The 121896-nt window shown below is 44.4% G+C and overlaps 1 protein-coding gene across 2 annotated transcripts; it reads right to left on the reverse strand.

Moving 5' to 3' along the window:
* Window positions 1–17546: 17546 nt before the first annotated feature.
* On the reverse strand, window positions 17547–96954 carry PLEKHB2 (pleckstrin homology domain containing B2). 2 transcript variants are annotated; one of them, XM_077488362.1, is made up of 9 exons: window positions 96779–96954; window positions 75956–76003; window positions 36147–36299; window positions 34425–34527; window positions 32643–32682; window positions 28919–28999; window positions 23341–23440; window positions 21171–21485; window positions 17547–20728 (listed from the first exon to the last, which is right to left on the reverse strand). In XM_077488362.1, exons 2-8 carry the CDS (start codon window positions 75990–75992, stop codon window positions 21358–21360), a joined length of 642 nt encoding a protein of 213 aa, XP_077344488.1. In that variant the 5' UTR covers window positions 75993–76003; window positions 96779–96954; the 3' UTR covers window positions 17547–20728; window positions 21171–21357. The 2 variants fall into 2 exon arrangements, with proteins under 2 accessions (XP_077344488.1, XP_077344487.1); XM_077488361.1 differs by lacking the exon at window positions 96779–96954 and adding an exon at window positions 80642–80808.
* Between the last annotated feature and the right edge of the window lie 24942 nt (window positions 96955–121896).

Below are 121896 nucleotides of genomic sequence, written 5' to 3' on the forward strand. Positions count from 1 at the left end.
TTGCCAATGTACGTCATTACAATGGCACAGGCAGGCAAAAGCACGTACATGTACGTGCCTGCCTTCCAGCGGGTGGGGGGTCCGATCGGACACCCTCCCGCTGGATACGGCGGTTCGGTTCGCTGCAGGAGCGATCCGTGATGAGGGGATGGCCGTTGGTTTCTGGCCACCCCCTCTCGATCGCTCCTGGCCAATGAGAAGCTTCCTCCCACTGTGTATTGTATACACAGGAAGGAGGAAGTGATGTCCTTCTCCTCGGGGCGGTCTTTTTGACCGGACTACGAGGAGAAGACAGAAAGTAAGTGCACCAAAACACTACACTAACACATAGGTACACATAGGTACACAAATCCCCCCCGCCCCCCCTCCCCCCCAGTCACAGTGTCACTGATTGCATTGATCATTTATTTACTGATCACTGCATTCAGTGTCAGTTGTAAAAGTAAAAACTGTCAGGGCAGTTAGTGTTAGGTCCAGGGTAGCCCCCTATCACCCCCCAATAAAGGTTTAACCCCCTGATTGCCCCTAGAGTTAACCCTTTCACCCCCTTTTGCCAGTGTCACTAAGCGATCATTTTTCTGATCGCTGCATTAGTGTCACTGATGTCGCTAGGTAGCTAGTTATTTTTTTAGGTTCACCGCCAGGTTTTTATAGCGCTAGGTACCCCGATATACTACCCAATAATGGTTTTAACCCCCTGATTGCCCCTAGTTAACCCTTTCACCCCCTTTTGCCAGTGTCACTAAGCGATCATTTTTCTGATCGCTGCATTAGTGTCGCAAGGTAGCTAGTTATTTTTTTAGGTTCACCGCCAGGTTTTTATAGCGCTAGGTACCCCGATATACTACCCAATAATGGTTTTAACCCCCTGATTGCCCCTAGTTAACCCTTTCACCCCCTTTTGCCAGTGTCACTAAGCGATCATTTTTCTGATCGCTGCATTAGTGTCGCTAGTGTCGCTAGGTAGCTAGTTTTTTTTTTAGGTTCACCGCCAGGTTTTTATAGCGCTAGGTACCCTGATATACTACCCAATAATGGTTTTAACCCCCTGATTGCCCCTAGTTAACCCTTTCACCCCCTTTTTCCAGTGTCACTAAGCGATCATTTTTCTGATCGCTGCATTAGTGTCACTAGTGCCGCTAGGTAGCTAGTTATTTTTTTAGGTTCACCGCCAGGTTTTTATAGCGCTAGGTACCCCGATATACTACCCAATAATGGTTTTAACCCCCTGATTGCCCCTAGTTAACCCTTTCACCCCCTTTTTCCAGTGTCACTAAGCGATAATTTTTCTGATCGCTGCATTAGTGTCGCTGTGTAGCTAGTTATTTTTTTAGGTTCACCGCCAGGTTTTTATAGTGCTAGGTACCCCGATATACTACCCAATAATGGTTTTAACCCCCTGATTGCCCCTAGTTAACCCTTTCACCAGCGATCACAGTATAAGTGTCACTGGTGATTGCCCCTAGGTAACCCTTTTACCAGTGATCACCGTATAAGTGTTACGGGTGACTCTGGTTAGTTTGCTTTTTATAGCATCAGGGCACCCACCATTTATTACCCAATAAAGGTTTAACCCCCTGATCACCCGGCGGGTGATATCAATTAGGTTTTAGGGTCAGGGTCTGCGTCGCCCCAGGCAGCGCAAGGTTAGTGCCAGTACCGCTAAAACCCACACGCAAAGCATAAACCTCCCGTAGTGGTATAGAATCTGAACAGATCAATATCTGATCTGATCAGATCTATACTAGCGTCCCCAGCAGTTTAGGGTTCCAAAAAAACGCATTGTTAGCGGGATCAGCCCAGATACCTGCTGGCACCTGCGTTTTGCCCCTCTGCCCAGCCCACCCAAGTGCAGTATCGATCGATCACTGTCACTTACAAAACACTAAACACATAACTGCAGCGATCGCAGAGTCAGGCCTGATCCCTGCGATTGCTAACAGTTTTTTTTGGTAGCATTTTATATTTAAATCCGGAAGGCAGTGCTTGGTTTTCGGGGTCTCGTACGTGGCTAGGCTCCCAAAAAGTCCCCCACATGTGGTATCCCCGTACTCGGGAGAAGCAGCAGAATTTATTTTGGGGTGTAATTTGACTTATGCCCATAGCATGTGTGAGCAATATATCATTTAGTGACAACTTTGTGCAAAAAAAATAAATAAATTGTAAAATTCCTGCAACTTGTGGCAAAATATAAAATATTTCATGGACTCAACATGTCTCTCAGTAAATAGCTTGGGGTGTCTACTTTCCAAAATGGGGTCATTTGGGGGGGTTTGTGCTATTTTGGCGAAACTGTGATAGGTAGTGAGGAGTGAAATCAAAAATTTGCACCCTTAGAAATCCTGAAGGCAGTGATTGAATTTCGGGGTGCCGTACGCAGCTAGAATCCCAAAAAGTCCCACATATGTGGTATCCCCGTACTCAGGAGAAGCAGCAGAATATATTTTGGGGTGCAATTCCACATGTAACTATGGCATGTGTGAGCAATATATCATTTAGTGACAACTTTTTGCAAACTTTTTTTTTTTTCTATGTCATTATACAATCACTTGGGACAAAAAAAAATAATATTCAATGGGCTCAACATGCCTCTCCACAACTTCCTTGGGGTGTCTACTTTCCAAAATGGGGTCATTTGGGGGGGTTTTGTGTTATTTTGGCATTTTATGCCCTTCGAAACTGTGATAGGTAGTGAGGAGTGAAATCAAAAATTTGCACCCTTATGCCGCGTACACACGGTCAAATTGTATGACGTACTTAGTCAGTTGAAACACATTTCAACGGACAATCCGCTCGTGTGTGGGCTCCAGCGGACTTTTTCAGCGTGCAGTCCGGAGTACTAAGAATTTCGGTTTGCACAACAATCTTTCCGTCGTACTTTGGTTTCAGCGGACAATACGGTCGTCAGTATGCTAGTCCGACGGACTAAGAATGGCGCATGCCCAGAAAGGATTTACAGGGCTTTGCTGTGTCTTGGACTTCCTATTTCTAGTCCCGTCGTACGTGCTGTACGTCATCGCGCAAGCTTTCGGCGGACTGTTTGTGTATCCGTGTGTGGCCAAGTCCGTTCGGTAGAAAGTACGCCGGATTGTCTGCCGGATTGTATGACGGACTAAGTATGTCATACAATTCGACCGTGTGTACGCGGCATTAGAAATCCTGAAGGCAGTGATTGGATTTCGGGGTGCCGTACGCAGCTAGACTCCCAAAAAGTCCCACATATGTGGTATCCCCGTACTCAGGAGAAGCAGCAGAATATATTTTGGGGTGCAATTCCACATATAACTATGGCATGTGTGAGCAATATATCATTTAGTGACAACTTTTTGTAAACTTTTTTTTTTTTTTGTGTCATTATTCAATCACTTGGGACAAAAAAAAAATATTCAATGGGCTCAACATGCCTCTCCACAACTTCCTTGGGGTGTCTACTTTCCAAAATGGGGTCATTTGGGGGGGTTTTGTGTTATTTTGGCATTTTATGGCCTTCAAAACTGTAATAGGTAGTGAGGAGTGAAATCAAAAATTTGTACCCTTAGAAATCCTGAAGGCAGTGATTGGTTTTTGGGGTGCCGTACGCGGCTAGACTCCCAAAAAGTCCCACATATGTGGTATCCCCATACTCAGGAGAAGCAGCAGAATATATTTTGGGGTGCAATTCCACATATAACTATGGCATGTGTGAGCAATATATCATTTAGTGACAACTTTTTTTCCAAAATGGGGTCATTTGGGGGGGTTTGTACTGCCCTGCCATTTTAGCACCTCAAGAAATGAGATAGGCAGTCGTAAATTAAAAGCTGTGTAAATTCCAGAAAATGTACTCTAGTTTGTAGACGCTATAACTTTTGCGCAAACCAATAAATATAGGCTTATTGACATTTTTTTTACTAAAGACATGTGGCTGAATACATTTTGCCCTAAATGTATGACTAAAATTGAGTTTATTCGATTTTTCTTATAACAAAAAGTAGAAAATATCATTTTTTCTCAAAATTTTCGGTCTTTTTCCATTTATATCGCAAAAAATAAAAATCTCAGAGGCAATCAAATACCATTAAAAGAAAGCTCTATTTGTGGGAAGAAAAGGACGCAAATTTCGTTTGGGTACAACATTGCATGACCGCGCAATTACCAGTTAAAGCAGTGCAGTGCGAAATTGTAAAAAGACCTCTGGTCCTTAGGCTGTTTATTGGTCCGGGCTGAAGTGGTTAAAGTGGTTTTATAGTACTATTTTTGACTTTAACCTACAGGTAAGCCTATAATAAGGCTTACCTGTAGGTAAAAAGAATATCTCCTAAACCTGTACGGTTTAGGAGATATTGTCCCGCGAAATGAGCCACTTACTTCAACGACGCTTGCGCACAGGGGATTCTCGGCTGAAAGTCGGAAAGACGCCATACCTTGCCGGGAAAAAAATTCCTACGTGCATGCTCTGTGAGTGGCCGGAGCCGCGATACCCGGAAGACATCCCAAGGGAACATGTCAGCTCCCTCCTTGTGGACCGAGTGAGATGCCGACGCCACGTTCTAAGGTAAGTATTTCATAATGAGCTAGTATGCGGTGCATACTAGCTCATTATGCCTTTTGCCTTGCAGGTGTAAAAAAAAAAAGTCAGCGGGTTTACTCCCGCTTTAAGCGCAAAGGCAAATGCACGTGTTGGTCCCACAGTTTACATATGTAAACAGCGATTGCACCACACTTGAAGTATCACTCCGAACGTCAGAGCAAAAGCAATAAATCTAGGGCCATACCTAGATTTAACTGGTAACCTGCAAAGACCTTTAAAGCGTCACGTATGGATAATTGAGTGTACTGTAGTTTGTGGCTGTTCCATGGGAGAGTGCAATGTCAAAGCATGACATGTTTGGTATCTATTTGTTTGGTGTAATATCCTCTTTTATGTTTTACAAAAAAAAAATGCATATTGTGTTTGTGTTCACTAAAATTCATGAAAATGTATTCTTTCCAAAAAATTTGCATTTGAAAAACCCTTGTTCAAATACAGTGGGGGTTATTTACGAAAGGCAAATCCACTTTGCATTACAAGTGCAGTGCAAATGCACTTGGAAGTAAATTCGCTGTAGATCCAAGGGGGACATTCAAGGAAAATAAATAAACAGCATTTTAGCTTGCACATGATTGGATGATAAAATCAGCAGAGCTTCCCCTCATTTCAGATCTACCCCTTTTGCCGCGTACACACGGTCGAACTGTTTGACGTACTTAGTCCGTTGAAACACATTTCAGCAGACAATCCGCTCATGTGTGGGCTTCAGCGGACTTTTTCAGCGTGTAGTCCGGAGTACTAAGATTTTCGGTTTTTCCAAAAATCTGTCCGTCGTACTTTGGTTTCAGCGGACAATACGGTCGTCAGTTTGCTAGTTCGACGGACTAAGAATGGCGCATGCCCAGAAAGGATTTACACGGCGGAAGGGTGCTTTGCTGTGTCTTGGACTTCCTATTTCTAGTCCCGTCGTACGTGCTGTACACGTCATCGCGCAAGCTTTCGACGGACTGTTTGTGTATCCGTGTGTGGTCAAGTCCGTTCAGTGGAAAGTACGCCGGATTGTCCGTCAGATTGTATGACGGACTAAGTACGCCATACAATCCACTCGTGTGTACGCGGCATTAGATTTACAGAAACTGCACTACCAAGTGCACTTGTAGTGCAAAGTGGATTTGCCTTTTGTAAATAATCTCCAGTGTGTCATAAAAAATTGCAACACCCACCATTTTATTCTCTATGACAAAGGTCTGCAACCCGCGGCCCGCACCGGTCAGTGCCCTGATTAATTCATGGGCACCTGGCCCTCTGTATAAAAATGCAGCTATATACCTCATTAAGAGCGCTGCTCAGGGCTCAGGTGACTTGCCGCCTCCCATCCTCCTCTTCTCTCCTCCTGACGTCATTCTCGGCCCTGCCCATTGCAATTGTAAGACACAGAAAAGAGAGAGGTGGTGGGTCATGTGAGCGCTCTTAATGAGGTATATAGCTGCATTTATATTATATAACACAGATACGTTTGCAGATTACATTTTTTAAAAGAGTGAATAATAGAAATACAGTCCACAGCCACCACTGTACCCCCCCTGTTCACAGCCACCTGTGACAGAATTGTCAGAATTGGCATATATGTTATATGGGGGAAATAATCTGAGAATAGCGCTGATTTCAAATTCCTCATTAAAGCACATCTGAGGCCAAAACTTTTTTTCCTTTTGAATAGAGAGTGAGAGGATTAAAGCCACCGGTGTGCCCAGGGTAAAGATGGGAAACTTCCCCCCCCCCCCCCACCGGTTGCATGGATGCAGGGCTCCTCTTTGTCCACCCCTTGGTACACAAAGCTCACCCCTACCCCCACCCCTACCCCCCCCAAAGAACAGAGGTCCCCCCTCCTGCCCAGTACAGAGCTTCCTCACCCCATAGCAGCCCCCAATACACAGCATTCCTCCACCTCTCAGCATCCAATACCTATATCTCCCCCAACCTTCTAGTACCCCCAATATACAGATATCCCCCACTTCATAGCTCCCCCTAATACACAGAATTCCCCTCCTAGTATCCCTTCAAAACACAGAGCTCCCCCCACCTCTAAGTACCCCCCAATACACAGAGCTCCCCCACCTCTAAGTACCCCCCAATGTACAGAGCTCCCCACACCTCCCAGCACCCCCCAATACACAGTGTTCCCCCCACCCCAATACACAGTGCTCCCCCACCTCCTAGCCTCCAATACACAATCTCCCCCCACTTCCTAGTCCCCCAGTACACAGACCTTATGCCTCCTCCCGCTGCCACCCACTACAGAACTACTGCAGAGTGATCCATGCCTAGCCTCCTGGCAGCTGCACAATAATTGTGCCTCCTCCCTGAACAGATAGTGCCCAGGGCAGGTGTCCCTTCTGCCCCTGACTCCTCCTGGCCCTGGTCAGGGGTACAAAGTCCCCACTGGAAGATTTCCCCTCTATTCCTGTTCTGGTGGCAACTTCTAATTTTGGATTTACCCTCATTTTCATTCCTCGTGGTTATCAGAACAATTGAAGAGGGAAAGCCTCTCTAATGGGAACACAGACGGCAATAAAGACCTACTAGGGGTTTTAACTCCTCACCACGTCCAAATCCTAAAAAAATCACATAGCACGGGGATCAGGAATATGTAATACACAAAGTATAGGGGTCAGGAGTATGTAATGAACAAAGCACAGGGGTCACTAGTAAGTAATGTAGAGAGAGTAGAGCTCAGGAGTAATTATTACGCAGAGTGTAGAGATAATGAGCAAGTTACACACAAAGAATTCAACCATTTTCATTATTTCATTGATTGTGGTAAATGGCTTGTCTTCATGTACAAGCACATGCAATGGAAACACTGCATGCAAGCTCCTGAACAATTGCGGCTACTGCACAGGTGCTGTTGCAGTGCAAGAGGGACACTGACACTTATCAATCACTGATCTGGAGGAAGAGGAGAGGTGTGGCTTTTGCCATTTGTGTCCCTCTCATGCTACATGTATGTGTGTGACCCTTGGAACTCTGCCTGTACAGTTTTAGTACAGAGTGGGAGTCCTAAGGGCCGGTTCACACAGGGGGCGACACGAGGCGACACGACTTGCCGTGCCACGACCTGACAAGTCGCCCCCGTTCTGTACAATGGAACCGTTCTAAGAGGAGCGACTCGAGTCGCTCCGACTAAGAAAAAAGGTTCCTGTACTACTTTTGAGCGACCTCGGGGCGACTTGCATTGACTTCTATACAGAAGTAATTTGCAAGTCGCCGCTGAGGTCGCGGCAGGTCGCGGCACGGCAAGTCGTGTCGCCTCGTGTTGCCCCCTGTGTGAACCGGCCCTAAGGGTCTCCATAAGTCCTGGTAGCACAAAAGCAACATAAAGAATTGGGAGTTTGTAACCATGGCCAAAATGAAAAGCAGAGGAATACATTTTTTTTTTGAAAACAAAAAAAGCCCAACAAATATAGGTAAGTTTATGATTAGTATCTGTTTTATGAAAAAGAAAATAGACTTTAATGTCATCTTAGGCATGAGTAACCAGGCCTTAATACCCTTTAGGCTCGGTTCACACAGGGGCAACACGACTTTTGGAGGCAACTTGGACGTGACTTGGACTTGACTTGGACTTGACTTGGACGCGACTTGGACGTGACTTGGACACAACTTACAACACTACTTTAAGTCGCCCCAGGCCAGGGGGGAACTCCTTTTGAGAGCTGATAATTCTCTGAGAGTCGCCTCCGTATAGACAGAGATCCGACTTGGAGGCGACCTCCATTGAAATCAATGGGTACCAGTCGCCTACAAGTCGGATTGAAGTAGTACAGGAACCTTTTCTGAAGTCGGAGCGACTTCAGTAGTGTGCATTAAGACAGCTCTCATTCACTTACATTGATTTCTACATGTTGTGCGACCTGAGGTGACTTGGGGCGACTTGAAGTCGGATCTGAGTCGCCCCTGTGTGAACCGGCACTCATAGCTGCTTATCTATAAATGGAAACCTCTGCAGCCGCTCACTGAGACACCAGTCATTAAATTTCCAGGACCGTCAATGCTTGGCTTTCATTATGTTCATTCTTAAGTTCTTCTACTGTATGTCACACCACAGGAGCATATTGCTGTCATTAACTAGAATTCTCCATTGTACAAAGGCTTTATACTGAGCTAGCTCAATTTAAAATAAAGGATGATAGATTACCTTCTACATTACCATCAGGCAGATCCGTCAGTGTTATTGGTTCTTCCTGCAATCCAATACTGCTGAGTTCAGGTTCTGTACATACAAGATTTAATATTGCATATGGTTTTATTGCCAATGCCCAACACTCTGTTCAATACAGAATGTTAATTGTCCCCCACCCCCACATTTAACAATTGTAATCCAGTGCTGTCACAACAGTTACAGTATAAACCTAAAAAAAAATGTCCTTAACCACTTAAGCCCCAAAGCATTTGGCTGGCCTAAGAACAGGGCACTTTTTGCGATTCGACACTGCGCCGCTTTAACTGACAATTGGGCGGTCGTGCAACGTGGCTCCCAAACAAAATTGACGCCCTTTTTTCCCACAAATAGAGCTTTCTTCTGGTGGTATTTAATCACCTCTGTGTTTTTGTTTTTTTTGTGCTATAAACAAAAAAATGCGTACATTTTTTAAAAAATTCATAATTTTTTACTTTTTGCTATAATAAATTCCCATCAGTTTAGGCTGATATGTATTCTTCTACATATTTTCTATTTAAAAAAAAATCGCAATAACTGTTTATTGATTGGTTTGCGCAAAAATTATAGTGTCTACAAAATAGGGGATCATTTTATGGCATTTTTATTAATCATTTTTTAATGATTAAAGTAATGGTGGTGATCTGTGATTTTTATCCTGACTGCGGCATTATGGTGGACAAATCAGACATTTTTGGTGCGATTTTGGGACCATTCACATTTATACAGCGATCAGTGCAATTAAAAATGCATTGATTACTGTGTATATGTGACTGCCAGTGAAGGGGTTAAACACTAGGTGGCACTGTATGGGTTAAGTGTGTCCTAGGGAGTGATTCTAACTGTGGGGGGGAGGGGCTGTGTGTGACAAGTCACTGATCACTGCTTCCGATTACAGGGAGCTGTGATTAGTGTCAGTGTCATTAGGTAGATTGGGGAAATGCTTGTTTACATCAGCATTTCCCCGTTCTTCCTCTCCGTGAGATGATCACGGGTATCCCCGCGGACATCGAGTCTGCGGGACCAGCGTTCCCATTCACGGAGCTCACGGCGGACGGACCACATGCCCGTAAGCTGTCTTTTAAAGGGCAACATACAGGTATGTGATTCTGCCACAGTATATCTGCGTGAGGCGGTCGGGAAGTGGTTAAAGTGGTTGTAAAGTCAGAAGAAGAATTCCATGCATTAAGATAAAAAGCCTTCTGTGTGCAGCAGCCCCCCTCAGCCCTCCCAATACTTACCAGAGCCCCATGTCTGTCCAGCGATGTCCATGAGTATCTCGGCCATCAGAGACTCTCCCTTCTGATTGGCTGAGACACAGCAGCAAGCCATTGGCTCCCACTGCTGTCAAAGTCAGTCAGCCAATCAGGAGCGAGGGGGTGGGGCTGGGGCGCAGCTCAGTGTCTGAATGGAGCTGTGACTCGGCTCGGGTGCCCCATAGAAAACTGTTTGCTGTGGGGGCACTCAACAGAAGGGAGGGGCCAGGAGCACAGAAGAGGTACCCGAGAAGAGGAGGATCTGGGCTACTCTGTGCAAATTCACTGAAACCGAGCAGGTAAGTATAACATGTTTGTTATTTTTATAGAAAAAAAATGGGACTTTACAATCGCTGTAAATCTATTCCAATGTGCATTTTTTCTTTAAAGGGATTATAAACTTTCCAACCCACACCTTGGCATAATTTTTGCTTTTATGTTAAGGGCCACTCTGATGGGCATATTTTCTGTTAAGGGGCACATTTTATGTTAAGGGGCACGCTGTTGAACAAGTATATTCTTGTTCTGAAAAGACATTGATTCTTTCTTAAAAACGGAGAGGGGCACCAAATGGCCTTGTCCCAGCACTGTATAGCACAGTGCTTGTGCTGTGTAATTTGGCCCCCTCTATCACTGGAACATCCTGGCTGATCCTGTCTGGTTCTGCCCTTCCCTCTGTAAACTGATCATGGTATATCATGGTTGCTGAGCCCTGACACAGCCCTGCTCTCCCCCATCCTCTCCCCCTCCCCTCCCTGCCTCTCAGCTAGTGACAGTGACCACCCCCCCCCCCCCTTCTGTTGCTGAAATAAAGGATAGTATAAACATGTCAGAGTGGCTTAACAACTACTTCAAGCATACCCCCATGCATGGCTATGTTTTACCCTGTTCTGTGCATCCATACGCAGGCAGTCCCAATTATGTTAATTGGGATGCAGCAGCTGCATGAACACAGCCACTGCTCCCAATATGACATTCTTGTGGGTGCATGTCCCCAACCTCACACTGACATGACAAACTAACCACAACATGTCGGTCCAGCATTACAAGGTGGGGCGAACAAACAACACAGGGAATATAACTGCACTAATACCAAGCTAAAACAACAAAAATATTTAAAAGTATACAATGCCTTTAGAAAATATTGATAAGGTGAAAACACTTTGTGATCCTGTCAGTCTCTTTTCCTGTCCTTTCCTGTCTGTGCTATCTGCGGTCCAGAACCACCAGCAATGTGAACAGCAGGCAGACCCATAAAGAAAACCACCCATCACTGGTGCTGACATGCTGGGGGCGGGACCATGACCCCTAGCTGTCTCAACACATTTACTGCAGAGCTGCTGCAGTCACTAAAAATACAGAGCTTTGAAAAGTTATGTGGACACTTCAAATTAGAAAAAAATATGGTGATTTTGTCTCATTGGAAGAAAAATAATAGTAATGGGTTACTTTCTTATGAATGACTTCACAAACACTGTAATGAGGGTCAATTGATACAAAAGGTAATAGCTGTGGGGGATGAGCTGATGGAGAAAGTAAAACAGTGTATTAGTTAAAAGCGGGATAAGCTTCTTTAAAGAGAAGGGTTTTCAGGGGTTGTCTAAAGATGGATAGATTAGGGGACAGTCAGACAGATTGGGGTAGGGAGTTCCAAAGGATGGGAGAAGCTCTAGAGAAATACTGTAGGTGAGCATGGGAGGAGGTGACCAGGGAGCTAGAGAGCAGGAGGTCTTGGAAAGACAAAAGAGAGTGGCTTGGTTGGTATTTTGAGACTAGGTTAGTGATGTAGCAGGGGGCAGAGTTATGGATGGCTTTGTAAACTATTGTTAGCACTTTGAATTGTATTTGTTGGGTAAGTGGAAGACAGTGGAGGGATTGGCAGAGAGGGGTGGAGGACACTGAATGGCTGGTAAGGTGGATGAGTCTTGCAGCAGCATTCATTATGGACTGAAGGGGGCTAGTGTATGTAAAGTTAGTCCAATGAGGAGTGAGTTGCAGTAGTCAAGGCGAGAGATGACCAGGGAGTGAATTAGAAGCTTGGTGGTGTCATTGGTTAAAAAGGGGCATATTCTAGAGATGTTGCGGAGGCTAAGGCAGCATGATTTGTACAGGGATTGGATGTGGGCCTGAAAGGACAGTTCAGAATCTAGGGTTACCCCTAGCACCCTGGCATATGGGGACAGACTGATAGTTGTGCCATTGATCTTGACAGAGAAGTCAGGGGAAGGGGCACGTGGGGGAGGAAATATTATGAGCACGGTTTTATAGATTCAGTTTGAGGAAGTGGTGTGACATCCAGGCTGATATGTCTGTTAGTAAATCAGTAATGTGTGAGGAGACTAATGGGGTGAGCTGAGGTGTAGAGAGACAGATTTGGGTGTCATCGACATATAAATGGTAGTGACTCAGGGAGGATGTGTAGATCGAGAATAGTAGAAATCCAAGGACAGAACCTTGGGGGACCCCAACGGTAGGAGGTGTTGGAGAGGAGGAAGTAGAGTTGTAAGTGACTCTGAAGGTGTGGTGATAGGTAAGATTCGAACCAACAGAGAGCACAGCCATGGACACCAAGCAAATTGAGAGTTGTGAGGAGGAGGGGGTGATCAACTGTATCAAAAGAGGTAAGAGTACGGAATAATGACCATTGGTTTTAGCTGTTAGTAAGTCATTTGTGAGTTTTAGGAGAGCAGTTTCTGTGGAGCGCTGTGGATGAAATCCAGACTGAAGCGGATCAAGAAGGTTATTCTCAATGAGATGGTCGCTCAGTCGGTTATAGACTAAACGTTCAAGCAGTTTGGAGGCAAAAGGGAGTAAGGAGATGGGTCTTAGGTTGTTAAGATTGGTGGTGTCCAGTAAGGCCTTTTTTGGTATGGGAGTGACTAGTACATGTTTCAGAGGGTTGGGGAAGATGCCAGTAGAGAGGGAGAGGTTGAAGATGTGAGTTAAAGAGTATAGGATAGAGTCAGAGGGTAACCGTAGTATTTGAGAAGGAATGGGGTCCAGCGGGCAGGAGGTTAGGTGGGGGTTAGAAAAAAGTTTATTGACTTCCTCAGTAGTAGTTAGGTTAAACAAGAGTTTTGATTGTACAGGAGGACTAATGCCTTCTACACACGGTCGGACATTCTGTCAACAAAACTGTCGGATTTTGTCCTAAACTGGTGTTGCATACACACGGTCAGACAAAGTTGTCGGAAAATCCGATAGTTCGGAACGTGATGACATTCGTTTGTTACAACGGGACTACGTTGAGGTTAGTAGCCAATAGCTTTGGTCTCATAATTTGATCTGAGCATGCGTGGCACTTGTCTGATCGGAATTCTCTATAAAAGATTGGAAAAGGTCCGATAAAGTCCGATAGAGCCCACACATGATCGGATTTTCCAACAATATAATCCAATTGGACCTTTTCTGTTAGAATTTCCGACCGTGTGTACAGGGCAAACTAGTGTAAAGTGATGGAGGTATCTGTAGAGTGGAGGAGATCTCAAGAAGAATTGTCTCAATCTTATTTTTGAAGTGATTAGCAATCTCCTGGGCATTGAGAAAGTCAGTGAGTGGATGTAATGGCGGACGAAGTAGAGCATTAAAGGTAGAAAAGAGTTGATGGGGACTGCGTGAGAGGGTGTTAATGAGAGTGATAAAGTAAGTCTGTTTGGCAGCGTGGAGACGGGAATGGTATTCATGGAGGGCAGATTTATATTAGCTGAAATTTTGCTGTGACTTTGTCTTACACCACAGATGCACAAGAGCACGGCTGTTTTTGCCCAGGCCAATTTTCAGATTTCAGTGCTCTCACACTTTGAATGACACTTACTCAGTCATGTAATACTGTACCCAAATTAAATTTTTGTCCTTTTTTTCATAAAAATAGAGCTTTCATTTGGTGGTATTTGATCACCTCTGGGTTTTTTTTAGTTTTTGCTCTATAAATTAAAAAAGACCGAAAATTTTGAAAAGAAACGCATTTTTGTTAGTTTCTGTGATAAAATTTTGCCAATTATTTATTTTTCTTCATAAATTTTGACCACAATTTATACTGCTACATATCTTTGGTAAAAATAAACTAAATTAGAGGATATTATTTGGTCTTTGTGAAAATTAGAGAGTCTACAAGCTGTGGTGCAAATCATAATAAATTGATCACACCTGATGTACTGGTGACCTATCTCATTTCTTGCAACCCGAACAAGCCAGAAAAGTACAAATATCCTCCAAATCACCCCTTTTTTGAAAGTAGACATTCCAAGGTATTTAGTAAGATGCATGGTGAGGTTTTTGATGCTGTAATTTTTTCCCCACAATTCTTTGCAAAATGAAGATTTTTTTTCCACAAAATTGTCATTGTAATAGGTTATTTCTCTCACATGGCATGTGTATACCACAAATGACCCTCCAAAATACATTCTGCTACTTCTCCTAAGCATGGCTATACCACATGTGTGGGAATTTTTCACAACCTAGCCACATACAGAGGCCCAACATGCAGGGAGCACCATCAGGTGTTCTAGGATCATAAATGACATCTAACATGTTGACTACCTATTACACTTTTGAAGGCCCTGGAGCATCAGGACAATGACACGTGACATTGATACGTCGCACCGATGACAGATGGCTCTGATACGTGGCACTGATGACACGTGACACTGATGCGGCACTGATGGCAGATGGCACTAATACGTGGCACTGATGGCATGTGACACTGATGTGGCACTGATGACAGATGGCACTGATACGTGGCACTGATTACAGATGGCAGAGAACACTGACAGGTGGAACTGATGACAGATGGCACTGGCAGGTGGCACTGGGGACAGATGGCACTGGGGAGAGGTAGCACTGGGGACAGATGGCACTGACAGGTACTGTAGGCACTGTATTTACTGTGTTTTATTTAGTGTTCACTCACAATCTTCAGCACAGAATCTCTCCCTGCTCACACGCTGTCTCTGTTTGAGGAGAGAGAGCCGGCAACATCTCTCATTGGACACGCCGATCGATTTCAAAATGCCCGCTGTCATTGGCCAAGGGACACGGCTAAGGCAGATTTTCCCCGATGCGTGCTGTAACGGCTCGCGGGGAACGAGTAAACAGGAAGACGTACAGGGACACCCTCCCGGCAATTCAGCTCTGCGCTGTAGCCGTATTTTGGCTATAGCGCGGGTGCGGAGTGTTTAAAAACTTGCTTCACTGACATGCCTTCTGGCTCCAGATCCTGCTTGCTGTTCTACTACACTGATCCCTGACTTTCTGGCTTGGCTGACTATTCGTTCCAGTTACCAAACTTTAGTTATGTTTTGACTACGTTTGTTCTATTTTCTTTTATTATTAAACAAGTGTTATTTAACTGTACTTCTGTCTCGGTCTGATCTCATGGTTTCTGACAGCCACGCCCATTGAAGTAGTACAGGTTGAATTCGTTGGCGGTGTGTGGTTGCACAGATATAAGGTTTTAAATTTGGGTCATTTTTTTTTTAAACACACTGTATTGAACCCTGATGAAGGGTACAATGTTTGGCCCCAAATCGTGTTGCCTATAGCACCTGCCATATGTTTGGAATAAAACTTAATTTTAGACTCTAAACCTTGGTGTGGCACTTTGATATTCACAATCAAACATCATTGTCTACATGTATAACTGGGTCTGTTGTACTGTGTAGCTAAGTGCCCTTAGGCCTGAGGCAACTAATCATCCATTATATTGTCTTGGAGGGATTTAATTTGGAGGGATTACCTTTTACAGGGCATAGAGGAAAAATAATTTAATGGTGCTCTAAAGGCTGAATTAGGTGGAAACATACCTTTAGAACTGAACTCTGGAAGCTTTCCCCTTAAAAATGCAATCATCAGAATTGCCTGTGGTGGCCCTGGAGCTAGTCTCCTCCCCAATACCAACCTACCATGTCTTGTTCTGCTCTCTGTCTATGTGTAGGATTGATCATCTTGGTAGAGGTAGGCTTTTGCTTCCTAGTAAAAAAAAAAAAAAAATAGAAACCAAAGGTTCCAAACCCACGCAAATCAATAACCAAAAAAAACAAATAAACTACAATAAAGAGCCACGTGTTGTAAAGTAAAACACCTATAACATGAAAAAGAAACGGAGGAACCCTGTTCTTATATCATAAAATTACAAGTCACCATAGTGAATAAACAAATAAGTATTCATTTGAATTATAAAAATACATAAAAATTGTGAAGGCCATATATAGATCCCACATGTGAATAACATCCTCAGTGAGTATAGGAAAGGTTCCTTTCCACCCGCATGCAGATAAACAAAATGTACTCACCGGAATTAATTGAACCCTATTACAGGGAGTCAAATTGCGCATATGCGACTATCCAAGATGTCATACGTGAGGTCACAGGAATGAATCCAACCGCTGCTGTCATCCATTTTATATATATATATATATATATATATATATATATATATATATATATATATATATAGCACTGACCCCCGAAGGAGCTGCTGGTTTTTGTTGGGCTTACCGTTACCTCACCTGTTCACTGTGTCCGTCTTAGGGGTCCCATTGTAGAGTGGATTAAAGAATATTAGCTCCGACAATTTTTGTCCACTTGACACTTTGAATCCTTTTTCAAAGATTTATTTGAAAGCACATGAAGTTTTGCAATAGAGGGTTAAGGGGATTCAGGTACCTTGTAATTGCGGGTTAGAGGTATTTCCTTCATCCAGAGGACAAACAGCTTCCACAGGCTGGATTTAGCAATCACTGGATAGGCCAATATCACTGACCTAGCAGCCGGTGAGATGCTCAAACAAAGTCTCTGCCACAGACTTCTCAATTCAACAGAATCGTTGGGCAATCCTCTGCCACAGGAAAGCACAACCAGTAACTTGTTGTAAAATTAAAGAGTTGTCACACAGTACCAGTCTCTTTCAGCCGATCTGGCAATACAGTGTGATAGGTGACCCGGGATGCTTCCTCCAACTGAGTCTCCAGGCTCTTCCAGAGATACAAGCCTTGATGCTCTGTCCTCTCCGGAAAAAGTCCTCCCCTGGATCCTCCAGTCGCTTGGCTTCTCCCCGCAGGCAAGACAGCACAGGACCACCCCTGGATTGGTAGGCCCCAAGACTTTTGAGCCCACCCTTTCAATTGCAATGCCTCGGGCCAGCCAGCCCCGAGACATAGAGAAAGGCAGCACACACCTCAGGCCAGGAGGGCCATGAGGTCAGGATAACGAACCCCAAAAATATTTCGCCTGTACCTTAAGTACCCTTACCCAGAATGCACAGTGGATGAACCACTACCACCGGGCTGTTTCTGAGTAAAAGGGGTACCCAATGCATTCAGCCTGTTGCATTTCCAACACTTACTGGTGGTGACAGCGACACCCACGGGAAAGTGAAAACTAGCACAACCCAGCTGAACTGATACAGAAACCAGAACTTTGACATAATTAGTCTGAGCCAAACTGCAGCTTCAGACAAACTTATATTACAAAAATAATAGCGTCTACTCATTAGCATACATATAGCATATTCAAAGCTCCAGTGTAGCCATATAGAGAGGAAGAGGAAAGGATACTCTCATGGTGTAGTAATTCAAATCATTTATTTAAAAAAAGGTTGTATTGCACTTACTTAAAAAAAGACAAGGTACAGCATGTATTGTATAGGAATCACCTGCGGTTCAGCTGACTGGAAATTACGTATCTCAAACACCACCCAATGCCATTTTGTTAGCCTATGTCTGACGTTTTCAGGGGTTACATGTTTGGATACGTCTGACCACTTTTATATAGTGCATAACCAGCCTGGGCCAATCCAACTGAATCCACAGCCATCCTTAATTATTATGGAGCCAAAATCTTGCATATTGGTTAAGATATCTATCATAAAATATTTCTATGTATATATTTATTGCAATCTAATGCATATAAAATCTAAAATCAAGTTTAAAAAACAAAAATCTTTACTCATAACATTAATTGGAGTGCATTGCGTCTGCATGCGGGTGGAGAAGAACCTTTCCTATACTCACTGAGGACGATATTCACATGTGGGATCTATAAATGGACTTCACAATTTATATGTATTTTTATAATTCAAATGAAGACTTTTGGTTTATTCACTATAGTGACTTATGATAAGTAATTTTATGATATGAGTTCCTCTGTTTCTTTTTCACGTTATAGGTGTTTTTTACACTTTACTACCCACAGCTATTTATTGTAGTTTATTCGCTTTTGGTTATAGAGTTGTGCGGGTTTGGAACCTTTGGTTCCTATATTTTCCTTTAGTTAATCACTTAGTAGTGACACACCTACAGCAATGGATATTTTTAATTTTATGACAAATAGAAACACTGATATGAATTATTTATTTTCCTCTGCACAAGATGCAGCACATAAGGATACTGTACATAATTTCAAAATCCCCAAAAAGCACTTTAGACAAACAATTGTGAACCTGGTGGGACCACCTTGGAGAAATATAGTAAGAACAAAATGACCCCCAGGTGGCTCCACTGGGATCTATGTCCCAATAATGGTCTGGAGGATCATGATTTAGCAACCGAGTGGTATCATTTCTTTAATTTAAACAAGCAGAAATTATTAGATCTATTAATATCAAGGAGAAAGAAAATACTAAAAAAAATAGCCACAAAAAAAATGATTTAACAGAAAAGTCCATTCAAAGCTACATCAGAATACAAAGAAAAATCTGTTCAAATACAAACGTTTTTGGATAAAGCTGGTAAAGACATCAAACACAAAAAATTTTAAAAATACCAAAGAGTGATGGAATGACTATAGAGAAAACAAAGCATATAAGTGGCAGGAATTAAACATCAATGAAGTTATTGCATCCAGGGAGCCATCACCAAATAGGGAGGCTCAGTCAATGGCCATAGGAGGGAATGTGGTGGAAACACCCACCCACCCATCCAGCCTAGGGCAAATAATACGGAAAATACTGGGAGGAACCCTAGAACTAACCAAAAGAGGATAAATCCAGCCTCTCCTATTAGGACGGGCCATCCATCTAGTTACCAACAGGAACGGCCACCAACATCCAATTATGGAATCCCTACCCACAACAAATTTCAGCCCCTCTCATATAATCATGATCCATATTATGATGGCAAAATTTGACTCCCTGTAATAGGGGTCAATTAAGTCTGGTGAGTGCATTATGTGTATCTGCATGCGGGTGAAGAGGAACCTTTCCTATACTCACTAAGGATGATTTTTCACATGTGGGATCTATACATGGACTTCACAATTTTTATGTTTTTTTAATATTTCAAATGAAGATTTATTTGTTTATTCACGATGGTGACTTTTATGTAATTGTATGATATAAGAGCGCTGTTCCTCTGTTTCTTTTGCTTCCTAGTGTCAGAGCCTCCAGCAAGAACAACAGTTAGCAACACATTAGTGGCATCAAAAAATCTAATTTGAAATCTCCTAAAAGTAGCAGTCAGAGGCAGCAGCACCTTATATCACATACTGCAAATATCCAGCTATGAGGCTGTAGGAACAAGAGTGCCTAGGAACACTCCATACCAAAAAGTGCTATTTTTTAGGAGGAATTCCAGACAACATACTTCTGAGGGCACAATTACCATCTCTAAAACATAGTAAATTTTCACTTTTTGAGTTCAGTTCCACCTAAACGGCACATAATAAAATAAATATACTACATTATATAGACATAATGGTGAACATACACTTTTATAACATTTTGGAAATAAACTATTTGCTAGGCTTTAATTTTATTCCAACATTTATTCAAGATTTATTTAAATAACTTTTTGTTTCTACTCCCTTTTTTTTTTTTTTTACAATTCTTTGCCAAGTCATTATGATACAATAACTTTTGTTAAAGTATGTCTGTGAAAAAAACATATTCAGTACATTTCTGCAAAGCATGCACATTTCCCCATGTTTTATCTATATAAAATGCTAGGAATACAGAAAAATACATGTTAACCTACAAAAAATTCCAACAAACTCCTAACTTCCTGATGTGAGATGACAACGTAATGCCTCCTTTGAACTGAAATGCTAACCAGTGTTCTCCCTTCATGGACTTCAGAACAGGAAGAGAGGGGGTGTTCTGTAGTATGTTATATTTCTACCAAAATTGCAAATTCAAACTCATCTTATAGGTGAAATTTTTATTTATTTTATGTGAAATCACAAAATAGGCACATTTGGCTTAAAACCTTTGTAACCCAGTCTGAAGAGAATTTACTTGAATGAGGAATATGAACCAGTGTTGGCTTCAAACACCCATTTATAGGCATAAGCGCTTATATTTTTTTTACATTGTCTTGCACATAATTGGATGCTTGAAGCGAGCAAAAGTTTACTATTCTACACTTTTAATAACGTGCAATTGCTGGCTTAGCATATTTTGTAGTTCGTACATTTTTTATGAATATCTTTGTAATAATCCAATAATTTGTTTAAATTTGAACGATTGTACACATTGTATGGCCTCCTGTACTTCTTGTCCTGATGAGAAGGTAGATCTCTTGGAACTTTATCCTAAAACACAATTTGCTCCCTGTACAAATAAAAGTACTGCTTTTTAAAATTTAACACTTCTACAACTACATTTTTATTTTATTCCAGTCATGAACGTAATAACAGTTTAAACAACATTTACTTATTAAAGTTTTAATATGTTCTCCATACTATATATAATTATTCCCTCGCAGTTTGCTGCATTATACACTTCTGTAACTCATCTACAATAAATGCTGACTGAGGCTGCGTACACACGCGGGGACTGTTCGCCCAACTTTGTCCGTCAAACAGTTTCGGCAAACAGTCCGCTCAAAATTAGCATGGACGGACATGGCCACACATGACGGACGAACAGTTTGCTGAAACCGTGCGCGATGACGTGAACGGCACGTACGACGGGACGAAAAATACGACGTCCTATACACTGCATTATAACTTTCAGCGTGTAAATCCTTTCTGAGCATGCGCGGAACTTAGTTTGACGAACAAGCCTACACACGAGCGGACTGTTCGCTGAAACAAGGTTTCAGCGGACAGTTTTTCGGAAATTCCGAAAAACCTTGTTCGTCAAACTGTCCGCTGAAACTGTCCGCTGAAAGCCCACACACGAGCGGACTGTCCGCCCAAACACTGTTCAGCGGACAAAGTTGGGAGAACAGTCCGCCCGTGTGTACGCGGCCTGAGTCACACGCACATATCCTTTATACAAATGTTATTTCTTTAGTGATTTTTTTCCCAACTAACTCAAATTAGTACTGTCCTTTATAGACCTACTACATTAGTTGTTAAGCAGACAACCAAACCTATTCATATAAAATATATTTAGTTCATTTAATAAATAATTTCTTTTGAAACTAAGATGCCATTTAAAATCCCCAGAACAGAGACCCAAGTGCCATCCCTGTAGCCGCTCCTGCCAGCATTCCCATAGCCAGGTCCCCATCATTGTCATAGTATCTCTCTCGGATGATGATATGATTGGTGCCGCCAGGACCTGAAGAAAAAAAAAAAGTCAGTTGTAAAATTCTCATCATAATTAGTGGTGTGCAGTTGGCGCTAACAGGAACCAATCAGATTTTATCTTTTATATTATGAAAAATTAAGCAATCATTTTGATTGATCACTATATGCAACAACTCCAATTTTGGGTTCAATTTCTTTTTTCAAATTGTTATGAATGATCTCAGAAAAATGACTTAAGCCGCGTACACACGGGCGGACTGTATGGCCAACTTAGTCCGTCAGACAATCCGACGGACAGTCCGTCCTACTTTCGAATGAACGGACTTGACCACACACGGATGTAAAACAGTCCGCCGAAAGTTTGCGCGATGACGTGTACAGCACGTACGACGGGACTAGAAATAGGAAGTCCAATACACTGCAATGCAACCTTCCGCCGTGTAAATCCTTTCTGAGCATGCGCCATACTTAGTCCGTCCAACTAGCCTACTCACGAGCGGATTGTCTGCTGAAACCAAAGTCTGACGGACAATATTACGGAAATTCCGAAATACTTAGTCCGCCAGACTGAAAAAGTCCGCTGAAGCCCACACACGAGCGGACTGTCCGCTGAAATGTGTTTCGGCGGACTAAGTTGGCCAGACAGTCCGCCCGTGTGTACGCGGCTTTAGTACTAGCACTTCAAAAAGTTCAGAATGTCTGACCACTAAACTAATTTGAATATATTATTTTAAAGGAATAGTTCACCCTGTAGTCTTTGATGTATCCCTTTAGCTACAAGGATTGCACACCTATGTTGGCCATAACGTGCAAAATGTCAAGGTGGTCAGGCACAATGTTGGTAAATAACCACTTCCCGACCAGCGCACGACGATGTACGTCGACAGAATGGCACGGGCAGGCATATTGGCGTACAGGTACGTCCAATATTCGATGCCGCCCTGCCATCGGGAGCGCGCCGGCGGCGCCGCGCTCCCGCGCTGGTCGGGACCCCCGTGAGTCCGGTCGCGGGACCCGCGGACTCGATCGCCGTGGGCATCCCCGCGATCGTCTCACGGAGCAGCGGAATGGAGGAAATGCTGTATAAACAACATTTCTCCATTCTGCCTAGCAACTAGTGACGCTGATCTCTGCTCCATGTGATTGGAGCAGAGATCAGTGTACACTAAATGAAAGCCCAACCCCCCCACAGTTAGTAACACACCCCTAGGAACACTTAACCCCTACACTGCCACCCACTGGTTAACCCTTTCACTGCCAGTGTCATTTACACAGGAATCACTGCATTTATATAGCAGTGATTACTGTATAAATGACAATGGTCTCAAAAATGTGTCAAAAATGTCCGATGGGTCCCCCACAATGTCGCAGTCACAATAAAAATCGCAGATCGCCGCCATTACTAGTAAAAAAAAAAAAAAATAATTATTAATAAAAATGCTATAAAACTATCCCTATTTTGTAAACGCTATAACTTTTGCGCAAACCAATCAATAATTGATTATTTTTTACCAAAAATATGTAGAAGAATACGTATTGGCCTAAACTGAGGGAAAAAAATGTTTTTTTATATATTTTTGGGGGATATTTATTATAACAAAAAGTAAAAAATAATGCGTTTTTTTCAAAATTGTCGCTCTATTTTTGTTTATAGCGCAAAAAATAAAAATCGCAGAGGTGATCAAATACCACCAAAAGAAAGCTCTATTTGTGAGAAAAAAAGGACGTCAATTTTGTTTGGGAGCCACGTCGCATGACCGCAAAATTGTCAGTTAAAGCGACGCAGTGCCGAATCGCAAAAAGTGGTCTGGTCTTTGACCAGCAAAATGGTCCAGTCTGCAAGTGGATATATGAACTAATACATGATAAAATGCATAAATTCTCACCTTGTGCTGGATATGCAGTGTAAGCTTGTCCATCTCTAGTATAGATAACCTGTGATCCCTGCACTGGATAAGTACCAGGGTGCTGATCATATCCATAAGGCTGACAATGACAGAATGTTATGGTTAGCTTTTTTCCTTTTTACTGCAAATGTCACCTTCTTGCTACATTTAAACCTTAATTTAGCCTTACGGTGATCATCAATACATTGCCAACCAGGGCCGCTGATAGGCCAGTACAACTGGCCCTGTTGTACTGGGCCCGGCCAGCAGGGGGGCCCGGGCAACCTAAACAGAGACCTAATTAATGTTATGTTAAAAAAAAAATCCAATTAATGTTAAAAAAAAAAAATCCCCCAGCCACCTTGACTGACTCTCTCCCCCCCCCCCCCCACCCCTTGTCGTTCTTTTTACATTTTTTTTTAGGCCGATAGCTCAATAGGCAGGGGGAGGGACTATTTTCTCTATTTCGGAAACGGAAGAATGTCCTCTCTGCGCCCGCTCCTCATGCTGGCTCAAGTTCCGGCCAGCACGTCCTCTATATTGCCTTCCCTGGCGCGGAGTGATTCCTCCCCTTCTGCTATGTTCTTCGCTCGGCTAGAGAAAAAGCAGAGACGAGCGCCGGTACCGGAAGAAAAAAAAGTAGCAGATCGATCTGGCATCTGACTGGAAACTTTTGTGGACACTCGTACTCCAGTCCAGACAGCCACCAGCAACAGGATCAAGGAAGAAGTGACTCCTGGGGCCCGGCTAACACAGAACACAGACAGGTGTGTGCTTGCTTGGGGGGGGGGTGGATTCAAGATCTACTACTACTGCAGCAGCATCTTTACATTATGCCATTGGCAGCATGGGTGGCACTGTCTGCAGGTAGCACATGCGTTATGGGCAATAACGCATGCGGCATGGGTGGCACTGTTACAGCAGAATATGGCATTGGCATCATGGGTGGCACGGTCTCTGCAGGCAGCACATGCATTATGGGCCATAATGCATGTGCTGCCTGCAGAGACCGTGCCCACCATGCCGCCAATGCCGTAATGTGCTGCAGACAGTGTCACCCATGCCGCCAATGCCATATTGTGCTGCAGACAGTGACACCCATGACGCTAATGTCATAACGCATGTGATGCCTGCAGAGACAGTGCCATCCATGCTGCCAATGGCATTATGTTAGCAAGTAGCACATGCGTTATGCCATTAGTGTCACGGCTGGCACTGTTTACAGCACGTTACAGCATTGGCAGCACTGTCTGCTGGTAGCACATGCTTTATGGCCCATAACGCATGTGCTGCCTGCAGAGACAGTGCCACCTGTGCCGCCAATGCCGTAATGTGCTACAGACAGTGTCACCCATGCCGCCAATGCCGTAATGTGCTACAGACAGTGCCAGCCATGCCTATCGCTTGTAGACAAACCTGCACTTTGTTTCAAGGCGGGGTCTGGGGAGGGGCTGTCACGGGGCGGGGCTGAAGGAGGGACCATGGGCGGGGCCAGGGGTGGAGCTGAAGGGGGCCCGTCAGGTAGGCTGTACGGGGCCCCATGATTTCTATCAGCGGCCCTGTTGCCAACCATTACTTTCCTCCATTTAAGAATAAATAAAGATATGCACATCAATGGGCAGACCTCATACGTGACTACAAGATTTTCCCATCCTCAAACACTGGCTAGCTCTGTTACCCAATAACAGCAAAGTATCAGACAGGACTAAAGCTTTAAAAGTATCAGACACTATACTTGTGCACAACGGAAAATGTCATTAGTTTCGGGTTCATTTTCATTCATAAAACACATCATTTTATTGTGTTATATTCGTTATGTTACGTTAATACGTTTTCGGATAATTAATTATTTCTGTCTGAATGTTGGTATTCGTTATACTGAATCTCGAATCATGTTGAATTAATTCATTACGTGCGCTATAATTTTATTCGTATTGATTGAAATTCGGTATTTATTTATGTATATATATATTTGTGATAATGATTCGTAGTTTGGAAGTCGTTTGTCTATTGAATCTTTTAACACACACAATCACAATATCTCTTCTCCTCTGCTCAAATACAATACAACACCTTTCTCACTCAGTTCTCAGGAATGCACTTTGCCAGTCATCCTTCCTCCGGCACAAAATTAATCATCTGATTGGAGTGTAAGATTTACTTTGAGTTGACCTTTTGTTTCATTAGATCTTTAACAAATTAACAAATCATGTTGAATTCATTCATTATATCCGCTATAATTTCTTTCGTATTAGTTGAAATTTATTATTTTTTTATTTGGACATTCAGATGCAAAATTCAACCCATCAGACACAGCTACAGATAAGTATAACATCAAGCACTACTTACAGGACAAAACTTCCATAGTGCATTAGTAAACTGTTTGAGAATGTGATGTCATATAGGCTGGTCATACCCTATACAAATTTATTGTATAATTTTCCTTTAGATTTACCAAAACCATATAATATGAAGTCAATCCTAAACACTTTGTATGCAATCAGGCAGGCCCTTGCACTACATAGTTGAAGGAAATTGAATAAGAAAATTGTATAATGTATAGCCAGCTTAACTCTTTCTGGAAATGATCAAAACAAAATAACTGTCTAGATGCCTAAACACCATCCAAGCATATGCATCTACTCTAACCTGTGACTGGAAGGCAAATTCTAGCACCTAAATATCACCCAAAGTGTAGGGAAGCTGCATTCATTCTACCAGTCATGTGCTTTACCTGGAGTCATCTGTATAAAATAACAGTCAGTTTCAGAAACAGACAACCTTATGAAGTCCCATTATGAATTGTAAACACCTTGACAAAGGTCAAGAACCAGCCTGTGACAGCTCAATCAGTGTGCTTGAAGCACGCAATTAGGACAAACTCCGCATGGAACCTTGGAGCTGCATGGATGCATAGCTGCTGTGGCTGGGCATCAAGACCCATCCACCCTGACTCTGCATATATGCATTGTGCAGTCGGCAAGATTTGCATAGGGCAAGGATAGCTGGGCACTGCCATGGAGGATATATATTAATACAAAAAAAAATATGGCTCACTAGAGGGTCTTTTAATTTGGCTTAAAGGACAACAGTAAAAATATGTCAATTTATTAAAAAGGATGCTTAAAGATGCATGTGATGTTATAGAGTATGATTTAATTTTGGTTTGTTTACAGACAGTGGCTGGGGATTTATCATTGAGCTCCGGTAGCAGTAATACTGCTAAATGATAAATCCCCAGCCAGCTTCTGTTTGTAAAAAAAAACTCACCAGGGATTTATCATTTAGCCACAGTAGCACTATGGCTGCTAAATGACAGCTCCTCAGCCTGCTGTTGTTTGTAAACAAGCCGAACACACACACAGCCAGGGATCCAATGTGACATCATATATATATCATATATGGCGTCAGGTGTGTGCATGGCCTGAAGATGGTGATTCAATGCTTAACAATGTACATCCATCACATTCCCACCACAAAATCACAGATCCCCAGCAGGCTAACATATTTAAACATAACAGCCAGGGATTCTGGGTGATACCATTGACCAAATATAGTCACTGCAAAATGACAGATCCCTTGATGATATGTGTTTACAAACATTAGCCAGGGATTCGTGTCAGCAAACTCACCAAATATAACTAGTTTATTCAGCACTGTGCTAAACTGCGAGCAGGCTGGGTTTGGGCCAAAGCTTACCCCTATGGATGTACAGGTTTGTGTCGACAGTGATTTAAGTGTATCTAAACTCAACAACAACAAAATAATATATTACAGCTCATTACTGATGTGGTGGCTGCAGTCGTTTTTCATATTTAGGTTTTTTCCTTTGTTTTCACCTGGTGATCTGCTTGTAGTACACTTCCTGTCATTGGATGGCTACGCTCATGTACTGTATCTATGGAGGAAGCCATGTTGTCATTAGCCTGCTCTCCTGATTTTGACTACTAACCCATCCTCCATTCATCATCTTCATTACATAGGGGGATATTCTGTTCACAAAAAGCAGTTGGAAAAACTGACACGATTGTTTGATATATCAGTTCAGAGCACAGGAAGTTAGGACACTGGAATTCTTGCAGTTATTTTCCTGTAATTGCATAAAATGTACTTAGCCTAAAAAAGGAAATGAATGCAGCCACTATACAGTTGTGCTCATAGGTTTACATACCTTGGCAGAATTTATGATTTCTTGGCCATTTTTCAGAGAATATGAATGATAACACAAAAACTATTCTTTCACTCATGGTTAGTGTTTGGCTGAAGCCATTTATTATCAATCAACTGTGTTTACTCTGCGTTATGTCAGTATGGAAGACATTGATCCTGTGTACAGGTACAGGGATCTATGCCTTCCCTTTAATAAAAGCACCTCATCCACAGTAAGAAAACACTTGTTAGGCACACATTTAACTCTGATTGTGACAGTGCATATTTTTAGCACTGATCGCCGTATTTGTGTCACTGGTTCCCAAAAAGTGTCACTTAGTGTCCAATTTGTCCGCCACAATATCACAGTCCAGCTATGAGTCGTTGATTGCCGTCATTACTAGTAGAAAAAAAAAATGCCCCCGGATTTAATTTTAAAAAATGTGGTCACCTTAATTTAGTAGGTAGTATTGAGGATGAATGTGACCCACTGAATGGGGCTGTGCCACAGCCACCCTGCAAACTGCCTGCAGTAAGGGCTTTTCAAGGTTAAAGAGGAGCTGCACAAAAAAAAAAAATATTAAAAGCCAGCAGCTACTAATATTGCAGCTGCTGACTTTTAATAATATCACACTTACCTGTCCCAGGTTCCAGCGATGTCGGCGGCAGATGACGAGCGATCGCTCGTCTCGCTGCAGCCACCGCCGCCATCCTCTGTCAGGGAATCGGGAAGTGAAGCAAGAGGGCTTCACTGCCCGGTTCCCTACTGCGCATGCGCGAGTCGCGCTGCGCTGGTTCCCCGCTGTGTCTCTGGGAACTGTGTGTTTCCCAGAACACAACGGGGGCGGAGCCATGCGGCGGTGGGCGGAGCCATGCGGCGGTCTGGCCGGAAGTGGGTGCAGTTACCTGGATTATCCAGGTAACTGCACCCCCCTCCCCCCCGAAAGGTGCCGATTGTGGCACCGGAGGGGGGAGGGATAATACTAGCGGAACTTCCCCTTTAGGGTGAAGAACCGCTTTAAGATAGACAGTGAAGAGGTAATATATGGTCAATTTCCCTCTAATAAGCAATACACCGTGGGTTGCCTTGCAGAGGGAAGGCAAGGGCTGCCCATAGCTAGTTTACCTAAGTAGCTGTTTGCCTGGGCTGGGGTACAGATTTATTTACGGTATTAACATCAATTCAACATTTCAAAAGGGGTTCCCTGCTGTCCTGTACATTGTAATTTCCTTGCCATTGCTATGTTAGAGAACTAAAATGAATATAATCTTGATGTATAAACAACTATCCTAAAGTTTCTTTAGTTGTACAATTCCTTTCTAGTTACAGTTCTATCTCACATTTGAGAAGAGTTACAAAGTTTGCTTAGGATCATGTTAAAAGTGAACAATACGATTGGCATTTGTTTAAAAAAGTATGGACACTTACAGGAGGAGCATCAAATTCAGAATAGGGAGGAGCAGGACCGAGAATACCTTGATCATACAGCAGTGGTGGAGGCAGGATATTCTATGGATGAAAAATAATAGTAACTACAAAACTGTAACTTGTTAAAACAAGTAACGATTCTATACATCTGAATTTTGCCCACAAGAAAACCCACTTGCAGTGTATAGTGGCATACACAGACTTATTGAACAAGGCAATGAGTAGTGCATAAAAAGCCATAGAAACCAGTAAACTGCCAGCTTTCACAGATGAAAGGCACAGTAAAACCACATTGATTTCAATCATTTCATCCCTATCATTCTTGGCATCTCAATAAGAATCCCAGTTGTATCACATATTTAACTAGCAGCTGCATTTAAAAGGATAGTTCACCTTTACAAAAAAAACTGCCTATGCAGGTAAGGGATGTTTGTATATTAAGACTGGGTTCACACTTGTGTGCTGTGCATTTGATTCACACCGCACTGCAAAGTAGATCAAATGCGATGTCAGTGCGATACGATTTCAGCCATACAGACAGTAAGGCTGAATTCACATCACATTCGGACCAAACTCGCACAGGACCCTTTTTTTGGTCTCAGATCGCATGAGTGGTCACACCCATGCAATCCGATTCATGTCCGAACTGTCAGTTCGCAGTGCGATATGCAAACTGAAATGGGGGTGTCAGTAACATTGTATTGACACTCCCAGCAGTTTGCATATCGCAGTGTGAACTGTCTTACAAGTCAGGTGTGATGCGGGAACACGCAGTGGATTTGCAGTGTTCCCGCATCCCACCTATGTGAACCGGGACTAAAACAAACTGTGCAGTTCTGACTAAAGATGAATAATACCCTTGCTATAGGTGTAGGCCGTTTACATACCTTATGGAGCATGACTGGAATACTCCTGGGATGTTGCTAAGTGAGGCCTAGTCATCACTGCTCACCTCCACCATCACAGGAGTGGGTTCTTTCTCTGATTCAAACCCCCTATCATACTCATTCTCTCCCCTGATGCAGTAGCTCTGAGAGCTTACTCCTGTGATGGTGGAGGTGAGCAGTGACGACTAGGCCTCACTTAGCAATGTCCTGGGAGTATTCCAGACAGGCTTCATAAGGTATATATATATATATATATATATCTCCATATCCTAAACCTATAGCAAGGGCTTTATTCAACTGCATTCAGAGCTTCATAGTTTGTTTTTTGTGTACCATGTAATTAGCATCTATGAGTGAGATGAATTTAGGTGAAAGATGTTGAATGACATGTTGGCTTCTAAGATTTCTTGGATCCTAAAGTGGCAATCTTCTAGGGTACTGTTTAGGCTAGTTTAAAATGGGCATAAAGGCAAAAAAGGTTTATTACCTTAATGCATTCTCTGCATAAGGCTAAAAATATTTCAACAGCTGCTTCCCCAGCCCCCCTTAAATATTCACCTGAGCCCTCTCTCAATCCAGCGCTATACCCAACTGCAGCAGCTCTTTTCCCTTCTCTCTCTTCTCACAGGAGACTAGGCAGCAGCAGGAGCCATTGGCTTCTGCTGCTATCAGTCAAAGCCTGTAAAGAAGGGAGCAGAGAGTACACATAGAAAAAAAATGCAAGCACCAAGCATAATTAAGTTTCCCATGGGATATGTGGATAACCACAGTAAGGGCAGCTCCAACTATTCATCTGACCAGCAATGAGACATGAGCAAAAAACAACAAATAAAGGAGCACTCCCAGCCTTGTGGAAGTTAATAGAGCCACAAGCCCAGGAATGGATAAAAGAAGATTTCACTTTAATATAAAGTTAAAAGGCATGACACGAAGGAATGCCCAGAATGATACATGACCAAGGCAGTGGAGAGGAGAAACACATAATCCCAACTGCTGAAGGATGACACATGATCCCAGACCTAACAGTAGATTACACCACCAAGGAGCCTCAGGACAGTGGGAGAAGTGTGTAGATTACTGCCACCAGGGTCACTGAGATGGTGTGTCTGCCTGAAGTCCTGTGTCCTGGAATCAGATGTATTAAGGCCATACGCCTGGGGAAGAGTGCCCAAACGTTGGCTGGTAAGGGCAAACTGGAAGTCTTGGAGAGCACTCAAACCATTTCAAGCCAAAGGAGAAAAGCTAGTCACCGACACTCAGGCGCTCTTTCGACAGGTGCATGACATCACACCTGGTTCCAGTACACAGGACTTCAGAAGGACGCGCCATCTCAGTGACCCCAGTGGCAGTAATCTACCCACTTCTCAGTGTAACTTACTGTTGGGTCCAGGATCATGTTTTAACTTTACATTAAAGTGAAATTTGATTTTATCTATTCCTGGGCTTGTGGCTCTCTTGATTTCCACAGGGCTTGGAAGCACTCTTGTATTTGTTGTTTTATGGATGCACATAGCCCAGCTCGGGAGCAAGCCCACACATGCGCCCCTACAGCAAGCGGCTTGCTATAATACTGCATGCAGAAGAGAAGGAGCCAAGATTGCCAGCAGGCGATCCCAGAAGAGAAGGTTTGGGGCCGCTCTGTGCAAAACCATTGCACAGGTAAGTATAACATGTTTATTATTTTAAAAGAACAAAAAATAAACTTTACAACCACTTTAACATTTCTATAAGATAGCAAATATTAGCTTTATAAATTCAGGTCGACTTTAAGTGAGATAGCCTTTACAAAAACAAATTATAGCACCATATTCTCTTAAAAACTTTCTGTAATGTTCAAAATTTATTTGGGGAACCCAATATAGGAAAATGTTCTCTGGGATGGGGTCTATCTGCTTGTTAAATCCCCCAGTAGATGCAGTGCACATTGCACTTGGTCCTATTCAGATCTATGTAGTGGTTGCTGGGTAGCGTGGATGGATAGCCCCCCACCCCACACACTGCTTTCTCACCATGCTGTTAGCAAAGAGATGAATACTTAATTATTGCTGATTGAGAGTGTGGGAGGAGAAGGAGCATGACAGACAAGACACACAGAGCCCATGCAAACCCCATCTGCACCTCCTCTGAAAGATGCCAGATGGAACACCTGCAGCCCTCCTATAATAATGCTACCGTGTGCCTTCTCTGCTCTCGTATGCCACCTTCTTTAGGGTGAAAAGAAAGACTGAGCCCATAACAGCGGCCACCTGGTATTTGGGAAGAGAAGAGCTGGAGTAGTGGCTCTAGGATTGCTTTGTTGTAACGGTGGCTGCAGAGGAGCGCCACCATTTGCAAAAACACAAGCATACAAAAGCACATGTCAGGTACTATACAAAGTACATAGCTGGGGAGTGCTGTTGTGGGTTTGTATTTTCATGAATAACTAGCTCACCACCATTAACAACACAAGCTGTTGGCTATTACTGCAGTCTCCCTCCGCTGAATAGCTGTGCCTGGGCTTAGTCTTTTATTTTTGAATCAACTAAATATTTTCAGTAAATAAAAGTTGTCAAATGGGGCATAGCCTCTTACATGGAGGGCTGCAGAATTAAGGGGGGTGCTGGCTGTAGCTCCTTCATAGAAATGCCCATAAATTGGGCTTCCACCTGGGTTGCAGCTACAGTAAAATACTGTCAAAAATAAATGTGGTTTTATTTCACGACCACTACACAGATTTGAACAGAAGTTTAACATTTAGTTTAGTTTTAAAACAAATTTATACATTCAGAAGTCAGAGTCAAATAACCCGACACTGACCCTGAATAAAATTCAGTAATACATATATATGCAGTACATACTGTTTTTGTTCTGGCATCCCGAAGAGCTGTTTCCCAGGCCCTGAGAAAGATAATTCATACCAGTTATGGCAACTATTATGTTACAAGTATATTCAACAAACAACTGAAAGAAAAATGTCATGCAATTTACTGGAATGTAAAGGAGAAATATAAATACTTTCTCACCTGGCTGCACTAGCCAGCTTTTATTTTACACTTTTCTAACTGCTTGAAACAAACTATGATATGTAGGGATATGGGCACTTTCCATCTATCTGTCTGACTGAGAACTATAAAATGATATTATAAAGTATAAGTTTATACTGTATATCCCAGCAGACTGTAATGGGTCATTGACCACACTGTAGTGCTTTATAACAGCAGGGAAAAGTGAGGTTGAGGACATGGCCAGTGCCGGGACAAGATCATCCAGTGCCCAGGGTAGAGATGCCAAATTGCACCCCCCTATGGCACTATGGCAAGCTTGGGAGGAGGAGGAGGAGAGAGAGCACAGCTCAAACCTTCTCCCAGCCCTTTCCTCCTCTCCTTGCTACTTTCACCGCTGGGCTGACAGAAGTAGTGATGCCGTCATTACTTGTTCATTTTTATAGTAGAAGGAACTTACAGCACCCCCATCCCTATAATACCCACTGTACCCAAGGCAGCCGCCCCTTCTGCCCACCCATTGTTCCAGCCCCGGACATGGCTGTGCTGCCTGCCAGGCAGCGCCCTGTTTCAGGGTTATTCATGGATCATGTATCATTCCCCTTTCCAGTTATAGTGGCCTTCTTTGCCTTTGAGGTATTCTTATTGAAAACAAGAATAGCAGGTGTTTGAAGCTTAGTCACAAAGTCATGGAAAGTGCGCCCTTAATAACAATGTGAAAAATAGATTAGAGGGGCTCATAGAAAAATCTTTTCTGTCTAACAAATGACAGAATACTTTTTCTCAGTTTACTGATTTTAAAATGGCTGACAGATTAGATCTGAAGTTCAGATATATTGAAAACTACTATATTATTATTACACTGTTGCTGACAGGCACGGTCCTGGGCAGGCTTCTGATACCTTTTAGGTACGCCTTTGGTAGGTTATCTCCACTTTTTTGAGTACTACTCAATTTTCATAGCCACTAAAAAGTCAAAAAATTATGTTGTCAAGTTGCTCAGATAAATTTTCCATAATGTAAAATAAAAAAATACTTGGGAAACCCAGAGAAGAGAGAAGGACCCTTTTGTTAGGATGGCTTGTTGGAGGAACGAGGATGGAGAAGAGGCAGGCTGCCGTTAGGAAATCTTACAACTGGAGTGTGGAATCATGACATATGAACATTTGAAGAGTACCTACTGTATATTGTATTGTATAAAGCCTTATGAGATACCTAAAATCTCGCTGTTCTATCTACAGTATGTAAACTTTGCAAACGTACCGTATATTAGGTTTAGTATTATTATATAGGATTTATAGAGTGCCAACAGTTTGCATAATGCTTCACAAAATTAAGGGAAATTGTACAGTTTCAAAACAATTGGGTAAGGAGGGCCCTGCTTGTGAGAGCTTTTAGATACTATAGGTACAGTATGTATATTTTATACTGTATTTATATATGTATAATATATATGTGCAGTATATATGTATATTTTTTTCACTTTTATAATACCTTGGAAGACCAAGAATTATAAAATAAATGTCCAAAGTGAGGTATAGAGTGAGCATTAATGTAAAAAATACAATTTACAATTTGATGGGAGGTACTGTATTTCTAACATTATATTTCCATAATAAAAAATGTAGGAATACATACAAGCAGTCATCTGTACTTTCGGCAATGATGTTTATGACCTTTCCTTCATGGCAGATAATCTGTAAGCAGCAGTCCTTTGACTTTCCTTCTGGCAAACTTATATCTGTGGCAAAAAAAATGCATTACAATAAACCGCACAACGTAAATCAGATATTATGTATGAGTGTACATCACAGGTATAGAGCCTCCTGTGCGCACTTATTGTGTATCTGAGTGTGTAGCATTGCTCCTTATTATCAGGCTGCCCACACAATCCACCATGAGGAAGAGAGTCTGAATTAAGTCCACCATGAGGATTACTGATGCATCTCTAAAAACATCTAATACATTAGTGAAAATTAAAACTAAATAAAATATCAATACATTCAGAGCTTCCGGTCTCGGCCGGGACCGGAAGTGATGTCACCCAGCTCCTAGGGAGCCAGATGACCTAGTTTCCGGTTGTGACTGAGACTGGAAGCTCTGAATGTATTGATGCTGATTGCTTATTATCGTATATGTAAGTTACTACTATTCAATAAATCATTGTTTTTACAGAATTGCTGCACTATGGAGATTTTCTTTGTCTTATATGTCCCTGAATGGAGGAGAGTGAGGAGGACTGATACAGTAGAGAGTGCTTTTTACATTTACCATTCCCAATTGCTGCTTTTACATCCTATCCCTGGTTTGGTGCCCTTGTACACACGGTCGGACATTCCGACAACAAAATCCGTCTGATTTTGTCAGACGGATTTTGTCCGAAACTTGTGTTGCATACACACAGTCGGACAAAGTTGTCGGAAAATCCGATCGTACGTAACGTGATGACGTTATTTCGTTACGACGGGACTACGTTCAGGCTAATAGCCAATAGCTTTGGTCTAGGAATTTAATCTGAGCATGCGTGGCACTTTGTCCGATGAGAATTCTCTACACACAATTGGACAAACGTCCAATCGGATCATGTTGTCGGAAAGTTTTATAGCCCAGCTCTAAAACTTTGTCCGTCGGATATTCCGATGGAAATAGTCCGATGGAGCCCACACACAGTCGGATTATCCGACAACACGGTCCGATCGGACATTTTCCGTCGGAATGTCTGACCGTGTGTACAAGGGCTAAGGAGTGGAAAGGTGTGGAAATTGTAAGGTGATCTGCCATTAAGGATTTATTTACCAAAGCGCTGTTAGACCTGCTGTGGTCTTTGAATAAGGTGAGCGACTAGGGCACACTCCTGGTGGATTCTGGATGGTGGAAGCAAGTGAGACCACAACGTTTAAGAGTTGATGCTTTTTTCCTGCATCCGATCTTCACATTCTACTATTATTTAATGCTTTAATATTTTTTGGGGGGGTTTCCTTGCACATGCACTTTAATGCTTGAGACTTATTTTTGTTAATTGGATATAGTATTTCACTGATTGGATTACAGTTTTAGACATTATTCATCAACTATATTAGGTTTTATATTTATTTATGTGTGATATTTGAAGGTAAATATTTTATTAACTTTTCACAGCACTATAGGTTTTGAAACATTGTGTAACACTTACATTTTTTTCTTGAAGTTAGCGCCACCTTTATTCATTTACATTCATTTACTTGCTTTTTATGTGAGGACACTGAATGTTGGCTGCTGCTCCTATTATTATTTTATTCCTACTGTGGTTTGCGTATTCGTTTTTATCCATATATATATATATATATATATATATATATATATATATATAAAATTATGTACCTTTGCACGCAGTGCCCACACGAATGTCTATACAGTCTAGCTGCATAAGAACTTTATCTTCCATGTCTTCTCTCTCTTGGTCGCTATAATATATCAAATATCCATTTGACCAAAGGTCAAACCAATTCTTCTTCCATCTTTTTAAAATTGTACCTTAGGAGAAAAATAACATGCAGTGATTAGTTTATACATTTTTGGTTTCAATATATTTGTCCATTTTAAAAAGTTTAGTGCTAGTAGGTGCTAGATTGAGTGTATAAAGTTTTTGGTTTCTCTGCTTAACAGGGAGACAGCTAGGCAAATTCATATGCGGTCTGCTTAACAGAGAGCTGTGATTGTTTGATAGAGTCTGCTCAGTGTTCTCAGTGCTGCTCATGTTGTTTTGAAAGTTTCACACTGGTCTGGTAGATATGGGATGTCAGGGGAGGGCTGGCAGCCTTAGGCCTGGGTGGAAAGTCCAGTCAAGTGGCCCATTGAACCCCAGAATCAGCTGACCATCCATTACACCACATTTCCCATACAGAGAGGGAGGGAGACTGCTCCACATTGCCCGAGAGAGAGAGAGAGAGAGAGACTGCTTGACACTGGCGGTCACTCTCTCTGTGCGGGCAGTGTGAAGCGGTCGCGCTCTCTGTGCGGGCAGTGTGAAGCGGTCGCGCTCTCTGTGCGGGCAGTGTGAAGCGGTCGTGCTCTCTGTGCGGGCAGTGTGAAGCGGTCACTCTCTGTGCGGGCAGTGTGAAGCGGTCACTCTCTGTGCAGGCAGTGTGAAGCGGTCACTCTCTGTGCGGGCAGTGTGAAGCGGTCAGTCTCTGTGTGGGCAGTGTGAAGCGGTCACTCTCTGTGAGGGCAGTGTGGAGCGGTCACTCCGTGTGGGGGCAATCATTTTGGAGCAGTCTCCCAGAGAGAGACTGCATGATTGCCCCAGAGAGACTGAGAAAAAGAGCTTGCCCCTTCCCCACACCCAGTACAAAGACCAATAAGACTGCAGGAAGGTGAAGACTAAAGACTGTTCTGTCACTGCCGCCACACTAAGTGCTACCTGTGGAGTCTGGAGCTTCTCTGTTGAGTGAGCACCACACCACTGGGCAAGCCAAGCCAGCAGAGTAGCCGAGAGTCATAGCGAGTTCAGCAGGCTAAACATGCAAGTCCTGCTTTCTCCCTGGCATGACCACCATATTCACCACGGTGCAGGCTCCACCTGTGTCAATTGCGGGTAGTGAGAAAAGCACATGCAGGTGCACACCCTGGGGCACCAGCCAGATTAAGGGCATTGTGGGCCTGGTGCTGCAGTGGAGCAGGTTTAGGAGTGGCAGGAATATGAGGCAAGTAATGTAATTTCCCAGCTCTCCTCTTACTGGCCACCCTTCCCATGTTTCCAGGAGCCTGTGCTAGCTTGTGCCCAGACTTGGTGGCAGTCACACAGGTGTAATGCTAGTGAAGCCTGGCACTTGATTTACTAAGCATCCATAAGGGCCGTGTGTGGGTGTGTGCTCTGAGGTGAAAGTTTTCAAGCCATCAGAATACAGTGATCGCTGCCGGCAGCTTAGCAGCCAGCAGTGATAAAAAAAAAAGAAATAAAGACAAGCTGGTTGTATTGTCAGTTGATAGATCGAATTCTGTGCAGCCAGTCTGCACATAGATTGATTGAAATTTCTGCTGAACAGGCAGAATTTCAATCTGTCTATGGTGGCCTAAGTCCACCAGTCTCTGTTTAATAATATCCTCAAATCTTCTGAAAGGAGCGCTCCACTTAGGTGTAGAAATTCACTTTGAACTCCACCTTATTTCCAGAACTCTTTTTAGGGTCCTTTCACACTGAAGGCGCTTTACAGGCGTTTTAGTGCTAAAAATAGCGCCTGTAAACTGCCTCTCATGCCACCCCAGTGTGAAAGCCCCGAGCGCCCTCACAATGGGGCGGTGCGCTTGTAGGACATTCTGAAAAGTCCTGCAAGCAGCATTATTGGGGCGGTTTGGGAGAGGTGCCCTGCCCACTGAAATGAGCAACACAGGCGATTTTAACTCTTTCTTGAGTTGCTAGTGGGTTTTAAAGTGCCCCGCTAGTGCTGCTAAAACGAGTAATGCTTTACCACTACTGCCCACACCGCCCCAGTGTGAAAGTACCCTTGGATATTAGATGTGCAAACAATAAGGTGAGAGCACATCTAATACCTACAGAGAGTAATGCAAATGAGGTGGAGTTTAAAGTGAACCGTATAATTACCTGCAGAGAATGGCATTTAGAGGGTTAAAACAGGCAGGGATGAAATGTAATATCAACTCCTCACTGCCTGTCAAATGCCTCTGAAAAGTGACCTGAGCATGGATCACTTTTTAGAGGAGTGGCTGCTGCAAGTGAATACAAGCCTTTAGTGTGCTGCAGTGCGAGTGTACTGGCGGCTTTCACAGTCCCCCAGACTTCTTTTAGGTTGCACATTTTTGCTGCATTTTCTGGAATTGCAACAAAGATGCAGCATGCAGGACGTTTTCAGAACATGCAGTAAGAATGTGCAACCTCTATGGGACCAGGACACCAGCACTGCAGCCAAACCACAGCATTCCAGTGTGAGCCCACATCATACCATCTAGAAGGTACTGCTCAGACTGCTAGAAAAAAAAAAAAAACTCGTTGGCTGCAAAGTGGGGGAGGGAGGAGGAGTTCACTTACTAGGATGGTCTCAGCCTCCCAGGAGCCTTACTGGATTCCAGCCGACTGCTCAGATTGAACTTTCCCGCCCACACATCCTCCTCACAGACAGCACATGGGCTGCCCCGGAGTGTGGGCGGGGAAAGAAGCAGGTCCTGCCTCTGCCAGCCAATGGTGTGGAGGAGGGAGGGGCTGGGCGGGGCTGTGCTGTGTAACACAGACTGTCAGCCCTGAAATGAAGACATCGCTGGATCACAGTACTGGACTCGGCCAGCTCAAGATCTGCGCATGTGTGCTCTTGAGCTGATGGCACAGCAGCCTTTGCCACAGCATATCAGAGCAGCCCAGGGGGCAATTGCATCCCTGCCCCCCAGCCCAGCCCTCCCCTGTGGGATGTACTGGACAGTGGGAGGAAACCTTGCAGATGAGAGCATGGATGTCTATACAGTCCTGGCCAATTAGAAGGGGAAGTTCCCAAATGCCTGCTGGGTGACTGTATTTATATCTGAAGAGCACATGGGCTTTGGGTCTTCCTCTAGAGAGAGAGGTCCAGCAGGGGAGGGGGCTGTTGCCTCTCCCCAGAACAGGCTGCCATGAGGCTTCAAGTGGGCAGCCTGTGGGCCTGGAACACTAAAGCTGCAACCCATGGTTCTTGTGAGAGCTGACTGAGGTAGGATGTCCGCAGATCTTATCTGGTACTGCTGAGGAAGGCTGCCGTGTGTGCTTCAGGAGCCTTGTGAGTACAGCCCCTCCGTGAGGGATCCTAGGGACTTGTGCTGTTAGACACCCCCCCGCCCCCGAGTGGTAGAAGTCAGCTACTGGGTGCAAGCTAAAGGGGACTGGTGTCTTGAAGAGGCAAAATTCCTGCTACAAAGGGACTTGTTCATACCATACTGCTGCTGTATGGTCCTACACACAATCTGCTACACAATTCAATTGAGAGAGTTGCCCTCACCTGTAAATCATCAATTTGGAGAATCCTACTACATCCCTTCTCCTATCCAAGTTCTCCAAATAAGCCCAGGTTCACATTGGAGTGATGTGGCATGGGATTTGACATGTCAAATCGCATGTCAAATCTCCGAAACAGCGCAACGGCAGCTTTGCTGCGCCATACCGATTCCCAAAAGTAGTTTCTGTCTGTCAAATCACCTCTGAAGTCGGCCTGCATTGCCGGGTTGAAATTGTGCAAGTTCAGCTGAATTTGCACGATTTCTAACCCACAGCAATGTGAACCTAGGCTAAAATACAAAAAGAAATTCTAGATTGGTCATTTTAAATAACGAGCAGAAGTGGCTGTGTGAATACCCTGTGACTGACTGTGGATTAATCATTGGAAGACCTGAGCAAACCAAAATTCAAGCGACTCGGGTAGTGCTACAAAAGTATGACAGCTTTGTAGACCACACAGGGGCAGGCATTCAATGCAGTTAAAAAAGCATACAAAAACAACAATAATGGCACTGATCTAATAGTAGAAAAAGAAGCCTAGTGCCTAGGATCAGTATAAGTTACCAGTTTTTCTGAATTAGTTTAGTATGGTTGGCTACACTGCTCTTTGGTAAGAGGGTAGAGGAAAGAGGTTGGGGAAGGAAAATAAGAGAGGGGGGATAAGAGAGGGAGAGGGGGGAGGGAGGGTGGACAGAGGAGAATAGTAGAAGGCAGCATTCAGAAGGCCTGCATTCCGGACCTTGGTCCCTGAAAGCAGAGGGACCTAAATGCAGGTACCACTTGGCACAGTATTCAGCCCGATCCATCCATAGCCTGCCATAGACTGACAGACTGCCTGCAGAAAGACTGGGCAGTGCACCTGACCCTCCTGGGCACACTAAAATGATGGGAGAGACAAAATGGGGCTGATTTACTAAAACTGGAGAGTGTAAAATCAGGTGCAGCTCTGCATAGAAACCATCCAGCTTCCAGTTTTTTTTGTCAAAGCTTAATTAAAAAACTTAAGTTAGAAGCTGATTGGCTACCATGCACATATTTTGCGCTCTCCAGTTTTAGTAAGTCAAGCTCACTGCTCCTAGAGGGACTTGTGTGCAAGAGGCCTAAGAAAGTGGATATGCAATGTTATTCTGATTGTATCAAGAGGTTTGTTCACTGCTATATTACTAAAGATGTAAATCTGGTAAAGATTCACCATGGTCCTGAAGTCTTTTGGAAAAAGGCCTTGGGATATAATAGCAGAAAAATGGACATACACAGTTACCGTATTTTCCGGCGTATAAGACGACTGGACGTCTAAGACCTCCCCCAACTTTTCCAGTTAAAATATAGAGTTTTGGATATACTCACCGTATAAGACTACCCCTCTTCCAACACACACCAAATAAAAATTAATAAAACAGATTTGATTTCAATATGGTAATTTTAATTCAAATGCTTATATCATGGCAGGTACTTAGCAGGAAAATTGTCACTTATAAACATAAGGCTGTTTTTCATCAAACATGTAAACATAAAACAGTGCAAGTGGATTAAACATTTCCTAATTCATTCTAAAGCTGAAAGGAAGGATAAGACAATAAACCCATGGGAGCTACCATGCTGTTTGTTTTCTAAGCTGTCAACCAAACTGGAACTGATGATAAGAGGAAGATAATAAACAATAGAGAGAAAGCAAGTGTCGGGCAAGTCCCTGGCGAGTTAGCAATGCCCGTCATAACTGCAAGCTACCGTATTTTTACAGGTTTTGCTGGCGTGACAGTTTCCCTTTAAAAGTCTTCAAAATCCTCCTGTTCGTCATCTGATATCATAAGTACATCAATGACATCTTGTGATACAGAATTCGATCCATATGATGACTGCCTTACAAATGTATCAGATGGTGTGGTCTCAGCTTCAGCTTCCTCTTCTTCAGCTTCTTCTTCCTCATCTTGCCACAAGTAGTCGTCCTCGATACCATCTAATGAATTTGATATGCCACACTTCTTGAAAGACTTGATTACTGTTTCTGCATCAATATCATTCCAGGCACAGTACTTTCATGGAAATACTTCTTGTGAGTCCCCCCCTCTGTTGTGTGGGAGGCTCACAAGGCTGAAAGAGGGGGGTGTGTTGCGCTTCCTATATTGAAATCCAATAGTGAGCTATCACAAAAAACAATCCATATTACAATATTAACATAGAAACAGCAAAAAAGTGCAAACGTGCTTGAACAAATAAAAGCTAGTGAATCAAAGTGCGTCTGTGCATAAAAATATGTGCATACCATTAAAATATATATAGATTGTTACGTGAATAATTTTAAGTGGTACCAGCAATGGTGCTATAATAAATACAGAAAGTGCATATAACCAAGAATCGATATAAGTGAAATACACGTAGCAAGTAAAGATATAAAATAAAAACAGCAGCAGTAAAACAAAATTAATATATTAATATCTATAGCAGCAAACACCGATTATATCTGGTCAGAGTCATAGTAACAATTATATCTGATCAGAGTGACCCATACATAACTCAATTTTGTGTGTGTTACCTGTACTTGTAACACACACAAAATTGAGGATTTTATCTGTTGCAATACAGAGGGTGCTGTATATGTCTTAGAATGTAGCTGCGGCCTTCAGTATGTAGGCCGCACAAAGAGGCCCCTGAGGATCAGGATCAAGGAACATATACAAAATATCCTAAAGGGATTTGACAAACATAGCGTCTCTAAGCACTTCGCTATCCATCATAAAAAAGATCCCAGGGACTTGAAGTTTTGGGGTATTGTTCCCTATGTTAAACACTGGAGAGGGGGACATAAAGTTAGGACTTTGAGCCAGATAGAATCAAAATGAATATTTGCCCTTGACACCTTTGCCCCCAGAGGATTGAATGTTGAATTTGATTTGAATTGTTTTATTAGTAATTTTTAGCCTTCCCCCTACATCCCCTTCACCTCTTTCCCTATTCTGGATTATAATCATGTTACACATAGTTCTCTCTCTGTTCCTTTTTTTCTCTGGCCACATTTCATTACCAGTCCTCTTATATAAATATCTATACTGGTTATTTTATTATTATATTTTAGACGTATATTATACAAGCTGTAATGTATACGTCACTTCCGCGATTCTTCTGTAATTTTAATTTTATCTTTATTTCTAATATTTGGATAATTTTTAGTGGAAGTATTTTTATATATCTGATTTTTATACATTTTACATTTATGGTGGCATAACAGACCTCCCAAACATGTATATTTTTTATATATGCATGTTTGGGTTGAGAGAAATAATTTCTTTTAAGAAATGTTCTGCTATATGTATATATATACATATAATCCATATTTATACTATATTTTTAAATATATTAAAAATCTTTTTTTAGAGGTCCTTTGCATATATATATATGTGTATTTTACAGATTCGATATATACATATGTATTTTATATATTAGTCTTAACTTAGTTTATTTAATTTTATGCTTGTATTTTTTTGGGTTATGATAACGATTAAACATTAGTAGGTTGATCCTATGCCTAAATAAGAGATTAGGCGTTTTTTACCGAATTAATGGCCACCTCCATTACTTTAACTATCTTATGTCCATTTACAATAGCTTCCTTGAATAATACAGAGACATATCCACAGTCTCCGATAAAATGGCCGCGGGCGTTTTTGTTGTACTATAAGCCTTAAGGATCAAGCGCTATTCTGGAGTACACATAGTAAGCGGTGCGACCGTCAATTAAAATACTTTTTTGTCCAAATTTATATTATTGCGGGCTTCGAGCCTTCGTCGCTCGCTTTGGATTCCCCTTTTTTGTTTTGCTCATTTAGTTTGCAGGGAGCTGCGTTCGTGACGGGATTTGTAAATAAAGGGCGGAGCATGCCCTCCCAACATTCCCTCAGTCCGTTCGGCTTGCCCTGAGCATATGTTAAACGAAGGGCGGAACATACCCGCCCAGTACTCTCAAAAGTAACTTCCGGCCACTATGGAAACATCCCAGTTGAAGTCGTTGAACGACGTAACGCGTAGGAAGACCGGAAGTGACGTTTACACGCGAGCGACACGTTCGCTGGTCTGATTGTTTGCTGTGCGCTCTGCTATTATCCCCTTTGTGAGTAGTTTTACAGTTGTTCAATAAAATCGTTAATTGTTTAATATACTACACTATGGTGGATTCCTTTTGTCTATCCCTGGAGTATACATGCTGCTAGGAATCAGACGATATATGGTGACGCTAGAGAAATGTGAAGTCCCCTCTCCATCCATCTCCTGGTGTTCCTTTTAAAAGGCTATTCTTTTGCTGTATACCTTACAGCAGTAAGGTAATTACCCAGTGTGATCAGCATTTACACAGAAAATCACCTGTACGGAAGAGAGTTGGCTTGGCACATTCTGCACTTCACTATTTGTTGGTGTTATCACACTGCATTTTTTCACGATTCAAATATGTATGGGTCACTCTGATCAGATATAATTGTTACTATGACTCTGACCAGATATAATCAGTGTTTGCTGCTATAGATATTTATATATTAATTTTGTTTTACTGCTGCTGTTTTTATTATATATCTTTACTTGCTACGTGTATTTCACTTATATCAATTCTTGGTTATATGCACTTTCTGTATTTATTATAGCACCATTGCTGGTACCACTTAAAATTATTCACGTAACAATCTATATATATTTTAATGGTATGCACATATTTTTTGCACAGACGCACTTTGATTCACTAGCTTTTATTTGTTCAAGCACGTTTGCACTTTTTTGCTGTTTCTATGTTAATATTGGAATATGGATTGTTTTTTGTGATAGCTCACTATTGGATTTCAATATAGGAAGCCCAACACACCCCCCTCTTTCAGTCTATATATTAATGAAAGCCAACTCACAAAGTGTTTGCTGCACCTATTAGAATAGATTTGTGCCTTTTTATATAACCATTTTACATATAGCGCAGGAGCCCCTATACACACATAGGCTCACAAGGCTACCATGAGGGGACGACTCATTGAACTTGGTTCAAGGAAAAAAAGGGAGCATGGTCAGCAGGTCGCGCGGGTTCTGGGTCAAATTGCGGTCCTGGACAAACAACATAAACTTACTCTCCATGCGGCCCATCTAAAAGCTCTCACTCTGAAAAGGGAGGAATTAAAAACCCTCCTAGATTTAGATACTAAAAGGAAATTTCAATGATTTACTCAGACGATACATGAATGGGGGAATAGACCCGGTAGGCAGCTGGCGAGATCCCTCAAAGTGAAGCAAACTAGGTCCTTTATCCCCAAAATAAAACTCCCCGATGGCAGCTTAGTGCACGCTACTCCACACATAGCCGCGGCTTTTAGGGACTATTACGCTGATTTTTATAATGTGCAGAGCGACACTCCCTCGTTAACCCAGAGGGAAAAGCGTACCCGCATACAGGCATATTTGAAAGGAGCTAATCTGCCCACACTATCCACTGCCGCACTCTGTGCACTGGAGGAGGAATTTACGGTGGAGGAATTCCGAATAGCCCTGAAGTCCTCACCCACAGGGAAGGCCCCTGGCCCTGATGGCTACACCATTAGCTACTATAGAACGTTCAGCGACATCCTACTCCCCCATCTCACGGCTTATGCCAACTCCATCTCTCGCAACTCCTGTCTGCGCCTGGAATCTCTCACGGTCCACATCACAGTTATACCAAAACCAGGGAAAGACCCTACAGTATGCAGTAGCTATAGGCCAATTATCCTGTTTAACGTTGACGTTAAGCTTTATTCTAAAGTTCTGGCCAATCGGGTTACTTCCTCTTATACCCAGCTGGATCTCGAAAGATCAGACTGGCTTTATACCTAATAGGGAAGCTAGGGATAACTCCCTCAGGACCATAACCCTAATTCAATATGTGCGGCGGTGCTCCCAGCCCACCCTACTCGTGTCTACCGATGCCGAAAAGGCGTTTGATAGGGTGGACTGGGACTACCTCAAAGCGACTCTACATCACCTGGGACTTGGTCCCAAAATGTTCTACTGCATAACCTCTCTTTACTCCGCGCCCACGGCGCGTGTCAGCATAAACGGGTCTCTGAGTGACTCGTTCTCTCTATATAACGGTACTCGGCAGGGCTGCCCCCTATCCCCTCTTTTATTTGCCCTTACTTTTGAACCCTTCCTCTCAACCATCAGACATAGTCCCAACATCCATGGGGTTCAGATGGGTCCCACGACCCATAAATATGCAGCTTATGCCAATGACATTTTGTTTTTTGTCCAGCGTCCTCGTATCTCGTGATTGTTCCAGGGACTCCGTCCGACCGCCTACGGGGGTCAGGAAGGAATTTTTGCCCCACTGGTGCATTTGGCTGCTACTGTCAGGGGGTTTTTCGCCTTCCTCTGGAACAACCATAGGTTAGCATACCCCTACCTCCGGCCTCCTTTCCATTTTTTACACTACCCTAGGACGACTATTCCAGATCACAGCCAGACTTCTTTTCTAAGCGGAGACCTCAACCTTAAGTAAAGGCAGCTGGAACAGCCAGCAACCGAATGCAACAACTCCTTCCGCATCCATATAGGCATCCCCTGATCAACTTGCGCGCTAATAGCCTCAAGCATGGCGGCAAGTCTGATACCTAGCCCCACCTCAGGATCAATACCCTGATCAGGATCATCATCTTAGGCCCATAGTACCATCAACAGCATCCACAAACCATGTGCTACTTCAAATACTCAGCTGAAGTTCTGCACAGACTAAGGAACATCAACACCACATTGCCATCTTCCATACAAAAAATACTTCAAAGAGAACTGAAAGGTTATGCTAAGCATCCATCTTGTTTCTGTCAGCCATCTTAATATTCACAAACTTCCATTTCACAATATGTACAGTTTGAACACCCCTTTAACTTCTCAGATAACTGTCTCAACATGAGATTCTTCTAACTCGTGTGTTCTCACACACTTATCTATAACCTTCACACTGTTTCTCAGCATCTTTTAGCTACAGAAGGAATTATGTATCTTTTCTTATATTAATTCAGCTAGCTTAGAACAAAGAACAATAGCGTTTTTGTCTTGACCAGCTGTAATCGTCTTGATGTCTACTGCGCATGTCTTATTCTGTATGACGTAAAATACCCTATATCATTTGCTTTGTAATAACCCAATACAATTAGTTCTCGAAGGACGCCATGGTGTGTGTGTGAATTTATTTGTCCTTTGAGAATTGATTCCAGAGCGCTCTGAATTTATACAATACATTGGATCTAAGGTCTGAGAGGTTGAAGGGACCACCCTAGACACAGGATTAACCCTAACAGAACTGGGGGCTCGTCCCGGGATGGATGTTAACCCTTAATGGATTTGGAAAGCTACTAACGGCTCGGTAAGTGAATTCTATTCTTATTGAGTGAAATTGACTTGCCGCAGTCCAGGTGTCAGGTGTGTGACTTGGCTTCCATCCCACAGAGATTGCTGTTGGGTTATAGAACCTCTCATAAGTATACATAAGTTGACCGGTCATGACCTTGGAGGTCATATAGTGTTTTGGGGACACTTGTAAAGGTTTTGGTGACCTTAAAAGAAAAGATCTTGGCGATCTTAGAAAAATAGGTTTTGGGGACCTAGGAAAAATTTACAGAGTACTCTAGAGTTTTCGTTCTGTTCGGTACAGAACTGGTGACTGATGATCAATGTATTGTGTAAACTTTGTGTATGATTGTATAACTGCTTTGCTTTAAAAGTATCACGCTGAATGAATTGCGCTGAGTGTGTATCTGTGGACTGCTATTTTGTTTCCAGAACCAAAAGGCATACTTGGTGAGTAGTATTCCCGGAGGTTATAAAGTTACAATTTGGGTAAAGCTATTTTGTGAAAGGTAAACAGATTAATGTACATTGCAAGTTAAATTCATCTGTGGTTTAAATTTGTCTGAAACAAAACGGCAGCTCCATGAGCAAGATTGTGTGTTTATTGTATGTCTGAAATACTCTTGAACTTGTTCCAAATTTATTCTGTTACAGTCTTGAAGTGATTGTAGCTGTATTAGTACAAAAAAGTATCACGGACAGTACTGATTTATTTTTGGTAAAGGAATCTAGGTTGAGGTATTGTCTAATTGTATGATTCACATCGTTGTCTGATTGTCTGCACCGCTAGGTGGCAGTCAAGCATGATAAATTGTTTTGTTTTCATAGGAAAATTAAATGTACAGAGCGATGCCTAGTTAACCCTTAGGTCAGGGGTGTCCAAACTTTTTTCAACGAGGGCCAGGTTTGATGAAGTGAACATGCGTGAGGGCCGACCATTTTGCCTGACCTTCTTTGAACCATTAAAATTCGGTCAGAGGTTGGGTTCACACTATTGGGATCCCCGCATCCAATTTGCAATAGTAGGAGATTGTGACCGGCTCTCTATGGAGTCTGTTCACACATCTCTGATGCAGTTCCAGTGTGAATTTGCACAGGAGCCCTGAAATCGGACCTGAAACGGTGAACCAGGACACATAGGACCCTGTGAGCCACATCAGCATTAGGTGTGACCCGAGCCCAAGTGTGTTCGTCCGAGCACTAATACACTGCCCAAGTGCCCAACAAGAATTTTCTTGCCTTTGTGGCTGTGTGTGGTGAAGAGATGAGCTTTGGGCATGGTATTTGGATATATATATCTTTTGTGCCCCCCAATGAAACCCCAAGTGCTGCTCAGGACTAAGGATGAGCTTGGGAGTGTTATTTGGATTCACTGTATTTATCGGCATGTAAGACGCACAGGAGTATAAACATGCACCTTCCCTTTTAGAGGGACGTTTCAGGAAAAAAACCTACATTTTAAATAAAGAACTGTGAAGCAAAATAAGGGTCAGTGCCCATTTGCAGCCTCACCATTGTCATGAATGCAGAATACCATTGTCATGAATGCAGCCTCACCATTGCCATGAATGCAGCCTCACCATTTCCATGAATGCAGCCTCACCATTGCCTTCAGTGCAGACTGATCCATGCCCATCAGCAGCTTCGGAGGGGACAAGCAGGGGGACTGGATGAGTGCCGACAGATTACATGTAGGAGAATCTCCTGTTTACTCGTGGCCTCTTTAATACAAAGTCCTGCCTTCTATGATAGACAAAACAGTCGTACAATGCCATCCCAGGAGATGGGACTTCCTATTGCAGTCGCAGCCATGTAAACAGTCGTCCCGCTCCCCCGTCCCTTCCGAGTCAGCACCGATAAATACAGTGTATATCTTTTGTGGCCCTGGGGGCCACAAAAGATGTATATATCCAAATTACCAGGGGGCCGTATTAAACTGGAACAAGGGCCACAATTGGCCCGCGGGCCGGACTTTGGACATGCCTGCCTTAGGTGGACCATATGGCAGGATGGACAGAAAGCCGGTTTGGGCATTCTGACAACTTTGGATCCATTATTGATCCAGACTTTCCTGGGTAATCTCAAACCCCATTTAGTGGTCCCAGTCAAACAAATGATTACTGAATGGTCAACACTTTCTAGAACTGACTTTGGCAAAGCTCTTTCACAGAAAGATGTCTCCACACAACATTTACAAGGGAATACGAAGGGGAACTTTAGAGGCAGAGGAAATTTTAGAGGCAGATTTAGAGGCAGAAATGGAAGAGGGATGAGTCGCTCTAGAAACAATGGATGTTTCAATTGCGGTGCTGAGGATCACTGGGTGAGTCAGTGTCCTCACCCCACCGCTACTCAGACTCCCGATTCCAGCTCTGTCCCTAACCAGACACAACAACCACAGGCATCCATCCAACAAGGTCCAACATTTCCAATCAAATGGGGAAATCAACAACAATGATGGGGCCCGGAGGGTAGTGTCCCAGCTTTTCCTTTTGTCTCAGATGATTTCACTGACAGTCCAATGGTTGCTATTTCAATAAATGGGAGACTCCTCCCCTATCTTGTTGATAGCGGGGCCACTAGGAGTACTATTTGTGAAGATCATTTCAGAGGCAAATGGGAACCAGCGGAACCCTCTTTGGGAATTAATGGGATACTGACAAAAACATATAGGACTCCACCCCTACCAATAGAAGATGATGAAGGGTACACCATATGCACACATTCTTTCAGGATAATACCAAGGTGTCCTGTAAATTTGTTGGGAAGAGACTTGTTTGGGCCACTAGGAATCACAATTAGAACCAACTCAGAAGGAGGTCTAGACATTTCCTCAGATAAAATCACTATAGTAGCATGCAAACCAGGTTCATTGATGCTGTCACAACAAAATAGTGAAGAAGATTTTGAGGATATAGACCCCCAGGTCTGGTCTACATCAGATCTGGATGTAGGACTTGTTTCATGCACACCATACAAGGCCACTCTCAAAGAAGGTGCATTTCCTATCTATCACAGACAGTATCCACTCTCTAAAGAAAAGATGGATGGCATAGTGCCAATGGTGAAAAAGTTTCTGCAGGATGGAATCCTGGAGGAAATTATTTCTCCATACAACACACCTGTTAACCCTGTAAAGAAGCCGGATGGCTCCTTCAGATTTGTACAGGACTTGAGGGCCATAAATGACCTCATAGTCCCAATAGCACCCATTGTACCTGATGTTCCATCTCTGCTGTCCTCCATTCCAGCAACAGCCAAATGTTTTACTGTGATTGATTTAAAGAATGCTTTTTTCTCTGTCCTTGTAGACAAGGAGACAAGGCCACTCTTTGCTTTTACTGTGTCGATTGACCAACACAATCGCCAGTTTATCTGGTGTAGAATGCCCCAGGGATATATAGACTCACCTGTGGTCTATTCTATAGTACTCCAAGCCACCCTCAGGCCTTGGACTGCCCCTCATGGTTCTGTACTGTTGCAATATGTTGATGATCTTTTGATTTGTAGTTCTTCAGAGGAGGACTGCCGAGCTGATAGCCTATCCTTATTGAAATGGTTACATACGTGTGGTCACAAAGTGTCTAAGAAAAAATTACAATGGTGTAGACAGGAGGTTGAGTACCTAGGGTTTGTGCTGTCTCCGGGAGTTAGGAAAGTCAGTCACAAAAGAATTGTTGCTATAGTGGGTCTGCCCCGCCCACTTACCAAGAAAGACCTGCTAACCTTTCTTGGAATGATTGGTTACTGCCGCCAATGGATACCTGACTGCTCTTTCTATGACAATATATTGAGACAAGCAACCCTCTCTGAAATGTCTGATATTGTAAAATGGTCTGATGAAATGTTAAATGCTTTTACCATGTTGAAAAGTGCAATGGTTACCAGCCCGAGCCTCGGCCTCCCTGATTTTAGCAAAATGTTTCACTTGTTTGCTAGGGAAAATTGCAGAACCATGGCAGGAGTACTGGCCCAGGAACATGGTGGGAGACTGCGCCCTGTAGCTTTTTTCTCAAAGGTGGTTCCAGTACAGGTGCAAGGCATGCCTGCTTGTCTCAGAGCGTTGGCTTTTTGTTCTATGGTTGTAGAGTTGACAGCACCATTTACCTTGGGCCATAACACTACTTTATACACCTCACACAGCGTTACCACACTCCTCAAAACTTTACATACTCAGCATATGTCAGCACAAAGATTGAGTGGGTATGAAGTCATCCTCCTGTCCAATCCAAACCTGAAAATAAAAAGTTCAAACATAAACTTTGGCCCAGCTCCAATTTTGAATGCCTTATTAGGTCTTAAAGGAGAACAGGATGACTTACCACCACCTCATGACTGTACACAATCAATACATCAGGACACTTCACCTAGAGCAGATATGCTTTCAGTACCAATTCCTACTGCACAAACAGTTTTTGTTGATGGCTCTTGCAGCAGACCAAGTGATAATGTCTATCATGCAGGATATGCTGTTGTCCAACTGCCGGATACTGTCCTCGAGGCCAATCCAATACCCTATCAGTCTGCACAAGCTGCTGAATTGATAGCATTAACCCGTGCATGCCAGCTGTTTGCAGGAAAAGAGGTAAACATTTACACGGATTCCAGGTATGCTCATGGTGTGGTTTGGGACCATGGTGTAATATGGCTTCGCAGAGGATATGTGGCAGCAGATGGAAAGAGCATCTCACACTCTGACCTAGTCACAGCATTACTAGATGCAATTCAGTTGCCTTCAAAACTAGCTATCATGCACTGTAAGGCACATACAGGCCAAATGACTGATATAGCCAAAGGTAATGCACTAGCTGACAGAATAGCTAAAGAAGCTGCATCTACACAAAAGGCAAACATTCAAATGCCCATGCTGACACCTCAGCCATGTTCCCTGAAAGAGACACATTGGCTCACAGAACTGCAGGCTTTTGCCACCCCTGATGATATTGCGCAATGGAACTGTGATGGGATGGTACAAAAGGATCCTAAAACAGGATTAATCTTCAAAGAGGGGAAGCCGTGTATTCCTGTTGCTAGCGCCCCCCTGTTCATTGCACAATACCATGGACTGGGTCACAAGGGATGGCATGCCACATGTGAACTTCTAGATGCAGATTTTTTCATTGCAGGATTACCTAATCTAGTCAAAGCTTTTGTAAGGAGATGTGTCACTTGCATTAGGAACAATCCAACAAACCCAAAGAAATCAAAGCATGAACATCTTGAATACCCAACAACACCGTTTACCCATTTACAGATAGACTTTACACATATGCCCAAAGAAGGAAAGAAACAACAATATCTTTTGGTTATCGTGGACATAATGTCACGCTGGCCCGAAATTTTTGTCACCAACAATGAAAACGCACAAACTGTAGTGAAGATCCTCACACAGGAAATTATTCCTAGATGGGGGTGTCCATTGCAAATAAATTCAGACAATGGCCCAGCTTTCACAGCTAAAATATGCCAAGATCTTGTAAAAGTACTAAAAATAGACTGGAAATTTCACCTCCCCTACCATCCACAGAGTTCAGGAATTGTAGAAAGAATGAATAGAACAATTAAAGACAGGATAAGGAAAGCTACGGGTGGGAATTTTGGCAAGTGGAAAAAAGTTCTCCCAGCTGTATTAGCTGAAATCAGAATGACCCCTCACAGTGTGACGGGTTATTCCCCCTTTGAGGTACTCATGGGTAGGCCATTCCCCACACCGTGGGCTAATCATCCCTTGATGGTAGAGAAAGGTGATTTGGAACAAATACAGGAGGAATATGTAAAAAAACTGATTGAAACTCTTGATATTGTCGAAAGAAGAGTTGCTCGCACCTCTCCTTCTTCTTCACAGGTACCAACCCACCCGTTCCAGGTCGGTGATCAAGTTGTGGTCCAGAGGCTTCAGAAAGGTCGAAAGCCGCAAGAGGTTCCATTTGGACCAGTGACCAAAGTGGTAGCCGTCACCAGGACCGCCATCCTTACAGAGGAAAGTCCTACTTGGATCCATGCCAGCAGAGTAAAGAAGGTTGATCTAAGCCCAGGAATTCAAGAAAGGCTGAAAAGAGGTGAAGCAGGTGTTTTAAGTCCTCAAAAGACAAGCACAGACATAAAGGACAGTGATGTCACTCATTTCACCACAGACTTCTGGGAAGGCCTTTTGCCTTCTGGTGATGTTTCTACTTCTGATCTTTGTCCCAGTGTGGATAATAACTAACTGTATTTTTCATCCTGAAGACTTAGGTGCCTTGAAACTCATATGTGGTAAAAGCGAAATACACACCAACCATACTGACTTTCACCTCAGAAATCGCAGTAAAAGAGATGTCTCTAATGAATTGATCAAAGAAAAAAGTTTTTCTGGAAAAATGTTACTGTTAAAATTTAAATATGCTTACGCTAGAAAGTCAGGATATGAAAAATGCTGGATTTGTAGTACCCAGAAACTGCTAAAATCCCACTCTTAGCTGTCCCTCTGAACCTCAAGTCATTATTGGAAAATACTCTAGTCTTAAGTATTAAGAATGTCTCGGAAGGGTACCGCAATCAGAGTATTATGTTTTACACTTTAGGAAAGACACATGAACCCGAGTGGTGTGTTCAGTTAGGCAATACATCCAACGGAATAGGTATGTGTTCCAAGTCTGTATTTAACATTTCAAAGGGTATTCCCTTCCATACCAGTAACATTATCATAGGTCATATGTGTAGTTACAAAAATCAATCCCTTAACAACACCATTAGTGAACTTACTACATACAGGAACACAACCTCTGGGATACTTGTGAGTAAACTTGTTAGTGCTGCATTTGAGGCTGGAACTGAGCCCCAACGTAGTACTCTAAGAAGCTTTTCATTGGGAAACAATACATATGTATGCTGTGCTAAAATTTGTTACCCATGGATCCCCGCAGGAGTGAAAGGATGGTGTTATTTAGCACAGTTGGTACCAGTCATGTCAGCCCTAGGCCAGAATCAGGAACATCACATACAAGTTACTTCAAGTCCAGTACATAGGTTAACTTATAAATACAAGAGAGAAGCCCCACCTATGTTTTCTACTTCAGATAAGTCATGGACATGGTTTCCATCCTGGACAGGATGGGGCATAACCATGATGGACAAATTAAATAACTACACTAGTTTAATAAATGATGTTATGAAAAAAAACTCCCAAGATATAGGACTACTCAATGTCGAGCTCAAAGCAATTAGAAGACAACTAGAGTTACACGAATTAGCTATTGAAAGCATGAGTGCAGCTCTGACAGGTTTATGCGAAATGACCCAAGATTATGAATGTTGTACATGGTTTCACAATACCAGCCTGGAAATCCCAGACTACTATGATGTTATTAATCAACACCGAACACAGGTAAATGAATTAATGAAACAAGCAAGGGACATAGGTAATTATGGATGGAACCCCTTTTCCAGTTTGGGTTTAGGTGGAATGTTTTCATGGTTAAAGGACATAGTGATTATGATTATCATAGTACTATTGTTAGGATTGATAGGCTACTTGATTTTCAAGCTTATTCTACTTTGTATTAGCAAGTGTACTACACCAGACCAACATTCTCACGCATATACACAATATCTGCAGCTTTATGTAAAAGAATATAACAAACGTAGCAAGAACCGTAGATTTCAGGAGGCTGCGGATCTGTAGAAGTCATTTCATGACTTAAAGAGGGGGTTGAAAGGTTATGCTAAGCATCCATCTTGTTTCTGTCAGCCATCTTAATATTCACAAACTTCCATTTCACAATATGTACAGTTTGAACACCCCTTTAACTTCTCAGATAACTGTCTCAACATGAGATTCTTCTAACTCGTGTGTTCTCACACACTTATCTATAACCTTCACACTGTTTCTCAGCATCTTTTAGCTACAGAAGGAATTATGTATCTTTTCTTATATTAATTCAGCTAGCTTAGAACAAAGAACAATAGCGTTTTTGTCTTGACCAGCTGTAATCATCTTGATGTCTACTGCGCATGTCTTATTCTGTATGACGTAAAATACCCTATATCATTTGCTTTGTAATAACCCAATACAATTAGTTCTCGAAGGACGCCATGGTGTGTGTGTGAATTTATTTGTCCTTTGAGAATTGATTCCAGAGCGCTCTGAATTTATACAATACATTGGATCTAAGGTCTGAGAGGTTGAAGGGACCACCCTAGACACAGGATTAACCCTAACAAGAACAACTATTAAAAACCGGACGACAACCAGCTCCCAACCACAGGAAGACATCTACTCGACCACTACAATTAGATTGCGCCTTGATTAACGCCAGGTCTGCAGTCAAACATAGACTGGAAGTACACGACTTCATCATCGAGAACAATGTAGACTGCCTCTTCATCACCGAAAGCTGGTTAACCTCTGACTGCAACACCATCCTCACCGAATTGGTGCCGGAAAACTACAGGATCCTAACCGAACACCGGATAGGGAAAAAAGGAGGAGGCCTAGCAGTGATCTTTAAAGGTCACCTGGATCTCACTAAACCATCATCTCAGAACCCAGTGTCTTTTATGGAAACCCTGACGCTACATTTTCAACCAACACCCCATGACACCACTCATATTCTACTGTGCTACAGACCACCGGGACCAAAGTCCAATCTTCTTTCACCCCTCACGGAATCCTTTGCAATGCACACCCTAAAATTAAAAAATGTTCTGGCACTCTGAGATTTCAACCTTTAGGCAAACGAGCCTAAAGACCCCATCGCGACTGCCTGCATCAATCAACTAGAAGAACTGGGTCTACAGCAACTGATAAAGACTCCCACGCATGGGTCAGGACACACCCTGGACCTCATTTTCAAACAGAACATCGACGTCAACATACTCGACAACATAACTCTGCCATGGACGGATCACCACGCCATCAAATTCAAAATCGCTACCAACATCACCAACGCAAAACGGAAACCTGTAACAACGCACTGGACCAGATCGCATAAAAAACTGTACTCCGAAGCCTTCAAAACCACTCTGTCCAAAAAAATATCTACAATAACCTTAAACCACTCTACGGAGGAAACACTCAACTCCCTGAACAAGGCATTACTGCAATCAGCAGACTCGGTAGCACCAAAACGCAGGGCTCTCATCAGGAAGAAAAATGCTGGATGGTTTAATAGCTCCCTCTCCGTACTAAAGCAAGAATGCAGAAGAGCGGAAAGAACATGGAGAAGAAATCCCACCAAGGAAAACCTATTTAACTACAAAGGTCTGACAGAGAATTATCGGAAAGCAATCTTCAAAGCCAAAAAGGACCACTTCTCATATACAATCTCAACGGCCGCAAACCAACCACGGGAACTGTTTAAACTGGTTAATCAATCAATGAATCCGGTGTGCCTAGAACCCCCAGAAAGCGAATCCCAGGATTACTGTGACAAACTGTCGGATTTTTTCATCGATAAAGTCAAAACCATCAGGGAAACAATTTGTCAGAAGAAAACATCCAACCTCAGCCAGCAAATACATAAAGAGGATGTCCGCACCAACATACCACAACCGCCAAAATTTTCACTATCCCCAATTACCGTAGACACCGCAAAAAACATCATTAATAAACTGCGTGACAGTACCTCACCTATTGACATCATCCCCACAAAACTACTGAAAGAATGCTCCGACATCGTGGCTCCAACCATAACCCACCTCATAAACCGATCATTCCACGAAGGGATTGTTCCCAGCATCCTCAAACAAGGCATTGTCAAACCTCTACTCAAGAAACCAAACTTGGACTCTCAGGATCCAAACAACCGTAGGCCGATTACAAGCCTCAACACCATTTCTAAGATCATGGAGAAAGCTGTAGTACATCAGCTACAGCTTCACCTGGATACTCACAAACTCCTGGACCCGCTGCAATCAGGCTTCCGCCCGGGTCATGGAACAGAGACAGCTCTCCTCAAGATTTGGGATGACGCCCTCGAAGCAGCAGATGACGGAGAGCCGTGTCTCCTCGTACTGCTAGACCTAAGTGCAGCGTTTGATACAGTAGATCACAATACTCTACTCGTCCGCCTCACAGAAGTAGCCGGAGTCCAAGACATAGATCTCCACTGGTTCGCGTCCTTCCTAGGAAATCGGTCACAGACAGTGAAACTAGGAAAATTCCTCTCCGAAACTCGGACAGTCACCTGCGGAGTCCCTCAAGGCTCTCCGTTGTCACCCGTTCTCTTCAACATTTACATTCGCCCACTCCTTCAAATCATCAGATGCTCAGATCTCTGCTTCCACTCTTACGCTGACGACACGCAACTTTATTTCCGGATCAATGGAAAAAAAGATCACCAACAACAACTTGAAAACCGCCTCAAATCAATAGAGGACTGGATGACCACCAACTCCCTCCAGCTGAACCAATCAAAGACAGAGCTTCTTATCTTACACCCAAATCATAAGCCCGCAACCAAAACCTCCTGGTCTCCACCAACCGTCTTTGGGCAGACTATCTCCCCAAAGACCAAAGCGAAGAGTCTCGGGGTTATTTTAGACGCACAAATGTCAATGGATGCGCAAATAGGATCTGTAGTCAGTCGATCTCACCATCTACTGCGCATGCTTCGCAGACTCATCCCTTTTATCCCAAAGAATGACAAAGCAGTGGTAGTTGGAACAATCATTAATTCAGGACTGGACTACGCAAACTCGCTTTACATAGGATTACCACAATATCAACTTGCGCGATTACAACTGATCCAAAACACGGCGGCAAGGCTGATAACAGGAAAAAAACCCTGGGAATCCATTTCTCCTTCACTGAGGAGCTTACATTGGCTAACCGTAAAAAATCGGATCACGTTCAAGACCCTTTGCCTCACCCACAAATGCGTGCATAGAGAAGCTCCGCAATACCTAATGGAGAAAATAAATCATTACACACCAAACCGCAGCCTTCGATCAGCCAACAAAAACCTCCTCCTCGTGCCCAAAGCCCGGTATAAATCCAAGGGTGATAGGAGATTCGCTGTCCAAGGGCCTCGGCTATGGAATGCTCTACCAATCAACATCCGCCTGGAAGAAAATCACCTGGCTTTTAGGAAAAAACTCAAGACCTTCCTCTTTTAGCAGATGATCAAAGCTCGCCACAGCGCCTAGAGGCGATTCAGTTCGCATTGTGCGCTATATAAGTATTTCATTCATTCATTCATTCATCTCCCTACCTAACTTAATGGCTGCCCTCACTACCTATCAAAAACTCTCCAACTTCAAAATGAACCTCTCTAAGTCGGAAATTCTGAACATTAACCTTCCCAGACGTGAGGCAGTCTCTCTACGGCCCCTCTTCCCTTTCAGATGGGTTCAACGAACTATGAAATACTTGGGAATCTATCTAACATCTAACATCCATTCCCTCTTTCGGTATAATTACCTTCCCTTGCTGAACAACATTAGAGAGGACTTGAGAAACTGGAAGGGCATCTCACACTCCTGGCTGGGGAGGGTTAATATTATTAAAATGAACATATTGCCCAGAGTTTTGTTTTTATTCCAAATGATACCAATAGGAGTACCCATAGGGTTTTTTACAACATTGCAGACCATGATCTCCCGCTATGTATGTCCCCCCAGAGTCTCCAGGGATATTTTATACCATTCCAAAGATGCTGGGGGTCTGGCCCTACCAAATTTTAGAGCATACTATCACGCTGCCACACTCTCCAGGATAGCTGATTGGAAATATGCTGCAAACATCAAGTTGTGGGTTAACATGGAACACTTTCTAAGTGCTGCAGACCTTACGGTGGTGCCCTGGATCCCTCGCGCTTACCGTCATCTCAGCAGCGATACCTCCTTGCTTACTTTCTCCACCCTATATATATGGGACAACCTACACAAGAAGTGCTCATTGTCCTACAACTCCCACTTAATACCGCTTCTTAACCACCGGTACTTTTTGCCTGGCCTATTAGACCCAGGATTTCGGACTTGGTCCCCTGATCGACCCCTGCTACTACATCAGGTCCTCCGGACCACTATCATTAAGCCTTTAGCGGATATCCTTGGCACCAAACCAAATACATTTCTGGACAGGTGGAGATACGCTCAGTTACAGTGCTTCCTACGAACTCTGCCTCGACCACTAAGAGGTCCTGAGAACCTAAATGTGCTTGAAGCTGTGTTTTATCCAAAGGATCCTCCATTGCACTGCCTTTCGCTGTTCTATAAGGCACTTGTCAAACTCCTCCACAATGCACATCTGCCCTATCTGGCTAGATGGGAAGAGGACCTAAATGCAAACCTCACGGACCTACAAAAAGGAAAGGTGCTGCAATTAACCCACGTTTCATCCCTTGCCTCAAAAATGGCTGAAGTTAACTACAAGTTGCTCACCAGGTGGCACTACACTCCAGAGAAATTACACCGGATGTTCCCAGAACACTCCCCGCTATGTTGGAGGAACTGTGGGTTCAGGGCCACTCATGCACACATCTGGTGGTCATGCCCACTCATCAGACCATTTTGGTCCAACGTTATCCAAATTATACAGCGGATCTCGGGCATCAACCTTCCTAATGATCCATGGACCATTCTCTTCCACGCTACAGCTGACTCTGTGGGCTGGTACAAACGCTCCATAATCCCTCACCTGTTGAACACGGCCAAGGCACTAATACCTGCTCTTTGGGGCCAACCCAAAATTCCATCGCTGAAATGTTGGATGCATAAGATTGCAGCAGTTCACCTCATGGAGGACATGACCCACACTAATAAGAAGACTTCCCAAAGAGTTCTTAAGATGTGGTCTAGTTGGAGAGAATTCACCACCACCTCAATCTACAAGGATCTCCTTACACAGTCCCAATGACTGAGGCTCAACCTCACAACCCGTTCGAGTCAACCATGCTTATCAGCGGAACCACTTCCCTCCTTTCCTCAGGAGGACTGGGGTTTTCCCTTATTCTGGACCTTGTAGTAGTATAGTGTAAGATCTGGTATATTGATTCTCTGCATGCAACCACGCAAGCCAACCCCCCCTTTCCTACCTCCCTTCTTGTCTCTCCTCCTCTTCTTTAGCTCCTCCCTTTACAAACTCTCCTCTTTCTCTGTTCTATCCTCTGTTTCTGAGACAGATGACTGGAAGCCCAGTCCTTAAAATAGTGCTGAGCAATATCCCCACACTCTCCAGATTGTTTGTATTAAGGGCTCTTATGTGTTCCCTTCTCTGTATTAAATACCAACATACAATAATTTTTGGATGGCTAGACGGTTTTGGGTATGCATGTTACGTTGTTGAGGGGACTGGGTGCTGCATACATGTAGACTTTATTGTCAATGTTTGATTGTTGTTTGTCTCTAATAAACATTTATTAAACAAAAAAAAATATCATTCCAGGCTTTTATGACAAACTTGCACAAAATATCCAACTGTGGAGCACGCATGTTTCCTCCTTTTGTAAATGACTTTTTGCCGCTAACCACCCATTCATTCCACTGTTCTCGAATGCGGTCTTTAAATGGCTTGTTTAGGCACACATCCAGTGGCTGTACCAACTATGTCAATCCTCCAGGAATAACTTCCGCATCTGTGTTTAGTTTTGCATGCCTTTGCTTGGTGCTGGGAGTTAAATGAGCCCTGAACATATCCCACACCAGTAGACTACGTTTTTGAATAATTCCCCCTGGTCGCCTGCTCCATACATTATCAAGCCATAGTTTCACCCCTTCTTCATCCATCCAGACTTTTTCATTCACATGTATACAACAACACACAGGGAACTTGAGTTTCGGCATTGTTTTTCTTTTAAAAATAATCATTGGTCTCAGTTTGGCGCCATCAGCTGTGCATCCTAGTACCACTGTAAAACTGGACTTCTCATGTCCTGTTGTTTTAATTAAAATAGTTTTTTCACCTTTTTGATGGACAGTTTTATTTCCAACCATATCAAAATTCATTGGAGTTTCATCCATATTTCCAATACTACTTAACACATAGCCATGTTAGTGCGCTGTTGTATAACGTATCGATGGAAACTATTTACTTTGCTATCAAGATCTGCAGGCAATTTTTGGGCAATTTTCGTCTTTTGCTTCAGTACCATATTATGCCTTCCCATGAATCTAGTACACCAGGATACAGTGGCCTTAAATCTGTTGCAGTGATCTGTGTTAGATTTTTGCCCACTGAAGTGCAAACAAACGTATTTTATTTCGTGTCACTACATAACTGTTTTGGCGATGCTCATTCACCATGTCTGCTACATGTTTTTCAAGTTCTGGCCAATGTGGGGTGCCCCTTCTTAATGCACACTTACCCCTTGGCATACTCTTTAATGCTTTTTCATTTGCTTTCCAGTCTCGAACCATCTTTTCTGTTACTCCATACTGTCTTGCAGCAGTGCAGTTTTTATGTTCCATGGCAAAGTTTACAACTTTAAGTTTGAAACTGGCTTCATATTTCTTTCTTCTTGCTGGTGGAGCCATGGTGGGGTTTTGACTGCTGGACATTTGTATACTGTACTGTATGGTATGCACGGTACTGGTGCTATACTGTATGTACAGGTATAGATACTGGTGCTGTACTGTAGATACTGGTGCTGTACTGTACAGGTATAGATACTGGTGCTCTACTGTACAGGTATAGATACTGGTGCTGTATTGTAGATAATTGTGCTGTACCGTACAGGTATATGGTAGATACTGGTGCTGTACTGTACAGGTATAGATATGGGTGCTCTACTGTAGATACTGGTGCTGTACCGTACAGGTATACCGTAGATACTGGTGCTGTACCATACAGGTATACCGTAGATACTGGTGCTGTACTGTACAGGTATAGATACTGGTGTTGTACTGTAGATACTGGTGCTGTACCATACAGGTATACCGTAGATACTGGTGCTGCACTCTAGATACTGGTGCTGTACTGTACAGGTATAGATACTGGTGCTGTACTGTAGATACTGCTGCTGTACCGTACAGGTAAACCATAGATACTGGTGCTGTACTGTACAGGTATAGATACTGGTGCTGTACTGTACAGGTATAGATACTGGTGCTGTACTGTAGATACTGCTGCTGTACCATACAGATATACCGTAGATACTGGTGCTGTACTGTACAGGTATACCGTAGATACTGGTGCTGTACTGTAGATACTGGTGCTCTACTGTACAGGTATAGATACTGGTGCTGTACCATACAGATATACCATAGATACTGGTGCTGTACTGTACAGGTATAGATACTAGTGCTGTACTGTAGATACTGGTGCTGTACCGTACATGTATACCGTAGATACTGGTGCTGTACTGTAGATACTGGTGCTGTACTGTACAGGTATAGATACTGGTGCTGTACCATACAGATATACCATAGATACTGGTGCTGTACTGTACAGGTATAGATACTGGTGCTGTACTGTAGATACTGCTACTGTACCATACAGATATATTGTAGATAATGGTGCTGGTGTACAGGCATACTGTAGATACTGGTGCTGTACTGTAGATACTGGTGCTGTACCATACAGGTATACCTTAGATACTGGTGCTGTACTGTACAGGTATAGATACTGGTGCTGTACTGTAGATACTGGTGCTGTACCGTACAGGTATACGGTAGATACTGGTGCTTTACTGTAGATACTGGTGCTGTACCGTACAGGTATACTTTAGATAATGGTGCTGTACTGTACAGGTATAGATACTAGTGCTGTACTGTAGATACTGGTGCTGTACCGTACAGGTATACCGTAGATACTGGTGCTGTACTGTAGATACTGGTGTTGTACCATACAGGTATACCGTAGATACTGGTGCTGTACTGTACAGGTATAGATACTGGTGCTATACTGTAGATACTGGTGCTGTACTGTACAGGTATAGATACTGGTACTGTAGATACTGGTGCTGTACTGTACAGGTATAGATACTGGTGCTGTACTGTAGATACTGGTGCTGTACTGTACAGGTATAGATACTGGTACTGTAGATACTGGTGCTGTACTGTACAGATATAGATACTGGTGCTGTACTGTAGATACTGCTGCTGTACTGTAGATACTGGTGCACTGTATGTACAGGTATACCGGTAGATACTGGTGCTGTACTGTATGTGGTAAAACAGCCACTTTACCAGCGATTTGCTGGTTGTTGTAAACAAATGATATTCTGATTGGTCAGCTCTCCCTGCCTGCCCAGCCCTCCCTGTCTCCAAGACTAAGGCCGCGTACACACGGGTGGATTGTCTGCCCAACTAAGTTCGTCAGACAATCCGACAGACAGTCCGTTCAAATTTTGAATGAACGGACTTGACCACACGCGATGAACAGACAGTCCGCTGAAAACTTGCGCGATGACGTGTACAGCACGTACGACGGGACTAGAAAAACGACGTCCAATACACTGCAATGCAACCTTCGGCCGTGTAAATCCTTTCTGAGCATGCGCCATACTTAGTCCGTCCAACTTGCCTACACACGAGCGGACTGTCCGCTGAAACCAAGTTTGGACGGACAAAACCAAGTTTCAGCGGACAAAATTACGGAAATTCCGAAAGACAAAGTCCGTCAGACTGTCCGCTGAAAAAGTCCGCTGAAGCTCACACACGAGCGGATTGTCCGCTGAAACACGGTTCAGCGGACTAAGTTGGGCAGACAATCCGCCCGTGTGTACGCGGCCTAAAGCAAAAGATGCCCCTTTCACTTGTCTGGCCCGCCCCTTGTATCCTATTACCGTACCTCTGCCTCTCAGATCTCGCACATGTGCGCCTGCACCGCTTCACTCCAGTCCTCAGGAGCGAAAGATCGTCAGAGTCAGAGAAAGGGCAGGCCAGATGGGTGAAAGAGGCGTGTTTTTCAGTGCCGCTCTATGTCTTTTTTTTCCGGGCATCACGGACGCCTGCAGCTTGTAGCTTGCATACAGGACGGATGCGATGGCGGCCGTGGCATTTTGGAGCTTCCTCCACGGCGATGACAGAGGTTTCCAGTCCGCCCTATAAGACGACACCCGGCGTATAAGACGACCCCCAACTTTTGAGAAGATTTTCATGGGTTAAAAAGTCGTCTTATACGCCAGAAAATATGGTATTAACTTTTCAGTTATTGGTTTTATGTTATCAACTGCTATGCTGCATGCCACATGGGGTACTGTATTTTATTTATTACCTAAATACTGGCTATGGAAGACATTTCAAACTATTTAACACAAATACATGTTGTTATCTGTCGGGGGTAGTCACAATGTATTCAATGGCCTGGAGGATGCATATTTATCACTACAGAATGCTATTCAAAGCTATTAAAGTGGAACTGTGGAGAAGACCTGCTTTAAGCCTGGTGCTTGTATACACAAAGAGGAGGCGGATTGCTACTTATTCATATCTGTAAAATGTATAGGATATGATATATGTTTTTATAAAATCTTTTTCTTGATCATACATCACGGGACACAGGAGCTTCATTACATAGTGGGTTATATAGGCACCTCTGGTGATTGGACACTGGTTAACCCCAATTAAGGAGAATTCCTCCCCTATATAACCCCTCCCATATGGGAGGCACCTCAGTTTTTTCACCAGTGTCTATGGTGGTTGGTCACGTAAAACTTTAGCTCTGTACAGGTCCCTGCGGGGGCCTAAGGGCTACAACAAACCAGATCCATATCTCGGGCCGATATTTGACTCCCAAGATGGTATGGTACCCGGGCCTCGTCAGCCGAAGAAACGAGGTTTGGCCTGTAAGTCCTCTCCTATTGGAAGACTGGGCTCTTGGAAAACCAGACTTGGTGTACTGTTTATACAGAGCGCACAAAATTTTCTGGCAGAGTCTTTTACATGGTCCAGGTAGGAGGCTCTTCCGAGAAAGAGCCCCAGATAAACCTGAAGTTTGGCTAACACTGCCCGCCGTCATGGGTGAAGGCTGGAATTTGTCTGTTTCAGCAATTCCTGCGGCGAGGACAGGTAAGGGAAGTTAATCCTATATATGTAATTATATGATGGATTTCTTCATTTTGAGTAGTTGTATGTCTTACCTGGTTTCCACCACTAGAGGGAGTAAGAGCAGCCTGATGCATACTTACATGCCTTTCAGTACACACGCTCAGTGAAGCCTGGTTCTCCAGCTGTCTCACGTCTCCACTGCAGTCCCTGCCACAACAAGGTAACACAGGGGTCCCACGTAGTCTGGGGGTCCCACACAGCTCCGGTGGAGTTCTCCTTTCCCCCCTGGATCCCACGGTTCTCGTGCACGCGCGCGTGTGCACATGCGCCGGGCGCATTCCCGGCCTAATGGAGGAGGGGGGAGTGTGGTTGTGAGCCATGCACGTCAGTGTGCACGGCGCTGTACTGCGCAGGCGCCGGGCGGCAGATTTAAAAAGCCCAGAGCGTCAGGGGGCTGTAAGTGTGTGACACAGGAGCATCCGAGGGGATTGGATCCAGGTAAACCTACTCAGCATCAGGTTGTGCAGTTTAAGCATATATATTTATTGTGAGACTTTAAGCACAACAGTGATTGCACTTGTACTAGTACCTCTGCTTTGTAGCTTAGGACTATGTCTCCTCATAAGAGGGTCTCAGGGGGAGGTAGCAAAGGCACTGGTAAATCACTGCCTAGGTCCAGGGGTTCTAAAAGTGCCTGTAAGTTACCATCCCCCCCTGCAAGACTGGAGCCAGCCTCTCAAGACGAGTCAGTGCCCCTGTCAGGTTTTGCAGCCTCTCCTAATGTCCCAGCCCAGGTTTATGTCACTGAGGACTCCTTTAGGGCTGCATTGGAGGGTTTTGAAGGGAGAATAATGAATTTTATTTCTACTTCCCTGGAAGATAGCAGGAAAAGGGGGAGATCCCCTCCCTCTGCTGAAATTCCTCTCTCAGATGATTCTTCTGAAAATGAGGAGAGATCCCTGTCTTGGGACAGGGATCAGGAGCAGTCGGATGATTCAGAGGAAGAGGAGAGAGTCCCCTCCTCCCAGGCGCTCAGAAAACAGGTGCAGTATTATACTGAATTGGTGCGTACCACATTCAGAATGCCTGCTGCTGAAGTCGCTACGTCCTTTGTTTCTTCCCTGGGAGTCAGGAAAGCCCCACAGACTGCTTATTCCTTCCCAATTCATTCCTTAATGGATGAATTGTTGTATGAGGATTGGGGACATCCAGATAAACTGTTTGCTCCTCCTAAAAGGTTTTCTATGCATTATCCTCTGGAGGAAAGTTTCACCAAGAAGTGGGGGGTCCCATCTGTTGATGCGGCTGTTTCTTGCGTGAATAAAAACCTGACTTGTCCCTTGGATAATGCGCAGGTATTTAAAGATCCAACTGATAAGAAGCTGGAAACCTTATTTAAAGCCTCCTTTTCCATGGCTATAGTGCAACCTACAGTCGCAGCCGTGGGGTTGTGCCAGTTCCCCAAGGAACAGGTTAAGCAGATGCTTGGGCTCCTTCCCAGTGAGGAAGTAGAGAAGTATGCAGAAATGCCTCATATTCTGTGTTTCATGATTGATGCGATTTTGTATTCTGTCCAACAAGCATCACGTTTGTCCCTCATGTTGGTACACATGCGAAGGGCCCTATGGCTAAAGAATTGGGCAGCTGAGCTGTCATGCAAGAAGCATTTAATTGGGTTCCCGTTTAAAGGGGACTGTTTGTTTGGAGAAGAATTAGACAAATTCGTCCCAAAAATTTCAGGGGGTAAATCTACTCTCCTTCCAGTCAAAAGGAGCAAGCGTCTTTCATTCAAGCGTGCTCTCTCTCACGGAGCATCAAGCTCTAAGCAGTGGCGATGGTCTTCTCAACCCTCCTCTACAGGAAAGGCTCAGGGCCGGGCCCAGGGGCAGAAAAAGACTTGGGGGCGAAAGCCTGCCAAGCAGAGCCCAAAAGCTTCCTTGTGAAGGGGCGCCCCCGCTCGGCCGAGTGGGGGGAAGGCTCCTGCAGTTTGCAGGAGCCTGGCGGGAAGAGATCCAGGACAAGTGGGTGATCTCTTCGGTATCTCTGGGCTACAGGCTAGAGTTTCAGGAGATTCCACCTTCTCGCTTTCTAAGGTCAAGGATCCTGGCCTTAGATCACTTACTATCCCAGGGGGTGATAGTAGAAGTGGGCCCAAAAGAACAGGGTTCAGGGTTTTACTCAAATCTCTTCACCGTTCCAAAGCCAAATGGAAGTGTCAGACCTATCCTAGATCTGAAGGATCTGAACCGGTTTTTACGCATCCAGTCCTTCCGAATGCAGTCAATCCGCACTGTGGTCTCCTCCCTACAAGGGGGAGAGTTTATGGCATCAATAGATATCAAGGATGCATATCTCCATGTGCCAAATTTTCCCGCACACCAAAAATTTTGAAGGTTCGCGGTAGAGCGGCGCCATTTTCAATTTGTGGCCTTGCCGTTCGGGCTTGCTACGGCCCCTCGAGTCTTCACAAAGATTCTGGACCCGCTCTTGGTAAACCTAAGAGCTCAGGGTATAGCCGTCATGGCTTATCTAGACGATTTGCTTCTCATGGAGAAAACAGTAGCGTTCCTGATCCACAGCGTCACCAGAACGCTAGAACACCTGGAACACCTAGGTTGGATCATAAACCTAGAAAAGTCGTCCCTACAGCCTGCCACCAGGTTGGAATACCTGGGTATGATCATCGACACGGCTCAGGTCAAGGTGTTTCTTCCAAGGCTAAAGGCCTTAGCCATTGGGGATCTGGTGCGCCTAATTCTGGGCAGGAGATCTTCCCCCATTCGATTGTGCATGAGACTGTTAGCGAAAATGGCCGTCCCATTCGCCCAGTTCCACTCAAGGCCTCTGCAAAGATGCATCCTTGCGGCTTGGAACAGGAAGCCTCAATCCTTGGATCTTCCTATGCACAGGGACACGCAGGAGTCTCATCTGGTGGTTACAAACCAAGAATTTGCTGAAGGGCAAAACTTTTCTTCCTCTTCCATGGAAGATTATCACGACAGATGCCAGCCTGACAGGCTGGGGAGCAGTGTTGGAGGAGACGTGCTCGCAGGGGAAATGGTCTGCGATCGAGAAGCTATTGCCAATAAATGTCCTGGAGATCCGGGCAATTTATATGGCTCTCATAAAGTGGTCTTACAGACTACGAGGTCTCCCTATTCGGGTTCAGTCCGACAATGCCACAGCAGTGGCCTATATCAATCACCAGGGCGGTACCAAGAGTCTGGTTGCCCAAAAAGAGGTGAATCACATACTTGTCTGGGCAGAAAAGCATGTTCCGTGTCTTTCTGCAGTCTTCATTCCAGGAGTGGAAAATTGGCAGGCGGATTTTCTGAGCCGCCAGCAGTTGTTCCCAGGAGAATGGGCTCTGCACCCCGACGTGTTTCGGAACATATGTCACAGGTGGGGTACTCCAGACGTAGATCTGTTTGCATCCAGGTTCAACAAGAAACTGGACAATTTTGTGTCAAGGACAAGATATACACTTGCTCAGGGGTCAGATGCTCTGACAGTTCCCTGGGATCAGTACAATCTGATCTATGCCTTCCCCCCGAGCCCGCTTCTGTCGCGGTTCCTGGGAAGAGTCAAGAGGGAGACAAAATCGGTCCTTTTGGTGGCCCCGGTTTGGCCCAGGCGGTACACAGAGATCATGAAGTTGGCAGTAGGCAGGCCATGGATCCTCCCTCTCCAGCCAGATCTGCTCTCACAGGGTCCAATTTACCATCCTGCTTTACGCAGTCTGAATTTGACGGTTTGGCTGCTGAGACCCACATTCTGAGAGACCGTGGCCTTTCGGGGCCAGTCCTTTCTACTCAATGCCAGAAAGCCGTCCTCCAGACTTATTTATTACAAAATCTGGAGGGCATATGTTTCCTGGTGTGAACTCAGGAAATGGCATCCTAGAAAATATGTCATTAGCAGGATCTTGGCCTTTCTCCAGTCAGGCCTAGAAATGAATTTGGCCATAAGCACTATCAAGGTGCAGATTTCGGCCCTGTCAGTATTTTTTCAGAAGCCACTTGTATCGCATTCCCTGGTGCAGGCTTTCATCAAGGGGGCCATGCGGATAAGACCGCCAGTCAAACCTCCGGTATGCCCATGGGATCTGAATTTGGTTCTCTCAGCTTTGCAGGGGCAACCATTTGAACCTTTGCATCAGGCTTCATTAGTTCTCCTGACTAAAAATTTGGTCTTCTTGGTAGCCATATCCACGGCTAGAAGAGTATCAGAGCTAACAGCTCTTTCCAGCAAGGAGCCGTATCTAATTATTCATAAGGACCGGGTGGTCATGCGTCCCAACAGGTCCTTTCTACCCAAGGTGGTTTCGGGATTCCATTTGAATCAAGACGTAATCCTGCCATCCTTTTTTCCGGACCCACAGTCCGCAGAAGAAGAATCTTAGCACACTTTTGATGTGGTTAGAGCAATCAGTATATATCTTAGGGCAACTGCTCAGATAAGGAAAACTGATTGCTTGTTTATATTGCTGGAAGGCCCTAGGAAGGGCCAGGCGGCGTCAAAATACACTCTCTCAAGGTGGATTAGACAGGTTATTTCTCAGGCCTATAGTGTAAAGGGGAAGATTCCTCCTTTTCAAGTGAAAGCGCACTCTACTAGGGCTGTAAGTGCTTCTTGGGCAGTGCATCACCAGACCTCCCTGGCTCAGATCTGTAAGGCTGCAACTTTCACCACATCAGTCCACACATTCACCACATTCTACCAGGTGGATGTCAGAGGGCAAGAGGATATCGCCTTCGGGCGCAGTGTACTGCAGGCTGCAGTTTAGGTCCTCCGGTCCCTGGCGGTCTATAATTATGATCTGTGTCTCCCTCCCCTCAATCTGAGCATTGCTTTGGGACATCCCACTATGTAATGAAGCTCCTGTGTCCCGTGATGTATGATCAAGAAAATGGGATTTTTATATACAGCTTACCTGTAAAATCCTTTTCTTGAGAGTACATCACGGGACACAGTGCTCCCGCCCCTCTTGGGTTTTTACGTGGTTTCTTATTGCTTTGCTACAAAACTGAGGTGCCTCCCATATGGGAGGGGTTATATAGGGGAGGAATTCTCCTTAATTGGGGTTAACCAGTGTCCAATCACCAGAGGTGCCTATATAACCCACTATGTAATGAAGCTCCTGTGTCCCGTGATGTACTCTCAAGAAAAGGATTTTACAGGTAAGCTGTATATAAAAATCCCATTATTTTACATATGATAATAATATTAAATACTAGGGCTGCGGAAATTAACGATTAATTGTTCGATTAATCGTTAATTTCTTTGATCGATCAAAATAATTTTGATCGAGGACGATCCGCGGAGTGAGCTCCGCAGTCTCGCCCATAGGAAAGGCCGCGGCTTCGGCCTAGCTCCGGAGCCTCGGCCATCTTGGTCCACCCGTCGGTGGCCTAGACGTGCGCGCTGGCGTCATCATCGCCCGCCTGCTTGTGTCTACTCTGAGGACGGACGGGTCTGCCTGCTGTCTATTGCAGACAGAGCAGACAATAATGAATATTAAGGTATGGGGGAGATGTGAGGAGATGTGGGCAGTACTTTATGGGGGGAGATGTGGGCAGTACTTTATGGGGGGGGAGATGTGGGCAGTACTTTATGGGGGGGAGATGTGGGCAGTACTTTATGGGGGGGAGATGTGGACAATACAGCATGGGGGGGAGATGTGGGGGAAATGTGGACCGTACAGTATGAGGGAGATGTGGACATTACAGTTAAAGTTAAACTAACTTTCTACGTTTTTCTTAAAGTTTAATAAAAAAAATTGTAAAAACTGTATATGCATTATAATTAATCGAAATTAGTCGATTAATCGATTAAAAAAAAATCGATTAATCGAACAGGAACATTTTAATCAGTAACAGCCCTATTAAATACATAGTGCTCTTATAACAATGCTATCACTGAGTATTATGGATTTCCTAGAGACAGCTCACTAAAGCTGTTTGATTTCAGACTGTCTCTCTAACTGAATTATACTGTATATGGCCCTATATTACATATTAGGTGAGGAGAAGGGGGAGAGGATATGAGTCACTTCTCTGACTCATTTAACTGTGGATGCAAATCCTAGCTTAAACTATTGAGCTCTGTCAACAAAATACTTTTTTCAGCTGAGCAGTTGGGAACAGACTTGTAAACATATGAAAAGGTTCTTAAAGTGTAAGTCCGGTCAAAACTTAAAGCAGAGTTCCACCTAAAAGTGGAACTTTTGCTTATATGCTTCCTCCCCTCCTCCGTTGTCACATTTGGCCCCTTTCAGGGAGGAACAGGGATCCGTTTATGACAGTCCCCTTCCCCACTTCCGGGAGACGGGGCCCCCTTCTCCTTCACCAGCTGTGGGGCCAATTAGAAAGCGCAGCACGCTTCACAAATGTGCAGTAGGGAACAAGCAGTGAAGCTGAAAGGCTTCACTGCCTGGTTCCCTTACCAGAAATGGCGGCAGGAGCACCTAGGGGTTGATCAGAAGATCGGCTTGGGTGCTGACATTTCGGGCTTCCTGGACAGGTAAGTGCCCTAATATTAAAAGTCAGCAACTACATTATTTTTACCAGACTATTCTGTGTAACAGGCAGATCTTAGTTTCAATCCTCTCCCTGGATAATTGATCACAGATCCTGTTGCATCCGGGAGGACGGGTCACCCTCTAATGAGCTCATTCACATGGAGAGAAAGAGAACTCCATAGCATAATTCCTTTTCAAACTGATTTATTAGATAAAATTCCTCCCTTATAGGACATACACTTACAAGATTGCAAAATCAAACAGGCATATGACATGAGTGATAGTGCCAACGGGGATCGTGTTGGTGTCTCCTACTGACTACAGCACGGCTTTCCAATGTTAGTGGTATCCCCGAATGGCATGTTCATGTCACTGTTGGCGTTGTATAGCCCCACTCTGACGTGTTTTGTCATCTACGACAACATCTGAGGGTGTGGCTACACGACACAACGTACTATTATATAGACTCCCTACTTTGCAATCTTTTAACCCCTTCCGTCATACCACTTCTATACTTAAGCTTATAAGGCGGCTGTTAATAACAATTTACATACACCAGATAAATCGTCTGATCCAGTATTCAATCTATTGAACGCTATAAATAGCGCATGATAAGGGCACAGATTGCAAAATGTTATATAAAAAAAATCACAATGTAAAAACAAGACAGTAAATTACTTGACTACATTAACTAATTAAAATCTCAGCACTAATAAACTAAAAAAATCATGATATAAAATCTAAAATATAATAAATGTCAGCTATCTTCACATTAACTCTTTAACTGCTTGCTGCCTGCCCACCATCAAATGACGGCAGGGCGGTGCAGCTCTCATCCTGGGATGATGTCATATGACGCTGTCCCAGAACAGCCACTCTCGCACGCCCACGGGGACGCGCAGCACGGCGATCGTGGTAGCGACCGTGTTGCTAGGACACGGTGCAACCCCAATATGTGTAAAGAGCCTCATCCACAGCTCTTTAACCATGTAATCGGCTGTGTCCAATCACAGCCAGTCACATGTAAGCAAGGAGATGCTGGTAAATCGGCTGTCCTCCCCTCACACTGACAGACTGTGGGGAGTGGAGAGCCAATCAGTGGCATCTCCTCACAGGGGGACATCTAGGGATATAATCAGGGCACTGATCATCAGTGCCCTGATTACAGTAAATAAATACAGTGTACCAAACAGTGCCCACAATTGCCCACCAATGCCAGCATATAGTGCCCACCAGTGGCAGCAATCAGTGCTCACCACTGCCCACAAGTGCCACCAATCAGTGCCAGTCAGTGCTGGCAATTAGTGCTGCCTATCACTGCTGCCCATCAATGACCATCACTGCTGTCAATCAATGCCCATCAGTATCGCCCATCAGTGCCACCCATCAATGCTAATGAGTGCCCATCTGTACCGCTTATTTAGCCCATTATTTTGGACTTTAAGCTTATATGCACTTTTATGATAGCACACCCGTAATAGTGGGAATGTGTTTGTTTATGTAGCGCTGCATTGATGACTGTTTTTGTCTGTTTTAAACTGAATTTTCTTGCTATTGCATATGTGGTAGCAGCTTCAGCCTTAAATAGGATATCTGTGTTTTTTTTATATCTATTGTGGTAGTTTCACCTAACTCATAAGCGCTTGAATTTGTTGGAGTAGGTCCATTTGTCTACAAGTCATTATAAGCTACAGTATTTGTAACTGATGACTTTTATATTTTTATTTTTTGGCTGGACCACCTCTTTAACTAAGCTTAAACCTGCTCCCACCCCCATTCTAATCCCTATACAGTAATACCTCGGATTGTCAGTAACACGGTTTACGAGCATTTCGCAATACAAGCTCAGAGCCACTCCGGTGACACTCTGAGTTGCTCGGAGCCACTCGGAAACACTCAGAAACACTTCGTTCCCTAGTGTCTCCGAGCAGTCTCCCAGTGTTTCTGAGTGTCTCTGGCGACCCCCACCTCTGGCCACATGCGGTACTGCATACATTAGCAATCACTGTGGAACGAATTATCTGAGTTTCTATTCACTTCTATCAAACTCGCTTTGATATGTGAGTGCTTTGGATTACAAACATTCTTCTGGAACAAATTATGCTCGTAATACAAGGTACTGCTGTACTTAGTACACTGTAAAGGAAAGATGTGTATACTTACTTAATATAAAGAGCCCTAGTTCAGTCATGTGATCTTCTCAGCAGCTAGCTTCAGTAAAGAGGAGAAATCACAGACAACCATTGCAATGCCTGGAGCATTGCTATGGGGCATCCATTGTCCGCGCTCCCATCTCTCCCCTAAAGCTGGCGCTGGGAGCCAATCACATGACTGGACCAGAGTACCCTGAGATTAGGTAAGTATACACATCTTTCCTTTACAGGAAAGTTAGTATAGGACTTAGAATGGGGGTGGGAGCAGATTTAAGCTTAGTTCGTTTTTCACACGTCTTACAATCTGATTGTACAATATTCTTTAGATCTACCAAGAACTATGTAGTGCATAAGCCAGCCTAATTAGAAAAAAATTGATTGGATAGAATAGGTTGGTTCTTCTATTGAATATTTTTGTCAAATCCAATGTTGAATGTACAAATAATATATGGTCAGATTGTAATGTGCATAGTGACACGACCGGTCTTCACGACGGAATTTCAACGGAGGTCCGACGGACTTTCCGAACTAACGGACTTGGCCACACACGAACAGAGTAAGTCTGCTCGAAAGTCCGGTTTGAACGTGATGACGTAAGACGGGACTAAACAAGGAAGTTCAATAGCCAGTAGCCAATAGCTGTCCTTGCGTCATATTTGGTCCGTCGGACTAGCATACAGACAAACTGATTTTCCGACCGGACTCGAGTCTGTCGGAAAGATTTGAAACATATTTTATTTCTAGATCCGTCTGATTTTTTTCCCGAACTAGCCCACACACGATCGGATTGTCTGACAGACTGATCCGGTCAGACCTAGTCTGCCGCAAAGTCCCATCGTGTACGCGGCATAATGCCCCGTATACATGATCAGACTTTTGCGCCAACAAAACCGTGGATTTTTGTTTGAAGGTTGTTGGCTCAAACTTGTCTTACATACACACGGTCACACAAATGTTGGCCAACAATTCTGAATGTGAAAACGCAGTGACGTACAAGACGTGCAACGAGCCGAGAAAAAGGAAGTTCAATAGCCAGTGCGGCTCCTTCTGCTTGATTCTGAGCATGTGTGGACTTTTGTGCGACGGACTTGTGTACACATGATCGGAAATTCCGACGACAAAGTTTTGTTGGCAGAAAATTTGAGAACCTGCTAGCCAACATTTGTTGGTGGAAAGTCTGACAACATATGTCTGATGGAGCATACACATGGTCAGACTTTCCGACAACAAACTCACGTCCAACATTTCCCATTGGAAAATACAGCCGTGTGTACAGGGCATTAGAGTCCCACCTGCTGGCTTTAAATGTAAACATGAAATATGTAAATTGATGTCGCTAAATGTTACATATTAGTGCCAGTTCACGCTGGAATCGCATAAGAATATGCTCTGCGTTCCTGTGTGATTCCTCTGTGATTTAGTCTTTTTTTTTTTTTTTTTTTATTGCACTTGACTGGGTATTCTTTGCAAAGTGAATGTTCACCACATTTACTATGCTTTGGGGAAAACTTCTTTCAAATTTTAATTGCAGAAGATGCCTAAAAGCTGACTTGTATCTTAGTGTAGAATTCTTCACACAAATTTTGGAAATGTTCTGTACACCAACAATGTACAGAAAGCCTCCAGGTTGCCATTGTGAATTGAATTTCACAGAAGATGACAGCGGCTGCAGTTTGAAAATAAAAGGTCATTTTTAAAAAGGAAGTAAACCCTGATGGGTTTACTTCTTCTTTGTCTCCCTGCAAAAGGTAAAGCATAATGGACTACTATGCATCGCATCGTAGCCCATTATGTGTCACTTTCCTGACACAGGAGCCAGAAATGTCACCGCTGTCCCCTGTAGTCTGGAGCGTCCATCTTCTTCCAGGTATCGCTGCTTTGGCCACACACAGCGCCGGAGCAGCAATGACATCACTCCTGCGTATGCGCACGGGAGCCGCCACTAATGGCATAACGCCGTTAGCAGCGGCATGCTGCTAACTGTGATAGTGTGCCTGTGCGACGCTGTCTACGACACATGCGCCGTAGACAGCGGTGATTGTCTTTTAGTAAATATCTCCTAAACAGTGTAGGTTTAGGAGATATTTCTTGGACCTAGATTAAGGCTTACCTGTAGGTCAAATTGGTTTGTAAGGGTTTTCAACTATTTTAATAACATTACATGACAATATAGTTTTATTGTGTATGCTACATCCTTTTTTTTTTTTTGCTATATTTTTATTTCCGTGAAAGTGGAGTTACTATTGTGTTTATAATAAGGGATACATACTACTGTACTTACTTTGTCGAAGTAGCCATCCGCTTTTTACATAAGCCATATCCTCAGCTTCTGAAAAAAAAAAAAAGCTACTGAAATGTTTTATAATGTAATATAGTGATAGTTTGAAAATCTGAAATAAGTAATCCAATCAAAGCTTGCCTTTGTTTTCAGTTTTGGATAGAGTGGGAAAGGTGAGAGCCTCTGTCTACTAGCATCTGTGACTTTTTATGGTGACCACCTATGGTCAGGGTAGAAAGTCACCCAGTCCCAGATTGGACGCAGAGAGCAAACCAGCCACATATGTGAATTGTTTTCCCATTCTACCAAAAAAGAAGGCTTATTATTGCTGCATATCGCAACGTTTGGGAGATTTGGCTTCACACTGCCTACTTTTTGACCATTTTCAAGATCCCCTTGTAACATCCTCCATGAGCTCCTGAACCTTCCCACCCATTTCTGTTTGTTTGGAACAAGCAGTGCATTTTAGTTGCAGTCATGTGTACTGCTCTATGGAGAGAACAAATCCCATAGTTCATAGTCCATAGCCCATCTCAGAAGCAAGCAAGAGAGGGTGACTACCTTCCTACATATAGTGGGACGTGGAGAACAATGTAGCCACCCTCTAACAGGAAATCAGGTCAAAGCAGAAAAATAATGAGTTTGGAGATTTGGAGAAGTCTGATAGACAGGACTTTTTTTGCATTACGAATACAAACTTCAATCCATTTTTTTTAAACCAGAGTTTAGTGTCACTTTAATAAAAAACAAAAAAACAAAACCTCAATACACGTGGTAACACGGCTATGAAAAACACATCTGTCCCTTGAGATGGGCTCTCTGCTGAGACCCAGGGAGTGTGTTGTTAGGTAAGTCAGAGAACACAAGTTATATAAAATAATACCAACATCGGTATACTCGGAGGTTGTTCACCATGCTTAGATAAACTTGGGGTTATCATTTCACATTCAAAACAAGTCACATTAAACGGTAAAACCTTTAACAGAATAATTACGCTTTCAATTACCTTTTTTTGTACTTGCAAATAAACATCCGGCAGATATAAAATACAGAAAATGTAGTTCTGTATTCATTATTACATTGTTAAACTTTTTTTTATAAAAGTACTAAGTACCTGAATTTGGCTATCCACACACAGGCTGGGGGAGGGACTGGACCTCTAAGTATTACTTAAAGCAGTGATTCTCAACCAGGGTTCCTCCAGAGTTTGCTAGGGCTTCCTTCAGCATTGGGCAATTTCTGCCTCTCAGATAAGTTCCCACTCACACCATTGATCTTTTTAGCTATCTGTAAGGAGGTAATTCTTCTCAATGACCACAAGTGTAAGGGTCATTCTTCCCACTGACCATTAGACTTGTGCACAATGGAAAATTTCGTTTAGTTTCGGTTAGTTGTCATTCGTAAAATACATAATTTCGTTCTGTTATATTCGTTATGTTACGTTAATACGTTTTCGGATAATTCGTTATTATTCGTAGAGTGTCGAATTCATTCGTTCGTATTCGTTGAAATTCGCTATTTATGTATGTATAGACATTCGTGATAATGATTCGTAGTTTGGAAAGTCGTTTGTTTATTGAATCTTTTAACACACACAATGACAACATCTCTTCTCATCGGCTCAAATACAATACAACACCCTTCTAACTCAGTTCTCAGGAATGCACTTTGCCAGTAATCCAACCTCTGACACAAAATTAATTAGCTGATTGGACTATAAGATTTACTTTGAGCTGACCTTTTGTTTCATTAGATCTTTAAAGAATTACCAAGTTCATTTGAATTCATTCGAATTCATTCGTATTCGTTGTTATTCGTTATTTTTTTATTCGTACATTCGGATGCATCGATTCGTAGTTTGGAAAGTCGTTTGTTTATTGAATCTTTTAACACACACAATGACAACGTCTCTTCTCCTCGGCTCAAATACAATACAACACCCTTCTAACTCAGTTCTCAGGAATGCACTTTGCCAGTAATCCAACCTCTGACACAAAATAAATTAGCTGATTGGACTATAAGATTTACTTTGAGCTGACCTTTTGTTTCATTAGATCTTTAAAGAATTACCAAATTCATTTGAATTCATTTGAATTCATTCGAATTCATTCGTTATATTTCTTTCGTATTCGTTGTTATTCGTTATTTTTTTATTCGGACATTCGGATGCAAAATTCGGCCGAATTCAGATTCGTTACGAAACGAATTGCACAAGCCTACTGACCATCACACTAATGTATCATGAGTTGTAGATCTCTAATTTTTAGCAGGGGTTCCTCGAGACCTGAGAATTATTTCAAGGGTTCTTCTGTGTTGAAAAGATTGAGAAAGGCTGACTTAAAGTGATATTAAAGCTTTGTTTTTTTTCTAATAAAATAATAAACATGTCATATCTAGTGATGGACGAACTTCTGAACGTGGCCAAAAGTTCGCGAAACGCAAAGTTTGCGGCGGACCCCATTGACTTTAATGGCAGGCGAACCTTAAAAACCTACAGGTCATATTTTTAGCCACGGTGCGGAGCAGAACCAGACATACCTCTTATAGAGGTAATAATCGAGGCGGGTGCCTGCACAGAGACTGACAGAGTCAAAACTACTTTCTAAGTCCGCCGGACTTTTGGGTAAAAAAAGTCCGCCAGATAGTTTGATCGTGTGTACGTGGCATAATGACCACTGCTTGTAGATATCTCCTTACTTGCTTAGTGTTGTTGTAATCCTTTTTGTTCTTTAGAATGACGTCACTGAGTATGCCCAGATCTCCCCTTATTTACGGTACACTCTGTGTACTTTGTCCTACACCCCATGTGACATCACATGCAGTGTAAACCAGGACATGGAACAGCATTACTGCAGACTTATCAGCTGAAGCTTCAGCTGAAGCTGATAAGACTGACAAAGGCAAACACTAGATAATTGCACAAGTAAATACTTTGAAATAAAACAAGTCAGCTATGAACAGGGAAGCAGGTTTGCCATATAAATATTGGATTGAGAAGGAGGCTCGGTTAACAGTACAGGAAGTGCTCAATGTAAGGGCGGAAATACACTCCACTGTGGACTCAGAAAACAATACTTGAAGTGAATGTAAACCCAATTTTTTTTTTTTTTTTTTTAGGTCATAATGTAGAGTATACGATTTCCTATCATTTGAGCCCAGTCTTGCCACAAAGAGTTATTCCAGCTCTGAGCAATCATCTTTTATTGTTCAGTGAGATAAATCTTGACAAACAGAGAAAAACTTTGTCAAATCCTCCCCCTTGCTGTGAGTGACAGGTGATTTACATATCTCGTGCACTAGCCTAAGACATGCATTATTTTTTAATTCCCTCCCACTCCTTTCTTCTGCTGCTCTGCCAGAATTGGATGTTCCCCACCTCAGCATGATTTGGCATGCTGAAGTTATGTGGGGACTTTTCTGGGTTTTGTCTGGATGTTAGAGATCATAGCAGAAGTTCAGTGTAAGAAACACACAGGAGAAAATGTATATTGAGAAGGGGAGTGTAGAGGTGGGCGGGTAGTCTACTGACATCACGATTCCACCCACTGAGCCCTGGAAAACAGACCCACCCACAAAATCTGCAGTTTTTCGGTTCTCATAGCAGACAGAGGGGAGACATTTGACAGATAAGTATACGTGCAGGAGGCATGTATATCCTTCTAGATAACCAATATTGCAATAGTTTAGAAAGGATGAGAGTAGGTTTACATCCACTTTAAGATGGCGCTGCGTAACCTCTGCCTAACATTACAGTGGCTATAGTTTGATAATTACTTATTATAATGGACTAAAGGAAAAGAAGCATCAGAGTAGGAGAGTTTACTTCCTCTTTAAGGGGGTCCACTTGTTCTGGTAAGGGGTCCCACTTATAGAGTGTCTTTTTTTCAGATTGAGTCCCATCTTCATCTCTTCATTTTAACCTATCCTCAGTAAACGGTGATGGACATTGGAATACACAACCTTAGAGGACTTTGTTGTTCATCTATATTCATTTCTTCATTTACTAATTCATTTTGTGCACTTATCACCATTTGATCCTTGCACATATGGACATTTGTTTGAACTGTCGTCATTGGAATAGTTGCTATCCTAATTTTGTGTCACTTTAAGCGTGATAGTTTATTTTTAGCGCAGCTTATTTTATAATACTTATTTGCACTATAGGGATAATTTTTGTCTTTTCTAGCACAGTATTTATTTATTTTTATAAATTTAGATCAGTTGTTCATCATTAACATACACAGGTGACTGATTTCCTATTCCTATCAAGTTTCAATCAGATATCTATCAAAATCAATTATATTGTAAAATATCAATAAAAAAAAAAAATGTTAAAAAGCTTTCTTAGGCGTACAAGTGGTCCTGTGCCCCTTTATCTCAGAGTCGTGGTAAACGGATATTGAAAAAAAAATGGATTTTCAAGAACTAAAGAAATATAGTTTTAGTTCGCTGAACCTTCAACTAACCTTAAAAATAAAAAATAAATCAATATCAATAAAAAGATCAATGAAATCTGCTAATGTACCCCTGAAATTGCAGAACAATTGATTGGATGCAGTTGCAACAGTGAGAAGGATTTTTAAACATCCAATTATGGCCCAAAAATAGGTAATTTATTGTCCGAATAGATCGGTACATGCATGAACACTATAGGGATTATATCCTAAATGTAAGCTTCAGATTACATACCCTTTTTCAGTTTCTTGCTCAGAGCAAGGTCGGGGTCCCCTGGTTCCATATTGCTGGTCATATTGAAGGACGTCTGCTATGGTATGCTTTTGTACAACCCAAACCTATGATTGCAGGACTGAAGTACCTGAAGTATACAGACGATTAGGTAAGATATTTACTGCCTTGTTGTTGGGCTGGGAGTTTACATTAGAGTTGTCACCCTTGGGTCTGTTGTTCCCCATCATCACATGATAGTTGATGTAATACAATGAATTACAGTGAAATTAACATTTTCAAAGCTTAATATGAAATCTTCTTTGTACACAGAATCCAAACCCTGTTTATACCCTCAAAACATATATATTTACACATTCTTTGAACTGATATCCTCTATATTTGGTGACTAGTGACATTAAATTTACAGAATTACATTACATACCCAGTGGATGTGTGTACCCAGTGATTCTAGACCTAGGTAGGAAGAAATAAATAAAAATATCCCATAATTTGTAGATGCTATAACTTTTTGTGCAAACCAATCCATATACACTTATTGGGATTTTTTTTACCAAAAATACGTAACAGAATACCTATTGGCCTAATTTGATTTTTTTTTTTTTTTAATGAATTGGATATTTTTTATAGCAGAAAGTAAAAACATATTCTTTTTTGCAAAATTGTCAGTTAGTGTTCGAATTGTCCACCGCAATATCGCAGTCCTGCTATAAGTTGCTGAACACCACCATTACTAGTAAATAAAAATAAATAAATAAATAAATAAAAATATTACATAGTTTGTAGACGCTATAACTTTTGTGCAAACCAATCAATATACGCTTATTGGGATTTTTTTTACCATAATGGCTTATTGATGGCGAAAGCAATATATATATATATATATATATATATATATATATATATATATATATATATATATATATTTATTTATTTTTTTCAAAATTATCAGTCATTCTTTGTTTATAGCACAAAAAATTAAAAACGCAGAGGTGATCAAATACCACCAAAAGAAAGCTCTATTTATGGGGAAAAAAGGAAATCAATTTTTTTTGGGTACAGCGTTGCACGACCACGCAATTGTCAGTTAAAGTAATGCAGTGCGTATTGCAAAATATGGCTTGGTCAGGAAGGGGGGTAAATCATCCAGAGGTCAAGTGGTAACCTTGTGATTGTAGACAATGACTATGCGTTAAAGCCAAATAGCCACTGGAGGGCAGTAAATTCAATGCAAAAAAAGTTAGGTAGACGCACTATGATTATTGATTCTAATGTGCAAGAAAAAAAAAACATAACACCCTAACATTCCTATATGGTATTACGCCACTTTAAAGACTTACTTAACAAAATAATGATAGGAATTATTATTAAACCTATTCATCTGGTTTACCATAAGTACCTGATTTTCTATTCCTATTAGTTCCCTGTATAACAGTATTGATACAGAGAGATTCAGCCAGCAGTCCCATCTAATCAGGCTGTATTTTTCAACCTGTTGTTAGTCGCGGCACCGTTTAAAAGTATGCAAAATCTCAAGGCACCCCAATTTAAAGAGAAACCTAAGCCTGGAACAAAGCACACAAACAGTCTGATAAAATCACCTTCACATCAGAGTCTTGCATTACATGAAAGTTCCCTCTTCATGTCAGAGGTCCTTATCATATCAGAGGTGCGTCTACACATCAGAGTCTCCCATCACATGAAAGTTCCCCCCTATACATCAGAGCCCCCCCCCCATCACTACAGAGTTCCCCTGTTACAGAGTCAGAGGCCTAATCAGCCCTATACATCAGACCCCCCCCATCACTACAGAGTCCCCCTGTTACAGAGTAAGAGGCCCAACCACCCCTATAAATCAGAACCCCTCCATCACTACAGAGTCCCCCTGTTACAGAGTCAGAGGCCCAATCACCCCTATACCCCCCAAACCCATCAGATTCCCCTATCACTAAGGAGTTATCCCGGATCACAGAGTCCTCTCAGCCATCTCTGATCCAGAGCAAACAGAGTCTGGTGTTCGTGGCACCCAGGGGGGAGCTCAAAGGGCACTCATCCACCTCACAGAAGTAGCAGGAGTCACAGATTCAGATCTACAATGGCTCGCATCCTTCTTAGGAAATCGTTCTCAGACAGTGAAACTAGGAGCATTTACCTCTGAAACCCAGGCAATCTCTTGCAGAGTCCCTCAAGGTTCACCTTTATCACCGGTGATCTGTCATCGGTTGATCAGCCCACTCCTCAAAATCATCAGAATATCAGACCTCTCCTTCCACTCATACTCTGATGACACTCAACTCTACTTTCACATTACTGGACAAAAAGACCATCATCAGCAACTAGAAAAATGCCCCACTTTGATAGACGACTGGATGACCACTAGCTCCCTCAAACTCAACGAATCAAAAACAGAGCTTCTTCTCCTACACGCAAACCAAAATTCCAAAACTAAGACCCCATGGACACCTCCGACACCTCCCACCATCTTTGGACAGACCATCTCTCCAAGCACCAAAGCCAAGAATCTCTGAGTCATCTTTGACTCAGAAATGTCAATGGATGCACAAATAGGATCAGTAGTCAGCGGATCTCACCATCTCCTCTGCCTACTACGTAGACTCATCCCCTTCATTACAAAAGAGGACAAGCAGCTGTAGTTGGAACAATCATTCATTCCCGACTCGACTACGCAAACTCCCTCTACATAGGACTACCCCAATATCAACTTGCGCGCTTAGAACTCATCCAAAACACGGCGGGAAGGCTGTTAACAGGAAAAAAAACCCTGGGAATCCATCTCCCCTTCCCCGAGGAGCATACATTGTCTAATCGTAAAGAATCGGATCACATTCAAGACCCTCTGCCTCACCCATAAATGCATACAAGGAAACGCTCTTCAATACCTACGCGAGAAAATAAAACACTACACACCCAATCGCAGTCTTCGATCATCTAACCAAAACCTCCTCCTCATTCCCAAATCCCGCTACAAATCAAAGGGAGAACAAACATTCGCAGTCCAAGGACCACGGCTATGGAACGCTCTAACGACTTACATCCGCATGGAAGAAAACCATCAGGCCTTCAGGAAAAAGCTCAAGACCTACCTCTTCTAAGAAGCTGCACAACACAGGACGAATCCAGCGCCTTGAGGCAATTCAGGTCGCATTGCAGCGCTACAAATAATTCATTCATTTATTCCAAAACACTGTCCTACAGCATTACTATGGTGTTGCCAGTCTAACACAGGGAACATACTTCTCATAAGTGAGAAAGGTGTCACTTTCTAAGTGGGGAGACAGTGGAGTCTGAATCACAAAAAAAGGACCAACAGAGTCAGATACTGATATTTGGCAAGTAGAATATCTTAATGATAAACTGGCATAAAGCAGATGACACATCAACATTTAAAAAGCAGGAAATGCTAGAACTGGGTAACTATAGACCTGCTAACTTGACACTTGTTGTGTATAAATTATTTTGAATTTTTTTGAAATAAATAAAAATATAGTAGCAAACAATCTAATAAAAAAAGAATCAATATTAGGATATGAAATATAGGTATAGAGCAATATTTAAAGGTAAATAAATTCTGCGCTCGTCTCTAAAAGGTGAAAATATAAAAGCCGCAAACTTATGAGATTAAATACTTAATCCAAACAATATTACTAAACACAAAAAGTTGCACAAATACAAACAGTGAAAATGTGTAATTAATGTAATTTTATAAAAATCGTGATAAAAATGCAAAATATTATTTATGTGTAAAAATTCAAAAAATCTTTATAAAAATTGAAAGGATTATGTGAAAAAATCAAAACAAATAAATAAGTAAAGATGGGTCATAGGTGCATATGGAAATGTCATCTTTACTTATTTATTTGTTTTGATTTTTTCACATAGTCCCTTCAATTTGTATATAATTTTTTTGAATTTTTACACACAAATCCTTTTTTGCATTTTTATCACGATTTTTATAAAATTACATTCATTATTTCACATTTTCACCAATTGTATTTGCGCAACTCTTTGTGTTTAGTAATAGTTCAGTATTTATATATTAAAATGTAAGTTTAGGGCTGGTTCACATAGGTGCGGCCGCAGTTCACAGCATGGGGTCTGGTGCATTTCTGTACACCAGTTTAGATGCAAATCAGGTCCAAATATTTGCTGAGTTCACACCTGAATCGGACCCAAAGACGCACAGGACCCTTTTAGAATGCGGGCTTCAGCCGCCGCGGAGCTGTGTGAACTGGCTCCATTGCGAGCTGGGCACAATCGCCTGTGATGCAAATTGGATGCGGCGAAACCCACATCCAATTCGTACATATGTGAACCCAGCCTAAATCTGGAAGTTGAATGTAATATATTTGGATTTTGCTACAGTGTTTAGTGGGGGAGATTTACTAAAACTGGTGAGCACAGAATCTAGTACAGCTGTGCATGGTGACCAATCGGCTTCCAGGTTTTATTGTCAAAGCTCAATTGAACAAACTGAAGTTAGGAGCTGATTGGTTATCATGCACAGCTGCACCAGATTCTTTGTGCACCAGTTTCAGTAAGACCCCTTTCACACCGCAAAGCCTATAGCGTCGGCGGTAAATACCGTCGGATTTGCAGCGCATTTCGGCCACTAGTGGGCACGCTTTTACCCCCGCTAGCGGCCGAGAAAGGGTTAAAACCGCCCGCAATACGCTGCAATAGTGGCATTTTGTCGGCGGTAATACAGCGCTTTTAATGGGGAGCAGCGGTGGAGGAGCGGTAAACACACCGCTCCTTCACCGCTCCAAAGAAGCTGCTGGCAGGACTTTTCCTGACGTCCTGCCAGCGCACCGCTCCGGTGAGAAAGCCCTCGGGGGGCTTCACACTGGAGACAAAAAAGCAGCAGCTTGAAGGCGGATCACAGGCGCTATTTCTAACGCTATAGCGCCTGCAAAACGCCCTCAGTGTGAAAGGGGTCTAAATCTACCTCACTATGTCATAATAATCTGGCACAGATGAGAATGCAAAGTTTAGAAAGGATCCCCGCTGAGCAGGCGGATGACAGGTCCATCTCTGCTCACTGTGCCCCGCTCTCCTCTATGGGAAGATCAGATGAAAACAGACCACCTGTCCGTTTTAATTCAATCTCAGTTGGATGGAAAATAGGGTCACCATCCATCTGCATTTCACAGACAGGATCAGATTGTATAGCAGCGGGTGTCAGTGGACATGTCACCGCTGACATCCGCTGCTCCATACAAGTGAATGAAGGCTCCCATCAGGTCCATCTGAAAAATTGACAGGCGGACCTGATTGGAAAGCCCATGTGAAAGGGACCTAACAAGCTGGATAAAAAATGGGATACTATGGAATCTATGTATAAAAAGGTTCACTGTGACAAACATCTCTGCAGCGACAATGAAAATTAGCCGTATTTTGTTCTAATATTATTAGTTCCTAGTATATCATCAATGGATCTAGTAGCCATAATGGTGTTTTCTCCTGATTGGAGAAAGTGGTTCTAAATTCAAAAGTTTTTTTTTTTTTTTTTTACTTGTTCAAAAAATTTTAATGCATTCTCTGCATTAAGATAAAAGACCTTCTAGTTGCTCCCTAAGACCCCTTTCACACTGGGGCATTTTTCAGGCACCTTAGCAATAAAAAAAGTGCCTAAAAGAAGCCTCTGCAATCCCACTGTGAAAGCCCAAGTGCTTTCACACTGAGAACTCTTTCCCACTGGGGCGTTTTTCAGGCGCTTTAGCGTTAAAAATATCACCTGTAAAGCGCCTGAAAGAGGCCTCATCTGCAATCCCAATATGAAAGCCCAAGTGCTTTCACACTGAGGCGCTGCGCTGGCAGGGGGTCGAAAAAAGTCCTGCAAGCAGCTTCTTTGCAGCGCTTTTGGAGCGGTGAAAAAAAACGCTCCTAAACCACCCCATCCCATTGAAATCAATGAGAAGCGCCTGAAAAACATCTGCAAAGCGCCTGCAAAACACTTTTGGCAGCGGTGCTTTGTGGGCGCTTTTAACCCTTTATTTGGCCACTAGCAAGGGTTAAAAGCAGCCCGATAGCTCTCGAAAACCGCTGGTAAAGCGCCGCTAGTTTAAGCAGCGCTTTACCAGCATTTTTCGGCACTGGCAGTGTGAAACGGCTTTTAAAGCACTTGGGCTTTCACACTGGGATTGCAGATGAGGCTTCTTTCAAGCGCTTTACAGTCACTTTTTTTAACGCCAAAGCGCCTGAAAAACGCCCCAGTGTGAAAGGAGTCTAACAGTTACCCGAGTTTGGTATTGATCCAGCACTGTGCCTGTCAGCAGTTATTTTCTCCTCTCTATCTCTCTGCTCTCACAAGCTTGTCTGAGAGCCGTGGGAGCCATTGCTGTCAGTCAAAACCTGAGGCGTCTATAGACACACACAGAGGGGAGGTATATCGATGATATACTAATTATTTGGGATGGATCCCTGGATGCAGCTGATGAATTTATTTCGTATTGTAATAACAACATGTTTGACATACATTTTACTTATGTTGTGGATGCTAATTTCTTGGTGTTCTTAGATCTTGTACTAAGCAGTGATACAGATGGTAACATCACATCAAAGACTCATTCCAAGGAGACTGCAGGCAATTCCTATCTACATCAGAAGAGTTGCCACCACCCCAAATGGAAGAATAGCATACCCCATAGTCAGTTCTGTAGGTTACAAAGGAACTGTAGTAGTATCTATGATTATTATGATCAGGCCAGCGTATTGTCAAAAAAAAATCTGGAAAAAGGATATGAAGATCAACATATCCAGAAAGCAAGAGAACGTTACAGAGAAGGCATCCCTAATTGGAATACAACTAAGTCTGCAAAAGATCAGCAAAAAAACCTTTGTCACCACCTTTAATGACCAGCACTGGGCCATTAAAAGAGAAGTCCAAAAGCACTGGCCTATTTTGGGGCAGGCAAAAATACTTGGAAAAATCCCCAGGTGGTCTTCCGGCGTGCTAAAAGCGTGAAAAGTTGCCCCCAGCCGCCTTAGAGATAAAAAAAGTGTCAAAATGCGAACCATTCCCCAGTTCTTTGACATAAAAGGATGTTATAGATGTAAAGGAATTAAATGTAAAGCATGTAAATTAATTTCCCATCTGACGGAAGTCCTTTAGTAGTAGAGATTGTCGTACCTTTCAAATTAAACAATTTATATGCTGTAGTACACAGTTTGTTATTTATGGCTTAAAGTGTCCATGTGGGTACCTCTATGTAGGTAGAACAGTGCGGGCAATGAGAACCCGTTTTGGTGAACATCGCAGGTACATTGAAAAAAAGATTGAGAAACACAATGTCCCCCGAACAAACAAAAACAAACAAAAAACATGGTGTTAGTACTGTGGGGCTAGAACTATTTGGAGTTGAATTGATTCCCATGTCTATTCCAGAAGGTGAATGTTTTGCCAGATTATGTAGGCATGAATCTTTTTGGATTTTTACTTTAAATAGTATGTCACCAGAAGGATTGAATGAGGAGCTAGAAGTAAGCCCACTTATATGATTATATATTACTTTTATAATGAAATGAAAAAATAATTTTTAAAATGTAAAAAATTATTATTTTTTTAAATTTGTATATACCTTGATTATTATGTATATGAATTATATTCATTTTTATAAGAGGATACATTATAGATTGATTTTAAGATGTATTTTAGGTATGTACCAAGAAGGAAAAATCTTTGCAAAGTGTGTTCAAGAAATTATTTTTTGAACAAATCTCTTGCAAAGTGATTTGAAAATTTTGTTTTTAATTCTTTTTAACTGCGATTTATGGTGTATAGTTAGTATGCTCCTAATACTGTGTTTTGTTATAACAAGCGCTATAGAATTATGAGTGGAGTACACAATATTTTTCTTAACTGATATTGATGTTAGAGTGCCGCTATTACGCCACATCACCGCTGTAAATATACTTGTTGTTATTTACCCCTAGCTCCTGCTCAGTCCTTTGCAATTGGCTTATGGCGAGGGAGGGCGGGGGGTGTTATAGCTATAAGGACCTGGTGGGGGACCCCAGAAGAGGAGGCGCCTAGAGCTCTAGTGGGGGACCCCAGAGGAGAAGGCGCCTAGAGCTCTGGTGGGGGACCCCAGAAGAGGAGGCACATAGAGCTCTGGTGGGGGACCCCAGAAGAAGTGGCGCCTAGAGCTCTGGTGAGGGACCCCAGAAGAGGAGGCGCCTAGAGCTCTGGTGTAGGACCCCAAAAGAGGAGGCGCCTAGAGCCCTGGTGGGGGACCCCAGAAGAGGAGGCACATAGAGCTCTAGTGGGGGACCCCAGAAGAGGAGGCACCTAGAGCTCTGGTGGGGGACCCCAGAAGAGGAGGCACCTAGAGCTCTGGTGGGGGACCCTAGAAGAGGAGATGACTAGAGCTCTGGTGGGGGACCCCAGAAGAGGAGGTGCCTAGAGCTCTGGTGCTGGACTCCAGAAGAGGAGGCGCATAGAGCTCTGGTGGGGGACCCCAGAAGAGGCGCATAGAGCTCTGGTGGGGGACCCCAGAAGAGGAGGCGCAGAGAGCTCTGGTAGGGGACCCCAGAAGAGGAGGCGCCGAGAACTCTGGTGGGGACCCCAGAAGAGGAGGCGCATAGAGCTCTGGTGGGGGACCCCAGAATCAGAGGTGGCTAGAGCTCTGGTGGGGGACCCCAGAAGAGGAGGCACATAGAGCTCTGGTGGGGGACCCTGGAATCAGAGGTTTGGGACTGCTCTGTGCAATACCATTTTTTGGCACATTTTTTATTTTAGGAAAAAAATTTACTATACAACTGCTTTAAGACTGGGGACAGTATATTCATATAGATAACTGTAGACACATGTATCCATGTATCAGTATTATATACTGTACCTACCTACATATTTTTCTTTGATAAAAAAAAAAATATTTCTATACTAAATAAATATTTCTCATTATATCAGCCCTGCTACTTTATATCAGAACTAACTTGCACCAGGAATAATAAACAGCAAACTGATAAATGTCACATGATTCTTTTCGAAAGTCCCTGATATCACGAGAAGGAAGAAAATGTCCTTCTGTATTTACACAAGATATCCGTAATGGACAAGCGGCTGGAGGTTATAATAAATCCTGACCAAATATTACAACCTAAAATGAGGAAAATACTAAAGACAAATAGCCAGGGAGTAATATACAGGCGGAATACAGGCGTCTGATTAGAGATTCCAAGTTAGCCGCCCTTCACAAGGGAACGCTGTGAAAGCTTCCACAATCAGCCCTCTGTTCTATAGATAACACTGGCTGACTGGTGGGCTGAGCTCATCTAATCCTCACATTCCCACCAACAAAACATACTCCATATAGTAATGTCATCATGAAAGAAATATAAAATCAATATGGGGAACACTCTACCAAAATGAATGTATAGAAACATTGAGGATCAAATATATGTACACTATGAGGGTTATTTACTAAAGTCAAATCCGCTTTGCACTGCAAGTGCACTTGGAAGTAAAGTCGCTGTAGATCCGAGGGGGACATGCAAGGAAAAGAAAAAACAGAATTTTAGCTTGCACATGATTGGATGATAAAATCAGCAGAGCTTCCCCTCATTTTAGATCTACCCCTTAGATTTAGAGCGACTGCACTTCCACGTGCACTTGCAATGCAAAGTGGATTTGCCTTTAGTAAATAACCCCCTAAATCTAAGAGGTAGATCTGAAATGAGGGGGAAGCTCTGCTGATTTTATCATCCAATCATGTGCAAGCTAAAATGCTGTTTTTTATTTTCCTTGCATGTCCCCCTCGGATCTACAGCGACTTTACTTCCAAGTGCACTTGCAGTGCAAAGTGGAGTTGCCTTTCGTAAATAACCCCCTATATTACCAAAAGTATTGTGATGCCTGCCTTTACCTGCACATGAATTTTAAAGCGGAGTTCCAGCTAGACCCATGTTTATTTAAAGTCGGCAGCTACAAAAAGTGTAGCTGCTGACTTGTAATAAACACACACTCGCCTGTCCCGAGATCCAGCGATGCGGCTGCCCGAAGCCTCAGTTTTCTCTGTCCGCGGTGCCGGCATTGCAAGTGCGGGCACCCGGTTGTGACAGTTTGCAGCTTTACAGCCGGGCAGTGTTAATTTAGTCGACTAAAATGACTAAAACATTTTAGTCGACTAAATGAATACTATTTTAGTCTACTAAAATACAACTAAAACTAAAACAATTGAGATGACTAAAATACAACTAATGCCCCATACACACGGTCGGAAATTCAGATGGAAAAAGTCCGATCGGATTATGTTGTCGGAAAATCGTGTGTGGGCTCTATCGGACTTTTTCTGTTGGAATTTCCGACAGAAAAAGTTTGAGAGCTGGATTTAAAATTTTCCGACGACAAAATCTGATCTGACTTTTTCGAATCGTGTGTAGAGAATTCCGACGCCACGCATGCTCAGAAAATTTTGGAGACGAAAGCTATTGGCTACTGGCCTCTATGTAGTCCCGTCTTACGTTTTATACGTCACCTCATTCAGAACGATTGGATTTTTCGACAACTTTGTGCGACCGTGTGTATGCCACACAAGTTTTGGCCAAAATCCGTCTGAAAAAATTTGACGGATTTTGTGGTCGGAATGTCCGAACGTCTGTATGGGGCATAAAACTAAAAGCCATTTTAGTCAAAAGACTAAAACGAGACTAAAACTAAATGTAATTTTAGTCAAAAGACTACGACTACAACTAAATTGCAATTACTGACATGTACTGGAAATTTAGTCGACTAAATACAACTAAAACTAAAACAATTGCTGAAGACTAAAATGGGGCTAAAACTAAAATGCCATTTTAGTCCTAAGACTAAAATTAACACTGGGAGGAACTTGACTGGCCTGCACAGAGTCCTGACCACAACATGATGGAACGCCTTTGGGATGAATTAGAGCAGCGACTGTGAGCCATGCCTTCTCATCCAACATCAATACCTGACCTCACAAATGCACTTCTGGAAGAATGGTCAAACCCATAGACACACTTCTAAACCTTGTGGACAGCCTTACACAATAGAAGCCCTCCCCTATGCAAGATGGCCACGCCCCCCTGAAGGGCGCGCGTTGTGATTACTGAGTCAATGAGACTCAGGTATTCACAGATCAGAGTAAGGGGTCAATCCCGACCCCTTATCACCCGATCAGCTGTCAGCCAATGACAGCTGATCATGTGATGTAAACAGAAGTACGGTAATCGTTTTTTTGTTCTTCTCACGCTGAAAACGTGAGGAGGAAAAAAAAGGAGATCACTGACTTCTGTTGAAGGGACATTGGTCCCAAAGTCGCCTCATATGTGCCCAGCAGTACCACCTGCCAGTCCCACCAATCAGTGCCCACCAATCAGTGCCCATCAATCAGTGCCCACCAGTACATAAGTGAAAGCAATCAGTCCCACCTATCAATGTCCGTGAGTGCCACCTATCAATGCTCACCAATGGTGCCAATCAGTGCCATCTAGCAGTGCTACCTATCAGTGTCACCTACAAGTGCCAATCAGTACCCATCACTGCCACCCATCAGTGGCACCTATCAGTGCCCACCAATGCCACCTATCAGTGCCCACCAATGCTGTCTTTTAGTGCCCCTCAGTGCCGCCTTATCAGTGCCCATCAGTGTCGCCTTATCAGTGCTCATCAATGCAGCCTATCGGTGCCCATCAGTGCCCTTCAGTGTAGCCTCATCAGCGTACATCAATAAAGGAGAAAAATTACCTGTTTGCATAATTAATTGACAAAATATAAGACGGTTTTGTATTTTTAAATTTTTTTTCAAACAAAAAATAAAAAATCCAGAGGTGATCAAATACCACCAAAAGAAAGCTCTATTTGGGTACAATACTGCTGAATTGGCATTTAAAGAGTGACAGCACTAAAAGCTGAAATTGTCTACTCAGGAGGGGGATTTAGGTGCCCAGTAAGGAAGTGGTTAACCTAGGAGCAAATCTTTAGTGCATGGGAGGAAACCCACACAAACAACATGCATACTCCATGCTGACAATGTCCTGGTTGGGACTTGAACCCAGAACCTAAGTGCTACAAGGCAGGAGTGCTAACCACTAAGCCATTGTTCTGTGAAGATTTCATAAGCTTCTTTTTAGCCTCTATAAACAATGTGATTCCTATCACATGGTGAGAAAGACGGAACAGACAATTCCTGGACTGCAAATTAGTTCCCCTTGTGTACAAGGAGGTAATAGTAATGGCTGTTAGTCATTTCAATCTGCTGAACACTAGATGTTTGTTTAAAACTGAAATTGTATCTGCCTATATTTTATCTTCCCTGGTTCTACTTCCCCTCATCAACATTACAATTGCATTTTGAAATAAAACCTTTCCATTTTCATTGCATGCCTTATTTTAGACACAGTGATGTCATCATTTGGCTCTCTGTGCGTCTCTACACAATGCAGGCAGATCGTGGCCGGTGATTAAGGCCTCTTCCCCACATGATTTATCCTTATAAATGCCACACTGCCGCTCCACAATCGCGTGTATTGTATGCAGTTGCCCGGGCGGTTGTGGTGTGAAGTGAACCCCATAGACCTACATTAGTCACCCGCTGAAAGTAACATGCTATTTAATGTCTGCTATGGCCGCAGCAGCTGAGCATGTGTACAGCCATTAGCAGCTGCATGTCAGTATTTAGGTGGGAGGTCAGGGGGTAGTAAAACCACAGCTCAACCACATGGTTTGACTGCCACCCCCAGCCACACTTGTGAACGAAGCCTAAGCCATAAACTCAGAACCAATCATTTCAGTACTTATAGAGTGGATGATGTGGACCAAGAAACCTCATAAGGTACATTTTCATGTTTAGGGATGCAGAACGGAATGATGGGAGCATAGGTGTGTGCAGCCTATTGCATTAGGATGTGCACCCCAAAGCTCAAACACGCATGATGTTCTCTGCAGCCTCAGCTGCACGGGGCAGTGAATGAATGGGAAGTGCTCTGTGCTGAGTGGCTTCCTGTTCATTCACAAACTGAAGCATATTATACACAGTTTACTATGCTTCAGGTATGAATGTGAGCAAGTGTTTTTATTCAATAAAGAAAGGGCCCGATAAATTACATATTTACTAGTCCCTTCCCCTGCTCTCCGTTCTGCAACATCTCCCACAGCAGAGGAGAGTAGGGAAGCCAGCAGCACTGTTGGGCTAACAAGAGGGGGAAGACGAGGCAGTAGGGGGAATCGGCACCGCACATAGTGATTAGGGTGTGCATGCCTGTGGATGGTAGGCACAGTGACATCACAATCTCCTCTTTATTCAATCAGAGAACACTCTGAATTTACTGAGAAATACAAAGTGTTCTCTGAATGGCACCCATGCTGAGCGAGCAACTTCTTGTGTTCAGCAAGCAGCAGGGCAGCTGCAACATGGGACCCAGGAGCAGGGCCGCTGATAGGCCAGTACATCTGGCCCTGCTGTACCGGGCCTGACCAGCAGGGGGGCCCGGGCAACCTGAACTGCAAAAAATGTACCTCCTCCACCGATCAGTGATCGCCATAAATAACGCTATCAGCAGATAACATCCAACCTCGCCATCACTCCACTGCAGTGCAAATCACATCCGATCTCTGTGCAATGCGAGTTCAGCCATACAGATAGTATGGCTGAATTCGCATCGCACCCGCCCCAAACTCGCACAGGACCCCCTTTTTTTGGTCTGCAGCAGAATCGGATCGCATGGGTGTTCACACCATGCGATCCGATTCCTGTCGGAGTTTGCAGATCGCACTGCGATATGCGAACTGATCTGGGGGTGTCATTAACATTTCACTGACACTCCCAGCAGTTCGCATAGGGCAGTGTGAACTGCCGCCGGGAGGCATGCGATGCGGGAACCCGCCGCGGATTCGTGGCGTTCCCGCATCGCTGCAGTGTGAACCCAGCTGCGATCTGCAAACTCAGACAGGAATCGGATCGCATGGTGTGAACACCCATGCGATCCGATTCTGCTGCAGACCAAAAAAAGGGTCCGGTGCGAGTTTGGGCCGGGTGCGATGCGAATTCAGCCATACTATCTGTATGGCTGAACTTGCATCGCACAGAGATCGCATGTGATTTGCACTGCAGTGCGGTGCGAACCACATCCGGTTCTCGTAGCCGCAGCAGTGTGAACCCAGCCTAAAGATGTTGAACTAACATTACATTTCACTATGTATGGTCTGGGGAGGGGAAATGGGTGGGGCCAGGGGTGGGGCTGGAGGATGGACTAGGGGTGGGGCCAGGGTGGAGCTGAAGGTAGGCTGTACGGGGCCCCATGATTTCTATCAGCGGCCCTGCCCAGGAGCAAGGTGCAATCACTATAGTAGTGTTGTCTATCACAGTTACTGACATATAGAATCACACACATACAGTAGGTTGCATAGCTCCCAACTGTCCCTGATTTCAAGGGGCTGTCCCTGATTTGGAGCAATGTCCCTCTGTCCCTCATTCCTCCTCATTTGTCCCTCATTTTTGTCTGATCTATATAGATGTATATAAAATGCACTTTTTATCTATCAAAAAGTGTTTTCCAGCACTAAACCTTTCATCTGATTTCTAAATTGCTGCATTTGTAAATTCCAAAAGCCAATATAAAGGAATATTAGTGGTAAAAAAGCAATAATAGTTTTTTTGTACAATTCTCCTTTAAGGGGGTGTGGCAAGGGGTGGCAAGGGGTGTGTCCTATGCCTGCATACTTTTGCTGATAGGTGTCCCTCATTCCCATCTCAAAATGTTGGGAGCTATGAGGTTGGACTTGAGTCTTTTTTCAACCTCACCTGCTATGTAACTAAGTTAATTCCAGCTTCCACAAGGATCCCACAGGTATGACACATAGTACCTGACATTTACATCAGGATTCCCAGAGAGCCCCCCTTAAATCAGTGTCCTCAGATAATCTCCCCCTACATCAGGGTCCCCAGAGAGCCCCTCCTTACATTAGGGTCCCCAGAGAGCCCCTCCTTACATCAGGGTCTCCAGAGAGCCCCCCTTACATCAGGGTCCCCAGAGAGCCTCCACTTACACCAGGGTCCCCACAGAGCCCCCCCCCCTTACACCGGGGTCCCCAGGGAGCTCCCCCTTACCCCAGGGTTCCAAGAGAGCCTCCCCTTATATTAGTGTCCCCAGAGAGCCCCTCCTTACACCGGGTCCCCAGAGAGCCCCTCCTTACACCAGGGTCCCCAGAGAGCTCCCCCTTACCCTAGGGTCCCAAGAGAGCCTCCCCTTATATTAGTGTCCCCAGAGAGCCCCTCCTTACACAGGGTCCCCAGAGAGCCCCTCCTTACACAGGGTCCCCAGAGAGCCCCCTATTACATTAGTGTCCCCAGAGGGCCCCCTCTTACATCAGTGTCCCCAGAGGGCCCCGTCCTTACATTAGTGTCCCCGGAGAGCCCCCCTCTTGCATCAGTGTTCCCAGAGGGCCCCTTCCTTACATTAGTGCCTCCAGAAAGCCCCCCCTCTTACATCAGGGTCCCCAAACAGCTGACACTCCCCTTTGCAGAGGCTCCCCTGTACCTGGCTGGTGGAAGTGGGAGGCGGCGATCAGCAGCTCTATGGCAGGGGGCTCTCCCTGGGGCTAGTAGATCTATCTCTGAATGGATACAGCGGAGAAGGGAGGGGCCTCTGACCCAGGCATCAGCAAGAAGCGCGGGGGGGGGGGTGCTGGGTCTTGGGGCCCCCCCCACACAGCGCTATAACGGAAGGGCCCAGTCGCAAATGCGCCTGCAGCGACTACTACAGTTCCGCCACTGGATGTTGTAAACATTAATTGATGCGCTATGACACGAGGGGGAGGCGGGGGCCTCGAGTAATTTGCGGGGCCCTACGCAACTTGCGTAGTGAGCGTATAAGTGCGGATCGGCTCTGGTAACCACAGACATATTTAGAACAAGGCAAAAAAAAAAAATGCAACAGCAAATGTCAAATTATGCAGAAGAGATACTGGAATGATTTTTTAATAAAACCTAAATTAAATGTTTCTTTTTAAGACCGGTCAGGAAAGTGTGAGATACAGAAGCATTGATTAGTTGACGTGTCTATATTTAGTGTCAGTATCTGCCTATGTTAACTATGTCCTTGTTATAATAAACCTATAATATGACTTTATGCATTACTGCAGATGAGACAGTGACTTACCTGTTGTAGTTCTGTCCCCCTTAGCAGGTGACGATGGCTGTATAACTTCTTGTCTGTCTCCCGTTGTCTCTCCAGAAAGTTCTTCAGGGCACCACCTTCACTCCTGACTTCAGTCTTATGACGGCTGTTTACATGCAGCTGTTCTCCAGCCTTCCAGCCTACAGGGCTGCTGGGATCTGTGGTTTCACAGACTTCCCTTTGTAAAATGAAGAGAGGAAAATGCAACGGTCATCAGAAACTGAATTCTATCAAATGTTCTCTGCCAAAAAAAGCCAAACTCAGTGCTGGACAACAGATCAGCCGCCACATAAAGCTGAATTATAACAGAGTATTTACAAAAATCCTTTTCAATAAGTTTTTTTATTAGAGTTTGTTATTTTGGATACAAATCAAAACCATCTCAGTTTCATCATAAGTCTATCACTTCACAAAGTTAAAGTTGGACATTTGTACAAAATGATATATAAACTCTATTTATCCCCGCATTTTGGGTTTGCAGTTGTTTTGGTCGCAAAAATAAATTGCAATTTTCCTAAACAGTATTTCTAATTTTTGACTAAGAAACTTTGTATAGTCCAGTAATCACATGCAGTGGCGGCCCGTCCATTAGGGGCCACCCCTCCTACATCTACATACAGGGCGCCGAACCATGGATTCCAATGGGGGGGGGGGGTTCAAAAAGAGGGTGGGCTCGGGGCGCAGGGCACTTCACCCCAAGCCCACCAGTTGTGCGATAATAGCAAATGAATATTTGCTATTCTCAAACTTATTCTCCTCCCAGCCAATCAGAAAGCAGATTGTGAGACTCATTTTCTGCTTGGCCAAAAGGAGGAGCAATGTTATTGGCCAAGGAGGAGGAGGGAGGAGACGCACGGCCGAGGGAGAAGCAGGAGAACACCGATGGACTCACCAGCTGCCACTCCAGCGAAGGCTCACTATCCAGCTCAGCCATCCAGAACTCCCCGGCTCGAGGAGGGGATGGGCAGGACAGAGGTAAGGAGGCCGTCCGCCTCCCGCATTGGCGGGGGGTCTGTATATTGCATATCCGGTGTTCATGCACAGGTGGGGGTGGCACTGGCTTGCCCCCCCCCCCCAAATTATCGAGCACCAGCCACCACTGATCAAATGCTTTTACCAGAAGGACAAGGTGTGCTATATGTCTACATCCACATGGGGTTTACAATACACCTGTGTTATGCCCATAAGGGTGCACAGCCTACTGCATTAGAATGCACACTCCACAGCTCAAACGAGCATACAGATCACTCACTGTGTTCATTCAGAGTCGGAAGGGGCTGGTAAATTACATATTTACAGGCCCCTTCCCCCCTGTGTGTGCCTGCAGCCGCAGCTGGTGGGAGAGAAGAAGAGGGAAGCGGGCAGCGCTGCAGGGGGATAGCCAGGGCATTAGGGGGAATTTGCACTGCACAGAGTGATTAGGGTGTGCCCAGGCACACCCTGTGGCATGCCTATGGTTATACGGGAGACCTGTTTTTGTCTTAGCCTCGGTTCACACTAGTGCAGACCATGTGGCCCATATTTGCTTGGGCACAGCAGCCCATTTATTTGAATGGGCTGCTGTGCCACGTGAAGCGCACAAAAAAAGGTACACTTTTTAAAAAAAGCGTCCGGACCTGCGATCACGTTTAGGGTAGATATGCATGGGGCCCCATGCATCTTGCAAGAGCAGTGCGATTTGGCTGCAGGTGGTTGTGGAAGCGGGAATTGATGTGATTCCTGCAACCAGAACGCATAGTGCGGGCAAGTGTGAACCTAGCCTTAGTGTTTGGAGGGGCTTCCGTGAACATATTCTTTGATACTCATAGTCGATATTTAAAGATTCATTGTGGATTACTGATCTCCTGGACCACAGGATCTGATACATACTATCAAGTGATTGGTGTTATGTGATTACTGTGTTGGAGACTACACAATTTAGTGTATACTCTCCATTGTGTGAATTCCTCCTATGGGATAGGGGTCATCCTTTAGATGATGATTCTAACTTTAGTGTATGTTTAAGAACCAGTATTGGGGGTTGCAGCATTTTGATTCCATTCATATGTACACCTGAAAAAGAATATGTGAAACGCGTTGAGTTTGCATGTAGAATTTCTTGAATCTTTTTCATCTATAATGAACCAAAAATAGACATATTTTTTAATTTAAAATATATTTTCTGCCTGTGTAATTTTAAACGAATTTGATTTTTTTATATTATGCCAGTGTTGTCGATTTTTCTATATGTCTACACACAATTCACGACTACCCTTGTCTTTGCTTATTTATTCAGTCCAGATATGGCAAAAATAAGCCCTCTCCAGCAGTCAGGGTAATGGATCATCATGAAGTAATGCTCTTTTCTCCAAATGAAAGGTATTGTCAATGAAGAGGATCAGTCACCAATATTGGCGATATCAAAAAACATGCATGGTGAAGCAAATGGAGGTGAGATTTAAATGAATATCACATAAGAAAGAACATGCCAGTGGACAAGCTGTCTACAGTGCCATCAAGCCAGAGGCAAATGGCGTCAGAGGGTCACATCACGGTAGCAATAAGGATCTATCAGTGTTCTTTCCATGGGGAAAAGGTCCTTCTGCAATAAAATAAAGGTATCTTCTTGCTTACATTCTTCTGTAGAATGTACGCTGATCTTTGCATGCTGCTGATCAAGCAACGTTTACCCGATAGGGTGGTTGAACAGAAGTCAATCGGTAGATCAATTTCTGTTCAACTGCAGTAGCCACACATAAATCGAATTTCTGCTGATCGTTGCTGAACTGGCCAAATTTCGATCCACAGCTATCAAGATGTTCACTCATAGCTCATGCAGCGAATCCACTGCTTGTAATGTTGCCCCTAAGAATTTGTGTCTCCTGAAATGGCATTGATTTTTAATACTTTTTGACTTCAGAAAAAAAAAATCGTATTTTGGAGAATGGTATATGTGACCATTGCTATCTCTGCTCCTTGTAGTTCTAACAACATGTGTTTTTTTCCTACCTTGGTGCACAGGACAGAAAGGTACAGCTACCACCGAATCCCACCAGCTGACTGATATAGCAGCTACATGACCCCTTTCCAGCCTGTCAGTCCACCTCACTATTTGGCGGTGCTCAGGCCAACACCCATTGCCTGAGCAATAGGTTTATTATCTAGCCAAGGCTCTAGGCTGTGTTAGTTTCTGCATTCTTGCATACCTGTTTCTCCAGTTATCAATTTTAGCTTCTATTTACTTGCTTACGGCCTGCCCTGGCCTGATTCACTTCATAAATCGCCTAAATGCATAAAGAAATAGAAGGAAAATAAATAATTTTAGGCTCCATGCACACTGAAGCTCAAAAAAGCTTTTTCTGGACGCTAGATTGCTGGCAGCAAACGCTGGTTGAAAAGCCTGCTTTTAACAGCGTTTTGTACTAGCGTTTATGAGCGTTTATGAGCGTTAGCGTTTATGGGCGTTTTTAATAAAAATACACAGAGGACACTCCAAAAATCCCACAGTGCATTCCAAACTCCCACAATGCATTGAAAAAGTAGAACGCCGAATACTGATTAACGCGTGTTTATGAGCGTTTATCAGCGTTTGACTTTTTTGGCGGTGAAAAACGGCACTTTGAATGTAAATTTCTGGCATTCAGAAAAAAGCCCATAAACTTCACTGCTCATTAAAGCTAAAAAAACGTCCATGTGTGCATGGACACATAGGCTAACATAGAGTGGAGTTTATGGGCTTTTAAAAAAAACACCTAAACTCCAATGAACTGCAGTTTATGAGCTCCAGTGTGCATGGAGCCTTAGAAATTGTATTTAATTAGGAATGGGCCCGATTTTCATGTCGAAAGTAAGTTTGACTCGAACATCGGGTGTTTTCCTGTTTGCCGAATAGCGAACATTATGGGGCGTGGGGACAAGGGCCTCTTCCCCAAGACCCTGGCTCGGGTGTTGTGGGGGTCTGTGAGCGGGGGACTTATCGGAATCTGGAAGCCCCCTTTAACAAGGGGGCCCCCATATCCCGCCCCCCCCTCTATGTATAGGATTATTGGGTACATTGTACCCCTATCCATAAACCAAAAAAGGTGTCAAAAAGTAAAAAAAAACACAAAAGACAGTTTTTGAAAATTCCTTTATTTAACCACCACAGCCCCGGAGGATTTGGCTGCTCAATGACCAGAGCACTTTTTACAATTTGGCACTGCGCTGCTTTAACTGGTAATTGCGTGGTCATGCAATGCTGTACCCAAATTAAATTTGCATCCTTTTTTTCCCACAAATAGAGTTTTCTTTTGATGGTATTTGATTGCCTCTGCGATTTTTATTTTTAGCAATATAAACGAAAGACTGAAAAGTTTGAAAAAAAAAATTATATTTTCTACTTTTTTTATAAAAAAATGTAATAAACTAAATTTTAGTCATACATTTAGGCCAAAATGTATTCAGCCACATGTCTTTAGTAAAAAAAAAAAAAAAAAAAGTTAATAAGCCTATATTTATTGGTTTGCGCAAAAGTTATAGCGTCTACAAACTAACTTCCTTTTCTGGAATTTATGCAGCTTTTACGTTACACAAAGTTGTCACTAAATGATATATTGCTCACATATGAAATGGTTATATGTGGAATTACACCCCAAAGTACATTCTGTTGCTTCTCCTAAGTATGGGGATAACTCATGTGTGGGACTTTCTGGGAGCCTAGCCGGACCCCGAAAACCAATCACCGCCTTCAGGATTTCTAAGGGTCTAAATTTTTCATTTCACTCCTCATTACCTATCACAGTTTTGAAGGCAGTAAAATGCCAAGATAGCACAAAACCCCACGAATGACCCCATTTTGGAAAGTAGATACCCCAAGCTATTTGCTGATAGGCATGTTGAGTCCATGGAATATTTTATATTTTGCCACAAGTTGTGGGAATATGACAATTGTTTGTTTGTTTTTTTGCACAAAGTTGTCACTAAATGATCAATTGCTTGAACATGCCATGAGCATATGTGAAATTACACCCCAAAATACATTCGACTGCTTCTCTTGAGTACAGGGATACCACATGTGTGGGACTTTTTGGAAGCCTAGCCTCATACAGGACCCCGAAGATCAATCACTGCCTTCAGGCTTTCTAAGGGCTTACATTTTTACTTTTTACTGCCTATCACAGTTTCGGAGGCCATGAAATGCCCAGATAGCACAACCCCAACCCCCCCCCATGACCCCATTTTGAAAAGTAGACACCCCCAAGCTAGGCTCTCAAAAAGTCTCACACATGAGGTATCCCCGTACTCAGCAGAATGTATGTTGGGTGTAATTCCACATATTACCATGCCATGCTTTAACAATATATCATTTAGTGCCAACTAAAAAGTGGCAAAAAAAAGTGTAATTTTCCCGAAACTTGTGGCAAAATATAAAATATTCCATGGGCTCAACATACCTCTCATCAAATAGCTTGGGGTGTCTACTTTCCAAAAATATTTTGGGGGGTTTTGAACTGTTTTTTGAACTGTCCTGGCATTTTATGCACAACATTTAGAAGCATATGTCACACATCACACACTCTTCTAACCACTTGAACACAAAGCCCTTTCTGACACTTTTTGTTTACATGAAAAAATATTTTTTTGCAAGAAAATTACTTTGAACCCCCAAACATTATATACATTTTTTTTAAAAGCAAAGGCCCTACAGATTAAAATGGTTGGTGTTGCAATTTTTTTTTCACAAAGTTTTTGCGCAGCGATTTTTCAAACAATTTTTTCAAAAGCAATTTTTTGGGAAAAGACACTATTTTATAATATTTTAATGCCCAAATGTTTGATGAGATAAAAAAGATGATCTTATGCCGAGTACATGGATACCAAACACGACATGCTTTAAAATTGCGCACAAACGTGCAGCAGTGACAAACTACATACATTTTTAAAAGCTTTTAAAAGCCTTTACAGGTTACCGTTTTAGATTTACAGAGGAGGTCTACTGCTAAAATTACTGCCCTCGATCTGACCTTCGTGGTGATACCGCATATGCATGGTGCAATTGCTGTTTACATATGACACCAGACCCATGCTTGCACGCCGATTTTTTCATAGATTTTCATAGATTTTCATAGATTTTTTCATAGATTTTTATCTATATTGCTGGGGGCCGGCAATACATTACAGCCGCAAGCAATTTTAAGTTACATTTAGAGATTTCAAAATTTAATTTTGCTTCTGCACAGTAATACATCCCACAGATGCCCCACTTTACAGGGAGACTAAGGGGACCCCCCAGGCATGTTATTTAAAGGAATATTTTCATTCTCCCCTAGGGCAGTACAAATATACTTTTTATGGCAATAACTTGCATATAAGCCTTTAAAATTAGCACTTTTGATTTTTCATGTTCGTATGCACAAATTTTTTTCCCGTTCCCATGTTCTGGTGCGAACTGAACCGGGGGGGGGGTGTTCGGCTCATCCCTATATTTAATGAATCTGGCTGACTGTGCATGCAGGTGTAGTCCGTATTACCCACTGTAGGTGACGCTCAACCGAAGCAGCAATGCAGAAGGGGAAGGAAGTCGTGAGGAACTTGGTTCCTCTATGATTTTCTGTGGTCAACAGGGAAACAGCTGTCCTATTGGACGTTGGTGCCCCTCGTGACCTCTGCAGCCACCTTGGGTGAGGGCAGAGCCTATTTAAAGCCTTGGTTCCCTGATTTGGCATGTATAGGGAGGCCCGGAATAAAAGACAGAAAGGAAATAGATGAAGGGCCGGGCATGACAGATGTTGAGAGTGAAAGCAACTATAGGGTTAAGAAATGGAATTGGGAGAGGAAGGGGAGGAGCATTGCAGAGAGGAACAGAAAGGGGTGGGAGGTTATATATAGAGTGGGCGGGGACTCCCGGCAAATGAAGAGAGGACAGCAGGGAGAAAGTTTATGGCGTTGCGGTCTGGAGACTTCGCGGTGGCGGACATGGAGGGCTCCTTCGTGTGCTTGTGGGCGGCGGCGGGATCCGGGGGAGCTGAGTGGCTTCTGGGCTGAGTGGCGGCCCTCAGGTGGGTTGAGGCGGGGGGTCATCAACAGGGGGGACAGGAAATCAGCACTCGAGATTCGCAGCTTCCGGATCGCTCTCCTCCGGGCCACTCCACCAGAGCTCAGTACATCTCCAGGAGCCGGTGACGGACCCGCCGGCCCCTCCGGCTAGGAGGACATCTTCCTTGCCGGCTGGGGGGACCGGGCGGAGTCCTCCACATTGGCGAGGCGTGGGGGCGGGGGTTTTTGGCCACAATGGCGCCCACTTCCCGTCTGGGAGTTCTGAGCAGGGGGGCAGTTCCCCCTTCCACGCCGGGAGGGCAGGCCTGGGGGACACCCGGCACGGCGGAAGAGGGCACCACCGGCAAGGCAGCTAACGGATGCTGTAGGAAGTCTAATGCGCGGAATGCGGGGGGGGGGCGGCAGATAGGGCGGGCCGGCGGGGACCGCGCGGAGCCATGTTGCAGCCACACCGCGCTGTAGGAGTGGGGATGGTCGGACCCCTGGGTGAGGATGAGCCACGCCACGGAGATGAGCCACGGCCGCTGGGCACGAGTCTCCTGGGGGGCTGGTCACGCCCATGCTACCAACGGCAGAGGAGACGGCAGAGGGCGAGATGGTCGGAGGTAGAGGTCGGTAGAGGGATCGAGTCGGCGGGAGCATCCGGAGTCACGGCTGAGGGGAGCAGGCCCTGGCAGCCAGGTAAGCCTTGGAACTTCTTTATAACTGTTTTGAACGCAGCAGGGTGCAGGATGCGGGATGTTGGTGTGGAGGGGGAGAGCGGAGGCAGGGACGGGGTGCCAGTTGCCCCCCGGGGGGCGGGCAGCCGCTGCCTGCCCCTCGAGGGACTCTGGAACCTGCTAAGGAGGGCTGGGGGGTGGAAGGAGTTGGTTAGTGGGAATCCGACTGTTTAATTAAATCAAAGCATCACGGAGGCCCGAGGCGGGTGTTGACGCGATGTGATTTCTGCCCAGTGCTCTGAATGTCAAAGTGAAGAAATTCACTGAAGCGCGGGAAAACAGCGTTTTTTTTGCTGTCAAGCAGGGGGTGCCCCGTAGGCTGCGCCGCGGGTTAGGGGATGGGTGAGGAGACTGGGATGGGGGAGCATCCTGGGGTGACAGTGGAGCCTCAGGCTACGACATTAGGGGAGTGTGGCGAGGGTAGAGGTGATCTGGTGGGGCCATGCGGCGAAGCGTAGGTCAGCATGGGCGATGAGGGCCATAGGGCTCGCGTCGGACACTGGAGGTGCGGGACTGGTAAGGGTGAGTATGTGGAGAGTTTTCCTTTGGCCCCACGAGAACTTTGAGCTGGACAGGGTCAAACCGGTGACTCTGAGCAAGACGAGGGGTTACCGTCTGATGCCCAGGCCATTCACGGATGAGTTGCAGGTTAGCTCTCATGGCCAGCGGGATGGGTCCCCGGGGCTCTGCATAGGGTTGTTCCGTTATGGGTACGCGAGGAAGGAGGCTCCTAAGGGGTATGGCGGGACAGCGTGGCTGCATTATGAGGAGCGATTTAGGCAGCGTAGAGCTGTTCGGCCGGATATCGGGCGGAGGCCACGGGGAGCTCAGCCTGTGGAGGCATGTGATTTCGTTAGCCATGGCCCCTAAACGTTTTTGGGGGGGGGCCGGGGGACCTGGACTACCAGCCGGTCCGAAATGGGGGGTGCTGGCATTCTAGGGGGCGTTCAAGTCTGGGGGAGATCAGTCGTTCGGGCAGGGGTGCTCCGGTGGTAGGGGTAATCGCCCCCTGTCCCATTTATTCAAAGCAGAATGCCTGGCGGCGAGACTGCTTGCCACAGGGATAACCCCGGTGAAGGTGGACGGGACGCGGCCGGGCCGAAATGGGCACCCTGATAGGGGGGATGGGTTTTGGATTCCTGGTTCGTTGGCCGTGGTCCTGCCTATGGCGCGGGCCCTGAGGTCGGCACTGCTGCATCCCGGGGAGGGGGGGGTTTAGGTGAAAGTGGCAAAGAGGTGGCTTTGGGCTGGTGGGCTGGCCTTCTGCCGACCGGCCTTGGGCAGGATTTGGGCGTGTCATGTTTGGGGGGGTGGTGCCAGGGACGGAACCCCACCAGCCTTGACTTATTCATCTCCGCAATTCCGCTGAGGGGTGCTGGGAGGGACGCCTCAGACCCTGAGGCTTCTAAGGGGTCCTACACGTCCTTGGGCAATGTGGTTGGTTGGGTTAAGTACTGTGGGCGGGGGGCGCTCATGGGCAAATCGGACATTGCGTCGGTAGTTTGGTTGCTATATGTGCTCCTGGAGAGCTTTCGCCGCTGGGGGTGCTGTTGACTGGAGCAGTTTTCAGTGGACCAATGCTTGCCCACGGGCTGTTCTGTCTCATGCCTTGTTTGAACTATTCAGTTCATTCCTGGATTGGGTGGTAAGGTGTGTGTCTGGCTGGGTATCTGTCACCCATTTGGACGACTTTCCTTTTGTGGGCCCCCCTTCCTACGGGTTGCGGGCGATCCGCTTGGACACGTTGCAGCGCATTGCAAAAATTTGGGGGTCTGTTAACAACAGCCAAGACGGAGGGTCAGACGACGGGACTGAGTTTCTTGGGCATCGAGATAGACAGGGTTGCCATGGTAGGCAAGTGGCTGATGGATGGGGTAGATGGGTTCAAGGTGGTAATTGGGGGGATGGTGGGGCCTAAGAAAGTGCGACTTTGGCAGTTGTAGTCAGTGAGGCGTGTTGAGCTTCACTGGCCGCATTATTCCGAGGGGTAGGGTGTGCAGATGACTGTCAGCAGCCTCGGTAGGGGGGGCAGGTTCCGCACATTTCCTTAGCTTGCCCACGGAACGTACGGAGGATTAAGGGTTTGGCATAGGTTCCAGGAGACACACAATGGCAGATTGGCTTGGTTGGATAGACTGGTGAGTAATTTCGATCGGGACTTGGTCACAGGCTCGGCGGGGTCGTCAGGCTTCCACAGTCAGTGGAGCGTGGCTTGGCCGGAGTCGGGGGCGGAGGCAGGCTTCGAGGGGTAACTGGTACTGCTGGAATTTTAACGGTGGTGCTGCCGGTGGAAGTCTGGGGTATGACTGGTGGGAATTTAGGGATCGGGTTGACCTGCATTAACAGGGGTTGCTGCGGGTAATTATTCGCGTCTCAGCGTTTTCTCGGCCGATGATCCAGCCGTGGGGCCACCTAGGGTTGCGGTGTTCACATTTGAACATTCTTCAGTGGAGTGTCCATACTCTGGGAGTTAAAACTAGCTTGGCCGCTTCTTTGACTCAGCTTCAGTAACAGCGGTTCAGGGTCTTGGCACGAACCGCGGAGAAGGCGGGGATCCCCGGTCCGGGGGGGGGGGGCTGGGAGAATACATTGGAGTCGCCGCAGGATGGATCGAGGGGTCGGTGAGCGGGCCGACTTGGGCGACATACTGTAAAGTGGGGGACAGAGGGGTTAGTCGTTACACGGCTGGGTGGGGCCGTTTTTGGATCTAATGATGCTGTACTTTGTGTCCAGGCAGATGGGCCGAAGGGGATTGATATCGGCCATCGAGCGTAAACGGGAGCCTTGGCGATCTGATTTACACCCATGGGCAAGCAGGTTTTCACAATGGGATTCTGGGCGAGACACGGTTTTCAAGGTGAGTCGCGTTACGAACTACAGTTGTTCCGCACGGGATTTTCGGTTGCGTTCTTCTGAGCAATTCGGGGGGGCAGACCGGTCAGGCCGGCGAAGAAGGTTGGAAGGGGTCTGGTATGGCGAGACGTGTGTATATAAGGGGGATAGAGTTATGCTGAGGCTTCGGAGAATGAGGACTTATCATAAGGGGTGGGGTGTGGATATATCTATATGATGGTGTGCATTTGCCGGGGTCGACAGTTTGTCCGGTAGGGGTCGTAAGGGAATTGGTACGGAGTCGACCTGGGGGATGGCCGGTTGCTGATGCATAGTGATGGGAACTTTTTGTCCGGGTTGCAATTTGTGGGGTGTTTCGGACATGCCTGATAGCGGGTGGGTTGGAGAGTCCACTATTTGCCTCACACTCCTTCTGCATTGGGGCGGCCGTAGAGGCTGCCGGATGTGGGTTGGATGAGGCTGCTGTGAAGAGGAATGGGAGGTGGGAATCCAGGAGGTTTAGGTCTTCTGTGCATCCACACTTGTTGGTGGAAGGGTATTCAAAAAAAAAAAAAAAAAGGGGAAAAACAAAAACAAACAACAAAACAAAATGGGGAACTGGGTTTTGGTTTCTGGTGTTGGTAATTGTTGTTTGTATTGCTTCCTTATGTCCTTTCAGAAGGAGGTCAAATACGCCTCGTCTGGAATCTAGGACATTCTTCTCCTTTTTTTGGGGGGGAGCCAGGAGAGCGGAGGTTAGGACAGGAGGCAGACAGCTTGGGATTTCTTGCGGAGAGGCAGGCATCAGGTGGTTGGGTAACCCTGGGATAAGCTGGAACAGCATAGTGCCGAAAATACTACCGTTTTTTTTTTCCGGGGATGGTAATGGTTGGGTCCGATACAGTCGGGTAAACCTCTTGGTGGCTGGCGGGACCGGGGTCGGGACCCATACAGTTTGCATAACGGTGAACAAGGCTCTGGGAAGTTTGGTGACTAATATTGGGGATTTATTATTCGGCACGCGGAGTTGGAGGTTAATGTGGGAATGTCCTGACGGGGGGATGGAGCGCCTTATCTGCGGTGGGTATTGAGCTATGGGCTTGGGGCCTGCAGGACGGGATAAAAAGGGCCTGCGGGGGTGGGGGGGCCCTCAAGGCTAAGGGGGTCATCCTTGCGGGCTGTGGCGATGTCTTTGGTCTTTGATGGTGGCAAGAAAACAGATGTGATGGAAGTGGTGGGGGGCTCATAGGTGGTATGTGCCCCCTTTTGGTGTATTCCAGCGGAAGGGTAGGCTGGAATACGGGATTGGTTTGCACTGCGGGAAAGGGGGTTGTCTCCGGGCTGATAAACGGCTGGAGGCCTGGTATGGTGAAATTTGGTCCCGCAGCGTACTGGTGGAAAGTGTTAAGTGGATAAGGTGAAGTCGGGGTACCGTCAAAGACCAACAGACTGGGAGTTTCGAAATTGTCGTTACAGAAAGGTGTATATATATTTAATTGAAGTTATTTAAGTTTGGTTTTGAGATTGGTTAATAAAGGCTGCTATGGCCATTTACACTCCAAACTCCGTGTGGTCTATTTATTAAGGATAAGAGGGGAAAAGTAAAGGGGTAATAGGTAAAAAAGGGGTTGGAAGAGGTAAAAGGTAATTAGGGGGAAGTTGGTGATATCTTGAATACATTTGTCATGGTCTAGGGACAGGTTCCCTAACTGTCAGGGACAGTGTTCAGTAGCAGGAAGAGGTTTCAGAGGAGTTTCAGAGGAGTAGGGAAAGTGCAGGGACTATGCCATCTCCTCTAAGGAAGTCTCCCATTTGGGTGTGGATCAGCCAGGCCGCATTCCTGCTCCTCAATTCAGAATCTGTCAACATCATTGCAAGATAATGTTACTCTGCTGCTGTTTGTAAGTGGTTTCTGGTTGGCTGTGCCTACCCACCGGGCTTAATTGTGCATTGTGGAACTTTTCTAAAGTGATTGTAAAAGCTCATATTGTAAAACAACCCATTCAATTTAAAAAATAAATGAAAGGCAAATCATTTTCGTATAGATATAAAAAAAATTATAAATACCTTTTTTTCTTGTTCTCAGCTGCATAAGAGCTGGGGGAGGAGAAGCAGCAGTACACTGATCTTACCAGTGAATGACTGTACAGGCAGGGGTGGTGGTGTCAGGATATGTCTGATAATAAGAGGACTGACCACAGTGTGTTCTCCTGCTTAGTGTGGTCAGTTTTTTATTGTAAAGCAAGGGGACTAGCAGGGGGTTGCCAGGAAGCAATACAAAGGGAACATGATACTTTCCCATACAAGTACATGGTACAGCAGACATGTGAAATGTTGGGGTAACAAACGCTCTAATGCACTGGTTCCATTCACCACTGCCTCTGTGTATTGTATGCCGCTGGTGCATCATGCTGCATTCTACCCACTAGTGTAAAACACTATACTATGCCACAGCATCCCCATAACTATTGGTTTGTATATATATATATATATATATATATATATATATATATATATATATATATATATATATATATATATACACATTTTGCTGGGTAGATTAGAAGAGCGCTGTGATTATAGTAATTTTTTGTCATTATGGACAACATTTAAAGTGGACCTCCAGTCATTTTTTCAACTTTCCATCTATTAAATCTTCTGTCCTTGTTGTTTTAGCTTTGGATAGTAAAGCCTAGGCTTATGACATCATGCACAGCTCTCTCACACTCTCGTGAGAGTTTGCCAGGAAGGGAGGGGGGGGGGGGGTGAGTCATAAGGGCCAATGAGATCTGCAGGGCTGCAGAGCTGGAGGTGAAACGACAATAACTTAGTGAAAGCCTACAAGGCCCAGTTGCTGTTGTGATCCGTAATCTAAGGATGGGCAAGAGGGCTTGTGTTGCCATGGACTACATTGAGGCTTTGTGTGCTGTTTTTGGAAGAGTTACAATAACTGCTGATTTGATGTACAAGTTCAATCACACCCATCAACAGAGAGGGGAGAGTCTGTCCGAATACATCTCTCGGGTAGACTGGATGCTACATCAAATCATTCTCAAGAAAGGTCTTGACCCTCAAGACGCTGATCAAGCCCATCTGGATTGGGTACTGAATGGGGCTCGGCTATTGTATTTAAGCTGTTGCCGAAAAGAACTCAGGTGGTACCCACCTATCCTGAATTCATAAGGGAGGTTCGGGAAGAAGAGGCTCTGTTGGGAGAGAAGAAACCAGGACCGAGAGATGTGAATCCTGCTACTGGGAACAAAGAGAAAGTGGTGGCCCATGCTGTCCATGCAGAAATAGAGTTTTCTGATGACCACAGTCAGGGCCGTCTTTAAGGCAGGGCAAAAGGGGCAGCTGCCCTGGGCCCTGTCATTGTTGTGGGGCCCAAAACAGCTGCCTCATACTTGCCAACTATCCAGGTTTAAATTCCCTTGTCCCTTGAAGTTTTATTCCTGTGCTGTGTAGGGATGGCCGAACGGTTTGCCCGGCTGTCGTTTCGCAGTGAATTTCGGCTGTTCGCGGTCCGCCCGATCGGCGCACTATTGGCGCCCTTCGCCCGGCGGACTTCCGTGTTTACTGTGTAAAAGAACTTTGACCTATGATGACACATCCATCATGGGGTACAGGACAGCCAATTGAGACATTACAGCACATGGACACTTGGACATTCCCCCTAACTTATAAATAGACCCGATCCGGTGGCCATTTTACATTCTTTCTTCTGTCACTATAGGGAGAGGTTGCTGTGTGGAGCAGGGAGAGATTACAGTGACCCAAATCGCTAGCTATTTGGTACAAAAAAGTTCTTTTCAGGACTGGTATAGGTGTTAGGTGTAGTTCAGGATATAGTTTTGCTGTGCTAGTGATTGTTGCAGCAGCCTGAGTGTCTTTTCTCAGTTTAGAGAAAGGGACAGGACGGTGTGTCTGCTATAGGGACAATCAGTTTAGTCATTAGCTGTTACTATCAGGTCCACAAAAGTGCTATTTCAGTTATTGTTCCAGTAGCCTCTGTTTTGTCAGTTTATATAGGGACAGGCAGGAAGCAGTGTGTGAGGCAGTGAGGGTCAGTTTAATCAGTAGCTGTTACTATTAGTTCCACAAAGGTTCTTTTCAGGACTGGTATGGTAATAGGCTTGTACACGTATAATATTCTTTCTTCCAAATATAGAAAGAATATTATACTTGACTGCTGCCCTTCTGCTGCAGTCTGCTAATCACTCACACACAACCTACTTGTTCCACAAAGGTCCTTATAAGGACTGGTAACTTGGTCTGTCTAGGGTGCTACAGTACATAGGGTTGAGTGAGGTACAGTCTGCTATTCTATAAGGACTGTTATAGGTCCACAATACATAGGGTTGAGGTGCACTACTGCTGACCACTGCTCTATACTGCAGCAGTCCTTTATCAGTATAGGGACTGACGTACAGTCTGCTAATCAGTCACAACCTACTTGTTCCACAATGGTCCTTATAAGGACTGGTAAGGTATAGGGTACTACAGTACATAGGGTTGAGTGAGGTACAGTCTGCTATTCTATAAGGACTGGTATAGGTCCACAATACATAGGGTTGAGGTGCACTACTGCTGACCGCTGCCCTATACTGCAGCAGTCCTTCATCGGTATAGGGACTGACGTACAGTCTACTAATCAGTCACACACAACCTACTTGTTCCACAAAGGTCCTTGTAAGGACTTGTAAGGTATAGGGTACTACAGTACATAGGGTTGAGTGAGGTACAGTCTACTATTCTATAAGGACTGGTATAGGTCCACAATACATAGGGTTGAGGTGCACTACTGCTGACCACTGCCCTATACTGCAGCAGTCCTTCATCGGTATAGGGACTGACGTACAGTCTGGTAATCAGTCACACACAACCTACTTGTTCCACAAAGGTCCTTATAAGGACTGGTAAGGTATAGGGTACTACAGTACATAGGGTTGAGTGAGGTACAGTCTGCTATTCTATAAGGACTGGTATAGGTCCACAATACATAGGGTTGAGGTGCACTACTGCTGACCACTGCCCTATACTGCAGCAGTCCTTTATCAGTATAGGGACTGACGTACAGTCTGCTAATCAGTCACAACCTACTTGTTCCACAAAGGTCCTTATAAGGACTGGTAAGGTATAGGGTACTACAGTACATAGGGTTGAGTGAGGTACAGTCTGCTATTCTATAAGGACTGGTATAGGTCCACAATACATAGGGTTGAGGTGCACTACTGCTGACCACTGCCCTATACTGCAGCAGTCCTTCATCGGTATAGGGACTGATGTACAGTCTACTAATCAGTCACACACAACCTACTTGTTCCACAAAGGTCCTTGTAAGGACTTGTAAGGTATAGGGTACTACAGTACATAGGGTTGAGTGAGGTACAGTCTGCTATTCTATAAGGACTGGTATAGGTCCACAATACATAGGGTTGAGGTGCACTACTGCTGACCACTGCCCTATACTGCAGCAGTCCTTCATCGGTATAGGGACTGACGTACAGTCTGGTAATCAGTCACACACAACCTACTTGTTCCACAAAGTTCCTTATAAGGACTGGTAAGGTATAGGGTACTACAGTACATAGGGTTGAGTGAGGTACAGTCTGCTATTCTATAAGGACTGGTATAGGTCCACAATACATAGGGTTGAGGTGCACTACTGCTGACCGCTGCCCTATACTGCAGCAGTCCTTCATCGGTATAGGGACTGACGTACAGTCTGCTAATCAGTCACACACAACCTACTTGTTCCACAAAGGTCCTTATAAGGACTGGTAAGGTATAGGGTACTACAGTACATAGGGTTGAGTGAGGTACAGTCTGCCATTCTATAAGGACTGGTATAGGTCCACAATACATAGGGTTGAGGTGCACTACTGCTGACCGCTGCCCTATACTGCAGCAGTCCTTCATCGGTATAGGGACTGACGTACAGTCTGCTAATCACTCACACACAATCTACTTGTTCCACAAAGGTCCTTATAAGGACTGGTAACTTGGTCTGTCTAGGGTGCTACAGTACATAGGGTTGAGTGAGGTACAGTCTGCCATTCTATAAGGACTGGTATAGGTCCACAATACATATGGTTGAGGTGCACTACTGCTGACCGCTGCCCTATACTGCAGCAGTCCTTCATCGGTATAGGGACTGACGTACAGTCTGCTAATCAGTCACACACAACCTACTTGTTCCACAAAGGTCCTTATAAGGACTGGTAAGGTATAGGGTACTACAGTACATAGGGTTGAGTGAGGTACAGTCTGCCATTCTATAAGGACTGGTATAGGTCCACAATACATAGGGTTGAGGTGCACTACTGCTGACCGCTGCCCTATACTGCAGCAGTCCTTCATCGGTATAGGGACTGACGTTCAGTCTGCTAATCAGTCACACACAACCTACTTGTTCCACAAAGGTCCTTATAAGGACTGGTAAGGTATAGGGTACTACAGTATATAGGCTTGAGTGAGGTACAGTCTGCTATTCTATAAGGACTGGTATAGGTCCACAATACATAGGGTTGAGGTGCACTACTGCTGACCACTGACCTATACTGCAGCAGTCCTTCATCGGTATAGGGACTGATGTACAGTCTGCTAATCAGTCACACACAACTTACTTGTTCCACAAAGGTCCTTATAAGGACTGGTAATAACCTGGTGTAGGGTGCTATAGTACATAGGGTTGAGTGAGGTACAGTCTGCTATTCTATAAGGACTGGTATAGGTCCACAATACATAGGGTTGAGGTGCACTACTGCTGACCGCTGCCCTATACTGCAGCAGTCCTTCATCATTATAGGGACTGAGAGTTTTGTCACAGGGTCATTTAAAAAATGACAGGCAGAGGAAGAGGCAGGCCCTTCCGCAGGGGTGGTAGGGGTAGGGCAGGAGCAACAGGCTTGAGCCAAAGTGGGAAGTTGCAGAAGGTGCGTTCAATTTCTTTAAAGGACGCACCAGACTTGGTTGAGTGGCTCGCTCAGGCTTACTCTTCTGCACCCTCCTCATCCTCTCGATCTGCACCCTCTTCTTCACTCTCTGCTATGTGCACCCCCAAAGACACTACCACCAACAACACCACCACCACCACCACATACCTTCCGCTTGAGTCACAGGAATTATTTTCCGATCCATATCAAGAAGACATTTCTGATGCGCAGCCACTCTTGGTATTGGATCAGGAAGAGGAGGTAGCAACAACCGCTACTCAGCAGTCTGACGACAGTACCCAGATCAGCCCAAGGAGGAGGTTGGTCCCCGGTGTTGCTGCCTACTCCGAGATCTCTACTTATAGCGGTGGGGAAGGTGACGTTGATGATGACGTGTCTAGTGATGTCACGTGGGTGCCCACAAGAGAGGAAGAGGAGGGGAGTTCAGAGGGAGATATGGACCAGCAGATAGGGAGGAGAAGCAGGAATAACTTACATTGCACAGGAGGGACAAAGCAGACTGCAAATGTATCAGGAGCGAGTCATCGACCATGTACGGTCACATCTGGCGCTCCCAGGACACCGGCACATGGCTCCGCAGTGTGGGCTTTTTTTAACGTGTCCGCTGCTGACAATAGCGTTGCCATCTGCAATCTTTGCAGTCAACGCATTAGTCGCGGTAAGCCCAACACTCACCTAGGGACGACCGCCTTAAGGAGGCACATAAGCAGCCATCACCGAGCCCAGTGGGAGCAACGGAACACACAAAGCCACACTCCAGGCTCTCACCGTCCAGCCTCGTCTTCTACTTCTCCTTCTCCTCTCTCCTCACAATTGTCCTCCACTCCACCTTCCATCATGCCAAGCTCACGTTTTTCTGCAAAAAGGCAGGCTTCCGTGGGCCTAATGTTCGAGCGTAAAAAAATGATGACGCCGGATAACCCTCTTGCCCAACGGTTGACGGCTGGCTTGTCAGAACTCATAGCCCGCCAACTACTGCCATATAAACTGGTGGACTCGGAGGCCTTTCGCAAATTTGTGGCCATTGGAACACCACAATGGAAGGTCCCAGGAAGGAAGTATTTCTCAGAGAAGGGCATCCCAGAGCTATATGGCCATGTTCAGCGGCAAGTGAATGTATCTCTGGCACACAGTGTCGGTGCCAAGATACATCTGACCACAGACACGTGGTCTAGCAAACACGGGCAGGGAAGGTATATCACTTTTACTGCCCACTGGGTGAACCTTCTGACGGCGGTCAAGCATGTAACCCGTGGCACCGTGTAGATTTGGTTTTACCGCCATGGATTGCATGCAGGCCTGACTCTTCTTCTCCTCCTCCTCCTACTCCATCCTCCTCCCTCTCCTCCTCGGCTGACTCCTCCTTTTCCGCTGCTAGCCTCTCTTCCGCTGCGCCGCCCAAGCTCCCCAGAACCTATTTGACATGCCAGGTGAGACGTTGCCATGCCGTGCTGCGTCTGTTGTGCCTGGAAGCCAAGAGCCACACTGGCCCGGCACTCCTTTGCGTTCACAGGCAGATCAGTGGCTAACACCGCTCAATTTGACAGTTGGTAAAGTGGTGTGTGACAACGGTGCCAATCTGCTTAGCGCATTGAAACAGGGCAAAATCATGCACGTGCCATGCATGGCACGCGTCTCAAACTTGGTCGTGCAGCGATTCGTTGTCAAATACCCTGGGGTCCAGGACATCTTGCGGCAGGCAAGGAAAATCTCGGCCCATTTCAGAAAATCTTACACGGCCATGGCTCGCCTTGCTGACATTCAGCGGCGACACAATCTTCCGGTCAGACGTCTTATTTGCAATTGCCCGGCGCGATGGAACTCAACCTTCTATATGCTTGATAGGCTGCTCCAGCAGAAACGTGCAGTTAACGTCTACCTGTATGAACTCTGCGGCAGAACAGGTTCTGGAGAGCTGGGTTTTTTTTCACCGCGCCAGTGGCTGCTCATGCGCGACGCATGCAGACTTCTGCGGCCATTTGAGGAGATCACCAAACTGGTCAGTCGCAGCCATGGCACCATCAGTGACATGGTACCTTATGCCTTCTTTATGGAGCGTGCATTGCCTTGTGTCATTGATCAAGCTGTGGAGGAGCAGGAGCGGGAAGATGAGGAAGTCGCAATGCTGGATGAATTCCCAGGGGGGCTACTCTATCTGAGACAAGTCAACAACAGGAGTCTGAAGAGGAGTCAGAGGAGGATGGTGCCGGGGGGGGATGAGGAGGAGCAAGAAGAGCATGCTTTAAACCTTTCTGGGATCCCTGTTGTTGTGCGTGGATGGGGAGAGGAGAATGAAGAGGACGACATTATCCTGGATGATGAGCAGGAGCCAGGCCACCACACCGCTTCCAGTTTAGTGCAAATGGGGGCCTTCATGCTCCAGTGTTTTAATAGGGACCCCCATATAAAAAGCATAAGGGTCAAGGACCAGTACTGGGTGGCAACGTACTTAGACCCCCGGGACAAACACAAAATGGTGGAAATGTTACCCTCCGTCACAGAGGGCTGGCAGAATGGAGCACTTCCAGGCCTTGCTTCGAGAAATGCTGCATTCTGCCTTTGCGTGCACTGGCAGAGGAGCAATTCCCACTCCCAGAGAAGGAGTTGTGGGTACCAATCCAACAGCGCCTGCAAGAAGAGGCCGGTTTGAAGATGTGTTGGTGACTTCGGATATGAGGTCATTCTTTCAGCCGACCCATCGACAGGTGTCATCCGGATCCAGCATCAGGGAACGCCAGGACCGTCAGGTGTCCGACTACATCGGGTTAACGGCCGATGTGGATGCTCTGAGGAGTGATGAACCCCTGGACTACTGGGTGGGCAGGCTTGACCTCTGGCCAGAGCTTTCCCAATTTGCAATCGAACTGTTGGCTTGCCCCTCGTCCAATGTCCTGTCCGAAAGGACGTTCAGAGCAGCAGGGACCGATAAGCGTACTCGCCTAGCTCACGACAGTGTTAACTACCTCACGTTTCTAAAAATGAATGAGGCATGGATCTCGGAGGAATTCAACACATGTGACCAGTAGACCATGTATATGTCTATAAACAATTTTTTTAATCGAGCACAGAGACCTTCTTTCTTCATTTGGCTCACTTCCTTGTCCAAAAAAAGCACACCGTACTATATGCCCGTACCCTCCTGTTTGAAGAGGTTGAGCGGTGTCATATTTCTACTGGGGCTGTTTATTATGAGGGGCTCCCACCATCCCTGTGCTGTGCTGACATCCTCTTGGGGCTGTACCTCTGCTGTGCATATTATAAGGGGCTCCCACCATCCCTGTGCTGTGCTGACATCCTCCTGGGGCTGTACCTCTGCTGTGCATATTATTAGGGGCTCCCACCATCCCTGTGCTGTGCTGACTTCCTCCTGGGGCTGTACCTCTGCTGTGCATATTTTGAGGTGCTCCCACCATCCCTGTGCTATGCTCATTATGAGGGTCTCCCACCATCCCTGTGCTGTGCTGACTTCCTCCTGGGGCTGCTTATTATGAGGGGCTCCCACCATCCCTGTGCTATGCTGACATCCTCCTGGGGCTGCTTATTATGAGGGGCTCCCACCATCCCTGTGCTATGGTGACAGCCTCCTGGGGCTGCTTATTATGAGGGGCTCCCACCATCCCTGTGCTGTGCTGACTTCCTCCTGGGGCTGCTTATTATGAGGGGCTCCCACCATCCCTGTGCTATGCTGACATCCTCCTGGGGCTGCTTATTATGAGGGGCTCCCACCATCCCTGTGCTATGGTGACAGCCTCCTGGGGCTGCATATTATGAGGGGCTCCCACCATCCCTGTGCTATGCTCATTATGGGGGGCTCCCACCATCCCTGTGCTATGCTGACTTCCTCCTGGGGCTGCTTACTGTGCAGGTGTCAGTGCTGTATATTACGGTGCTGATGTCAGTACTCTCTATCACGGTGCTGCTGTCAGTGCTGTATATCACGGTTCTGGTGTTAGTGCTTTATGTCACGCTGCTGATGTCAGTGCTCTCTATCACGGTGCTGTTGTCAGATGACTCTATCACGGTGCAGGTGTCATTGCTGTATGTCACGCTGCTGATGTCAGTGCTCTCTATCATGGTGCTGCTGTCAGTGCTGTATATCACGGTGCTGGTGTTAGTGCTTTATGTCACGCTGCTGATGTCAGTGCTCTCTATCACGGTGCTGTTGTCAGTGCTCTCTATCACAGTGCAGGTGTCATTTCTGTATGTCACGCTGCTGATGTCAGTGCTCTCTTTCACGGTGCTGCTGTCAGTGCTGTATATCACGGTGCTGGTGTGAGTGCTTTATGTCACGCTGCTGATGTCAGTGCTCTCTATCACGGTGCTGTTGTCAGATGACTCTATCACGGTGCAGGTGTCATTGCTGTATGTCACGCTGCTGATGTCCGTGCTCTCTATCACGGTGCTGGTGTCAGATGACTCTATTACGGTGCAGGTGTCATTGCTGTATGTCACGCTGCTGGTGATCATCTCCTGCACCCTCTTCTTTGCCTTCTCTGACCTTCCCTCTCCTCCATTGCCTTCATGCGCTCCACAGTCCTGAATTGTTACAACAATTTCCCATATAAAAAAAGAATGCTTGTAGTTGTCGATCCCAGATTCACCTCATACATGTGTTATGTCATTGGCCATGTGGTGGGACTATGTTTTCACAGCTATTAATTATTTTGTGGCTGCAAATTTGACCTGTAGGTTTGCGAAGTTCGCCTCCCAATGAAGTCAATGGGGCCCGCCGTGAACGTTCCGGTTCGCGAACTATCGGCCAGTTCGCGGTCCGCATTTGCGAAACGTCCCGTTGGAAGTTCGTCCATCACTAGTGCTGTGTCCTAATATCTGTATGAAGTGCTGGTACTAATGCTGCCCAGCTCTGCCCTATTGTGTGCAAGTGACTCACCTGCAGACCCTGTGTTTACATATAAATAACCAGCATTCATATGTAAATAGCGGCGACAATACTAAGTAAATAGCTGCAGCTGGCGGCATTGATATGTAAATAAAGGTGGCATTCCTATGTATAGCATGCTCCCCTGCAGTGAGGAGGTGATGTGCTGTAACCTTTAGCAACTAATCAGTGAGCCGTAATGTGTGCTGTAACCTCTAGCAACCAGTCAGTAAGCAGTAATTAAATGCTGTAACTGCTGACAACCAATCGCAATTGCTGCCTGATCTGATACAGAAAATTGATTTTAGGTCTAGCTGCTATTGTATGTCTCAGAGCAGGTGGAGAGGAAAATTGCATGGGGGGGGGGGGGGCGGGCGCCAAGAAAAATTTTGCCCAGGGCCCAATCTACATTAAAGACGGCCCTGACCACAGTGGAACTGAGTGTGAACCGAAGGAACCGGCTCTCCCTGATGTCCATAAACCCTTTGCAGAACTAGGGCCAACAGAACTAATGGTTCAGGTGTCTCAGGCTCAGACCCTTAATCCGAATGATGGCGACCCAAGCAAAAGTTCAGGAGCAAGAGACTTGTGCCAGTGAACCAAAACTGTATCCAGAACGAGAATATAGGATTTTTTGTACTCACCGTAAAATCCTTTTCTCTGTAATTCACCGAACAACACAGCTCCTCTCTGTAACAAATGGGTTGTTAGCCTTATCAGTAGGAGAATACTAGGCATAGTTGTAATACAACTGCAATGCAAAGCAGCATCAGTACGTCAGCAAGCAGTATAACGTAAAGATAAAAGGAGGGGCAGGTGCTGTGTCGTCGGTGAATTACAGAGAAAAGGATTTTACAGTGAGTACAAAAAATCCTATTTTCTCTTATATTCATCGACCCACACAGCTCCTCTCTGTAACAAATGGGACGTCTCCAAGCAGTGCCAAAACGAGGGATGGGAAAAACAGCATAAAAACTTCATCCACCATGGCAAGTGGGAACTAGTGAAACTAAACCCACAAAAAAACAGCAGTGCGTGGAAAACCACCACAAAAAAACAGGGTATCCTCAACAGGAGTGATCCCCAAGACCGCACCAAACTGCAGAAGTAATGCAACAGTGCATTAACATAACAGTACTGCATTTTTATCGAAAAAACAGGAAAAAATATCTATTGCATATTCAATTGCAACTACACGGCCACCTGCAAAACTTTGTGGCCAAAACAGGTATTAGCCAATGCACTGACGTCTACCTTATAGAACTTGGTAAACGCGTGGGCATACAATCAGGTCGCTGCTTTACACACCTGAGCGACCGACGATTGGTGTCGGAAGGCCCAAGACTTTCCGATTGCCCTTGTGGAGTGGGCCGTGACCAGTAAGGGGGGCACCTGCCCCTTCAAGGCGTAGGCTTGTACTACAATCTGTCTGATCCACCTGGAAATGGTGGCCAACGAGACCGCCATGCCTTTCCTTGGACCAGCCACTGAAACAAACAGTGAGTCTGACTTCCAAAAGGGAGCCGTGGCAGACAAATACCCCTTCAGGGCCCTAACCATGTCAAGAGCGTGAAAGGCCACCTCCTTAGGGTGCTTTGGCTTAGGACACAGAGGTGGTAATACAATGTCCTCATTGATATGAAAAGCCGAGACCACTTTCGATAGACGGTAGGACGGTTGTGGACGCAACACCACCTTATCCCTGTGGATAACCAGATAGGGCAACTTGCAGGACAAGGTCGCCAGTTCCGAAACCCTCCTGGCCGATGTGATGGCCACTAGAAAGACCACTTTCTGGGAAAGAGTCAATAGGGTAATCTCCCTGATATCTTCAAACGGCGGTTTTTGAAGAGCCGACAACACCAGGTTCAAATCCCATGGGGGTAATGGTGGACGCACCGGAGGGACTACGTGTCGTACCACCTGAATGAAGGTACTCCTGTCCGAGGAACCAAAACTGTGCCGATAGCAGTCCGTCAGAACGGTTGTTAAAACGATCTGAAAAAACATACTTAGACTACATAGACAGGCCACCCAGCATCCAGTAACGACAAACAGGAAGCTGAGAGCACATGTAGCTGCTGCTGGAGAACACTGAAATGTGCTCAGGCTTCTAGAAAATGGCTGCCAGTGTCCTGAATAGGAAAGCACTGGGAAAATGGCCGCTTGAAGCCCAGAAGACATGCTGCCCTCGCCCACACCTAAAATGGCCACCAGCCAGCTCCATGAGGGACAGAGACAAAAATGTGGCAGAGACACAACGCTGTACCGAAAACACAGCCAGACCTCACAGGCAGCTCCTGGGAACTAAATACACAGGGTCCAGGCACCACCAGCCAGCCTGCCGCCCATCCCAGGTGAGAGCCCTCAGGGACACACACACACTGCTTAGTACCACATGCAGCAGCCCCCCCTCCCGTGTGGGGGGGAGGGAAGATAGGGACAGGGGAGAGAAGAGAGGGAGGTGAGGGACCCCCGAATCGACCTCGCAGGGAATGCCCAGCTGCTCAGCCCCGCCGGGACAGGGAGAGCTGTACTTACCGGTCCTAAAGAGCTGGGAGACATTCCACTGTAGACCTACTCCTGATCAGTACAGGGTAGGCTACTGGCCTCGGCATACTGTGACGCAGACATCAGTAGCCCGTTCATATGTATGCCCCGGAGCATAAAAGCTCACGAGGTCTTACAGTGCTTGTCAGG

The sequence above is a fragment of the Lithobates pipiens genome, unplaced genomic scaffold, assembly GCF_037356315.1.
Source record: "Lithobates pipiens isolate NorthernLeopardFrog02 unplaced genomic scaffold, aLitPip1_a1.2 Scaffold_18, whole genome shotgun sequence".
NCBI classification, from domain to species: Eukaryota; Metazoa; Chordata; class Amphibia; order Anura; family Ranidae; genus Lithobates; species Lithobates pipiens.

Coding starts and splice junctions, on each gene's coding strand:
- PLEKHB2 (XM_077488361.1), bottom strand. CDS start 80,702: ATGACCAGCAATATGGAACCAGGGGACCCCGACCTTGCTCTGAGCAAG. Junction 34,528..36,146: donor TGTGGGCACTGCGTGCAAAG/GTACATAATTTT, acceptor TTTTTGCCACAG/ATATAAGTTTGCCAGAAGGA. Junction 23,441..28,918: donor CTGAATTTGATGCTCCTCCT/GTAAGTGTCCAT, acceptor TGTCATTGTCAG/CCTTATGGATATGATCAGCA.